Raw genomic sequence first — 121,896 nt, 5'->3', positions numbered from 1 at the left:
AGGACACAGCTCTTGAGTGACTGCAGCTCTTGTTAAGGTGTATTCATACATGCAGACTGAGATAACCTGCTTCAGAGTTCTCTGCCAGTTCTTTGTCTACTCTTCAGGGGTCTCCTAAAATAATTTGGGACCTCAAGGAAAGGCAGGCAAGAATTTCCCAGTTCTGGATTGGGTGGTTTGTTTTTTTCTTATTGAGCTGCATGAGCTGATTTTAAATTTTGGAGATTAATCCTTTGTCAGTTGCTTCGTTTGCAAATATTTTCTCCCATTCTGAGGGTTGTCTTTTGGTCTTGTTTATGGTTTCCTTTACTGTGCAAAAGCTTTGAAGTTTCATTAGGTCCCATTTGTTTGTTTTTGCTTTTATTTCCATTTCTCTAGGAGGTGGGTCAAAAAGGATCTTGCTGTGATTTATGTCATAGAGTGTTCTGCCTATGTTTTCCACTAAGAGTTTGATAGTTTCTGGCCTTACATTTAGGTCTTTAATCCATTTTAAGCTTATTTTTGTGGATGGTGTTAGGGAGTGATCTAATCTCATACTTTTACATGTACCTGTCCAGTTTTCCCAGAGTGGCATGGACATATATACACTACCAAACGTAAAATAGATAGCTAGTGGGAAGCAGCCGCATAGAACAGGGAGATCAGCTCGGTGCTTTGTGACCACCTAGAGGGGTGGGATAGGGAGGGTGGGAGGGAGGGAGACGCAAGAGGGAAGATATATGGGAACATATGTATATGTATAACTGATTCACTTTGTTATAAAGCAGAAACTAACACACCATTGTAAAGCAATTATACTCCAATAAAGATGTAAAAAAAAAAAAAAAGAATTTCCCAGTTCTAGATTGGGACTTCACCAGTAGTAAAGCTGGGATTACTAGTGCACCAGATCTTGTCCGCTGGCTCTTTGCGATTGGCCTTCTCGGGATAGCTGTATTTTCGTGGGGGGGGGGAGTCCCTATGGAATCCAAGGGTCTCAGTCTCTGAGCCCTATAGTGATTAGGACATGAGAAAGTGCCTCATGCTACCTGAACTTATGCAAGATTGGCTTGTAAATTTGAACACTAAATTATTCATTTTCAGTGGGGAAAAGACCTTTCCACTATTTGTGTCTAGTTCATTTTAAGCACAACGTTTTCCCAGGACCAAAATGCCTGGAAACCACTTTGGTCCCCAGAAGGTGGCTGGCAAGCATAGACTTGGGGAGTAAAGAAAAACAGAAGGTCTTAAGAGTTTTCTAAAAGAATATGACGACCTTTCTCACATTTTTTTTGCAGTGGTGTCTATTGAGGCAAAACTTGACCTTTTAATTCTTTTTTTTGTTTGTTTGTTTTGCGATTTGCAGGCCTCTCACTGTTGTGGCCTCTCCCATTGCAGAGAACAGGCTCCAGACAAACAGGCCCAGTGGCCATGGCTCACGGGCCCAGCCGCTCCACAGCATGTGGGATCCTCCCGGACCGGGGCACGAACCCGTGTCCCCTGCATCAGCAGGTGGACTCTCAACCACTGCGCCACCAGGGAAGCCCGACCTTTTAATTCTTGCTCTATAGTATTGATTTGTGGAGGGAGGAAGTTTCTGGAGAAGGAGTGGATCTATTTGTGTAAGGAGCCTGGGAGCCTTCTAAGAGTGAAGCATTGGAGACGAGAATTCTTTCTTTGAGGTACAGAGTTCTTAAAGCCTCTTTGGGTGGATCAAAAAGGCCCTGATGAAGGCTTACTGAAGTTGGTTAGACAGAGGTAGAAAGAGATGGAGCAGCGCCCTCTCAGAGCCCTCTGTTCTTATCCCACCTGAGCTGGTTGTTCTCCAGGCTCCCTGCACATCTCTCTTTCTAGAATTTCTTTTGTTTGTGCTCCTGGATTGGATCAATATCTCCTAGATTCCTTGTCTTCCTCTTTATTGATTTACTTCTTCATTTGGGGGGAATACATTCTCTAGTAACTTCCTAAGAAAGGTTTATGGGTAACAAGCTTTTAAAATATTATTCTTTGCATGTCTGAAAAATATCTTTAGTCTATCTTCGTATTTGTCTGAGATTTTGGCTCAGTAAAGAATTCTAAGTTGAAAAATATTTTCCCTCATAATTAAAAAAATTTTTGGTTTAAATATTTATTTATTTAGGCTGCGTCAGGTCTTAGTTGCTGCATGCGGATTCTTAGTTGCAGCATGCATACAGGATCTAGTTCCCCGACCAGGGATCGAACCTGGGCCCCCTGCATTGCGAGCGTGGATTCTTACCCACTGGACCACCAGGGAAGTCACTTCCCTCATAATTTTGAATGTATTTTTCCAGTAGTTTCTAGAGTCCAGTATTGCTACTGAGAAGTTCTATGCCATTTTGACTTTTATTCCTTTGTAAGGGATTTATGTTTTTCCACTCTGGAAATATTTAGGTTCTTTTTCATATCCCTGGTGTCCTTAAAAATTCGTAAGGGTGTGTGTCAGTGTACTTCTTTTTTAAAAAATCATCTTGGTTTGCATTCAATGGGCCCTTTTAATATAAATACTTGTGTTTTTCGGTTCTAGGAAATTTTTCTTCTATTTCTTTTATGATTTCTTTGAAATAGCCCCTCTGCATTTTCTCTCCTCTTTCCTTCTTGGGCTTCTGTGGGATGTTGGGTCTCCTGAATTCATTCTCTATGTCTCTTTTCTTTCACTCAACACTTCCAGGCAATCCCACACTGTACTTTCCTAGAAACCCAGTTTTCCACTCTAAAAATAGTGAGGAGGAGGAGGAATTCCTACCCCCACTTCTCCTCTTTACTGTCATCTGATGACTTCAGAAAGAAAATAGATACAGGAGGCTCGTTAAGATGTGTTACTGAGATTAACTCCTGTGGAAGAGTAGGGAAGAGAAGGAAGATGGATTGGGCAGAAGTCAACTGGTAAAGTATCCTGAACAGAAGCCTCATCCAGCACTCCAGTAAGTTTTGGAGATGGGATCATTTGTCAGAGTGGTTCCTATTTGGAGCAAGAGAGCTGGATCTTGATACCCCATGCTATTCAGTCATTGGATGGGGGTTGCCATGGTCAGGGGCCGTGACCTTGGCTTAGGTGGCTCTTTTCAGCTGGGGCAATTGCTGCAGTGTGCTGACAGTGGAAGACATTTAGCTGGCACCATTTTCAACAGATGGGAGAATAAATCCTTCCCTCCTGAAGGAGGATCTGAGTGGCACATCACAGCTGCTAACGCATCAGCCCCCCTGCACCCGTCTGGTGCCCAGGAACCGGCTCAGACCAACCTGTGAAAACCGACTCTGCACCTCTCTTCCCAACTTGGCACTCAGTGACATCGAGTTAGTAGTCTGAAATTGGCCCTTTTACGGAATTTTCAAAATTTTGCCAGTCATTTTCCACTCTAAGAGCTTTTATCTACTCTGATTATTCCTTTTTCATAGTATACTGTTATCGTTTATAGATTATAATAATGACTTGAATCTTACAGTGTATAAACAATTAGCTTTTTTTTTTTTTTTTTTTTTTGCAGTACACGGGCCTCTCACTGTTGTGACCTCTCCCATTGTGGAGCACAGGCTCCGGACGCACAGGCTCAGCGGCCATGGCTCACGGGCCCAGCCGCTCAGCGGCATGTGGGATCCTCCCGGACCGGGGCACGAACCCGTGTCCCCTGCATCGGCAGGTGGACTCTCAACCACTGCGCCACCAGGGAAGCCCTTGCAGGCGGATTCTTAACCACTGCACCACCAGGGAAGTCCCAATGAAAATGTTTTTAAATGATAGCAAATGAAAAGATTTCTGTGGAATTTCCTGAGAAGGGATAAACTTTAAGTCAATGCCTGGCAGGGCCTGGGCTCAGATCAATTAGTTTATTAATATCTTTGAGCTCTGGGTGTCAAAGGGACGCTTCTGTATTTATCATGCTTTTCTGCGTTTATACATACATACAGAATGTTCCATGATGCTAACCCAGAATTAAATGAGATTATATGTTACATTAATCATGATGCATTTATTGGGGTTCTTTGGTTGCAAATGATAGAAATCCAACTGCAAACAGGTTCAAGCACAAAAGAAAATGTATTGATCCGTGTGAGTGCAGGCTCTCTCTGCAGCCCCAGGCTTACCTCACCCTTATAACTAACAATCCCAACAAAGAGTTCCTCTCCCTTTCACTGGTTCCAGAAAGCCCTGGGATAGTGTCTCATTGGTTTAATCCTATCACAGTGGCCAAGCAGGGACAGAATACACTGATTTGCTAGGCCTGGGTCACCTTCCCACCCTGGAATGGGGGTGGTGAGGGTGCAGTTACTGGCAGTTTTGCGTGCGCCACATGGATTTAAAGTGGGGGGCAAGGATGATTCTGCAGAGGAATACTGAAGTACACAGGTGCTAAGCAGGCAAAAATGGCAGATACCCGCTACAAACATGGCAAAGAACCTGGCACACTGTGAAACTTGATACAGTCCTTTATATAATATAATCATATCTAATCTATACAAATTGTGTGGTGGCTATTATTCCTAATCTACAAATGAGTTTTCATTTGGTAATCCTCACACGTCAATAGACTTCCTGAATTCCGCAGAACCTCTCAAAATCAAAGGTAATAAGGAGCAAATAAAGATACCTTTTAATTGTATTGTCCTCTTCCACTTCCAACATTTCAGAGATTCTGGTTTCTCAAAACCTATGCCTAGGGACTTCTCTGGTGGCCCAGTGGTAAAGAGTCTGCCTTACAATGCAGGGGACGCTGGTTCCATCCCTGGTCAGGGAACTAAGATCCCACATGCCACAGACAACTAAGCCCGCACGCCACAACTATGGAGCTCGTGTGCTTCAACTAGAGAGCCTGCGTGCCACAAACTACAGAGCCCACGTGCTCTGGAACCCGCATGCCACAACTAGAGAGAAGCCTGCACATCGCAACAAAAGATCTCCAATGCCTCAACGAAGATCCCGCATGCCACAACTAAGAGACCCGACACAGACAAAACAAAAGCAAAAACAAAAAACCTATGCTTAATTTACTATGATCAAATAATATTTCTGTTACTCAAATCCCCTCTGTTCTACCTAGGATAGATGAGATTTATGGATTCAGGAAAATGGGATGAAACCTTATCACTGTTACTAGAGAAAGGAATTTGTTATAAGGCTTGGACTTCATTCAAGGACATTAATGAAACACCAAGGACCTTATTTCCAAAGATGTTACATTGTATGACCTGTGGCAAGGCCCCCAAAGATTGCACATAGAGCATTTCCATGTAGGTGAATCTGAATGTGCTCTTCAAATTGGGGAAGACTGAGTCAGAGCTCTGCATTTCTTCTTTTTTTATTGTTTTTTTATAGTTGATTTATAATACTGTGTTAGTTCCAAGTGTACAGCATAGTGATTCAGTATTTTTGCAGATTATACTCCATTATAGGTTATTACAAGATAATGGGCATAATTCTCAGTGCTATACAGTATATTTTTGTTGCTTATCTATTTTATATATAGTAGTTTGTTGTATTTTCTTCTTCAGCCCTAAGAAACCCTGAGATTACTGTTCTTTCAAATAAGGGTCCACAGTAAAATTAAAAGACTACTGTTCATCCATTATTACTTTATTCCCCCCCTTCAATTAACCCATATTTCAAGTGCCGACTATATTCCAGGCCCTGGAAGACAGTGCTTAATAAGACATTTCCCTGTCCTCGAAGACCTCAGAACCTATCTAGATGACAGAGCTGCAAGCAATTACAACATATGATGAGAATCAGTATGAGGGGGATAGGACAAAGGAACATGAGAGAAGGGGTCTGGCTCAGGGACTGTGGCCAAGCTTCACAGAGGAGGTAATCATTTCTAATGGCTGTGGAATCCACCACCCTATGGATGACATAGAAGGAGCTCATGTAAGCCCAGTCTTCTCTCTCTTATCAGTTTGCCTGGCTGGCTGTCTATCTTCCTATCATTTATCTCTATCTATCTATCTATCTATCTATCATCTATCTATCTATCTATCTATCTATCTATCTATCATCTATCTATCTATCATCTATCTATCTGTCTATCTCTCTACCTATCTATCATCTATCCACTCTGTTTCTTCCAACATTTTTTCAATTCTTATAGATGGCATGTAGTTGAGATTATACTGCATATTCATCTTGCATACAGATAACCCAATCACCATAAGATCATGAACGTTTTCTCATGGTCTTAAAAATTCTTCAAGAATGTCACTTTGAAAAAATTAGCCTTTTTATTTGAAGATGATTATAGATCTATAAGCAGTTGTAAGAAATGATACAGAGGGATCTCATATACTCTTCACCCAGTTTTCCCCAATGACAACATCTTGTAAAAGTATTGCATAATATCAGAACCAGGATATTGACATTGATACAATCAAGATACACAACAGTTCCATCACAAGGGAATGTCATTTTTGATAAATGCTTAATAATCTATTTTGGAATGTATCATAATTTATTAATCCTGCTATTATTTGAAATGTAGGTTGCTTACAATTTGGGACTATAATAAATAATGCTGTAGAAAACATCCTTGTACATAAATCTTTGCCAAAATCTCTATTTCTGTAGGGGAAACTCCTAGGAGATTTGCTGAGTCAAAGGATATGTGCATTTTTAGGTTCTCAGTATTGACTGACAAACTGCTTTCCAGAAAGACTGTACCAACTTACACTCCAGCAGTGCATGAAACTGCTTGGCTGACCAGATTAACTGATATTGAGTATTTTAAAAGTCTTTGCCAGTTTTATAAGTGAAAAATGATATTTTGAGATTCTTTTGATTTATTTTTATAAATATTGAAGGAAAGGGGCTTCCCTGGTGGTGCAGTGGTTGAGAGTCCGCCTGCTGATGCAGGGGACACGGGTTCGTGCCCCGGTCTGGGAAGATCCCGCATGCTGCAGAGCGGCTGGGCCCGTGAGCCATGGCCGCTGAGCCTGCGCATCCAGAGCCTGTGCTCCGCGGCGGGAGAGGCCACAACAGTGAGAGGCCCCCGTACTGCAAAAAAAAAAAAAAAATTGAAGGAAAATATTTATATATACATATACATGCATATGTATATATTAGGTTTAAAATTTTTTTAGAGTTATCTCTTCCTATCTTTTGACCATTTCCATTGCATTTTCTTATTAATTTATAAATACTCTTTACATGTTAAGGATATTACTTTTAAAAGCTTTATTGAGATAAAATTAAAATACCTACCATTTGCCCATTTAAACTATACAATTCAAAGGCTTATACAAGATATGGAAGCAGCCTAAGTGTCCATCAACAGATGAATGGATAAAGATGTGGTATATATATAAAATGGAATACTTCTCAGCCATAAAAAAGAAGGAAATTTTGCACTTGCACCAACATGGATGGACCTGGAGTTATTTTGCTTAGTGAAATAAGTCAGACAGAGAAAGACAAATACTGTATGTGAAATCTAAAAAATAAAACAAACAAATGAATATAATAAAATTCACAGATATAAGGACAAACTATTGTTATGAGTGGGGGAAGGTAAGGAGGGAGGGGCATGTTAGGGAAAGGGGATTAAGAGGTACAAACTACTATGTATAAAATAAATAAGCTACAAGGATATATTGTACAGCACAGGGAATATAGCCAATATTTTATAATAACTTTAAATGGCACAAAATCTATAAAAATTTTATATCACTATGTTGTACACCTAAAACTAATATAATATTGTAAATCAACTATACCTCAATTAAAAATAATTCAGTGGTTTTTAGTATATTCACAGACTTGAGCATCCATCAGCAGAATGAATTTTAAAATATTTCATTACCCTAAAAAGGAACTTTAATCCCCTTAGTTTTTACCCATACTCCCTCCATCCTCCCCATTCTCTGACAATCATTATTCTACTTTCTGTCTCTATATATTTGCCTATTCTTGACATTTCATATAAATGGGATTGTAAAACATGTGGTCTTTGTGACTGGCTTCTTTCACTTAAGAAGGGAACTCAAGATTTCACTTAAGGGGCTTCCCTGGTGGCGCAGTGGTTGAGAATCTGCCTGCCAATGCAGGGGACACGGGTTCGAGCCCTGGTCTGGGAAGATCCCACATGCCGCAGAGCAACTAGGCCCGTGAGCCACAACTACTGAGCCTGCGCGTCTGGAGCTTGTGCTCCACAACAAGAGAGGCTGCAAGAGTGAGAGGCCCGCGCACCGCGATAAAGAGTGGTCCCCGCTTGCCACAACTAGGGGAAGCCCTCGCACAGAAATGAAGACCCAACACAGCAAAAATAAATAAATAAATTAATAAACTCCTACCCCCAACATCTTCTTAAAAAAAAAAAAGATTTCACTTAAGATGAGAACTCTTAGGATTTACTGTCTTAACAACTTTCATATATAACATACAGCAGTGCTAATTTTATTTATCATGTTGTACATTACATCCTTAGTACTTATTTATCTTACAACTGGAAGTACTGGAAGTACCTTTTGACGACCTTCATCCCTTCATCCAATTCTCCCTCCCCCCAACCCCTGCCTCTGGTCACCACAAATCTGATCTCTTTTTCTATGAGTTTGTTTGTTTGTTTTTAAGTATAATTGACCTATAACACTATGTTATTTCCTGGTACATAGCATAGTGATTCAATATTTCTATACATTACAAAATGATCACCATTATAAGTCTAGTTACCATCTGTCATCATACAAAGATATTACATTATTATTGACTATATTCCCCATACTATACATTTCATCCCTGTGATATTTATTTTGTAACTGCAAGTTTGTTACTCTAAATCTCCCACACCTATTTCATTCATCCCCCATCCCTTTTCCCTCTGGCAACCACCTGTTTGTTCTCTGTATCTGTGACTCTGTTTCTCTTTTATTATGTTTATTTATTTATTTTTAGATTACACATATAAGTGAAATCATATGGTATTTGTCTTTCCTTTGTCTGACTTATTTCACTTAGCATAATACCCTCTAGGTCCATCGAGGTTGTCATGAGTGGCAAGACTTCATTTTTGATTTATGGCTGAGTAATATTCCATTGTGTGTATATATACCTCATCTTCTTTATCCATTCATCTGTTGATGTACACTTAGGTTGCTTCCACATCTTGGCTACTGTAAATAATGCTGCAATGAACATAGGAGCACACGTATCTTTTTGAATTGTGTCTTTGTTTTCTTTGGAAAAATACCCAAAAGTGGTTTTGCTGGATCATATAACACTTCTATTTTTAATATTTTGAGGAACCTCCATACTTTGGCCATAGTGGCTGTACCAATTTACATTCCCACCAGCAGTGTACAAGGGTTCCCTTTTCTCTACATCCTTTCCAACATTTGTGATTTCTTGTCTTTTTGATGATAGCCATTCTGACAGGTGTGAGGTGATATCTCATTGTGGTTTTGATTTGCATTTCCCTGATGATTAGAGAAGTTGAGCAGCTTTTCATGTGTCTGTTGGCCAACTGTATGTCTTCTTTGGGAAAATATCTATTCAGTTCCTCTGCTCCCTTTTTAATTGGGTTGTTTGTTTGTTTGCTTGTTTGGGTTGTTTGTTTTTTGGTGTTGAGTTGTATGAGTTCTTTGTATACTTTGGATATTAACCCCTTACCAGATATATCATATGCAAATATCTTCTCCCATTCAGTAGGCAACCTTTTTGTTTTGTTGATAGCTTCCTTCGCTGTGCAAGAGCCTGTTAGTTTGGTTAGGTCCCATTTGTTTATTTTTGCTTTTGTTTCCATTGCCTGAGGAGATATATCAAAAAAAAAAATATTGCTAAGACCAGTATCAAAGGGTATACTGCCTATGTTTTCTTTTAGGATGTCAGGCCTTACATTTAAGTCCTTAATCCATTTTGAGGTTATTTTTGTATACGGTGTGAGAAAGTAATCCAGTTTGATTCTTTTGCATGTATCTGTCCAGTTTTCCCAACACCATTTATTGAAGAGGTTCTCTTTTGCCTGTTATATATTGTTGCCTCCTTTGTCATCGATTAATTGCCCATATAGGTGGGGATTCATTTCTGGGCTCTCTGTTTTTTTCCATTGATCTATGTGTCTGTTTTTGTACCAGTACCATACTGTTTTGATTAATGTAGCTTTGCAGTATACATTGAAATCAGAGCATCTACTGCTTTTATATTTAGAAAATTCTTTTTCATTGTTAATTTTCTAATACCTTTCTGAACGTAAATTTATTTTTCTATTTGTTTTCTTCTTTATTTAGAAAATGTGTTACTAAAAAGCAATTGCCCACTGTGAAAAATTAACATAATTACTTATAAAGCAAAAAGTGAGAGCTCCCCCATAACCAAGTGACTCCCAGTTTCACTCTTGAGAGATCACCACTGTTAGCAATTTGTATCCTTCCCAACCATTGTCTATGCATATACATATGTATAGTGTTTAAAAAGTGGGATCAAACTATAAATATTGTTTTGCATCTTACTTTTTTCACTTGACAGTATAGCAGGGCATCTTTCCATATGTGGATCAATCACATATTTTTTTGTTATGCTAAGTAAAGCCTTCTCCACCCCAGATTATAAAAAATATCCTCCTATATAGTCACCTAGTACTTTTATAGACTGCTATTTTTATTAAATAAAATAATAAATGTTATTTAAATAGACTGCTATTTATTTTTAACTTTAAAGTTGTTGTAAAAGAACAACAACTGTAGCATCAGTGGAATTGTTAATGTCATCTTGTCCACAATAGAGGGGACAACTATAAGTCATTGCTCCTCTTCCCTCTGCACATATTTAAGAGAGGGGCTGGAAAACATTCTGCCTGTGCACTGACTCATTCAGACAGAGTTTAAACTGGTTAGAGGAAGAGGTGTGTGTGTGTGTGTGTGTGTTGTTTTCCTCCCCTACTCACTCTTGCCTTTTGTACTTGCCTGCACCCATTCTCTGGAGGTATAAATCAGTGATTCCCCATAGAGTGTTTAAAAGATGGACTTGGAAAGATTGGCCTATGTAACATCAGATCACTCTCTTGCCAGAAAATTTTGAAAAGGATAAGGATTAAAGAGAGAAATGGCACTTGCAATTCCCATAAAGATTTCTAGCATTGGAGCAAAATCGTGGCGAATTCCGACGGCACTGACTCAGTTTCAGACTTGCGTTTTTCTATGCTGACATCCCCTGGCCTCTCCTCCAGCAGCCGCGGCTTCCTGGGCAGCGCTCCTTTCCTTCCAGGCACTACGGAGTCTCATCTTTCATCGGCCCCATCCCTGGGGGCTTTGGGGTAAGGAAAGAGCTCCGGCTCCTTCCTTTCCCACTTGGCTTCTTTAAGGGGTCACCTCCTCTTGCCTTTCCGTTTTCTTGTGCTCTCTGTGTTCTTGAGCCCTCCCGCTCGAGGACAGGTCAAGGTTCCAAAGCCCCTGAGGGATGACAGCCCAGGTGTCTATACAGGGCGCTTCCTGAGACCCCAGCGTTCGAGAATCAGGGATCTGGAGGGCACAGGACTTAGCATCCCCAAGGGGTAGGAATGTGTGTGTGTCTGTTTGTGCTGGGGGTGGGGAGGGCATATTCTGGCTTCAGCACACACCCTTTCAGACTCTCCAGGGCTAGTGTCCTCTCGGCGTCAGCAAGGACAGCAGTCCCGGCAGGGCCACCTGCAAGCGTCCTCACGGAGCAACTCCGGCGCGTGGCGAATCTTTGCCTCGGCCAGTGCTAGCCGGATGCTAAGGAATCGCCAACAGTTGCAAGAGTTGCCATGGGAGTGCGAGGCCCGGCCGTCTCCTCCCACCACGTGTGCTCGCCTCGGCCGGCCTTCCCTCCCCTGACAATGGGCGTCTCTGCAGGGGTTCTCTCTTTAGGCTACCGGAGTCCCTCCTCCACATCCCCGCCTCCCATCCTCCCGGGAGCTAAGGGGGGGCGTGTGTGCGCTCCCTGGAGGAGTGGCCCTCGCGGCGGCGGCGGCCAGAAGCGCTCCACCGGAGCCCCAAACTTCGAGCAAGTTCCCGGACTCTGGGCGCGCCGCGCTCTCGGCCTCCGGAGCTCCCGTCCCCACGAGCGCGCTCGGGAGGGCGGGCCGCGGTGGCGGCACGGCGGGGCCGAGCGGGCGGGCGGCAGAACTCCCCGGCCGTGCCCGGACGCGCGGGGCCGGAGGCGGAGTGGAGTTCGGCGGCGGCGGGCCGGGCCGGGCTCCCGCGTGAGGATGGCGGAGGCGGCGGCGGGCTCCCGGCCCCACCTGGGCTCGGCCTCCGGGCACGAGCCCCGGACCCCGGCACCGCAGACCCCCGCGCCGGGCGGCAGGACGCCGGGCCTGCCCTGGGACCCGGACGGCTGCGCGTCCGTGCCGGCCACCCAGGCCATCTCTCTGCAGGTGGACATGGACATGGCCCTGCAGCGCATACGGATTTCCGATAAGTACGGCAAGAGCTACCTCTGCCTGCTGCAAGCGGTCTTCTTCTCAGGTAAGTTCCCTCCTCGCGCACGCCGCCCGGCGGCCTCCGTCTCCCGCCGCGCTCGCGCGCCCCTCTTCGCCTGCGCTCCATCCCCGGCCGCCCGGCTGCCGAGCACACTTTGTCTTCCCTTCGCCCGCACACGCTTGCCCTCCCCCGCTGCCAGCGCCCTTGGCCGGGCAGCCGTTGTTCCTCCGGCCCCGGGCCGCGCTGCAGGGGGACCGTGAGAAAGTCCGGGAGGTGGTGTGAGGACGTCTCCGCCGTGGCTAGTTCAGGTCCCCTCTCCGCTCCTCACCCGCTCCCGTGTGTCGCTGGAGAGACGGGGCCAGACGGTATCTTCCAACTCCGCATCCCGCCGACCAGAAGCCCCCCCTCCCGGGGATGCACTTCACTTGTAATATCGCCTGAATGCTGCAAAAGTGGCGGCGGGGGTTGAATAATACGTTTGGGGAAACCAAATCCAAAAAGGCGCTGTGATTCGGAGACCCTCGGCGCCGCACTTGGAGGGGGAGTTGTAGAGAAACCGTGCCGCCGCCGGCAACTCGGGCTTTCTTACACTCGGGCTAGTGCATCTTTCCAGCTGGGTCCATGAGTTTCCTGTCTCCTGGGGTCCTCACTATAGGACAGACATAAAAGAGCCAACAAACCCACGCATCCTTTACTGCCACTGCCGCGATTTGGGTGAGGGATGTGAGCAGTGAGCGAGGGACGGTGGACGTGGTCACTTGCCAGCCGTGATGCACACAGTGATGCACACGCGTCTACCTCGCCGGAGGTGCCAAGCTTTGGGGTTGGTGCAGCGGGGAAGGTGCAGCAGGCTCTGGGCTCTGAGGAGCTAGGTTCCTACGGGTCCATGCGGACTGGGGCTCGGGAGCAACCCGAGAACAGGGTGCAGCTCTGGTACCTTAAGTTCCGCCAGGGCTTTTCAGACAAGTTCTCAAGGTACTGCAATTCATGGACGTGTCTTCCTCTGCTCCCGTGGTGGTTTTGCTTTAGCAGGTGCTCAGCCTTGCAGTGGGAGTTTTGGCACCCCAAAAATAGACTTGGGGACAATTTTCTGAAAATCAGGTAGCCCTCACACACGTTCCAAATACTTTCCTTCCTTATTCGGGGCTAGCCTCGAATCCAAAGGAGGCCACGGCAACCCCTGTCGTTAGACCGCAGTAAGTCAAGGCTTCGGCCTGAGCGTTTTCAGGTCCTCCCTGTTTGGTATTTGGGGTGGGCACTATTGGTTTCCATGTGTAATCAACCATTAAGGGGAGTGCGGTGGTGGGGCACACACTCCTTCAGGTATTCAGCGTCTGGAATGGGTTGGGATGCTACAACAGACCCTCACTGGCAGCTGGGCAGCTCAGGGGAGTGTGGAAAGTGCTTTGTGTCTTGTGTTTGCCTCCTCCATCTTCCTAAGAGTGAAAAAAATCTCCATAGGAGAAATGTATGCTTTCTCACCAAAGTTCAATTAGCTATGCTATGAACTGTCAGTTGACATTTCTACCTCCAGTGATTTCTCTACTTCTATAGTTGTGCGGTGTTTCATCTTTCATACCTTTGAAGGCTCCTGCATGGTGGCAGTTGCCTCGGCATTATGATGTGTCACAGCACCTAAATGACACCGGTTGCTGTGCTGTGTTTTTACAAGAGCGTGTGGTGCTGTTCTGCCTTTCAGCATTTTTAGCAGTAACATCTACCGCCAGATGGACCAACAGAATGTCCCGGAAGTGGTCTGTAGCTATGCTGTTAGGACACGCACCCTAGGATGAGAGTTTTACGTGTGAAAAGGATTTCATCTATTTAAAAAAAAAATTCCTCTATTTAAGAATATGTTTACAAGGTTTTTTACTGTGGTACAGAACTTTCTGAGAGATCTTTTCAGTAATGACCACTTAGAGACTGCTCACTACCAGGACATGCCACGGTGCAATAAGCTAATTACACCTGTTTGTGCAGGATCTGCTGCAGGGCAGCCAGAAATAGGGTGGTTGACTCTACTTAGGGAGTTAAGGGAAGAGTTGGGGAGAGGGTTATGCATGATTTGAATCTTCAAGGATGCATACAAATGTCCAGGTGGACTGGGGATGGGGATGGAGTGTGGTGGGGAAAGGTAGGGAGAGGTTATCTAGGCAAAGGAAATAAGATGTGCTGAAACAAGCAGAAAGGTGACAGCATAGTAGGTTTGGGGAGTCGTTTCTTTCTTTTTTTTTTAATGATTGGAGTGGAAAGTGTGGAAAATACAGGAGAGAGATTAATTTGGAGAAGTAGGCAGAGGCTGGATCAGGCATATTAAAGGGCTTTATTTGGAGGGCAATGGGGAGCCATTGGAGTGTTGCAAATAGGGGAATAGAGCAAGGCTGCTGCATATGGTTGTACAGGTTGTGCACTGCAAAACTGTGAATGATGCCCTTACTGGGGTGGTACAGGGCATGGTGTGCACAGTGGCTGGCAGTGCCAGTGCATAGCAGGGCTTGTTGCTTTTGCAGATACCACTCTGGCAGTTGTGGGGAGGACACAGTGTGTGGAGTGCGCAGCAGAGAGCCGGAAGACCGGAAGTAGGGGGGCCAGTTAGAGAGCAGTTGTAGCATGCTGGGCAAGAGTGGACGAAGGCATGGACTGAGTCAGTTCTGGGAATGGGGAGAAGGGGAGAAGCTGGAGGAGTTGAGATGGTAGAATTGATTTGACTTGGTGACTCCTTGCGATGTTTGAGGGACAGGGAAGGAGACTAGGTTAATTCCAGGTTTGTAGTTAGGGTGAAGGGGTGGGGAGAGATATCATTAAGATAGGGAATGGAGGATGGAGAGGAAATTTGGGGTTCAGAGTTGAGAGCTTACTACAGCTGGGAAGAAGTGAATATTATTTCTTACAGTCATCCGTGGTGCTCATTAAACAACTCCTGGCACAGAAGTACTTTCCTTAATTACTTCTATGCATTGATAACTCAGTCTAGCCTAGATGGAGCCCACATTTATTATAAAATTACCTTCTGAACTTACCTTTAAATAGAGATGTTTTCTTCCCCCCTCAAATTTTCCTCACCTGATGATGGGTGAAAAAAGAAAAAAAAAAAAGAAAGAAATGTTTTGCATTCCTTGCAGGACAAAAGGACTCGAACTATACTGATCTAAGGTAACCTCAGATAACTCAGAGAAGTAGTTGTGAAAACCTGTTCACTGCAAATTTGATTTTATCAGAGTTTAGCTGTGTAAATCACAGCAAAAGTTAATTATTCAATATACATTGGAACATAGTATAAAAATGTTTTCCAATGATGATGGGTCACTTACTGGGCAACGCTAATTTCTGAGTTGTTCCGCATAACTGATTTTCTGGGTAACTGAGGTTCAGCACTTGTTACCGCTTTTCCCTCGCCCCAGGCTCTAACCATTTTGGATGGAAACCTTTTCAAAAAGATTATTTACCTTCCTGACTCCTGAGCCTGGAAATAATTGTATCTTTTCTTGATGATTCAACATTATCCTTATAATAGCATTAGTTATTTTAATTTGCTGTATATAGTGTTGCCTCAAGGGCTCCTTAAGTGTGGCGGTCTGTTTGTCCCTGCATTAAATTGGGCACAGATGTTCTGCCTCTTAATTGGTAATGCCTGGTTTTCTAATCGTTCCATATATCCCCTCTCTGTTAGTTGCCATTTCTTGCTGCTGTTATTTTAACTCTTTCTACCAGCCAGCAGTTCCTGCCTAATCCTCTAAGCTCCCTCCTTCGTTGCCCCTTCTGATGTGTTGTTATGAACTAGGAAATGAGATAACCAAACTTGTTACAGTTCTTTGCAGAATACGAGTAAATAGACTATGAGTATTTGGGGAGCCTGCTTCTACTAATGTATATGACCTTTAACACATGGAGTCTGTGATATCTCTTCCGGTTGCATTAAAGGTTTTTTTTTAATTGAAGTATAGTTGACTTACAATATAATGTTAGTTTCAGGTATACAACATAGTGATTCCATTTTTTATAAATTATCCTCCATACAAAGTTATTACAAAATATTGGCTGTGTTCCCTGTGCTGTACATTACATCCTTGTATCTTATTTCACACCTAGTAGTTTGTACCTCTTAATCCCCTTCCCCTATCTTGCTCCTCCCTCCTTCCCACTCCCCTCTGGTAACTACTAGTTTGTTCTCTGTATCTGTGTGTCTGTTTCTGTTCCTAAAAGCTTAACAAATTTTTTTCCTAGTACTTAGTTGTGTCCTGGAGAGTTGATGCTGTTTTTGTTTTGTTTTGTTTTTTGGCTGCACGGCTTGTGGGATCTTAGTTCCCCAACCAGAGACTGAACCCTGGCCCTCAGCAGTGAAAGCGCAGAGTCCTAACCACTGCACAGCTAGGGAATTCCCTTGATGCTGTGAAAAGTGTTATTAGTGAAACATGTTCTCTCTTAAATTAAGCTATTACAGTATGTGAAATTGTAATAGTTTACTCTCTTGTAAAACAAACAAATAAGCAAGTGTGTTCAAAATCCATCAGAAAATTGAGATGCATTTTATCCATTGCATTTTTCAGGCATGCCTGCAAGTGCTTGGCCCTAGGAGGCACTTCAGTCTTTAGGAGTTGCCCCCAAGGATTGAAAGCAAATGTCCCTCTACAGCATCTTCTCAAGCAAGCACCCTCTGAAGGCTCAATAAAAAACCTGCTCCCCACCTGCCCCAGTGCAGAAGCAGAGGTCAGCTGCCTAAGAGAGATGCCTCTTATCTGATCCTGCCAAGGTCTTATCCAGAACCCCGCAAGAGGCCAATGTCACAGCCCTTCCTTTCATTTATTTTTCACCCAAGCCCTCCCCTCGTTGTATATGCATATGCATGACAAATGTAAGGATCTGACTGGCTTCTTGTTCCTTTCAGGACTGGGAAGGTGACACTGAGCAAAGACCTAAGGGATTGTAGGATGTCACCAAGAGGGGGGTCTGAGGGAGTGTTCTGGGCAGAGGGGACAATCGATGTAAAGGCTTTGAGATGACAAAGTATTGACAAGTTCAAGGAATGGGAGGAAAACCAGTGTGGCTGAAGCAGTGTGTGTGTGTGTGAGGAAGCCAGAGAGGTAACAGGTCTGGGTCGTATAGGGCTTGGTAAGGACTTTGGCTTTTACCCTGAGTCACATGAGGAGCCACAGGAAGGTGTTTTTTTTTAAACATCTTTATTGGAGTATAATTGCTTTACAATGGTGTGTTACTTTCTGCTGTATAACAAAGTGAATCAGCTATACGTATACATATGTCCCCATATCTCCTCCCTCTTGCGTCTCCCTCCCACCCTCCCTATCCCATCCCTCTAGGTGGACACAGAGCACAGCACCGAGTTGATCTGATTTTGAGCAGAGGAGTGATTTACCTTGCTCTGGATGCTATGTGGAGAATGAGGTAAAGGCAGGAGAAAGGTGAAAGCGGGGAGACCAATTAGGAGACTATGACAATCGATGATGGTGGCTTAAACCAGAGAGTTGATACTGGAGGTGGTGAGCAGTGGTGAGAGTCTGGGTATATTTTTGAAGGTAGAGCCAAAACGCTTTGCTAATGGTTTCGATGTGGGCTATGAGAGAAGAGGGGTGTCAAGGATGGCAGGAATTGTCACGGATGGAGATGGAGATGCTGGCAGGGAGAGCTGGGTGTGGGGAAATCATGAGGCTCAGAAGTTTGGTTTGGGGGGAGGAGTTCCCTGGTGGTCCAGTGGTTAGGAGTCGGTGCTTTCACTGCTGTGGCTGGGGTTCAGTTGCTGGTCAGGGAACCGAGATCCCGTGAGCCGAGCTGGGCGGGTCCCCTGCAAAGAAAAAAAAAAGAAGTTTGGTTTGGGACTTGCTAACTTTGAGGTGCCTATTCGATGTCCACGCAGAGATCTTGGGTTGGCAAATGGATATAGGAATCTGGTCTTCAAGGAAGGGATCTGAGATGGGGATATCAATTTGGGAGTCATCGGAGGTGGTATTTAAAGCCTGGATGAGTGAGTATAGAGAAGAGATCAGTCAGAAGAGACAGTTGTTTGTTTCCCCCGTGTGAAGACTTGGGGATGACCCCTTCCCCAGAGCAACATTCAAGAGAGCAAAAGGGACTCCCCTGGTGGCACAGTGGTTAAGAATCTGCCTGCCAATGCAGGGGGGAACACGGGTTCGAGCCCTGGTCCGGGAAGATCCCACATGCCGCAGAGCAACTAAGCCCGTGCACTGCAACTACTGAGCCTGCGCTCTAGAGACCTTGAGCCACAACTACCGAGCCCATGTGCCACAACTACTGAAGCCCGCACGCCTAGAGCCCGTGCTCCACAACAAGAGAAGCCACCGCAATAAGAAGCCTGAGCACCGCATCAAAGAGCAGCTCCCACTCGCTACAACTGCATGAGAAAGCCTGCACGCAGCAATGAACACCCAACACAGCCAAAATTAAAAATAAATAAACAAATTTATTAAAAAAAACTTGAGAGCACTAGTGGAATCAGTGTTCCAAAAAGACAGATCATTTCTGTGGTTTGTTGTTGAAATGTTTGCACTGTCCGATTTGCTCACAGGTCACTTTGACTCATGTTCCTTTGCTCAGAGTATGGAACCAACATAATCTGTGCCCGGGGGTAAAGAAGAGGTAAACGAGGAAAGCTCTTCAAAGAGAGAAACTACAACTTCAGCGCTAAACGAGCCTTCTTTATGCGTCAAGAAATCTGCAGTTTAGTCATTTATGGCTTAAGTTTCATGCTGCAGATGAATTCCTTCCTATCTTATTCTTTTCTTCAGTAGGAATATTAAGCAGCCACTATTGCTTCCCAGTTGAGAAGACCTTTATCAGTTACCTCCTATCATTTTCAATACATGGTACAATTTTCTTTAAAACAATTATATTTTAATGGAAAAATCAAAGGCTGTTGGGAACTTGGAAAGAAGGATCAGTTTATACTCATAATAAAGTTTGGGGCTTTATAAAATAGTTGGATTAGCAAATATAGTGACACTTTTTTTTTTTTACGGTACGCAGGCCTCTCACTGTTGTGGCCTCTCCCGTTGCGGAGCACAGGCTCCGGACGCGCAGGCTCAGCGGCCATGGCTCATGGGCCCAGCCGCTCCACGGCATGTGGGATCTTCCCAGACCGGGGCATGAACCCGTGTCCCCTGCATCGACAGGCGGACTCTCAACCACTGCGCCACCAGGGAAGCCCAGTGACACTTTAATATATTGAAATTTACTCTGAAAAGTAATTATCTCCTTTCTGACTTTCTTTCAAATATTTATCAATGATACTGTTACCTCTGCCAGGAAGAAATTAAGTCGGCTCGTTAACCCTGCAGATGCTGGGAAACCAGACGCTTTAGCAGCACTTATAATTTACATTTGTGTATTTGTCTCTGGAAAATTATGAGCCAGCAACTTGATGGAGATATGTCTGCTCCGTTTTCAGATAATTTTTTGCACTAATCTGAAAAGGGAAGGAGAGCCATTCCCAGAAAGGAGGAACAGAAAAGAGTTTTCTTAACAAGAAGGCAAACAGGGAAAACAGGATCCCATTCAAGTTTTTTTTAACAGCTTTATTGAGATATAATTCACATACCATACAATTAACCCATTTAAAGTGTACATTTCAATAGATTTTAGTATAATCACAGAGTTGTACATTAATTACCACAAGTTTAGAACATTCCTATCACCCCAAAAAGAAACCCTCATACCCATTAGCCATCACTCCCCATTTCCTCCCAACAGCCCTTCCCACCAGCCCCTGGCAGCCACTAACACACTTTCTGTCTTTCAAGATGTGTCTAATCCACAAATTTCAGACAAACAGAATCATAATAGATGATCTTTTGTGACTAGCTTCTTTCACTTAGCATAATGTTTTCAAGTTTCATCCATGTTGTAGCATGTGTCAGTATTTCATTCTTTTTATCTGGCTGAATATTTTAATTATCCATTCTTCAGTTGATGGACACTTGAATTATTTCCACCTTTTGTCTATTATGAATAATGTTGCTATGAATATTCTTGTATAAGTTTTTGTGTGGACATGTTTTCACTTCTCTTGAATATATATCTAGGAGTCGATATGCTAGGTCATAGAGTCACTGTATGTTTAATCTTTTGAGGAACTCCCAGACTTCCAAAGCAACTGTACCATTTCACATTCCCACCATCATTGTATGAGGGTTCCATTTTCTCCACATCCTTCTGAGAACTTGTTACTCTCTGTCTGTCTGATTCCAGCCAGCCTAGTGGGTGTGAAGTGCAAAGTGGTTTCACATTGTGGTTTTGATTTGCATTTCCCGAATGGCTAGTGATGTTGAGCACCTTTTCATGTGCTTATTGGACATTTGTATATCTTCTTTGGAGAAATGTCTATGAAGATTCTTTGCCCATTTTAAAATTGGTCTATTTCTGTTTTTACTATTTAGTTAGTTGTAAGAGTTATTTATATAGTCTGGATTCAAGAATCCTTATTAGATATTAATTTGCAAATATTTTCTCCCATTCTGTGGATTATCTTTCATTTTCTTGATGGTTTCATTTGAAGCACAAGCGTTTTTAATTTTGAAGTCAAATTTACCTATTTTTCTCTCTCTTTTTTGAGTCTCTGTTTTCAATTCTTTTTTAAAATTGAGGTATAATTGACATATAACATTATATTACTTTCAGGTGTACAACATGATTCAATAGTTGTGTGTATTGGAAACGATTACCACAATAAGTCTAATTAACATCCGTCACCACACATGGTTACAAAAATTTTTTTCTTGTAATGAGAACTTTTAAGATTTGCTCTGTTAGCAACTTTCAAATGTGCAGTAAAGTATTTTTTAAAAATTTGTGTATTTATTCATTCATTTATTTATTATTTATTTTTGGCTGCATTGGGTCCTAGTTGTGGCATGCGGGCTTTTCGTTGTGGCGAGTGGTCTCTCTCATTGAGGCATGTGAGCTCAGTAGCTGTGGCGCGCGGGCTTAGTTGCCCCGCAGCATGTGGGATCTTATTTCCCCGACCAGGAATCAAACCCATGTTCCCTGCATTGGAAGGCAGATTCTCAACCACTGGACCACCAGGGAACTCCCAAGTTTTTTTTTTTTTTTTTCTTTTGCAGTACGCAGGCCTCTCACTGTTGTGGCCGCTCCCATTGCGGAGCACAGGCTCTGGATGCACAGGCTCAGCGGCCATGGCTCACGGGCCCAGCTGCTCTGCAGCATGTGGGATCTTCCCGGACCGGGGCACAAACCCGTGTCGCCTGCATCGGCAGGCAGACTCTCAACCACTGCGCCACCAGGGAAGCCCCCAATTATTTTTTAAAATTAATTAATTAATTTATTTATTGGCTGTGTTGTGTCTTTGTTGCTGCACGTGGGCTTCCTCTAGTTGCAGCAAGCAGGGGCTAAACTTCGTTTCAGTGCTCGGACTTCTCATTGCAGTGGCTTCTCTTGTTGCGGAGCACGGGCTCTAGGCATGCCGGCCTCAGTAGTTGTGGCACACGGGCTAAGTACTTGTGGCTTGCGGGCTCTAGAGCGCAGGCTCAGTAGTTGTGGCACACGGGCTTAGTTGCTCCGCGGCATGTGGGATGTTCCCAGACCAGGGCTTGAACCCGTGTCCCCTGCATTGGCAGGTGGATTCTTATCCACTGCACCACCAGGGAAGTTCCCCAAGTAATTTAAACTATAGTCACTCTGCTTTACATTATATCCCCAGGACTTATTTATTTCATAACTGGAAGTTTGTACCTTTTGTCCCCCTTCACCCATGTCTCCCACCCCATCTCATCTCCCACCTCTGGCAACCACCAATCTGTTCTCTTTGTTTGTTTGTTTTTTAAGATTCCACATATAAGTGAGATCATCATATGATATTTGTCTTTCTGTGTCTGACTGACTTCACTTAGCCTAATGCCTTCAGGGTCCGTCCATGTTGTCACAAATGGCAAGATTTCCTTTTTTTCTATGGCTGAATTATATTCCATTGTGTGTGTGTGTGTGTATACACACACACACACACACACACACACACACACACACACACACCCCACAGCTTCTTTACCTATTTATCCACTGATGGACACTTAGGTTGTTTCTATGTCTTGGCTATTGTAAATAATGCTGCAATGAACATGGGGGTGCATATATCTTTTTGAGGTACTGTTTTCGTTTTCTTTGGATGAATACCCAGAAGTGGAATTACTGTATCATATGGTACTTCTATGTTTAATTTTTTGAGGCACCTCCATACTGTTTTCCATACCAATTTACATTAACACCAGCAGTGCACAAGAGTTCCCTTTTATCCACATCCTCTCCAACACTTATTTCTTGTGTTTTCGATAATAGCTATTCTAACAGGTGTGAGGTGACATCTCACTGTGGTTTTGATTTGCATTTCCCTGATGAGTAGTGATGCTGAGCATCTTTTCTTGTACCTGTTGACCTGATTTTTTCTCGTCTTCTTTGCTTTCGGTGTCATATATAAGATAATATTGCCTAACCCGAGGTCACGAAGAATTCCATCTATATTTACATCTGAGTTTTATAGGTTTAGGTCTTACATTTCAGTCTTTGATCCATTTTGAGTTGAGTTTTGTACATGGTGTGAGCTAGGGGTCCAACTTCATTCTTTTAACCATGTGCATATATACAGGTGTTCCCAGCACCATCTGTTGAAAAGAATATTCTCTTCCCACTAAAATGTCTTGGTACCCTGGTTTAAAATCAGTTGATCATAGATGTAAGGGTTTATTTCTGGACAATTCTATTCCACTGATCTATCTGTAAGTCTGTCATTATATCTGCATCATACTGTCTTGATTACTGTAGCTGTATACTAAATTTTGAAATCATCAAGTGTGAATTTTCCAACTTTGTTCTTTTTCAAGATTGTTCTGGCTATTCTGGGACACTTCATTTCCACATTAATTTTAGGATTAGCTTGTCATTTTTTGCATAAAAGACTAGCCAGGATTTTACTAAGGATTACATTGAATCTGTAGATCAATTTAGGGAATGTCTGGGTCTCATTTTTTTAGCTGTACAAATTGAGGTTCCCCCAAATATAGGGCATTCCTATTTAAAGTATTTGGGAATTATTTACTCTAATGCTTTTCTGGCCCATCAGTGCTCACATTGAATGATTACTCGCCTGTAGATTTTCAAGAGTTCAGTTAGGATTATGATATATTACTTCATTCTTATTATGGGAATTATTCTAGAGACTCTGCTAGAAGCTTTTAAGAGGCATAAAACAGTAAATATCCACAAGCGTTCTCCCAAGGGAAGATAAATTCACAATGAAGACTAAAACAACAAAATATAATCACAAACTGAATTGCCTTAGTGCTTGTGATTCAACATTTGGCATGTGAGTCTGTGTGGGACTAGTGTGGGTTAACATACAGAAAATGAGAAGCATGTGTTTTTATACCACATTGACCAGGAATCTGCAAAAGACCTTTCCAGGCTGGACGAGACCATTTGTCAATCAAATGTATAATCCCCCTCCCTGTGGCAGGAGATGTCTTTCAGGAAAATAGATTGCAGTGACTAGACAGTTAAGCTTGGGCCAACTCTGCCGTGGATTTGATGATGCTTTAAGCAGGAAAAACATTTTCTACTCCCGATTTTTACGTACAGTAAATCACCACATATGTAGTTCTCTTTATGGCACGATTCAGTCCCTCTCAAAATTTACCTATATGTATTGGGTTCCCGAGTAATGAATTCACTAGGCTGTAATCGTTAGTCAGGTTCCCAAGACAATGGCAGCTCCCGCCCCTGTACAAGGAAAACATGCTGTCTCTGTTGGGTGGCTTTTAATCTGAAGGAGGGAGGAAGGAAGAGCTTTCCATAGTCACACTCTTAAACACCTGCAAGAGACACAGGCGAGGCCCAGCAACCTGGGACACCCAGCTCCTGGGTGGAGGTTCCACCTTGTCACTGCCTCCCCGCTGCACCTCAGTTTTCGAAATCATGTGCTTTTTGGCCCTCTCCCTCTCATCCCTCTCTCTTCTTGGTTTTCTCCTCTTTTTTATTACTCCTTTTAAACATTTCTCTCTTCCTTGCCTAGTGCCTTAGGTGCTTCTTCTTTCTCTCTCTGTGTGTGTGTGTGTGTGTGTGTGTATGTGTGTGTGTGTTTTGCTTTTGGTAAGGGATTACCTTTTATTTTTCCATTTTCTTGTGATTTTATTTTTTCTCTGTTCCAATAAAACTTTATTTACAAAAGCAAGGAGTAGGGTGGATTTGGTCCCCAAGCCATAGTTGGCCAACTGCTGCTCTAGTGAACTCTGTCATACACCTGCCTCGTTAAAAGAATCACCTGGCCTTTGGGGTGAACTACAGATTCCATTGTCTTTTTTCTGATTCAGATTTAGGATGAAGCACAGGAATATGCATTCTTTTCAAACATATCAGGTGATTTTTTTTTCTCAAGGGACAAGTTGGGGAAACACTGATCTAGGGTATAGTTATTCTTGCTTTGTAATATTAGAAAACCACAAATGTTTATTTCCAGTTTTAACTGATTAATAATGACTTTTCCAATACATATCTGATCAAGGTTGAGTCAAAAGGACTTTAATATTTGGTTTCAATTTGCTTTGGCAGATTATTCTGATTTATATTATTATTATTTTTTAAATGAAGTATAGTTGATATACATTATATGTTATAGTTGTATAAAATTTACAATTTTTAAAGGTTATACTCCACTTATAGTTATTATAAAATATTGGCTATATTCCCTGTGTTGTACAATATATCCTTACAGCTTATTTTATACATAATAGTTTGTTCTTCTTAATCCCCTAACCCTATATTGCCCCTCCCCCTTTCCCTCTCTCCACTGGTAACCACTAGTTTGTTCTCTATATCTGTGAGTCTATTTCTTTTATTATATTTACTAGTTTGTTGTATTTTTTAGGTTCCACATATAAGTGATACCATACAGTATGGTACTGGCACAAAAACAGACACATAGATTAATGGAACAGAATAGAGAGCCCAGAAATGAATCCACACTTACATGGGCAATTAATCTACGAAAAAGCAGGCAAGAACATACAATGGCAAAAACAGAGTCTCTTTGATAAGTGGTTCTGGGAAAACTGGACAGCTACCTGTAAAAGTATGAAATTAGAACATTCTCTAACACTATCTACAAAAGTAAACTCAAAATGGATTAAAGACCTAAATGTAAGAGTAGAAACCATAAAACTCCTAGAGGAAAACATAAGCAGAACACTCTTTGACATAAATCATAGCAATATTTTTTGGATCTGTCTCCTAAAGTAAAGGAAATAAAAGCAAAAATAAACAAATGGGACCTAATTAAACTTGAAAGCTTTTGCACAGCAAAGGAGACCATTGACAAAACAAAAGGACAACCTACAGAATGGGAGAAAATATTTGCAAATGATATGACCGATAAGAGGTTTATATCCAAAATATATAAACAGCTCATACAACTCAACATCAAAAAAATGAACAACCTGATTAAAAAATGGGCAAAAGAACTGAATAGACATTTTTTAAAAAAGGACATGCAGATGGCCAACAGGCACATAAAAATATGCTCAACATTGCTAATCATCAGGGAAATGCAAATCAAAACCATAATGAGGTATCACCTCACAGCTGTCAGAATGACTGTCATCAAAAAGACCACAAATAACAAATGTTGGCGAGGATACGGAGTAAAGGGAACCATCGAACACTATGTAAATTGGTGCAGCCACTGTGGAAAACAGTATGGAGGTTTCTCAAAAAACTAAAAATTAAAAAAAAAGAATTACCATGTGACCCAGCAATTCCACTCCTGGGTGTATATCCAAAAGAAACAAAAACACTAATTCGAAAAGATACATGCACCCCTATGTTCAGACCTTTATTTATTTATTTGTTTGTTTATTTATTTATGGCTGCGTTGGGTCTTTGTTGCTGCTCACGGGCTTTCTCTAGTTGCAGTGAGTGGGGGCTACTCTTCATTGCGGTACGTGGTCTTCTCATTGCGGTGGCTTCTCTTGTTGCAGAGCATGGGCTCTAGGTGCACGGGCTTCAGTAGTTGTGGCATGAGGACTCAGTAGTTGTGGCTTGCAGGCTCTAGAGCGCAGGTTCAGTAGTTGTGACGCATGGGCTTAGCCGCTCCGTGGCATGTGAGATCTTCCTGGACCAGGGCTCGAGCCCATGCCCCCTACATTGGCAGGTGGATTCTTAACCACTGCTCCACCAGGGAAGCCCTTATAGCATTATTTACAATAGCCAAGACATGGAAACAACATAAATGTGCATTAACAGATGAATGGATAAAGAAGATGTGATACTTGCATGCATGCACACACACGCACACGTACACACGCGCACACACACACACACACACTGAAATACTACTCAGTCATAAAAAAGAAGGAAATTTTGCTATTTTCAGCAACATGGATGGACCTGGAGGGTATTATGCTAAGTGAAATAAGAGAAAGACATTTTCTTTTGTTTTTAAATTAAATTATTTATATACAATCAGTTTGGGATTGTGGAACTTTTCTATGGATATAGATACATTAATTCAATTCAACATGTATTGATCACCTCCACTGTTGGGATATTTCAGTGAACAAAACCCACAAAAATCCCTGCCTACAAGGAGCTTATTTCTAACTGGTGAGAAAAACAGTAAAGAATCCATGTGTATCTAAGCATTTTACTAAGCTGGGATCTTCCTCCTTACCTTGAACTGTGACTTGCATTTGAATGTGTTTACTTAAAAATGATTTCATATTGAAATGTGTGATACACACAAGAGTACAGGAAACATAAAATATATAATATAAAATCATTTTGTTATGTTATTAAATGTTTTTCCTTTCATGGAAGACAAAGAGGCTACTACACATTCAGGGACACTGGGTTCACTGTTCATCAGACGCTCACTTGCACTCCTGTGCCACTGATAGTTAAGCTGAAGAATTAGCTGCTCAGTATCAGTCTGATGACAAGAAAAGCCATAGGAGTTATTTTAAATAATATTTCCCCTATTTAAACTGAAATGGTGTGATTATATATTCTTAGACTCTTTGATAACACTGAAAAGTAATATGTGTATTTGCAGGACATCTTTGTGTTTGCACGTGCCAGCCGGATCACATGATTAGTCACAGAGCAAAAAGCAGGGGCCCTGTTTTTCTTTGCCATTTTGCACTTGTCAGTTTCCAACAGAGGGTCAGTTTTGCTTCCTTCGTTAACACATTCCAAGGACCATTGACAGATGTTGTGTGTTCTTTTGCATGCCTTATAAGCTAAAGTAAGTCATTTTAATCGGATTTACCATTGCAGATGCTGTGTATTTCAAAATTAGATTGTCTGAACCCAAGAAGAGATGAATAGCCACGGAATAGATCTGGCATTTGGTCATATGTCTACATGGATATTGTGAGTTCTAATATTAGTGGGTCATCTCGTCTTCTTTTATAGCTTGTGCTTTAAATAGCTGCTCTCGAAAGGCTTGACGTTATAATAAAAATTTTAAAAAGAGCCTAATGTTAATATTTACATGTTACTAAGTTAGTGTGTTTAGAATCATCTAGTGGTGGCGGTAGTGATTTTAAGCTCATGTCCATTTGCCTGCTCATTTGCACCATGGGTACTTGAATGAGTATGATTTGGATGAATAAAGTGATGTCCCTTTGTTTTACATGCTTTTTTTCTCAAATTTCTATTGTTAAGAAATAATTTGGAACATTCAAAATTGTGTGATGAAGAGGTTTTTTTTAAAACTGTGCTCTCAGAAGTACCCACGGAAGCAAATTCTGAAAGACATTTATTTTCATAACAGGTAATGTATGGTTTTGAAGATGATGCATAATTGTATATAACATATATGACATATGTATATAATATATATACTCATATACATATTAAAAAGCCCTTTACCAGAGTTCCAGCATTTAGCAAAGATCCTGTCAATTTTTATGGAGTATAAATTTTAAAAGACACATGATCAAGTCACAAAAGCGCTTTCACAGTGCAGAAGAGTAAATAAAGGCTCCACGCTGCAGGTTTTTTGTTTTTTTTTTTGTGGTACGCGGGCCTCTCATTGTTGTGGCCTCTCCCGTTGTGGAGCACAGGCTCCAGACGCGCAGGCTCAGCGGCCACGGCTCCCGGGCCCAGCCGCTCCGCGGCATGTGGGATCTTCCTGGACCGGGGCACGAACCCGTGTCCCCTGCATCGGCAGGCGGACTCTCAACCACTGCGCCACCAGGGAAGCCCAACATGCTGCAGTTTTTAACCATTTCTTATCAGTGTGAGCTTCTTCATATTGCCTATGGACTTTAAAAGTGATATGAAAGACGACAGAATGAATTTTCAGAACCAGCCATTTTAATTACATACTTATTATTTCCAATTCTCTGGACTATACGCATGCACAGAAACACATAAACATCAGAGTTGGCAAAAGTTACAGAAATGAACAGTTCCCCTTCATTTGTCTCATGCATGACAGGCTGAGGGAGCTCACTACCACTGACTCCCCTCCTTGGAAGCAGGTCAGAGGCCATCGACCTTGGTATAACGTTGAGTCATGCTGCACACTGAAAATGCTACAAATGAATGCTGGGAGGTATTCAGCACAGATTAGGCCACAAAACCATTTTCTTTCCACTTATTATACATCATCTATTTTATCAGTTTAGTGCTCGATGTCCTTTCTCTGTGTGCTCACAGTATCCTAGGCTCAACACTATTGTAACACTTAGCTCCCAGATGAAGAGCCCATGAGGCTGGGCCAGCGTTTTCACTGGTTTCTGTGTCCCCAGCGCTGCTCGGGGCATGGCAACAGATGGGAGTCTAACAAAGGTTTGTTGAAAGAAGAAATACACAAATGATGAGAGTGGCTGATAGGTAAATGAAAAGGACACTTAAAGTTGTTTTGGGGCCTCCCTGGTGGCGCAGTGGTTGAGAGTCCGCCTGCCGATGCAGGGGATACGGGTTCGTGCCCCGGTCTGGGAGGATCCCATATGCCGCGGAGCGGCTGGGCCCGTGAGCCATGGCTGCTGAGCCTGCGCGTCCGGAGCCTGTGCTCCGCAACGGGAGAGGCCACAACAGTGAGAGGCCCGCGTACCACAAAAAAAAAAAAAAAAAAAAAAAAAGTTGTTTTGAAATGTGGATTCCTGATTTGTATTCCTATTCTCTCCTTCCAGCCTCTCATTCCTTCCTTCCCTTTCCCATCATCCTTTAGAATTCCACTTCGTGCTACTGTGGGTAAAATCATCCCACGGTTCTTCCCTTCAAAGCGCAATTAAAAAGGTTGAGCATCCGAGGACAGCCATATCTGTGGATGTTCTTCCCTGAATTGGAACCTGTTCATTCTTAAGTGCCGTGTAAGCGGGTTCTAAAACACCGCTGAATGCATAGTAGGTACTCAGGCCACACTTGCGAATGTTTGAGTTGACATTATACATGCCTTTAATGCCACCGCAGAGTTCCTTTGATCTTTGTTGTCACATCTAACTGATTTTTCTGTTTCCATTTTAGCCTGTGTCTAGTCACCACATTTGCCCTTCAGCTCTATCAGGGTAAAACTCTCCCTGATATGTTTTCTTTAAGTGATCACTAAAACAATTTTTAATATGGTCTTTCAAAATGGATGCTTCATGAGAAAAGAAATCTGTGATAAGAGCCACGGCCAAAACCGAAACATCTATAATGATTACGCACATATAGGTGCATGCTAACGTTGATGTTTTAAAATTATTGTTTAAGTGGTGGGTAGAAAATATTATCTTACTGTCCTTGAAATTTGCATTTCAAACTTTACAAATGCCGTTGAGGGTCTTTACAAATGTTTATTGACCATTCCTATTTCCTTTTCCGTGAAATGCCTGTCTGTGTTATTTTTTTCCCCATTTTTCTGTCATGTGGTTTGTCTTTTTTTTAATTGACTTACAATCTTTTATATATCCTTGATACTATTTGTTTGTCACGTATATGTATTGCAGTATCTGCTTCTAATTTGTGGCTTGTCATCATTTTCTTTATGATGTCTTTTGATGAAAGAAAACTTTAAATTTAGTGTAGCCTAAATTATCAATCTTTTCCTTTAAGCTTTCTGCTTCTTGCATTTTGTTTAAAAAATTCTATCCTACCCACAGGATATACACATATTCTCCTGTATTTTCTCTGATCTGATGCCTAACGCTGTAGGCTTTGAATCTCCACCAAAGCATGACCATTAAAACCAAGTTCTAAGTCACCTGGGATTTAGCAGCTGCCTTGGGGCAACTTCTATTCTGAGTTGGCTTCTCTCAGAATATTTGGTAATGGTTTTGGCCCCTGAGGATTTCCTTGTCTTTCCTGCCAACTCAGCCATTCATTAGAAAGAATTTAATTTTATTTTCCCCACCATGTTTTTATGTTTTGTAGCAGGAAGATTTTTCAGGATTTTTAGTCCCCTGTGAGACCAAAAAGGGAAAGCTCCTTCATGTTTGTCAAACTTGAGAGTTCAATTTTTATATTCAAAGATGATATCATCTCAGAGTTTTCCTTGTATACAAGACTTGAGATATGGATAAGGAACCATGACCTAGTCTCCTATTTGCAGATGAACTGAAAGATGGGAGTGGTATTCTGGCCTAGAAGCAGCCCGTGGCTGTTTGGGGAGGGTGGGAAGCATAATGCTAACCCAGTCATTATCTGCCACTGCCTGAATGCTAACTTGTACACTAAACCTTTTAAATTGTAATGTTATATTTTCTTTCTTCTATAACAATGGCCAATGTTTATTGAGCACTTACCAGACACTGTTCCATGTCTTTGCATGTATTAACGACTTTACTCATTACAATAACCCTATGAAATAGGTACTGTCATTTTCTCCATGTTACCAGTAAAGGAAATTGAGACACAGAGAGTTTAAGCAGCTTGTCCAAGGTCATACAACTTGTAAGTGGTAGAGCTGGAATTGGAATATAGGCAGTCTGTCTTTGAAGCACGCACTCAAAAGTACTGTGCTGGGCTTCCCTGGTGGCGCAGTGGTTCAGGGTCCGCTTGCTGATGCAGGGGACACGGGTTCATGCCCCGGTCCAGGAGGATCCCACATGCCGCGGAGTGGCTGGGCCCGTGAGCTATGGCCGCTGAGCCTGCGCGTCCGGAGCCTGTGCTCCGCAATGGGAGAGGCCACAACAGTGAGAGGCCCGCGTACCGCAAAAAAAAAAAAAAAAAAAAAAAAAAAAAAGTACTGTGCTATATTACCTCTACAAGAAATATTTGTGTGAAAAAAATCAAAATTCTATATTTATACATCACCTAAGATAGCACCGAAATATAACCACTGTGTGAACTTATTGATCATGTGATGTCCTTGTGGTTTACCTTTATGCACAACCTTCATCTTTTTTCCTGAACATACATTTCCAAAAGTCGAGCCCACTTCTGTTTGTTTTTCATGTTTAAATTCCTTCGGAAGGAGAAGTAGAAAAAGTGCAACTTTTGCTCAAATGAAATTTTTTCTTCTAAAACACCGATTCTTTCCTTGATTTGTTATTTTGTAACAGCCTTATTGTGATATACTTCACATACCATATAATTTACCCATTTAAAGTGTACAGTTCAGTGTTTTTAGCACATTCAGTGCCGTGTAACCATTACTGAAACCAATTTTGGGGCATTTCATCATTCCTAAAAGAAACCCCATACCTTTCAGCTATCATCCTCCCAGTTTCCCCTTTCCCCAGCCCTAAGCAACCACTAATCTACTTTCTGTATCTCTCTCTATGCCTGTTCAGGATATTTCATATAAATGGAATCATATAATTTGTGGCTTCTTTCAGTTAGCAAAATGTTGTCAAGATCCATCCATGTTGTAGCATGTATCAGTCCTTCATTACTTTTTATTGCTGAATAATATTCCATCTTGTGGATATAGCACATTTTCTTTATCCATTCTTCAGCTGATAGACATTTGTGTTGTTTCCACCTTTTGGTTATTATGAATAATGCTATTGACATTCCTGTATGTGTTTTTGTATAGATGTATGTTTTCATTTCTTTCGGGTATATACCTAGAAGTAGAATTGCTGGGTTGTATGGTAACTCTCTGTTTAACTTTTTGAGAAATTACACAACTGTTTTGCACAGGGGCTGAACCACTTTACGTTCCCTTGAACAGTAGATGAGTTTTCTAATTTGTCCACATACTTGTTGACACTTGTTATTGTCCATCTTTTTCCTTATAGCCATCCCCATGGGTATGAAGTGGTAACTAACTGTGGTCTTGATATTTCCAAAATGACTAAATGATGTTGAGCATCTTTGCATGTGCTTATTGGTCAGTTTTATACCTTCTTTGGAGATGTGTGTATTCAAATCCTTTGCCCATTTTTAGTTGTGCTATTTGCCTTTTTATTATTGATTACTAAGTGTTCTTTATGTATTCTAGATACATATTCCTTAACAGATAATGATTTGCAAATATATTCTCCCTTTCTGTAGATTTTTTCCTTTTCTTGTTAGTGTCCTTTGAAGTGCAAAAATATATATATTTTTTCTTTTGTTGCTTCTACTTTTGATATCATGTGTATGAAGTCTTTGCTTAATGCAAGGTCACAAAGATTTATTACTGTATTTTATTTTAAGAGTTTTATTGCTTTAGCTCTTATATTTCAATGTTTGGTTCATTTTGAGTTAATTTTTGTATTTGGTGTTAAGGTAAGCGTCCAACTTCATTCTTTTGAATGTGGATATCCTGTTGTCCCATCACCATTTGTTGAAAAGACTATTCTTTCCTCATTGAATTATCTTGTCCTTGTCAAAAATCAATTGACACTAGATGTATGGCCTAATTTTTGAACGCTCAGTTCTATTCCACTGATCTTTATGTCTGTCATTATGCCAGTACCACACTGTCTAGTTTTTTTTTTTAATTAATTAATTAATTTATTTATTTATTTTTGGCTGTGTTGGGTCTTCGTTTCTGTGCGAGGGCTTTCTCTAGTTGTGGCAAGCGGGGCCACTCTTCATCGCAGTGTGCGGGCCTCTCACTATCGCGGCCTCTCTTGTTGCAGAGCACAGGCTCCAGATGCGCAGGCTCAGTAGTTGTGGCTCACGGGCCTAGCTGCTCCGTGGCATGTGGCACCTTCCCAGACCAGGGCTCAAACCCGTGTCGCCTGCATTGGCAGGCAGATTCTCAACCACTGCACCACCAGGGAAGCCCCACACTGTCTTGTTTTTATTGCAATTTTGTGTAGTAAGATTTGAAATTGGGAAGTGTGAGTCCTCCAGTTTTGTTCCTTTTTTTCCCAAGATTGTTTTGGTTTACCTGCCTCCCGTGCATTTCCATACGAATTTTCGTATCAACTTGTCAATTTCTGCCAAAAAAAAAAAAAAGCGAGCTAGGATTTTTTTTAAATTTTATTTATTTTTTGTCTGCATTGGGTCTTCATTGCTGTGCGCAGGCTTTCTCTAGTTGTGGTGAGTGGGGGCTACTCTTTGTTGCGGTGTGCGGACTTCTCATTGTGGTGGCTTCTCTTGTTGCAGAGCATGGGCTCTAGGCATGCGGGCTTCAGTAGTTGTGGCTCGTGGGCTCTAGAGTGCAGCCTCAGTAGTTGTGGCGCACAGGCTTAGTTGCTCCGTGGCACGTGGGATCTTTCCAGACCAGGGATCGAACCCGTGTCCCCTGCATTGGCAAGTGGATTCTTAACCACTGTGCCACCAGGGAAGTCTTGCCAGCTAGGATTTTTATAGGGGTTGTTTTGAATCTGTATATCAATTAGAGCAGTAATGCCACCATAATAATATTGTCTTCCATTTCAGGAATATGGGATGGCTTTCCATTTATTTAGATCATCTTTATTTTCTTTCAATAATGTTTTGTCGTTTTCAGAGTATAAGTTTTGCAGTTATACTTTGCACAATAGAAATACAATAGATTTTTGATCTAATATACTACACCCTTGTTAACTTGTTTATTAGTACTAAAAGGTTTTGTCATTTTTGCGTCTCTGCGTGTGAATTCCTTATTATTTTCTACAAGGAAGATCAAGTCATTTGCAAGTAGAGATAGTTTTACTTCTTCCTTTGGGGAGGTGACTGTGTGTTGGGGGTTCTCAAGACCACCCCAAGTTTGATGCCTTGCTAGACAGACTCACAGGACTCGGCATATTGTTCTACTCATAGCTAGTATTTATTACAACAAACAGATACAAAGCAAAATCAGCAAAGAGGAAAGGCACATGAGATGAAGTCTGGAGAAAACCAGGTACAAGCTTTCAAGGGCTCTCTCCCAGTGGAGTCACAAAGAATGTGCTTAATCAATTACCCCAGCAACAAGTTGTGACACATGTGAAATGTTGCCAATCAGGGACCCTCTTTAGAGGCTCAATGCAGGATTGATATTGGTGGGTAGTTACATAGGCACCCAATGCCTAGCAGGTACCAAAAATTTTCCTTGCTCCCGGAAGGAAAGCAGGTATTTAGCATAATCTGCATTGTTTACTTCCTGAATCCAAGTTCCCAGACGCCAGCCAAAGGCTTACTTTGCAATTCAGCCCTTCTTAGGATAAGCAGTCTAGGCCTGCTATGTTAACTCTTTCTGTACTGACTTCTAATGCTACAGGAATTCTTTTTTTCCCAGAAAGTTTTTAAAAATTATTTTTAAAAAATTTAATACAATTTTAAAGGTTACTTTCCATTTACAGTTATTACAAAATATTAGCTATATTCTCTGTGTTTTACAATACATCCTTGAGCCTACCTTACACCGCATAGTCTGTACCTCCCACTTCCCCACCCCTATTCCCTCTCTCCCCCATAGCCACTAGTTTGTTCTATTTGTGAGTCTGCTTCTTTTTCGTTTTATTCACTAGTTTGTTGTATTTTTTAGATTCCACATATAAGTGATATCATACAGTATTTGTCTTTCTCTGTCTGACTTATTTCACTTAGCATAACGCCCTCTAAGTCCATCCATGTTGCTGCAAATGGCAAAAATCTCATTTTTTATGGCTGAGTAATATTTCATTCTATATATTTACCACATCTTCTTTATCCGTTTATCTGTTGATGGACACTTAGATTACTTCCATACCTTGGCAATTGTAAACAATGCTGCTGTGAACATTGGGGTGCATGTGTCTTTTCAAATTAGTGTTTTGGTTTCTTTGGGATATAAACCCAGGAGTGGAGTTGCTTGGTCACATGGTAGTTCTTTTTTCTTTTTTAAGTTTCAGTTTTTTGAGAAAGCTCCATACTCTTTTCCACAGTGCCTGCACCAATGTACATTCCCACCAACAGTGCACAAGGGTTCCTTCCCCTTTTTCCACATCCTCGCCAACATTTGTTACTTGTGTTCTTTTTGATGATGGCCATTCTGACAGGTGTGAGGTGATATCTCATTGTGGTTTGGATTTACATTTTACAGGATTTCATTTTGAAATGATGAATATGTTCTGGAGTTAGATAGTGGTGACAGTTGCACAACTTTGAATATATGGAAATCTACTGAATTGTATACCTAAAAGGGCAAATTTTTGGTATGTGAATTATATCTCAATATATATAAATAAATACATAATAAAAAGTGTTTCTTCTCAGGCTCACAGGGGACATTGACCAAGATGGACTACCTTAACAAATTTAAAAGAGTATAAATCATAAAATGTCTAGGGGCTTCCCTGGTGGCGCAGTGGTTAAGAATCCCCCTGCTACGGGTTCAAGCCCTGGTCCGGGAATATCCCACATGCCGTGGAGCAACTAAGCCCGTACACCACAACTACTGAGGACGCAAGCCACAACTACTGAAGCCCATGTGCCTAAAGCCTGTGTTCCACAACAAGAGAAGCCACCACAATGAGAAGCCCGCACACTGCAACGAAGAGTAGGTCCTGCTCGCTGCAACTAGAGAAAACCTGTGCAGAGCAACAGAGACCCAATGCAGCCAAAAATAAAATTTAAAAAAATTAATTAAAAAAAATCATACAGTGTCTGTTCTCAGCCCACAATGGAATTAAACTAGAAATCAATATCAGAAAGATAACTGGAAAATCCTAAAATACATGGAGATTAAGCAGCATACTTATAAATAACACTTGGGTCAAAAAGAAATCTGAAAAGAAATTTTAAAAATATTTTGAATTAAATGAAAATGAAAACATAACATCAAAAAGAAAGAAAGAATGGATAAATAAACAGTGGTGCATCCAGAGAATGGAATATTGTTCAGCACTAAAAAGATATGAGCTATCAAGCCATAAAAAGACATGGAGGGGCCTTCCCTGGTGGCACAGTGGTTGAGAGTCCACCTGCCGATGCAGGGGACACAGGTTCGCGCCCTGGTCCGGGACAATCCCACATGCCATGGAGCGGCTAGGCCCGTGAGCCATGGCTGCTGAGCCTGTGCGTCCGGAGCCTGTGCTCCACAACGGGAGAGGCCACGACAGTGAGAGCCCCACGTACCGCAAAAAAAAAAAAAAAAAAAAAAAAAAAAAGACATGGAGGAACCTTAAATGCATGTTGCTAAGTGAAAGAAGCCAGTCTGAAAAGGCTACATACTGTATGATTCCAACTATGGGACATTCTGGAAAAGGCAAAACTATGTAGACAATTAAAAACAACAGTGGTTGCCATGGGTTGTGTCGGGGGGGATGAATGGGTGGAGCACAGAGGAATTTTAGGGCAGTGAAAATATGCTGCATGATACCATAATAATGGATACATGTCATTACAGTTTTGTCCAGACCCATAGAATGTACAACACCAAGAATGAACCCTCATGTAAACCATGGACTTTAGGTGATAATGATGTGTCATTGTAGGTTCATCAGTTGTAACAGTGTACCTCTCTGGTGAGTGATGTTGATAATGGAGGCTGTGCATATGTAAGGGCGGGCAGTATATGGGAGATCTCTGTACTTTCCCCTCAATTTTGCTGGAAACCTAAAACTGCTCTTAAAAAAGTATACTTAAAAAAAGTGAACATGGAACCTGGTCTTCTCAGAACCCGCCGGGGCTTTGGCTTCTGGAACACATGGGGCTGAGTCAATTATGACAGCACGGGGGCTTCGGGGCAACACAGGGTCGAGTCCACGCTAATGGGAGCCAAGTCTTCTCAGGAGTTGCTGAGGCTTCGGCTTTGGGACGTTGTGGAGTCCTGTTCACGCTGACGGGAGCCGCGTCTCCTCAGGACCGGCCGGGAGTGATGCGGCTGACGGAAAAGGTAATCCACAGAACCCAAAACATGGTAGCTACTAATATACTCTTCCCATGGTGCCTCTTAATATCATGTGTGTACTCCTATAAGGGAAATAAGTATCACAACTTTGGTTGAACTTGGTCTGGGTAAGTCTTGGCCTCTATAATAAAGTTTGATGGCTGTCTTATCTGAAAAAAAAAAAAGTGAACATGATCACTACAAAAAAAAAGTGGAAAATATACCCCAAAAAAGAATTTTATGGTCCAGAGGAAAAGCCCTGCTAACACTGAAGTATATATATATATTTTTACAGATTTTTGGTTAAATAGATATTGGGTTGGCCAAAAAGTTCGTTTGGGTTTTTCCATACTAGCTTACAGAAAACCTGAACGAACTTTTTGGCCAGCCCAGTATATTATATAGTTGACATCATACTGAATAGACGGTTTTTTTTAAATTGAAGTATAGTTGATTTACAATATTGTGTTAGTTTCTGGTGTACAGCAAAGTGATTCAGTTATACATGTAGATATATATTCTTTTTCATATTCTTTTCCACTATGGTTTATTACAGGATATTGAATATAGTTCCCTGTGCTATACAGTAAGACCCTGTTTTTTATCCATTCTATATGTAATAGTTTGCATCTGCTAACTCCAAACTCCCAATCCATCCCTCCCCCAACCCCCGGGGACCACAAGTCTGTTCTCTATGTCTATGAGTCTGTTTCTGTTTGGTAAATAAGTTCATTTGTATAATTTTCTTTTAGATTCCACATATAAGTGATATCATATGATATTTGTTTTTCTCTGTCTGACTTACTTCACTTAGTATGATAATCTCTAGGTCCATCCATGTTGCTGCAAATGGCATTATTTCATTCTTTTTAATGGCTGAGTAATATTCCATTGTGTATATGTACCCCATCTTCTTTACCCATTCATCTGTCGATGGACATTTAGGTTGTTTCCATGTCTTGTCTCTGAATAGACAGTTTTGTATTCTACTTTTTTCATGCCATATTATCTTGTACTATATGACATCTAAAATGACAATTGTGAAATCTAAAGATATATATTGATATATATATGCACATATATATGTGTGTATATATATATATATATATATATGTCTCTCAACTACAAAGAGGTTGGGAATTAAGTTTTTAAATTTCCTGTTTTTCCTTTTTATGACTGTAATTGATTTGTTCTAAGTTACTTAATACAGGGTTTTGGATGGAAAAACGAAAACCAGAATCAAATGTGATGGTGAGTCTACTATACCTCTAGACTTCAGAACTGTTAACTTCTGAAAAAAAATGGGCATCTTAGTACTCAGGCCAAGTTTTATTTGGAGTTTATAACACATGAAAGAGGGACTTTCACTTCGCTTTCCCTTTTCCTTCCCACACATTTTGTTGTATATGTGCTTATAAACAACCTGAGTCCTGGGGCATCTTCAGTGAATTGCCTGAGGTTATACCAGAAATTGGTAGTTGACTTGAGACTCCACCAGTTTCTCCATCCCTGCCATTGTGTTGCAGGAGTTGCCTGCTTGGAAAATACCTTTGTGCTAAGGCAGTAATCCTGGATCAGAGGCTTTCTAGAAGCCTGCTCTCCTCTGGAGGCATGCAAAGTTCTCCACTTTTTGCTTCCAGTCTTGCTGTCAGGCTTTAGCTAGACTATCCCATGCTCTGAACTCAAACCATATCAGGCATGTACAGTCCCTGATGCCTTCACCTACTCCTGTGTTCGTGCCTTGTTTCTTTTACCTGGAATGTCCTTCTTTATTCCCCTGTCTATGTATTTGAATCCCAGTCACTTTTCAAGGCTCAGCTCAGATGTCACATCATCTGTGAAAGCTTCTTTTTTCTTAATCTCTCAATTTTGATGCAATAATTTCTTCCTCCCTATACCCTATATTGTATATTTCTATTATAGCACATACTGTACCACATATTCTGGCCAGTTGTTTATATGTCATATTTTCTGTTAATTTTTTAGCTTAAGGTGAGAAACACTTTCATATTCCAATGGGCCACAGCACCTAGCAGAGAGGAGCAGATAGAAACCCACTAGATGTTTGGTGAGTTGGATTACAGTAGATTGGAAGGAGGTTGTTAACAGAAGGGTTTAGCAAGAATCTTTGTTTTCTTTTGTTAGTACAGAATTTTGTGAGTCTTTTATACTGTACCTTTTTAAAATATATATTTATTTATTTATTTGGCCATACCGGGTCTTAGTTGCGGCACGCGGGATCTTGGTTGCCACGAGCGGGATCTTCATTGTGGCACATGGGATCTTTAGTTGCGGCATGCGGGCTCTTAGTTGCGGCATGTGGGATCTAGTTCCCTGACCAGGGATCGATCCCAGGCCCCCTGCATTGGGAGCGTGGAGTCTTAGCCACTGGACCACCAGGGAAGTCCCTATACTGTACCTTTATGGTAGAACAAAGTACTGCATAGTTTGTTCTCCTGTAGTCTAATGGGAATTCATTTTGTGATGGTTTCAGAATTGCCCTTTTATTTGTTCCAACTTTTTTTTTTTTTTTTGGCCACACCGTGTGGCATGCAGGATCTTAGTTCCCCGACCAGGGATCCAATCTGTGCCCCCTGCAGTGGAAGTGCAGAGTCTTAACCACTGGACCACCAAGGAAGTCCTTCTTCCACCTTTTAAAGCATAACACTTGTCAAGACAGCACTTGAATCTGTTGCATGTGCTAACTCATTAATGTTTACAGATGGTACAGTGTATCTGATGTTCCTATTGAAAGGGAAAAATTACACTCATAGAATCCCATCTGCCTCGCAACAGGATTTAGGACTCAAAACGAAACCTAATTTTTTTTGAGTCCTGCACATCAGCAATAGTGAACCTTCAAAGAGATGATTGCTAAAAGTAAGCACCATTGTTAAGAATTCCAGGGTGTAAAAATAATGGAGTTTCTGGCAAAAGATTGTTTATAAACATTCTTGATGTGGTTTGGGATAAAACTCTTCCTGGAAGGGCTTCTCTGGTGGTGCAGTGGTTAAGAATCCGCCTGCCAATGCAGAGGACATGGGTTTGAGCCCTGGCCCGGGAAGACCCCACATGCCGCGGAGCAACTAAGCCTGAGCGCCACAACTACTGAGCCTGCGCCCTAGAGCCTGCAAGCCACAACTACTGAGCCCATGTGCCGCAACTACTGAGCCCGCGTGCCGCAACTACTGAAGCCTGTGCACCTAGAGCCTGTGCTCCACAACAAGAGAAGCCACCACAATGAGAAGCCTGCGCACCACAACGAAGAGTAGCCCCCGCTCGCCGCAACTAGAGAAAGCCTGCGTGCAGCAACAAAGACCCAACACAGACAAAAAAATAAAATAAATTAAAAAAAAAATTCTTCCTGGAAGAAAATTGGAGGTTAATAAACTATATATAGTTAGTAATTTGCATTAGAGCTGATTGAGTGTATTCTTCTGCCTGTCTGAAGGTTAGGGAACCAAATGGATGACACTGTGAAAGCTTCTTCTAAATCTTCTACTAGGTTCTACACAGCAGTGCCTGTGTCTAGCAGTTGTTCAGTGTGAATTTCTTAAATGAATAAGTACATGAATGGGAGCCTCTCTGAGCCTGTTTCCTCATCTGTAAGGTGAGAGTTTTATTTATTTTTTATTAATTTTTATTGGAGTATGGTTGCTTTACAGTGTTGTTAGTTTCTGCTGTATAGCAAAGTGAATCCATTTACATATACATATATGCCCTCTTTTTTAGATTTCCTTCCCATTTAGGTCACCACAGAGCACTGAGTAAGGTGAGGGTTTTAATATCCATCTTGGAGTACTAGGTGCTCAGCAAATATCTACTTTTAATCATTCCCTACACTTTTCCCCTCTGTTTTCATATTGGCTGTGGCAGTGGGTCAGTTGTCTTGAAAGAGATTGTATCTTTCTGGTTGACATTTCCTTTATTTCCCTTTCTATTTTAATTTGTGCTCCATTTTTGCCTCTTATTTTTAGGAAAAGGTAAGAATAGAGGTATTTGCTCTTTTAAGCAGTTAGTATGTGCCCTGGCTCTCTGGCGCTTGAACAGAACGGCACATGTGTGCAGCATGGTTCAGAGCTTGTATTCTTCTATGGGGTATGAACAGAAACCCTGGAGAAGGGATAAATGTATTGTACACAAGAGCGTGTCACTGTGACATAAAGCTCAAGGGTTGGAATTATAGCTGTTATACACCAGAATCTGGAGTAAAGCACTTTCTAGAAACTGGGAATGCTTGTAGATACCAATTTACTTAACTTTATAAACCATCATTTTCCTTGTAGGAATCATTAATAAACTCAGTAGAATTTAAATATCTTGGAATGGTAATACATACTCAGTTCATGGAGGAATAGACTCTTGGAGAAGTAGGACAAGAAGGATAATTTACTCCAATCCACCTACATGCTCCATTGTCCTCTCTAGCCTCCTTGCTACAGAGCTGCTTGGCCTTCGTTCCAACCCTATTAGTGGTAGGGGAAGGCTTCTCTACCCACCACGGCGGTCATTTCATCTCCAGAGAGTTCTGACTTCTAAAACAAGTGCTTCTTTACATGGAGTCTGTGTAGCTGTCTCTGTTGCTTTCTGTTTGTCTTCTCTCTCTCTCTGAAGGGAAAAAACAACGAACCAACCAACTTCCAACCAACCAAACAACCAGCCAGCCAACCACACAAACAAACAAAGAAGTACCTGATCAAGTAGGTTTGGGAAACGCTGCATACATAGCCCATACCCAGGGAGTTGCAATGTGTGTGTGTGTGTATTTGCTGGGGAATGTTGCAGTATGCTTTACCCCCAATATCACAAAACTTTTTTGATTGCAAATCTTTACTTTTACCCAAAACATCTATCCACAGCTTAGTATCTGGCACATAGTAGGTGCTCAATAAATATTTGTTTTAAAAAAAGTGAATGGATGGGGCTTCCCTGGTGGTACAGTGGTTAAGAATCCGCCTGCCAATGCAGGGAACACGGGTTCGAGCCCTGGTCCGGGAAGATCCCACAGGCCGCGGAGTAGCTAAGCCTGTGTGCCACAACTACTGAGCCTGCGCTCTAGAGCCCACGAGCCACAACTACTGAGCTCACGTGCCACAACTACTGAAGCCCAAGCGCCTAGAGCCCATGCTCTGCAACAAGAGAAGCCACCATGATGAGAAGCCTGCACACCGCAGTAAAGAGTAGCCCCTGCTCGAGGCAACTAGAGGAAGCCCGTGAGCAGCAATGAAGACCCAATGCAGCCGAAAAAAAAAAAAAGTGAATGGTTGCAAGATAAATCTTTAAAAGCTATAAAGGGCACCCTGTATCAAGGTGACAAGTGTTTTTTTTAAATATTTATTTATTTATTTGGCTGCGCCGGGTCTTAGTTGTGGCATGCAGGATCTAGTTCCCTGACCAGGGATCAAACCCAGGCCCCCTGCATTGGGAGCATGGTGTCTTAGCCACTGGACCACCAAGGAAGGCCCTGACAAGTGTCATTTATTTCTGCAAGTGACACAACCAAAGTGGATCAACTAATTGGATGGGTTTACCTTCCTCCTCTGCGAACCATCCTAAATATATTATTTATTTCCATGCCTTTTAGGACTTTAAAAATTCTTTGTATTTGCATTCTGAGCTTGTATCCTCATTTGCACAACTACCTGTTATGTTATAAAAGATATATTAGTGATTGAGTTTGCAATTTATGGCCAAGGCAATAAAAGCTTGCCTCTCTTGCTTCCTGATCAAATGTATGGAATGAATGAGTTGACAAGCACTCTCCTCGTCTTTTGTTTTCAGTTTGTGCCTGATTGTGTTTGACTGTACAGTCACATGGTTGGTTCTTCAGCAGAGCTTTTCAATGAAGAGCTGCTCCATCGGGGTGTTTTTGAGGCTGTTTGTCAGATTACTTATCGAGTTAGTTCCCTTTTTTGGCTTCCCAACCAGCCCTTTTTCACAACTAGTCCAAAGTAAGGAGAATGCACGCCTTTCATTTTTGAATGATTGACCTTACCACGTGGGACGGCTCCGCAACCCTCCTATCAAATGTGAATCTGGTCAACAGGAATATACTGTAATATGGACCTGATCCGGCTTCGGTGACCCAGGCTTTTTATTTCTCATGCTCTGGAGTAAAAGAGTTTAAAGGGTCATCAAGAAGAACATTCTAAACCATATTTGTTCTCACTTTTACATTTCTGGAGGAAATCTGTGTGGAAATTCAAGAAGGTTAGATACAAAGCTGGGTTTAACACAGTGTCAGCTTTCTCCAAAGTCTGTACTCTATTCCTCTCTTCTCAGCAAAAGGCCCACCTTGTCTTTTGTGGCTGTTCAGTGATAACCCCGTGGCTTCTGTTTCCCTTTCCTGCCATCTTCTCTCCCTTCAGTCTGTTTCCAACCCAGAACTTGATCATTTTTTAAATTAATCAATTAATTAGGTTGCTCCGGGTCTTAGTTGTGGCTCACCAGCTGTGGCAGTTGGGCTCCTTAGTTGTGGCATGCATGTGGGAACGTAGTTCCCTGAGCAGGGATCGAACCTGAGCCCCCTGCATTGGGAGTGTGGAGGCCTAACCACTGAGCCACCAGGGAAGTCCCTGATCATTTCTTAAAGTAGTAACATCTTCTCTTTTAACCATTTCTTTTAATTGGGGTGTAGTTGATTTACAATACTATGTAAGTTTCAGGTGCAACATAGTGATTCCCAAGTTTTAGAAGTTATACTCCATTTATAGTTATTCTAAAATATTGGCTGTATTCCCTGTGCTGTACAATATATCCTTGCAGCTTATTTATTTTATACATACTAGTTTGTACCTCTTAATCCCCTACCCCTATCTTGCCCCTCCCACCATCCCTCTCCCCACTGGTTACAACTAGTTTGTTCCCTATACCTGTGAGTCTGTTTCTTTTAACCATTATTTTATCCTTTTTTGTTAGTGTGGAAATGTCATTTTGTTGGCATAATTGTGGGAGACATTTTATGATAGTGTGTTTTCCTTATATCTATGGATTTTACCTGTTGTCGGATCTCAGAGAATGTAAGGGGCATTGGAAAGCATTTGTTGTATTACCCGCAGAGGGTAGTGAGCTGAGGGGTAGGGAGTGACTTGCCCCAGATCCCAGAGCTGCTCAGTGGCCGAGCCAGCACTGGGCCCAGGTCCTCCCATTCCCAGCCCTCGGCCTTTTATTTTATGCCCTGATGCCTCTCTGATTATGTGAATGGATTAAAAAAAATTGTAGAGTAAGTAGACATAGTTTCTGTATCTGTGCAAGAGCCTGAATGGTATGGGAGGAATCAGGCTGCAGATATTAGTGCTTCCAGATCTGCCACATGACATAAAATTTATCCATTTATGTTGATAGCTATTTCTACTGATCAAAGCAGGGGAGAAAATTGGGTCTTATTATGTAGGAATATTTTAATGCCTAATGCTCTCATCTAAATGGTAGAACACGTTTGGGGCATTGCCACTTGTGCAGGCCTCTGAGAGCAGAGAAAGTTCTAGTCCTCTTTGCACTATCCCCATCTCATCCTTCCTTCAGGTCTCCAGGCATAAAAAGTGTCAATATATGACACATGTTTGTGACTGTCATAAACACATGCTTTTATCAGAGGAAACATGTACCATTGTAAAAATAACTGCTTTTGGCAGTTTGGGTTGTGAAGACTGGGACGTACCAGGGGGCTAATTTTTTAAATTGCAGGACATTTTTAGGAATTGATTTTTATGTCCTGACAAATGGTGGATTTTTAATGGCATGTTTTTTATAAAAAATAAATTTGTCAATGAATTTATGTTTCAAATCGTGTGTGTGTGTGTGTGTGCGTGTGTGTGTGTGGCTCTGTAACAGAGGCCCTATTCCACTGTCTGGTGTGGGTCATTGAGAACTTGTCTGTGCAGGGCCCTTGAGCAGGATAGGCCCTGATCCACCACCTCCATATGGTATGATCTAAAGAGCACTAAGAAGGGTAATGCGTCATCAGTCTGACACCACCAGAGACCAGGTCTTTGAAGGCCCTATGTATCAGAGGGCAAGGGGAAAATATGGTTTCTCTGAGAGATGTCACAGGCATTAAAACCAGCAATCCAAAATAGCTGAGTTCGATGACCCATTTTCTTTTAAAAAGTTATCCTTGCTCATGGACCAGAGGCACGTAGTGAACTTTGACCTGGGGCCCCTGTAGAGTTCACTAGAGTTGAACATTACAAATTAGCACTTAAGATCTGGGACAACTAAAATATTGAACATCACATGGATGTGTCCCACCTCTAATGGTCAAAGATGAGTTAACAGGCTGCCGTTCATGGAACACTGACTCTTATGCCAGTTATTTTGCATTTGGTCGGCAAGGCACCCTGTGGGGTAGGTATTATGCCCATTTTACAGGTAAGGAAACTTGAGGCTCTGAGAGGCTAAGTAGCTTGTACATGTTTATACAGCCAGTAAATGCAACAAGCCGGGATTGGAATCTAGGTTTCTCACATGCTTAACCAATACTTTGTACTTGCTCTTTGACATTTTCCTGACCTGTAAGATGGGATAATAATACCTTTCTCCAGGTTATTTTGAGGATCCAATGCTAAAACGATCCGAAAAGTGCTTTGTAACCGCTAATAAAGCTTTGCAGAGCGAAAGGCATTGTTAGAAGTAAAAGACACTATGCCAGTGTCTCTATGTGACTATCTACCCTTTAGATAAATACATCTGGATGTCCTGGAGTTTGGACCTTTGCCCCTGGCTTTCTGGTGAGTGAGAGTAGTTTATGTCCCAGACATAGATTCTGAGAACGAGGACACTGATCCTCCTTACCCAGTGATATTGTCCAGAGTGTGATTTCCTTCTTATGTGGCTGAGAGGAATAAAGAGAAGGTCAGCAGTGCGTCTGGGGATGCAGATCTGTGGGACCCCCAGAGTTCTTTTCGGCACGATGAGAAATCATGTGTGCGTTTCTGGCTGTCCTCTAACGTGCCCGTTGTTTCTATCCCTTTCTCGTTTGTCATAGAAACCGAGGTGCTCCACCGTGTGAAGGACATCAGCCATTTCCCAATGCAAGACATTGCCTTCCTGTCTGGTAAGTAGACTTTTTCATATATTTAGACCAGATAAATGTTTGAATCTATTAGCAAAGTTAGTTTGGTCCTTCTTATTTAAGTGGCTGTATAATTTTTATATTTTAATAAACATTCATACATTGTGCATGTAGTTGCTAAAAAACGGACACTTAGAGAATAACTAGAGGTTTGAAATATGTTTAGATATGTGATTAAAACCAGTCTTACCAGTCTTGTATATTGGACGTTTGGGCAAGTCTTCAGCAATCTGTGATGGGCGAAAGTGGAATACATCTCCTAGGTGGGTGCAGGCTGAGTGAGAGGGTAACCACTCAGGTGTCTTCTTTCAGGTTTCCCCCTCCACCATAGCTCTGATGACTTAAATGTTCATTACAAATGCTGCAAGTCACCCTAATTAAGCATCATGTATTAAGTTTTCTTTTAAAGGATTTCATTTACACATGATAAAAAAGTTTACTTTTCTAAAATATGTATAGGTATTTGTATATGCATTTGTATATAATTTCTAAAAATTGTGATGAAATACACATAACATAAAATTTACCATCTTAGCTATTCTTTTTTCTTCTTTTATAATGAAATGTATTTAATTAATTTATTTATTAGTATTTTTATTTTTGGCTGCATGGGTCTTCATTGCTGTGCACGTGCTTTCTCTAGTTGCGGTGAGCCAGGGCTACTCTTTGTTGAGGTGCGTGGCCTTCTCATTACAGTGGCTTCTCTTGTTGCGGAGCACAGGCTCTAGGCATGCGGGCTTCAGTAGCTGTGGCATGCGGGCTCAGTAGTTGTGGCACACGGGCTTAGTTGCTCCACAGGCATGTGGGACCTTCCCGGAGCAGAGCTCGAGCCCGTGTCCCCTGCATTGGCAGGCGGATTCTTAACCACTGCACCGCCACGGAAGCCCGTTTTGGGTTTTTTTTGGTTTTTTTTTTTTGTGGTACGCGGGCCTCTCACTGTTGTGGCCCCTCCCGTTGCGGAGCACAGGCTCCAGACGCGCAGGCTCAGCGGCCATGGCTCACGGGCTCAGCCGCTCCGCGGCATGTGGGATCTTCCCGGACCGGGGCACGAACCCGTGTCCCCTGCATCGGCAGGCAGACTCTCAACCACTGCGCCACCAGGGAAGCCCCTGGAGGCCCATTTTTAAGTGTACATTTCAGTGGCATTAAATACATTCACATTGTTGTGCAACCATCACCACCATCCATCTCCAGAACTCTTTTTGTCTTATAAAACTGAAACTCTGTACCTGTTAAAAAAATTACCCCTCATTCCTTCCTCCATCTAGCCCCTGGCAACTACCATTCTACTTTCTGTCTCTAGGTATTTGACTATTCTAGGTGCCTCATACGAGTGGAATCATTGCTGTATTTGTCTTTTTGTGACTTGCTTATTTCACTTCACCTAATGTCCTCAAGGTCTTTCTATGTTGTAGCGTTTTTCAGAATTTCCTCCCTTTTTAAGGCTGAATAACATTCCGTTGTATGGATGGACCACATTTGTTTATCCATTTATCCATTGATGGACACTTGGGTTGCTTGCACCTTTTGGCTATTGTGAATAATGCTGCTCAAAAGTGTTACATATTTTTAGAGATATAGCAATGGGAAACCACCCTTGTCTTTTTAATTTGGTCAGATATCTAGGGAAAGCTTTTCCTAGAGACAAGCAGATTCCTTTCAGGTGTTAGAGTAACTTGAACTATGCCATTAAATGTTATATTTATTGTATTACACAGATAAGAAGAATTTACGAGTATATGCATTGTTTGCATGAAAATCCTTCTTAGGTGTTCAGAGTACAAGAGACCATCTTATTCCTTTTAAGTAGTTTAATTATTTCTTCTGAAATGATACCTACATGCTCGGTTTACTAAACACACATTTACTTTACAGATGATCCTAATTGGACACTTCAATCTGGCCTCTGCTTTAATGATTATAATTAGCGGTAATTGTGGTGACTTAATTAATGTGGTTTTGTGTTTTATTTTATAAGTGGTATAAATGTGTGATATGCTTTCACTGTTGAGATTCAGGGATTTTAATGAAGCTTCTTAGTGTTTTTCCAACTGTGTTCCAAATAGAACCACCCTCAGGACCTGTTCCTAGACCTAGATCCTGCTCCACAACTTCTTTCCTTCTCTGATTTTTTCTAGTTGTTTTAAAAAATGCTTATGCCTATCGTTTCTTTTGAAGAAAGGGTTCCCAATGGGAAAAATACTGAAAGCCCCCATTTCAGAATATAAATATCTCCCTTGTTCTTTTCTCGCATGTTTACTACCTAGTATAGCACTTGTAGGTACTCAGCGGTAATAACGGTTTATAGATTAGTCAGTGACAATCTGTCCTTAACAAGAAGCAACATTCTTTCCTTTGACAGGTATAGTTTGCTTAAGTGTTGCTTGGCAAGTCTAAGTTATATTATATATAATATATATATATATATATAGAGAGAGAGAGAGCATTATATGTTATATATTATTTATATTCCTAGTTCTACACCATACAGTACCTATAGAGGCCCTTTGTTTCATGATTGGCTAATCTCTTGGTTCAGAGTTGTACAGTTTCTCCTTTGAGTTCCTTTAAAATTCTTGGGTGGGTGCCATCATTTTCCATGATTATCTTTCTTCATCCTGCTCTTTAAGTCTAGAATGTTATAAAGATTTATCGTCATTTGATTTATTACTTTGGTCCAGTTTGATTCAACAGATACTATGGGAATGGGGACCTCCCTTCAGTTTCCGTTGGTAAAGATTAAGGCAAGGAATGAATTTGATCTTTCCCAAGTACCCTTGTGTAGAATATGTGTTCTGCTTTTGTTGGATAGAGTGTTCTAGAAACGTAAATTAAGTCACAGTGCTCAGATTGTTATTCGGGTGTACTGTTTCCTAGTTAACTGCCTGTCTACTTGTTCTATCACTTATTGAGAGGGTTGGTGAAATTTCTGACTAAAATTCTGGATTTGTTTATTTCTCCTTGCAGCTCTATCCATTTTTGTTTCATGTATCTTGAAGCTCTGTTATCAGATACATACGCGCTTAGGATTGTTATGTCCTCTTGATGAATTTACTGCTGTTTGATTATCAAATGATCTTCTTAATCTTGACTCTGAAATCTTCTTTGTCTAAAATTAGACACCTTCCTTTTGACTACTTAGCATGATATACCTTTTTCCATCTTTTTGCTTTTAATGCATTGTGCCTTTATATGTATATATTTTTTGTGTGCCTTTATATTTAAAGTGTGTTTCTTGTAGGCAATATATAGTTGTGTCTTGATTCTTTTATCCAATTTGACCATCTCTAACTTTTAATTGGGTTGTCAAAATCATTTACATTTAATGTGATTATTCATGGCTCAGTTTAAAACTATCATTTACTATTTGTTTTCTATTTGTCCTATTCTTTGTTTTTTTCCCTCCATTTTTGCTTTCTTTTGGAATTAGTTGCTTTATCATTCTACTTTCTCTCCTTTGCCTTTGTCATAGTTTTATTGCATATTGAATATTTTTATATCCTGTACCTTTATTCACTTAAATTTAACCAAATAAGAATTACAACTAAACCTCTCAAAAAATTTCTTTTAGCAAGCTAAATTCAAAGGCCGCCGTACAACTTTTCTCCTAAAATAATCTTTCAACTTCCATTTAGTACTAATATGTACTGAGCACCCACTCTGTGCCCAGGTGTTAGGCTGACTACAGAGTGGGACCTTAGGCACATGTAAGGCTCATCCGTGCACTGGGTGGCTTTCATTCTCAATCCTCCAGGCTGCGTAGAGGGCTGTGGAGTGGGGTGCACACTGAATTTTAACCCATGGAGAATTTGTGGTCTTTCTTTCTTTGCATTAGTAAGATTCCTATTCCATTGCTTATATTGTTTCTTCCACCAATCCGTTAGAACATCACTTATTTCCTATACTCTTTTCATGCTCACCATGACTCTAAGTGGTCAATTTTATCAAGGTTTCCACTTGTTATCAAGCTGTCAGTGACTCACTTTGAATTCAGGCTCATAGCATTGGTATAGATATAGTTAATTCCCAATACCCATGGTTGTCCAATATGAGTGATCAGCTCTATTTTCAACTGCATTTATTATACACATTCTGTGAAATTTTTTCTCATTTTGCCTTCCTACTCCCTCCCTTCCCTCTTTCTTTCTTTTTCGTTCTTCCTCCCTCCCTCCCCCCTTCTCTTTCTTCCTTTCTTTTCTTCTTTCTTTCTTTCTTTCTCTCTCTCTCTGTCTCCCCCCCTTTCTTTCTTTCTCCTTTTTTATTTCAAAACCACCCTGCCACTTTTTAGACTTCAGCAGGAGCATGGTGCCGTTTTGGTTTCTGTGGAGATCATCATCCTTATAAAAGTTGCATTGGCCCCAGACTGTCTTCTAACCACCCCTCTCAAATCTAAAATCCTCTTTCTTGCATTGTTGTCACAAAAATGCTAATTTGTTTTTTTATACTATTTTAGGTGGCCGGGGAAAGGACAATGCTTGGATCATTACATTTCCGGAAAATTGTAATTTCAGATGCATACCAGAAGAGATGATAGCAAAAGTGCTGACTTACTTGACATCTGTTGCAAGGTATAGCATTTCATTACATTTTTTTTCAGTTTGGTTTCTATTGGCTACCCATTTGAATGTAGTAACAAGAAAATGGTGTTTTAGTGTGGCTTTTGTTTTTGTAAATGATCATAAGACTCACCTTCAGAGTAGATAAGAAATAACTTAAAAGGGGAAGCTGACAGCTACCTAAATTTGCTATAAAAATTATACTGAGGATCTATGAAAACCAAATTGGGGGTCTACAAGTATTTGTCCCCATGCAGAAGAACATAGGTTAAAAATGATGATCATATATAAAGCCTTTAATTCACCTAAAAGGAACTCTGACTAGCCAGTAGCTAGACAGCTATTCTTCATTTCTTCCAATGATAAAATATGAAGACTGAAAGTTAAATAGACTCAAAAGTGATATTGGAATGGATTAGGAGTTACATGATATTAGAAATCATTTGAGATGAGAATGCTTTAAGGGGAAAGTTTCAAAAGCTTCCTTAGGGCCTCCCTGGTGGCGCAGTGGTTGAGAGTCCGCCTGCCGATGCAGGGGATACGGGTTCGTGTCCCGGTCTGGGAGGATCCCATATGCCGCGGAGCGGCTGGGCCCGTGAGCCATGGCCGCTGAGCCTGCGCGTCCGGAGCCTGTGCTCCGCAACGGGAGAGGCCACAACAGTGAGAGGCCCGCGTACCGCAAAAAAAAAAAAAAAAAAAAGCTTCCTTAAAGATTTTATTTAGGTTGATAACAAATTTTTTAAAGGAAACATTTTCTGGTTATTAATCCTGAAGACTAAGAAGGCAGGAATCTAAAATCATAATATTGTGTAGAACCTCATGAACAAAAATCAAATCCCAGAAAACTAAATTTACACTGCACCCCTTAAAGCTTGAAAGTGGTCTTTTTAGGGCAAATAAAAGTTTTATTATCCATTACAATACTGCCTTCCCTCAAGGAGCGGGCAAGAGGTAGGAATATGTATTTAACAGTGTTTTTCTGAATGAATGAATGGATCATTGACTCCTGATGGATTGCCGTGAAGTTACATCTGACGTCATGAAGGACAGCTGTCTATAAGGTTTTCCCATGCCCCAAATCGTAGTGTTCCGAATCCATTTTAGTGGCCTACCTGCATGACACTATTACTTGCCTATTTAAAAGATTGACATTAGTGACAAAAAAGAAATTTTAACTAGTGAGTAGTGGAATATGGAATTAAATTGGCTTTCCATTGTAGCACTTTGTGATAACTTTCCAAATCTGTCTTCAGGCAAGACATCACATGTAAATGAAATAATCAGAAGTAAGGACATATCTAGCAAAGTTGGGTTATTACTAAGAAAAACAGAGTATTTCCTCTCATCTTGTAGGCGAAATGGATCTGACTCCCGATTTACCATTATTCTTGATCGAAGACTGGATACCTGGTCTTCTCTCAAAATCTCTCTCCAAAAAATCTCAGTGAGTACCAATTTATTCTACAGTAACTTCTTTTTTTTAAACTAGATCTTTATTGGAGTATAATTGCTTCACAGTGCTGTGTTAGTTTCTGTTGTACAACAAAGTGAATCAGCCATATGCATACCTATGTCCCCATATCCCCTCCCTCTTGAGCCTCCCTCCCACCCTCCCTATCCCACCCCTCTAGGTGGTCACAAAGCACCGAGCTGATCTCCCTGTGCTATGAGGCTGCTTCCCACTAGCTAACTGTTTTACATTTGTATTCTACAGTAACTTCTTGACTTTGTTTTGCATTATACTTTCTGTTTGTGGGGTACAGCTTATTTTGATACTGATGGAGACAATAAAAGTAGATGGAATGGGGAGGTGGGAAACTAGAGAGGCGAATTGGTAGAGGAGATTGAGCTAACCAACTTTACCTAAAATAAAACCTAATAGGAAAGAATGAGTAGTTAATGGTTCAAGTTGAGTGAGAAGTGATTCATGGTCCCCTATGCCTTTCAAAGCAAGGCAATTTTTTATGAGAACTGTTTGAAAAATGGAAATAGCTGTGTTGCTGTATACTCATTATATATGGAAAAGTATAAAGAAGAAGTATTAAAACAATAGTCAATAATCGAACCATCCAGAAATAAGCACTTTTTAACATTTTGGTGTGTATCTTTCTAGACTTTTCTTTCCCCTGGGGTAGAGAGGGAAGGGAGTCACCTTCAAAATGACATATTGTCCCTATTGGAAGCTAGTGCCCAGCTCTCCAAGACCCAGAGAGAAAAAACAGTTTCCCTAAAGGAGATGATAAGAGAGGTGCAATCCTGCCCACAGCCAAGATGATCTTTTACATTATTAGGCTCATCTGGATATTGTCTGACACTTCTCTTTCATAGAAGAAGAGGGAGGTGAGGAACCCATAGACTCCTCCTGAGCTGGTAAGAGGGGCTGTCTGCAAAAGTGCCGTGCAGTCAACTTCCTCTATTAGACCAGAATAGCTGGGAATCAATATATGTTTTTCTTTGAGAGTCCAATGTCATCAGCCATCTGAAATTCTTCCTTCGTCTCCGGACTCATGCAGGAGGCCACACCCAGCAGAGGCAGTTGGTTTAGTTGTGAAGGCAAGACAAAAATCTAGGTTGTTGGACTTCTCAGCCAGTGTTCTTTTTGCTCTACTAACTTGCTGACGAGTGTAAGAAATACACTGGCACTCACATGGTAAAATGAATGAGATCATTATTCTTCTCATACCCAGTATGAATTATTTCTCTTCTTGGGCAAGTCAGCAAGGTGGTTTTTTGTTTATTTTTTATAACAGAAGTGTTTAATCCTAAGCAATGAAGAGAAGAGTTAATACCAGATTCATAAAAGTTACCAAAATAAAATGGTAAAACCTCGATTTTGTATAATGCATTTTTGCTTTTTCAAAGGCATTCACATTTATTAAGTAATGTTGATTCTCTTTGTTTCCTGATTAAGTCCTGTGGGCAGGTATCATTATAATTGTCCCATACATGAGGGAATTACATTGATACACGCATTTTGGAAAGATTACGTGTTGAATCCAAGGTCAAATAGCTAAGTAACAAAGAGCAGGAGCAAGAATTGAATTTTCATGAACTCCAGTTGGTGACCTTTCCACCTGATGCTTCCTATCATTTTCCAGATGACATGTGGATAGAAAAATACATTAATTTTTTTTTAGAGAAAGGTAGAAATTCCTTTGGAGAGAGTACATCTGGCCTCCAGGTACTATTGAGCCCTATCAATGGGCTGAATCATATAAAAGGTATTTATTGTGCCCTGGCCTTTAGGATCGGTCCTTGGGCTTATTGAGCAGACTTTAGTTTATGACAATAATCAATTATTTAATGCTAAATATAGCACTTGTTACAATAAAACATTTTTTATCACCCAGCCCAGCTTTTTTTCTTTTGACCAAAACTACCTGCTTGATGAGATTAATTTTCATTGAGTGACTGGTTGGCACATGGCATCAGTTTTTTGGTAAAGTTTTATTTTTATTAATCAAATAGATTGCTTAGAACAGAGGTCTTGTTTTTCCCAAAAGAGAAATACAAAATTGGGTCTTGATACTATTGATTTGGGGTCAACAAAGGAATAATGACTTTGTTGACCCCAACAGAAAGGGAGGTGATGCTCCCCTTTCTGTTTCCCTAGGGAATGTTCTCTCAGTGGGGAAGTGTGAAGTATGCCCAACAAAGAGCTTTGAGCCCAAGGTCGCTTTACTTGCATAACAGCCGGGCAGGAGTGGGAGGTGGGGAGATGGCAGGTGACGATGACATGTAACTGGCTATAGATTAGTTTAAGCGTTGTTTCTTTTTAGCATTTTAAATGTTTCTGCTTATGGTAGAGCTTCTATACCCATACTCAAAATCACATTAATTGTATCTCAACCATTAATAGCCATTGGACACTGTTTGCGATAGAGGTAAATATTGAATGCAAGCCAATTTCAAGAACAAAAGTTGACATTCAGAAAGAATTTCTGGTGAAAATGGCCATTGTATAGATAGGTCTAACGGTCTTTTGTACATTATTTTAAACTAGTGTCTATGAAGTAATTATATGATTAAATTTGAAGATCTTAATTTCTAGATTCCAAAAGAAACTACGCAGTTAGGCTATACTTCATAATGATAAGAGACAAGATTTTTTTTTTTTTTTAGTTATACATTTTGGGGAAATGTTCATTTGGGAGAGAATCCTATCCGTCTTAGAAAGTTTGCACACTCTGCTCTTTCTAGATTATCACCAGGACAAAATTTCACAAGCTATTAACCTTTCACAAGGCTTAAACCCAGAATAGAATTTAATTAAAAAGAAAAACAAACAGAATTGAATTTCAAGTTACAGACCAGGGTAGGACAAGATTAAAGATATCAGTTAATACTACCTTCACAAAGATTCTTAGCATTCCACCTTAAAAATCAAATTGCGCAGAGGAGAAAGCCAGTCCCATCTAGCCCCTAGGAGGAGAGTGGTTTTTTTTTCCTTCCTCCACTCCCTGGACGAGGCTGATCTTCTTGAGCAGTCCAGCACCAGCTAATCCATGAGGTTCAATCAGGCTAAGTAATTGGGGGAATGTGTCGACTCTGAATTACAATGAGCAGCAGGGAAGGCTCTGTCAGCTGACGAATCAGGGATAGTGGTTTTTCTGCAGCGCTGCCACGGTGGTAATGGAAGCAGCTACGGTAGCTTTGTTTGATAGAGATTTTTGGCTGCCGCTTTTAAATACTACCTAAGAAGCGGCTCATATTTCATCAATGTGGCATTGACAATTGGAAAAGAAGAGTGTTATTGTGTATAGGCGAGATGGCAGAAGCAACTCCCCCGAGAGGCAAGATGAGGTTCAGAAGGAATGCGGTAAGGGCTCTGCCTGCAGTCCTGGAAAGCCTGTTCCCAAGTTCAAGGGCAGGGATGCGGCAGCATGGTGCTATAGCACAAACTGCTGAATGGGGCTTTTAAGGACAGAGGGCGAGAATGGAGTCTTGTGTTTGCATGGACTGCATTGATGTGATTCCTGTGGTACGGACATAGGGGAATGTTAAGGCCGAGGAGGTAGAATGTAATTTCAAAATCTAAATCTTCCTCTTATGAGGAAGCACCATCCGTCATGGTACTTGTTCAAGACTGTATGAGCAATTTTGAATCGTTGGGCAGAGTAGCTTTAAGTGACTAGTTAAAAGAATATCTAACAAAAGGATTCATCGTTCCTTTCACCATGGTCAAGTAGAGTATGATATCATGGACAGACCTGGAGACGACTTCATCAGCATTTAAAAAGGCAGCCCTTCCTGGGTGTTACTGGACAAGTGAAAAAATGTTGAAGTCTGATGATTTGAAATCTTTCTGATTTCATTTCTTCCCCATATTCAAACTTGAAAGATGCAGAGTTCTAGCCTGTTGACAACTGTTTCTTAAAGGAAAAAAAGTGACTCACTGTTCTTTATAAGCTAGAATTTAGAAATCTCTCCTTTCAGATACATTTTCAAACTTTCCCATCGTTGGTTCACTTGTATACTAAATTCCCAGCAAATTTCTGAAGGGATATTTAGATGTATTTTGGAGAGATATGAAGTAACACTAGCTAATTTGATAACTAACTGGTCATCAGCAAGGTTTTCAGGGCTACTCTTTTTCTTTCAAAACTTGAGGTAATGTTGTTGATGTTATGATTTAAAATATAAGACTTGCTTATTTAAATAATCAAGACAACACACAAAAAATAAGAAAGTGAAAATCAGTCATAGAAAAAAAATGACACTTGGAATCAAAAGTAAGATCAGGGAAATAAACCAGTAAGAATTTTATTGTTATTGAATGCCAGTGAACATCAGTGGGTGAGTAAACGGTTTATTTTCTAATAAAGCTCTTGGCACAAAATGGTATATTAAAAATTACAGTTTAGGATATGAATCTTTTATCTCCATCTCTACACATGATTTTGTATTATGGGAATAATAGCTTCAGACTTTTAACAGACAATTCATGGTGCACAAGAGATGCCTGTGCATATGCTTTGCAATACTGGGTGCAACTGACATTAGTACTTATGTTATCAAAAGTAATTTACTTAAGCTTTCAGAAAATTCCTAATTCCTTTATATGCATAGATGTTTCCTCAGTTCTGAACTTTGTTTCATGTAGATGCACATCCCTTAATATACACACAAATTAATACAGCACACAAGTACTCAGTGAATAGATATATCTAGTACTGTGCCACACACAACATGGGTTACAAAGGTAAACATGGAATGGCTACAGACCTGAAGGAGCTTTCAATCTAGTAGAGAAGGTAGGACATGTTCATAAATAACTATTAAATAACTATTATGAAAGGACTTCTAGTTGGTAGGGAAGGGCTCACAAAGGAGATGACGTTTGTTTGGACCTTAAGGAAGAGCATATGTGTCTATTACCTTTCTTGGTTTCTTTCTTCTCTTTTTCTCTCAAATGAATTACTTTAAGTGGTCCCTATGAACAGCTAGCTTGAAATGAAATTGATTGGATTAAGCCTGAAGCCCAGAACTATGGTGGAAGACAAATTTGTTCTGCTTGCATTGCATAGAGGCTGACCAGAGTGAAAAATTTGCAACTCAGTTGGTGACACCATAGTTTGACTTGGAAGGATCTCTGGAGTTGGGCTGATTCTAGAGGCTATGATAGGTAGCACCTGGAAGGATGGTAGCAGTGGATTTAAAGTCCAAAGAGAGGCTTAAACTGGCTACTTGGAGGAAATCGCAATGAGTGTGAACAAGTGAGGGGATTGAGAATGGATATGGGACAAGAAGGGCGAATCACAAGGAAAAGAGTATAGCCTGGGACTGTCCCGCTCCTGAGATCACTTGGCAAGTTATTTGGCTATCTGTGGAGTAACTCTTCCTTTCTCTCTTCTTTAAGGGTGGGGTATGTGGTAAGAGTGCAGGAGTAGCTCAAGGCCTTGAAAACTCTTCTCTGTAGCTTGAGGGCACGAGATGTTCCCCAGCATATTCTAACGTGATAGTGTGGACTTTATCGAGGTCAATCACATTGCCAACAATTCAGTATCTTATATTCTGTAATAGTTATATTCTGTAACTATTGTAATATGAAATTATAATAGTTTTGTTCAGTAGGCTCCATGATGCTAAATTGTTTCAAACATTTGTTTTTACTGTTAGTATTTGTCCTATTTTCTAGATGTCAAGGTCAAGTTATTACTAAATGCCAGGCAGCAAGTCTGAGTTTGCATTCAGCCTGTGCGTTGTTAAGTACGTGTCCTGGAAAGGGTTAAGGGTCCTGGAAAGAGCTTGTCCTTAGCATTCAGATTGGCCTGGTTTCCCTCTTATTGTGACTGCATTTCTCTGCCCTAAAGATGCAAAGAAAAAGCTCTAGGAATATAAATTGTTTTCATAGTAAAATAATCAAATTTTTATGTGGCATCAGCCACTGTAAGCGTTTTTAAAGAAATAACTAGAATAACTGAAAAGCGAACAGGGGGTGTATGAACTGCCTGTCTGAGATGCCGCACAAAAGAATATTAAACAAGGTTAATTTCCAGACTTCAGTAGTGAAAAAGCGATGCCTTTTGTCATTGTTATTGCTGTCCAAACTGCCGTGAGGCCATATAACTGGGTGATCTGAAGACAGGCATGAGGAGAAGGGAGTAAATGTCTTCTCTAGGAGGGGAAGGGGAGAGAAAACGAATCCTGTGAGCCTTAACTTGAAGAACCGGTCGGAGCTGCTGCCGAGGGCTGGGGTGGGGCCGTGCTCAGAAACGGGAGAAATGGCTCTGAGCCCTATGAAGACAGGCTGCATGTTCATTTTTACTGAGGCGCCTTTAAGCAGTCACATGTTGGAACTCCAAAAAAAAAAAAAAAAAGCCTGCAACCAGTGCCTAAAACCAATGCTGTTTCCTCTCTCATGCTGCATGCTTTTTTTGGTAAAGAAGAAAGCAATAAAAGAAAACAAGGCTGACCCTTGCTCACATCTTTTTGGTTTTTTGACAGGCTCTCAAAAATGATTTATAGTTTGCAAATCTAGGGTTTGATTTTGGAGAAAATAGGAACTGGGCCTTTTCATGTTTATATAACCATCCAGATTAGAGATCTTTAAGGCAGCATACCAGAGAATGTAGAAATGTAGTTTCCCCAAACTGAATGGGAAACCTCAGGGGGCTTGCGCTATATTTGCTATAAGATACGTGCATCTGATCCTGTTTATGATATGTGATATGCTGTTTGAATGTTCATTTCAATAGCGGCTTTAAAATAGATTATCTTGAATCTTTTAGTTATGTAAACATCTGTATATAAAGAATAGAATCTGTCTCTATACCTATTTGTATGCTCACATGCAAACACATGCAGACTGACCCTAAATCCAAAATGGCCCTTTAGGTTAAAATTTCTCAAGAGTGCCCTGTCCCCTCCAGATTCTCATAGCCAGTGATCACAGCCAGAGAAGTGGACAAAGCGTTGATACTGGCCCAGGTTCCGATGTATGAAGCTTTAGTTCCAAGGTTGCAAACTGGTAGTCCATACATGTGTTTTGTTGAGACCATCCGGTGCTTTAACAAACTTTCCATTTGTTTCCCATCTTTGAAAATCATGTTTCCCACAGAAGTCTGGATTTCTGGCTTTTGAGAAATCACAGATTTGGCAGAGCTGGGCCCACCTTCCCACATGACAGCGTTTATGGAACTGACTAGTTGTGAAATGAGGATAAAAGAACCTATTGCATGTAAAATACTTAGTATGATGTCATAATATCATGATGAGGATAGTTCTCATAATAGTCATTCAGTAAAAAGCAACACTCCCACCCATGGCCAGCTAGCCAATCTCCTGTCCCTACCTTAAGGCTTTGAGGGTTCCTGAATACATGTAAATATATGTACGTGTGTATATATATATATATATATATATATATATATATATATATATATATATATACTTTTTTTTTTTTTTGCTGGAGAGAAGCTATTAAAAGTCATTCACATGAGGTTGTAGTTTTACTATAACTAGTTTGGCAAGCATCTATTTAAATTTGGGATAAGTGAGTGGGACTGGGATTAAAAAATCAAGTTTATCTGATTCATACGTGGGATCTAATGGATGTGAGGCATAGAAACAATATGCCTGGTCTGAACTGTATGATTTAGTTTTCTAAAAATATAACTCTGACAAATCACATGAGTTGTTTGAGTGTCAACTAATTGTTTAGTAGTCCTGCCTACTAAATAATAACTATTGCCTACAAGTTATTTATTCCTTCAAATGGCTTAGATTTGAGAGTAGCTATTGGGTTAACAGAATCCATGTATTCTAGGAAGATTTGCATGGCAGCTCAATAAAGATCCTAAAATTATCCTATAATGAACAACATTGCAAATGTAATTATACAGGCAATAAATGAAGTGTTCATCCTTGATGGTGCATTTTCTTTAGAAATGCAAATATTTGTGGGCTTTAAAAAAATATATATTTATTTATTTATTTGGCTGCATCGGGTCTTAGTTGCAGCACGCAGGATCTTCGTTGCAGCATGTGGGATCTAGTTCCCTGACCAGGGATTGAACCGAGACCCCCTGCATTGGGAGCTTGGAGTCTTAACCACTGGACCACCAGTGAAGTCCTATAGGCTTTCTGTGAGAAGTGAATCACTAAACATTTTGAAGGAATTAAGGGAGGAGAAGGTATGATAGAATAATCAGGAAGTTTTACTTAAGAATGATCTCCTTAGAATGTAGAAATATCTTTAGAAGCATTTTATTCAGCTTTCAATGTTTGGGATAAACCACTTTATCAAATAGATGGAATAACTGATTTAATAAAACAGCCAACATGAAATCCCTGACTTAGGAGCAGCTGAACACCCCCAAACCCTGCCTGAACTCTCTTCCCCATGGATGCTGTGAACAGTGATTCTGCTTCTCTCTCCTCTCTACTTTGTTCCCTGCTGTGTGATCAGCTGTCCCAGGGCCTGGCTGCTTGTTCTCGTAGGAGTGGCAGGTTAGAGACCAGGGCCTGACCTCAGGGCAGAGAGATGCCACATGTTCTTCTCTGCTCCCATAGTATCCCCCCCACCCCCAACTTTGGAGGTGGGTCAGTATTCCAGGCTTTAAGTTAGTCATCGGTAGGGTGTTGCATCTAGAGATTTCCAATGCAATACCAGAGAATAGGACATTAAGGAAAGTCAGAGACAAAAAGACAATGAGAGCAGATCAACCTAGAATCCATGAAACAATAAAAGTAATAGTGCTTTAAGTGTTGGCAAAAGTAGGATGCTTTTGATTTCATTTAAAAGTGAAAAAATAAGCTGGGGCAAGGCAGGTTAAGTATAATAATTATGCTGGTAATTTTCCCATGTGAAGGAGAAGGAAAGGCTTAACTCCTAAAGTGAATAGGATAGAAATATACTTAGTGCTGTCAGTCTAGCAGTAGGTCCAGAGTTCTCACAAGTCCCTGTCAGAGTTTCCCCTTAAGCAAGCCTTTATCCATATACCGAAAAAGTTTTCTACCTAAGTCTGCTTGTTCTTCTTTAGGTCCAAGAACCCAAGGTAAATTAAAAAAACTATCTTATTAATTGTTTTAGAGTTGACAAAGTAGCTTTTTTTTTTTTTTTTTTTTTTTTTGCGGTACACGGGCCTCTCACTGTTGTGGCCTCTCCCGTTGCGGAGCTCAGGCTCTGGACGCACAGGCTCAGTGGCCATGGCTCACGGGCCTAGCCGCTCCACGGCATGTGGGATCTTCCCGGACCGGGGCATGAACCCGTGTCCCCTGCATCGGCAGGCGGACTCTCAACCACTGCGCCACCAGGGAAGCCCAACAAAGTAGCTTTATAGTCATTATTTCTTTTAATTCTTATAATAACTATGGTAACTATGTACCATTCTTAGCATAAAATATAATAGACATTATGTACATAATAGACAGTAGGATACATATTATCATTGGGACTCTCTGTCTCTACTTCCAGTTCTCTATACATTGTTGGCTTTGTTCTTTGGAATAAGCTTCCTCTAGCAGCAGGGGTCATGGCTACCAGTAGCTCTGGAACTTCACCCTCAAAGTTTCCTTCCCTCAGCACTAGTTTGAAAAACCCTAGTGTGGGACTTTTTACATCGAATTTTCATCACACTACAAATCATTGTGTGTTAGAAGGGCAAGGCCATGAGGAAAGAGAACAGTTCTCATTAGAAACCAATATTAAGAATAATAAGAGGTTGGGCTTCCCTGGTGGCACAGTGCTTAAGAATCTGCCTGCCAATGCAGGGGACACGGGTTTGAGCCCTGGTCCTGGAAGATCCCACATGCCACTGAGTAACTAAGCCCGTGCGCTACAACTACTGAGCCTGCACTCTAGAGCCCATGAGCCACAACTACTGAAGCCTGTGTGCCACAACTACTGAAGGCCACATGCCTAGAGACCGTGCTCCACAAGAGAAGCCACCGCAATGAGAAGCCCGCGCACCACAACGAAGAGTAGCCCCCACTCGCCACAGCTAGAGAAAGCCCACGTGCAGCAACAAAGACCCAACACAGCCAAAAATAATAAATAAATAAAACAAAGAAATTTATTTAAAAAAAAAGAATAATAGGAGGTTGTCTTAGTCCTTATGGGCTGCTATAACAGAATACCATAGACTGTGTGGCTTATAAACAACAGAAATTTATTTCTCACAGTTCTAGAGTCTGGAGTCCAAGATCAAGGTGCCAGCAGATTCGGTGTCTGGTGAGAGCCTACTTCCTGGTTGGTTCATAGATGGCCATCTTTTCTCTGTGTCCTCACATGGCATAAGGTGTGAGGGAGCTCTCTGGGGTCTCTTTTGTAAGGGCACTAATCCCATTCATGAGAGCTCCACCCTCATGCCCTAATCATCTCCTGAAGGCCCTACCACCAAATACCTTCACTTTGTGCGTTAAGTTTCAACATATGAATTTTGAGGGGAGGGGAAGTAGTTTCTCATGAAGGGAGAGGGTAGTACAGATATGGCCACCTAGAAGAGTTTTCAGGTAGACAGCCATCCCGATTTGTGTCTATTTGTAATCATTGTTTAGTTTATTGATTTAATTTTGTGCTCCTTTCTTTTACCTATTTGTATCACACTCAGTTCTCTTTCCCTGACTCTAGTTCTCATCGCCACTTGTTTATGTTTTTATCATCATCTCAAGTTGAATTTTAAAAATCTCCAGTTTTGAATGTCATTTCAAAGTCTAGGTCTTATCCCTCTATGAAAGTTACTCTTTTTTTTTAATAGACTTTATTTTTTAGAGCAGGATTAGGTTCACAGCCAATTGAGCAGAAAGTACAGAGTTCCCATATACCCCCGCCTCCACAGTGTCTTATTAATTTTTGTTTTATAGTTTTCTTCAATTATTAATATTCCAGCATTCCTAAAAGATGACTGTATTTTAAACATTTTGGACATATTTTGCTTTATTATGCTTTAACCCACTGTTCTGAGACTGATGACTCCCAACTCTACATTCCCAGTGTAGGCTTCTTTCCTTCCTTACTTGTATATCCATTTGTCTGATGGACATCATCAGATTGTCCTGATGACCCCTTCCAACAGGTCAAGGAATGAGAATCAGTATCATATCCCTCTCCTGAAAACCTGCTTCTCTTGTGTTCCCATGTCAGTGAGGGTCGTACCATTCACTCAGTTACTCAAGCCAAAAATCTGGAAATTGATTGTCCTAGTCTTTCCTTTCTCATCAGACACAGCCAGTCATCATGCCTTGCAGATAGTACCTCCTAAATTCTACCCTCATCCCTGCTATTGCTCCAGTTCAGAAACTCACCATCCCTGGCTTGGATGACTGTTCCAGCCTTCAGGCTCATCTGTTTGCTTCCACTCTTGTCCAAATCCTGTCCTTTTCCAAAGCCAAAGTGATCCTTCTAAAATGCAGATCTGATCGTGTTGCTCTGCTGCTTAAAAACTCTTGAGTCTCCCTTTGCCACCAGGCAAAAACCCAAGATCTTTCCTGATCTGGCTCCTGCTCATCTTTCTAGCACCATCTCCCATTGCTGCACCCCTCCACCCCCATCAGCATTTTCCTCTAGCTTTCTGGACTGGGACCTCTTGATGTGGGGCAGACTCAGGTACCAATTCAGACTTTACCAGGTGGGTCAAGTTATACTTAAACTCTATGAGCCTCACTATTTTTTGTTTGTAAAAGAGGATAGCCTAACTAATTCACAGGATTATTATGAAGAGGAACTGTGATAATGTTGGCAAAATACTTCGTATACAGTAAGCATTTGATATGTGGTGTTTTATCATTTCTATCAGGCTATACTATTCCACTCCTTGCAAATTCTGTATAGTGCCGTCCTTGTCTTTTGCATTCTTTCATTTAATGATTATTTCTTGACCACCTACTATGCACCAGTATTCTAAGAAGCTGGGAAACATTGGTGCACCAGAACAACATTCTAATCCAATTTATTTCTCTTTATGGGAGACCTTTTTTTTTTTTTTTTTGCGCTACGCGGGCCTCTCACCGCTGTGGCCTCTCCCGCTGCAGAGCACAGGCTCTGGACATGCAGGCCCAGCGGCCATGGCTCATGGGCCCAGCCGCTCCACGGCATGTGGGATCCTCCTGGACCGGGGCATGAACCCGTGTCCCCTGCACCGGCAGGTGGACCCTATGGGAGACCTTTTTGACATTCCTAGGTCTAGGATGCTCTGTGCTACCACTTCCTGTTGTATATTATTCTAATTCCCTTGTTTCATTTATCAACTTATCGTCCTATAGAGTAAATGATACTAATGGACTCTACTGTTAGACTGTCATTTTCTTGCAAGCTGGGTAGGAACTATATTTTATTAATTTGTGTACACCAAGTGTTAACAGTGCCTGATAATCATTCACTTATATACATGGAGTAGACACATAGAAGATATTCTGTGAATGTTGCTTGACTGAAATAAAAATATGAGTCCATAAAATAGTTTTCTTCCATTGTTTACTGCAGGTATTCAGTATTTCAGCTCCCTTTGGCATTTAGGGTTATCCTAGAAACCTGCCTCCTAATTCTGTTTTACAGGGATTAAATGCAATTTGAGTACAAACAACTAAGTTTAAAATGAAGTTTAAGAGTATAATTTTTCATAACTGGGGATTGACTTTAGTGTGAGAAAATTCCAGGCCACGAGAACTGCAAGGGTCTGACCTGATGACCTTACATTAGTTTTATTTCTATTTTTGTGTTTTTAGATTTTATCAATATCCATTTTTTAAAGTTTTATCCTTTTAGTGGCTTTTATGACTTTAGAATTTGTTTTCTTTAACTATATATTTTCTGCCATGTGCTCACTTGAATGCATGTTTTGACAATTTTTTCTTGCTTTCCTGTGGTCTTTCTATAGGCTTCCTTCCCTGGGAACTTGCACTTGGTTTTGGTCCTTCGTCCTACCAGTTTTCTCCAACGAACTTTCACAGACATTGGATTTCGATTTAGTCAAGAAGATTTCCTACTCAAATTACCAGTAAGAGTATTTAAATGTTTTGTCCCTTTCTCATGAAGACTTTGCACCATGCTATTTATGTTTTACATGTGGTCACAGAGCATGTAAAAGAAAAAAATAGAATTTATCTTCCAAAACTGTAAAATCAAAATGTCTAAAAGTCTTCTGCTCCTACTGTTAAAATAGAGGAAAAGATTAATCAACTTGTAACAAAGCAGTTCCTTTTGAAAAAGATGATTGTCACATGTGTTGTATATGTGTATATATGTATGTGTGCATGTGTATAAAATCAGGACATTTTATTTTTAGAGAAAAAAAATGAGTGTGTGTTTTATGTATTTGAACTCCCATGAACTTACATCCTGAGCTAGTTCAGAGTAACATTTTTTTTTTTCAAAAGATATTTTTATACGTTTTTAGAGTTAGGAATAGAGTGCTCATAAATTTTGGTACTTTTGCAAAGATCAGTCTCTCCTGATAAATTATAATTTACTGCAGAAAACCCTTTTACTTTGTTATGGGCTTAACATTCTTTCAGAAGGTTGACCATTGACAGTGAAAAATTTTAGATCAGGGAGAATCAGGTGTTTGGGTTTCTGTGGAGATTACTTTCGCTTTACAGAGAAATGTTTTGTAAATGACAACTGTTATTCCCTGAGGGAAGGTAGTGTATCCAGGTGGGAGGGGATGTACAGGAGAGAATTGTTAGAACCATTTATAAAAGATAACATTCTGCTAAATGAATGCTAAAGTTCATTGTACGGCTGTGCGGAAGGCAGTTAACGGTATCTTTCTTGCTTATTTATGTAGGTTGTTATGCTGAGCTCAGTTAGTGATTTGCTGACATACATTGATGACGGGCAGTTAACCCCTGAGTTAGGCGGCACCTTGCAGTACTGCCACAGTGAATGGATCATCTTCAGAAATGTATGTTTCTTTTGCCCTTACCGTAGAGCCTATAGTTTGTGTTGGCTTTGAAATCTAGTTCTAGAGTTGTTTTTTTTCCTCCTTGGGAAAAACAGGGTTCTGGGCCTCCTATTTTCCAAAAACATGTATAATTCGACATCTTGATTTTCTTCCCTAGGAAATATCTAGAAATGATGCAGAGTCACTGAGGATGCCATTTGAATGAGAGGCCTATAGGGAGTAAGGAGATCCTATTGTACCCACCCCCTCCTCTGGCCGTGTAGTAACTTGAAGAAACCAAGGGTTTGGGTTCAAATCCTAGCACTGCTGATTTTTAGGGATATAACTTTGTGCAAGTTGTAAAAGCTCTCTCAGCCTCAGTTTTTCCAAGCATAAAATGGGAAGAATAAGACTTTACCTCATAGGAATATCAGGAAGATTAAATGAGATTACAGATGTAAAATGTTTGACATTGTGCCTGGCCTATGGTCCGCCCTCAAAAAATGCAAGTAATCTTATTAATCTCATCAGCTTAGTGATTCTCCTGGGGCAGTTAGATTTGTAGCAAAGATGCCTTCTGTTCTAGAAATGTACGAATAGGCAAGGGCCCGGTGCCTCACAGGTGTGAATCTGTCCTATAAAAATCTTTACTCCAAATCCCAGAGATATGGGAACCCTTCTGAAGGAAATAATGATATTTAATTCAATCAGGATTCTGTTTTCCTCATCCTTATTTTCATTCAGCAGTCCTGTTCACTCGTATGAAAGTGTATTGTCAAAATAAGCAGTGTCTTGCCTTTAATAACCTATAAAGCTATAAATAAAAGAGCAGACACATTGAGTTGCATGGTAAACAAAGGGTTTATATGGTCTCTACATGTTGTCCTTCTTTCTCTGAGTCATTGATTTTGGAAACAAAATAAACAACCCAACCTTACTTGACATTTTAGGGCAGCAGAGCCTTTGGGGGTCACAATTTCAAATCTTCCCCAGTACCTGAAATGAACTGTTGTGACTAATATTCCTCTGTCACCTTAGTCCATTGCCTTGTTTGAAATGCTAATGCTTGCTCATAAATGATAATAAATATAAAGTGGCTTTGATGTTCTCATTTCTCTTCAGAAGTAAAGTTATTATAAAATAATTTTGCAGTTTCAGAATTTAATAGAATAAGGAACCACTGTGCTTTGCAAGAGAATAAAACAAATTACTCTTTACATGGCATCTTTAAGAAAGAGTTTTCATTGGTGTTCGAGAAATAAGTACAGAAGTTTAGGTAAAAGACATTTGAGAAGACTTTCTACCTCACTTCAGTTTCTTAGGAGCTTAAGATGCAAAGTTAGAGTTGATTGTCAAGGGCACTGCCAGCTTTCCTCAGCAGAGTTCATAGTATATGTGTTTGCTGTCATACCTAAATGAAAGTTAATATGATTGCTGGTCTAGGTTTTGATGTGCTGGCAGAACTTCCATACAATTGAAAGGATCTTGGGCTCTTTGCAGGCTATAGAAAATTTTGCCCTCACAGTGAAAGACATGGCTCAGATGTTACAGTCCTTTGGAACTGAACTGGCTGAGACAGAACTACCAGATGATATTCCCGCAATAGAAGAAATCCTTGCAATTCATGCTGAAAGGTACCACCTGTTAAAGGTATGTCTGATAGAGGGGACAAACCAAAATTTCCCATGGTCTTTCTTTTGATAGAGACATGTTCAGTGTCCATTTCACACAGATTGCTGGGTAGGGAGACAAAGGAGATATTTATATATTATAAAGCACACTATTAAAAAAAAAAGAATACTTTACAAGAGGAAGATGTCCTGGATATGTTGAATCGAAAGTGTCCCTTGCTTAAATGGTGCATTCTCTTGAGCAGCTGTTTATTTGTAAATAGAAGAGTTTATCAATGATCCAAAATAAGAGATCCACAGTCCTTTTTGTTGCCATGCATTCTGTATCTTATAGAAAGGCCCTCTCATTTGGAAAGCTAGAGTGAGGATCAAGAGGCAGACAGGTGTTCTGTTTCAACATCGAGCAGAGGTACACTGTGAAATGGAGAAGGAGAACTTGATGAGGAGTCAGGAGGCCTGGTTTCTTGTCCCAACTCTGCCATATACTAGCCTTGTGACCAAGCCAAACATTGCTAAATTGATTACAAGCTTTCTTTTCCACAGAGTACTAGTTCTTGATGTCTTCTACAATAGACCATAGCTAGCAAGTTGATCTTACTCTCCTCCCCAGTTATCTGGAGTGTTGTGTTGTGAAGGATTCCGAGTCACGTTTCAGACAATCACCAAATACTTTTAGATTCACTTTCCCCCAAAAGTTTGAGCATGATCTGAACAAGCACCAGGCATCCCTGTAAAACTCACGTCCTTCGTATGATAACAGGCATGCTGGGGGCACTGACAGATACAAGCTCTATGTGGAGGTGACATTTTTATGTTAAGAAGAGGAGAGAAATGGAAATTTTGAATCATAATCTAAAAGCAAAACTCTATTCAAGGAAAAAAGCTCTGTCCCTCACAAGTTGAGTGACTTGGTCATTTGCTTACCCTCTCTGAGTCTCAGTTTCCTTATATGTACGATGGGGTTGATGATGATGATGATGATACATGCATACCTTGTAGGGCTGTCGTGAGAATGAAATGGAGTAAGTATCTGATGTATGTCAAACAGTGTTTGACACATAGTTGGCACTTCATAAACAGTAGCTCTTAATGTTTATGTTCTTATTTCGTGTTGGTGGTTGTATCTTGGAACCTGTTCCCAGAAAATACATGGGCACCCAAATTTTTCCTTTAAGTTTCAGAGGGCCTTTGCATCTCCTGAAGGGAGTGATAGATCACTCTTAGATCCCTAAAGGATCAAGATCTTTCTAAGGTTAAGACCTTCTGAATAGAAGTACATGCTTCATGGTGAATTCATTAATCCAAACGTGAAGTAACAGAGTACTCATGGCCGGCAGTGATTGGTAATAATTAAGGAAAGATATGTAACTATATCTGAATATACATTAAATATTATTTGTAACTGTATGCTTTCTAGTGTGGTAGTCTTTATTACACTACTACTGCTTTATTGGAACACATTAAAAATATTAGCAAAATAGAATAGAATAAATTAGAACTTTCTTTTTTTATTGAGGTATAGTTGATTTACAATACTGTATTCGTTTCAGGTGTACAGCATAGTGATTCACAATTCTTAAAGGTTATGCTCCATTTATAGTTATTATAAAATATTGGCTATATTCCCCGTGCTGTATCCTTGTAGCTCATTTTATTCATAGTAGTTTGTACCTCTTAATTCCCTACCCCTATTTTGCCCCTTCCCCTTCCCTCTCCCCACTGGTAACCACTAGTTTGTTGTCTATATCTGTGAGGCTGTTTCTTTTTTGCTATATTCACTAGTTTGTTGTATTTTTTAGATTCCACATATAAGTGATATCATACAGTATTTGTCTTTCTTTGTCAGACTTACCTCACTTAGCATAATACCCTCCAAGTCCATCCATGTTGTCGCAAATGGCAAATATCATTCTTTTTAATGGCTGAGTAATATTCCATTGTATATATATACCACATCTTCTTTATCCATTCACCTGTTGATGGACACTTAGGTTGTTTCCACATTAAATTAGAACTTTCTTTTTTTATTAATTAATTTATTTATTTATGGCTGTGTTGGGTCTTTGTTGCTGCACGTGGGCTTTCCCTAGCTGCAGGGAGCGGGGGCTACTCCTCGTTTTGGTGCACGGGCTTCTCATTGCAGTGGCTTGTCTTTGTTGTAGTGCATGGGCTCTAGGCATTCAGGCTTCAGTAGTTGTGGCACACGGGTTCAGGAGTTGTGGCTTGAGAGTGCAGGTTCAGTAATTGTGGCACACGGGCTTAGTTGCTCCGCGGCATGTGGGATCTTCTGGGACCAGGGCTTGAACCCATGTGCCCTGCATTGGCAGGCAGATTCTTAACCACTGTGCCACCAGAGAAGTCCCTAAATTAGAACTTTCTACCTGTGACAGAAGGAGGCTACAAACCGAGCATGGGGTACTTCTGTCTGTAAAGATCTTATAAAATTAGTGATTGCAAATCCATCTCAATAAGCAGGGCTTCTTGGAGATCCTCACAGCTTTTGGATTCTGTGGTAATGAGGTATTCCTTGATTTTTCACTTATGAAAGCAAAGACCTTTCTAGAACTGCTGTTTCTATTCTGCATGCTGTTGCGGTATGCTTCCTTTTCCCCAGGTCATTCAGAATAGGTTCTCAGCAGGCTGATTCATCCTATTTTGCCTTTGTACAGAAGGATATTACAGCTGTAACCAAAGAAGGGAAAATCCTGCTAACAAATCTGGAAGTGCCTGATGCCGAGGATGCTGTGAGTTCAAGACTTGAAAATCATCAGCAAATTTGTGGTGACTGGCAAACTATTAATAAGTGAGTAGTACTCTTTTGGGTTTAGAGTTATTTATTTTATACCTTTGAAAGGGAATTATACATTTTTGCTGCTACCTGTTAAGTGTGAAATTATTCCTGGACCTCTGGGAATCTGAGAACTCCTTCCTGAGTTGTCTCACAGAGATTAGTTTGCTCAGAGAGGAGGTTCTGTGGACACTGATAGTCTCTACCTGGACCAAATGTCATGAGCTGTGACTTTGCCTATAATTCTTAACATCCAGACCAGGTTTATCTGCATACCTACAACACAAATCATTGTTTTAATTATGACTTTGCTTTGTTAAGATTGCTGACTCAAGTACATGATATGGAAACAGCTTTTGATGGATTTTGGGAAAAACACCAGCTAAAAATGGAGCAATATCTGCAACTCTGGAAGTTTGAGCAGGATTTTCAAGAGGTCAGTTAAAACTTCCCTTGATACAGTGTTTTTCATTATGCTGGAGGTTCTTACTCCTTGATCATCAGAAACAGCCTCACAAGGTGCCCATTTATACCCCCAGAGAGGTGAAAAGAGGCAAGTGTGAGTGAACCTTGACTTAGAATGAAGAAAACAGCTTCGAAAATGCCAAGACTTCTACTTCTCTGGCTTAAACTCATTTCTTATGAGAAAGCACTTAAGTCCTAACACAGATGACAGGGATAAAGTTGCTATCTACACTGATGTTTGATATTCAAATTTATTTTAGATACAAAATGCTTTCAGACTATGGGATAACTTTCCAAGGAAATAATACCAACTTCCTTCATGATTTTTTAAATACCATATATCTATGCTGACCATAGTTAATATAATCTAACAAAACATTTTTTTCTGATCCAGCAATTTATTTTCTATGAAAAGCCTGATGGATGAAATTAAATCATGTTTAATTATACATTATTTAAAAGGTTATAAGTATATTCTAGTTCCATCCTTCTGAAAAATCCATCCCATATGGATTTATTTTCTTCTTTTCTTTAATGGTCAGCATCCAAGCTTCTCCCAGTCTCTGTCATAGTATTTTCCCAGGGATCCAAGGAAAACTCACTTCTCTCTCTTGCACGTGGTCAGCTTGTTTCTACCCATGAGTGGCTGACTCGTCTGGCAGAATCAGTTGGAGGAGGGGCACTGCGTTCTGGACCCAGGGCTCAGTTACTACCAGCCTTTTCCCTCCAGTGATTCAGATTTTGAAGTGCCGTGCTCTCCATGAAACCTTTCTTAAAGAGAGAATAGGTCAAATTGCTCTTGGGCCTTCCAGATTATTTGTGTCGGTCCCTCCTCCCCAACCAAACACATGCAAAAACAACACTTTTCCTTAACAGACCCATTGCGCCTCTACTTGTATGTTAATTTGCCTCCAGGTTAAATTCTTGTCCTGTGGTTATAGTCTGTTTCATGAAGTCATTGTTGCCTCCGATCAGTATTGCTGTTGTTTGTCTTGGATTGTAATCTCACTGACATATCCATGCAGATGGGTTCTGGATATTTAGGAATTAACTAAATAAAGGCTTATTTGGCAATTCAAACTTACAAGAAAAAATTGAATATTCTCAAACTTGAGATACTCTTGAACATACAGAATAGGAATATTTTCTTGCATAATCACAGTACACCGATCAAATTTTATACATTTACGAATAATGCAATAGTTTTCTAATTATCTGCCATCAGTATTCCGATTTTGTCAATTGACTCAACCATGCCATTTATATCATTTTCCCCCCTCAGCACAGGATCCAGTCTAGAGAGTCAGGTATTGCATTAAGTTGTCATGTGTCTTTAGTCTCCTTTAATCTATAACATTTCCATAGCCTTTCTTTGTCTTTTATGACACTGACATTTTGGAAAAATACAGTCATTTTTTAAATAAAATATTCACCATTTTGAGTTTGTCTGACATTGTCTCATGATTAGATTAATCTCCGCATGACCAGCAAGAATACTGCATAAGTGATGTTTCCTTTGGAGGGTATCACATCTGCAGGTAGATGAGGTCCATCTGCCCCTCATTGTTGGTAGGGGTTTTGATCACCCTGTCAGAGTGTTGTGGAATTTCTCCAGAGTATAGTTACTTTTTTCCCTCTTGCAACTAGTAGACAATATGTGGGGAGAACATTTAAAGCCATGCAAATATCTTGTTCCTCATCAAAAATTCCCCATCCAGTTTAGCATCAATTGATGATTCTTGCTTTGAAGTATGATGGTTGTGAAATGCTGATTTTCATATCTCACTGTAGATATGTCATAGAGTTGTAACTGTTTCAGGCCCACCAATAGGAACAAGAGTATAAATCATTTTGAAGAAGCTAGGAAAATGTCTATCAAGAATGCTGTTTGGGGGAGTTCCCTGGCGGTCCAGTGGTTAGGACTCTGTGCTCTCACAGCTGAGGGCCCAGGTTCAATTCCTGGTTGGGGAACAAAGGTCCCACAAGCTGTGCGGTGTGGCCAAATAAATAAATAAATAAAGGGGGGTTTTCAAAAAAAAAAAAGAATGCTGTTTGGTGTTTATCTATTTATTCGGCTCATGGCTTCCTAGTTTTTAATTCATTACTGTTCTTAACTGTTTTGGTGTTTCCACCTGGCTGCTGTGTCCTTGTGACATGTCCAAACATTTTGATCACTTCTTTACTTCCTTGCATAAAGAGATGTTCCAAACTCATCTTATTCCTACTCTGCTTCAGCCCTGGAACCAGCCAATTTCCTGCAAAGCCCCACTTTCTTTTTCTGGGAAATGATATTAAAGACCAAGATCTGGGTGCTAGGTGTGCTCATTGCTACTGAAGGGTCTTTGTTTCTAGAACCATTCACCATAGAGCTAGGGAATATATATGCATGTATATACACGTCTATATACTTCCATACCTGTCCATATACACATGCCCTTACATGTACATAGTGATCTTTTATAAATCATCAGTACACACTGATGTCTAGCAGGTTAAATTTTAACAGATTAAATTGATTTCTGTGAATAAAATAACTGAAGACATTTTCCATATGTGCGATTTTTCCATATTGATGTTCTTAATTGCTAGCATTTACTACAAAACTTGATTATTAAGGGAAAATGCTTAATAATTTATATGCTTTTAAGACTTTTTCTCCCCCTTATTTTTAGCTCGTGAGTGAAGCTGAACTTTTTTTAAACCAACAAGCAGAGTTGGCAGATGTAACAGGGAATATAGCTCAAGTAAAACAAAAAATTAAAAAGTTGGAAAACTTAGAAGAAAATTCTCAGGTAAGATTACATTTTAGATGTTCTCTATATTTATGGGGTATAATAGTCACATTTTGATGTTTTTTAGTAATATAAACCCTTATTATGATTAATCTCTCATAGCAACAATCTGTATAATTGGTTCAGTAATATTGGTCTATATTCTGTTTTGTTCAATGTGGGCCTGAGTTGACTCTGCAGTTATGTTATGTAGTTGTAACTGTTTCAGGCCCACCAATAGGAACAAGAGCATAAATCATTTTGAAGAAGCTAGAAAAATGTCTATCAAGAATGCTATTTGGCATTTGAAAATGATGGAAACATAATAACATAATTCCTTAAATAACCATCATTTGATATATGCAATTGAACCAAACACAGATTCATACAGATAGATCTGCTTAGCCTTACCAGTTGTGTGACCTTGGGTAAATCGATTTAAGTTTCCTAAGCCTCAGTGTCCTCATCTATACATTGGGGATGTAATGACCTACTTTTCAGAGTGATTGTGAGGATTTATCTAGATGCTGTAGATAAAACACTTAGCACAGTACCTGGGATATATGGATATATAGTAAGTACCCACAAGAGCCAGCTGTCATTGTTCTGCTGGTCTTAAAGCTTGGACTCATGGCTTTAATACTCAGCACATTCTAGCTTTGCTCTCCTGTCTCGTATGTGAGAGTAAGGCCGTTGTTTTTAAGGTGTGTTCTCAGCAAACAAATAGATTTATGGGTGTACCACAAGCATCTAAAAACCAAAATTGAGAAGCAGCAGTTGTGGTGCCTAGTTCTGAAATTGTGCTTGTAGATCTTTGTGATCATGGGGCAACTTACAAATCTTTATGGTATAGGAGAAAGAGAAGGCAAACTGGCTTGCAAACTAGGGAGCTTTGAATTTTTTGTTTGGTTTTTTTGTTTGTTTGTTTTCATCTGGTTTTGTTTTGTTTTGAATAATTTTTAGTTTTAATTGTGGTAAAAGACACACAACATAAAATTTACCATCTTCACCATTTTGAAGTGTACAGTTCATTGAGTGTATTCACATTGTTGTATAACAGATCTCCAGAACTTTTTCATCTTGCACTATACTGCGTGGGGTTGGGGGGCGGTCAGTAGTTGATAGAGTAGAGACTAGGCTGCTGACTTCCCTTTTGACAGGGAAACTCTGTGACGGTCACTTCATGTGTGTAAAGTACTCAGGTAGATGCCAACTAGACCTAATGGGATTTCCAAGACTGAAGTGATATGAAATCCCTTAGCTTTCACTTGGCTTTTGTGTACCTCATTTGATATACGTGGTTCTGTTCTAAATCTGTACATACCAAGAGGAACAAATCTAATCCACATTCTGGGCAGGCTGGTTAATTTTCTGTTTCTGTGACCAGAAGTGCATGAGCTTCTGATGACATCACTGCCATAGCTAGTGACTGTAACTGGAGGCTTTTTTTACAGCCAGCAGAAGTATGACAACAAACTGTATATTTGGCAATATCTGTCTCTGGTTCAACCATTTATGCTTGTTTAATTACGTTCTTTTCTCCCCCTCTATTCAGAAAGAGATCATGCAGTTTTTGTTTCCCTTCTTTCTTAAAATCAGGACCTGTTAGCAAAGGCCCAGTTCGTGATATTACATGGACACAGGCTTGCAGCAAGTCACCATTACGCCCTGGATTTGATCTGCCAGAGGTGCAATGAGCTACGTTACCTTTCTGATATTTTGGTGAATGAGATCAAAACCAAACGGATACAGCTCAGCAGGACCTTTAAAATGCATAAAATACTACAGCAGGTAGTGTCATGGGACATGGTGCATTTCTGAAAGAGAAGATACTTTTTTTTTTCCTGGGTCCTTCTCAGAGGCTATGGGGCTAAGGTCTGGTATAGCTTTGGAATTAAATTTGTAAGAAGTCTGAAGGACTGAGTTTGATTATGCTTGTTTACTCCATCTACTTTGCAGTATTCAGAGCAGGTCCAGTATTGTACGAATTTTGGCTTCTGTTCTGAATATTGATATGGTGGTGGCAGAGGCTTCCTCTCTATTTTGGGTCCATCTCTGTAGCCTCTGCCCTGGCGATAGTTTGCAATCAGAACACTTAAAAAAGCCCTGGGGGCATTTTGCTAAAGCATGACACTCATTCCACATTTCATAGTTACAGCAATAACAAATTAAACAGTGATTGGAAACTATTCCTCCATGGCTTGTGGGTCTGACCCCTTTGATGATTAGGCAGTGAAGAGAAGTTGTGATCGTGGCAGTGGAATGTAAAATAGGGGTATCACTTATAGGCATCGGGTCTGAATGTGAGCATTCTAATCTGTACATCTCCTTCTCTGGCAAGGAAACTTTTATCCTTGTCCTTGGCAATCATTATGCATTTATATTACACTTGATATTTTGCTAGGAGTCTCATATTTCAATTATTGATTTTGGGAAAATAGCGTGCAGCTGAAGTGCTGGTGTTGAGAGAATGGTCAGACACCTGCTGCAGAATGAATTCATTATGAAACGAGTGCAGCACTTCCCAAACTTGGCTGTGTGTTAGAAATACCTGTGGAGACATAGAGACTTGTGGTTGCCAAGGCGGAAGGGGCTGAGGGAGGGATGGAGTGGAAGTTTCAGATTAGCAGATGCAAACTATTACATATAGGATAGATAAACAACAAGACCCTACTGTATAGCACAGGGAACTATATTCAATATCCTGTAATAAACCATAATGGAAAAGAATATGAAAAAGAATGTATGTATATGTATAACTGGATCACTTTGCTGTACAGCAGAAATTAACACAACATTGTAAATCAACTATACTTCAATTAAAAAAAAAGAAGGGGGGCTTCCCTGGTGGCGCAGTGGTTGAGAGTCCGCCTGCCGATGCAGGGGACACGGGTTTATGCCCCGGTCCAGGAAGATCCCACATGCCGCGGAGCGACTGGGCCCATGAGCCATGGCCACTGACCCTGCGCGTCCGGAGCCTGTGCTCCGCAACGGGAGAGGCCACAACAGTGAGAGGCCCGCGAACCGCAAAAAAAAAAAAAAAAGAAGGGACTTCCCTGGTGGTGCAGTGGTTAAGAATCCGCCTGCCAATGCAGGGGACACGGGTTTGAGCCCACAGGGGATACAGGTTCGAGCCCTGGTCCGGGAAGATCCCACATGCCGCGGAGCAACTAAGCCTGTGCACCACAACTTCTGAGCCCGCGTGCCACAACTACTGAAGCCCATGTGCCTAGAGGCCGTGCTGTGCAACAATAGAAGCCACTGCACTGAGAAACCCACGCACCGTAACGAAAAAGAGCAGCCCCCACTCGCTGCAACCACAGAAAGCCCGCGCACAGCAACAAAGACAACACAAATAAACGAATAAGCCAAAAATAAGCGAATAAATAAATTAATTTAAAAAAAAGAAGTACCTGTGGAATGCTGTAAAAATATAAATGCCTGGCTTACAGCCCAGAGCTACTGAATCAGAATTTCTGGGGGTAGAAACCGGATATCTTTTTTTTTTAACAGCTCTGAAAACAACTCTGATTCACAGAAGCCAGAGCTGATAAACACTCTCCTAAGGGACAAACATATTTCTTCTTTATTCATTCATGGTTTGTGCATGTGTGTGATTTGCTCACCAGGCTCGCCAGTGCTGTGATGAAGGAGAGTGCCTTCTGGCTAATCAAGAAATAAGTAAGTTTCAGTCTAAAAAGGATGCTCAGAAAGCCCTCCAAGACATCGACAATTTTCTTGAAATGGCTCTACCCTTTATAAATTATGATCCTGAAACCCTGCAGTATGAATTTGATGTGATTTTATCCCCTGAACTCAAGGTAAGAGGCTTTTGGGGGCAAGTAAACAAACTTTAAAAAACTATAATTGCATTAGTGTTGTTAAGAGTTTTACTGCTTCACAGGTAACTTTATATCACATTTCAGTTACACAGTTCTCTTAAGGATTAGGGGTTGTATCAGAGCCACTGTTAGGCGTCAAAGAATCCAAAGGCTTATGTTTGCCTTATAATGAAGAGTAATTTCCTTTCTGAGCTCTGACTGCAGTATTTTTAATTTTTAAATTTATTGTTTATTTTTATTTTTATTTTTTTGGCCACACCGCACGGCACACAGGATCTCAGTTCCCGGACCAGGGATCAAACCCGTGCCCCCTGCAGTGCAAGCGCAGAGTCTTAACCACTGGACCGCCAGGGAAGTCCCATGACTGCCTTATTTTTAAACTCTTTTCACATACTAGGAGCTCTCACACACATTTTCTTGTGCATCCTTGGACTAAGGCCCAAAACTGTCCTAGAATATTGGACCCATATCAAGAACACTCTACCCAAAACATCTTTCCTTTGTGCTGCAGTGACCACCAGCAGATGCTCTGGGGACACAGATCTGGCTTTCCTCCTCAGTCTGAGGATGAAGAGATGAGGGAAGGATCTGGGTCTTCTTGGGGAAGGGGGAGCAGCAGAGGCTGGTGTTGGCAGGGTAGAGAGCTATAGGTTAGTTCAGCACCACCCTGTTGCAGCTGCCATGAAGCCCTGTCTCCACATTATGGATATAAGAGCATTTGTGATGCTATTTGCTGCTAAAATGTCTCATTGACCCTTAAGTTTGGAGCAGTATCTAAATCCATTCTTAGCTGCAGATCTGAGGGGAATGCTCCAGAAGATCAGAAACATGGCGATAACCAAGTGATTCTCTAGCTGCCTCAAATCATCAGTGGCTCTGAGGAACCTTTTACGACATGGTGAACTATAGAACGTCCTGCAGGCTAAAATATAACAAACTACCGTGATAACGCTTAACCTGGTGGCTTTCTCGTACCAAACACGCCTTCTTTTCAGGCCTTGATCCCCTTTCACCCAATGAGGGGTAAATCACTTTATGCAGTGACCTATTTCATGACTGCTTGATAAATTTCTTCTTCAAGTTGCTTTGGCTGAGACCTTCTGGTTTTATAACCATGTGAAATAATGCATTAATCTGTTTCCCATTACTTTCCTAAATTTCTTCTAGTTATATATTAAACTCTATATTAATTTTTTATCTGTCTGAATCTGAGAAATGTAATAGGATTTGTAATGACCCCCATTTCAGAAACTATTTCATAGAATCCTTATGCAACCTGCAGGTTCAAATGCAGACCATACAACTCAAGCTTGAAAACATCCGACGTATATTTGAGAACCAACAAGCCGGTTTCAGAAACCTGACTGATAAGCATGTGAGGCCAATTCCATTTGTAGTACCTGCTTCTGACAGTTTGATCAGATCTAGGGAACCATTTTTTTCACTTAAACAAGGTAGAGTATCTTACATTCCCCTTTTCTATCTCTTCTTTCCCTGCTATTGTTTACTTTGTTACTCTTGATGTAAATACTGAACTCATTCTTCAGTCCCAAGAAACTGAAATTTTATTTTTAGCGTCCTTGGTCATGTACAAATTATGTTGCACAAGGCAGGAGTTGTGATAGAGATTATCGTACAATAATTAAACATAGTAGTAGTATAGTATAGTACAGGATGATGAACATCTGGACTGAATTGTCCAGTCTTGCAATGAATATGAACATTATACTAGCATCAAACTCACCCTTTTCTTCAGCAGGTAGAGGAAAGCATATGAAACTGGTATATACACGCATGCATTTACCACTTCTTGGGATAAACTATTACTTGGTTCTTATAAGCTTCTAGTAAGTGAATGATAAGATAGATAAATAATCAAATGAATTGCCTTTTCTAAATAGGCACAGGTAAATTGAGTAGTTTCACTGGTAATTAACTGTTACAAAGTTCATTTACTCGTTTTAATCTTTGTAGACTAGTGTTAAACATGTAATATCCATTTCTGTTTTCTACGTTCTATGGGATAAAAAGAATTATCGTCACTGTGATGTTGAGCTACTTTGGAAGTAAGATGTCTATTGCCCCAAGGTTTTTCTTGAGCTGCCTCTGGGGCCTTTTAGGGGAAAGAAATTTGGCCTTTGGGGCCCTAAGTTAGTTGAGTGGGTGAACATGGGACTAAATTCGGTCTCTTTGATCTGAGAGAATCAGAGACTTCATTAATGATGGGAACTGCTTTGAAAATCAGAGAAAGCCTGAGTCAGGCATAATGAATATAAAAATCCAGCTCAGCCCCAGCATGGATCAGATTAAAACGAGGTGATGAAAGCAGGTAACTAGGCTAAGATGATAAAAGTTATATAGTTAATAGTTATTAAATATAAAAATATACTCACAAGTAAAACCATGAACAATGCCATAAATAAATTATACTAAGAAGATACTGGGAAAAAGAATAAAAGGAACAAACAACCAATAGGGGATAAAAACCAATAGCTATGAGAATAAAAATAGAATGGGTTGATATTCCTAAGCAGAAGACAGAACTCAGATTTCTGGCTCCATTCATGGGTTGTGTGACCTTGGGCAGTTCACTTAACCTCCTTTGTTGGTTTTGCCTTGGTTTCCTTGTCTGTAAAATAGGAACAATAATACTTAGTGATTTCAAAGTGTTGTTGTGAAGACAAAGTGGAAAAAAATTGTAGAATATAAAAAATACTCAATAAACTAGACTATTCTTTCCCTCATGACCAAGGCCTCTTGGTTTATGGTCTTCTAAAAGCTCAACTCCTCTGAGGGCGTTCTGAAAGCGGCATGCCTCGGGTTGAGGAACAGGGCTCTGAAAAGACTGCCCAAGACCCACTCAAGGCCTTAGTCACTAAAAGTACATTTTGTTTTGTGTTGTTTCATTTTTTTTCTTTCTGATATTCTTATTTAATGGCGTTACATTTTCTTTCTGCAGTGGGAGTTGGATACTCTTTCTTTCAAGCATGTAAACTTTTTTCAAAAGGTACCCATCTTTATTACTTTTCATCAGTACATTTTCTGAGTTTGTGTACGTGTGAAAAACCAGTTTGGCATCTAAAACCAGCAGCAATTCATTCTTGCATTCTGCCTAGGATTAACTCTCTCCTTTTTTTCATAATAAGCATCCATTATTCTCTCAGTACTAAACTTACCTTGGAAAATAACTATATAAAAAGTAGATTATTCCCTTTCATCAAATGACCACTCATAAGACAAAAACAGGAAAAAAACAATTGGCCATGTTAAAATAAATGAAGTTTGCTTTCATTGTAGAGACTCTCTGTCACCCAGAATAAAACTAATTGTTGGGAGTAGCTTGAATTTGCCTCGGTTTAGAACTGCCTAATGTATTTATAAGGAAGAAGGCAGCTTACTGAATAAATGACATGGATGGATAAATGATTTTATCTGTTATCCATCATGATTTCTAAATTAAATCAGAGCATTATTTACGCTACAAACACTGTTCATTTTACCTAATTGGTCTGTGAGTAGTGGGGATTCTGACAATCAGTTCCAAATAATTCTTCAAGACTTTTAATTGCTAAGCCAAATATATAAGATTTGGTAAAAAAAAAAAAAAAAAGATTTGGTCAAATCAAGGCATAAGTGTTATTTTTTTATAAAATAAGTCAAACTGTGTTTTTGTTTGTTTATTTTCATTAATTTGCATCAAATAGAATCTTGTATCTAACACAGTGCCTGGCACCTAGCAAGATGTAGTAACTATTTGCTGAATTAACATTTCATACAGAGGGAAGTTATGGAAGAACATTGTGTGCGAGGGGTAAGATGTGTTTCGAGCTCCCAAATCTGTAGCTCTAGTCTAGATCTTTCTCCTAAACTTCAGAGTCTGCGCTTCCAATTTGCCTCCTTGAATTTCCTACCGGCAGCTCAGTCTCAGCGAACCCCCAAACTGATACCATTTCTCCTGCTCCCCTTTCTCACTCATTCCCGACCTCTAATCAGTCCAAAAAACCCACTTGTTTCCATCCGCCCTGCTAGCCCTCACTTCCACTTCCGGAATCCAGCCTAACAACCATCTGTTGCCAACTACAACAGTCTCCCTGTTTCCCACTTTCTTTTCTTAAATGCCCCTAGTTGTCTTGCCTTTTGGACTTTACACCTACTGTTCTCTCCTACTCCGCCATCATATTTCCTATCTCTAGGCCTCTTCCTTCAGGTAAGCTTTTCCTTCCTGCCTCTCCTCCTCCCCTGCACCCCAGTTTGGTCAGGTGTTCATGCTATGGCATAACTAGCCCCTCTTCATTTCTTCTCAGCTTTAGCGTCATTGCCTGTTTCCTGTCTCTCTTGCTAGACTGTAAGCTCTGTCAGAGCGGGGACTGTGTGCAGTTCACGTTTGTATGCCCAGCACCAGACACAAAGCTTAGCAGAGAGTATAGGTGCTTAAGAATTATATGTGTGTGTGTATATATATATATATATATATATATATATAGTCATATTGTTAAAAGAATGAATACATCTACCTTGCTTTTCAGAAAAAGATGCATTCTTCATAAGTTGTGTATATATTCCTTTTTCATCTCTTAATGTATTTGCAAAGAATTAATTAGTAAAGCTAATAAGTAAAGCTCCCTAAGTTTCCTTTATAAGTATCTTTGGATGTCTGTATATCAAGTTTCTTTAAAGTGATGGGTATCAGTATTTACTAAGAAATTGATTTTATATGGTAATTGCCACTAAGTCTAATTTATATTTATCTATTTACATATATATCGTGTAAAGGTAAATATTCCCATATAGAATATATTTTTAAGTAAATGAAAGTGAAGGATAAGATTTAGAGAACTTAACAACAGAGTCTTTCCCTGAGTGGGCCTTGTAATGGCTCCCACCGAGGAAGAAAGGACAAAAAGTCTATTCCTTCCAGCAGCCCTGAGAATTAGGAGCCTAAACGGCCTAGTCTTTTTTTTTTTTTTTTGCGGTATGCGGGCCTCTCACTGTTGTGGCCTCTCCCGTTGCGGAGCACAGGCTCTGGACGCACAGGCTCAGCGGCCATGGCTCACGGGCCCAGCCGCTCCGCGGCATGTGGGATCTTCCTGGACCGGGGCACGAACCCGCGTCCCCTGCATCGGCAGGCAGACTCCCAACCACTGTGCCACCAAGGAAGCCCCTGGCCTAGTCTTTGACTGGACCATGTCCTAGGCTGTGGAGGAACGTCTGGACTCCTTTCTTAATAATACAGGAGCTCACCCTTTGTAAGCAAAATGGAAAGATTAAACAGAAGGAAAAAGAAAGATTACGTAGGAAGAACAGAAAGATGAAAGCTTGGAATTTTGATAAAGTATTTCTTTTGTTTTATTTGGTTTTCTTTTAGCATTTTAATGTGCTTCAGAAACGTTTTATATAGTAGTTGGAAACACGGATTCTGATAGTAGACTATATGGATTTGGTACCACTTTTGCTTCTTGGACAAGATATTAAGCTTAGTTACCTATAAAATGGGGATAGAAGTAGTACTTATCGCTTAGTGTCGATTTGAGGGTTAAAAAAGAAAATGCACGTGTAGGGCTTAGAATAGTGCCTGGCATGTAGTAAGTGCCAAATAAATGTCAGAGGCTATAATTGTTATTTAAATTGAGATTTTTTTCCAAAATTCTTTTTGATTCAGTTAATCAGTGAGCTACCCTCTGATTAAATGCTTATGTTAGCAAAATGAACACTAAACCTGCAAATAATCATGGGTACTAACATCTAGCTTCGTGCTTGCTTGGCAATCCAGCACATGTTTGATGAATGAGAGAATGGGTGAATACATAGCAAGATCATGCTCTGTAAGAAGTTGAAATCATATAGATAAGTCTAACTAATCATCTGTTATGTATAGTGTGATTTAAAAATACTAATATAAACATGATGGAACATTAATGTCTCTCTAACACACATGCACGTATTTTTATGAAAAGTGTTGATTTTAATTCTCATTTGAAATTCTTCTTTCATATTTCTCTACCAGGGAGGAAGACTTGGAGACAAAGTCAGAGCAACATAAAAGTAAATATCATTAATTAATTCAAAATTGGCCTTATTGCTGTAGTTTCAGAATTGGGATAGGGGCTAAAACCATATTTTTTCATTCACTAAACCAATATTGTGCATTTGAAAGCCTATTTCATCTAAAAGAAAAAGCTGCTGTTGCATTGTGTCTAATTGCAGTACTGGCATAGCCCCAGATATATGAGCAGTTTCTCAGGTCTTGGCTCAAGTTCAGAATAATTGCTGTAGAACATCTCACATAAGTTCCAGCTTCTCATTCCTGCCCCCACCTCAATTCACCTAAACAATTGTTGCATCTTCTTACAAAAGGAGATTTCTTTTCATAAGTGATTCCAGTCCTGCAAGTGTGAAACATGGACAAAGGACAGATTCTAATGGACCATCCCCTTGGCTCAAAACAGACATCTATTCATTTCTTGATAGAGTTAAGATTCCTTCTCAGTTAGCCATGATATTCTGGTATCTGCAGAGAGTAGCCTCCTCAAAACTGCAGCACCCTACATTTTCTTTGTGTGTTCTTTCTTTTAAAATAATTAATTAATTAATTTTAGGCTGCATTGGGTCTTCGTTGCTGTGCGTGGGCTTTCTCCAGTTGCGGCAAGCGGGGGCTACTCTTCGTTGCGGTGCGCGGCCTTCTCATTGCTGTGGCTTCTCTTGTTGCGGAGCACGGGCTCTAGGCACGCAGGCTTCAGTAGTTGTGGCACGTGGGCTCAGTAGTTGTGAGTCGCGGGCTCTAGAGTGCAGGCTCAGTAGTTGTGGTGCACGGGCTTAGTTGCTCCATGGAATGTGGGCTGTTCCCGGACCAGGGCTCAAACCCGTGTCCCCTGCGTTGGCAGGTGGATTCTTAACCACTGCGCCACCAGGGAAGTCCCAAAGCACACCTTTTAAAGAGGGAGCATGTTAATGGTGGCTGACCATGGGCTTGACTCTGTTTCGTCACTTACTAGGTGACCTTGGCCCTGTTGCTAAACCTCTCTGAGCCTCAGTTTTCCCATCTGTAAGATGGGGATGGGGATCAGTGTGCCATCGCTTGCTAAATTGCTGTGTGGATTAGATATAATGAGGTGTGTTGAGCACCTAAGACAGTGCCTGCTCAATATATAGAAAGCAGTCAATGAATGTTTGTTCCCTTCCACATGTATCGGTAATAAGTAGGTCAGATTGTGTGGAGATGCTTTTCAGCTGATAGATCCTGTACTTCATTTTCGGTTGTAGCTGTTAAGAAGTAACACTACATTTACTTTGGGGTTAGGCTTTTTGCAAGCTCAGCTGTCCAGTACAGCCAAGATCCCTGCGATATGCTTCCAAAGAGCAAATAACCATCACAAATCTCATGCAGTCGACTCAGTAGGGCAGTCCAAGTCCTGTGGAGTCTGCAAAATAAGGCAGTGGTTTAGGATCAGGGAGATCACTGACATGTGGCAGAGAGCAGAGAAAGATGAACAGGTCACAGCCATTTCAAGACACAATAGACAGTTTTGCACATCTTGTTGGCCCTGGAGTGTGTCATTAGATTTTATCATATCATTCATGTTCATGATGATGCCACTGAGTCACTGGGAAAAGGGTCAGTGATACTGTGTGTCCTTGGTTAAAGAATTCAAGGATTCATGTAATGTTTGCTATCCAGATTTCCATAAAAAATCAGTAAGGTTAGGGACTTCCCTGGTGGCGCAGTGGCTAAGACTCCGAGCTCCCAATGCGGGGGGCCTGGGTTTGATCCCTGCTCAGGGAACTAGATCCCACATGCATGCTGCAACTACGAGTTTGCATTGCCACACCTAAGGAACTGGCGAGCCACAACTGAGGAGTCCACCTGCTGCAACTAAGACCCAGCGCAACCAAATAAATAAATAAATATTTTTAAAAATTCAGTAAGATTGAAAAGCCATGTTGGTTCTTCAATGAATAAACTTTAGTTATCTGGACAATCAGCTTTTTTGGCAGCGGAGGGGGGGCCGTGCCACGTGGCATGTGGGATCTTTTTTTTTTTTAATTTTGGCTGCCTTGGGTCTTCATTGCTGCGCGAGGGCTTTCTCTAGTTGCGGCGAGCGGGGGCTACTCTTTGTTGCGGTGTGAAGGCTTCTCATTGCAGTGGCTTCTCTTGCTGCCTAGCACGGGCTCTAGGCGCACCGGCTTCAGTAGTTGCAGCACGTGGGCTCAGTAGTTGTGGCTCACGGGCTCTAGAGTGCAGGCTCAGTAGCTGTGGCATGCGGCCTTAGTTGCTTCACGGCATGTGGGACCTTCCCGGACCAGAGATTGAACCTGTGTCCACTGCATTGGCAGGCGGATTCTTAACCACTGCACCACCAGGGAAATCCCGGCATGCGGGATCTTAGTTCCTCAACCAGGGATCGAACCCGTGCCCCCTGCAGTGGAGACACGGAGTCTTAGCCACTAGACCGCCAGGGAAGTCCCAGTACAATCAACTTTTTATGAATTAACCTCATTTTCCCGAAGTCCCAAAGAAATGAAACATTACTTAACATATAAAGTAAATGGTAATGAATAATTTAAATCTGTCCTCTTAGGCAACTGAAATATTTTTTTTGACTAGTACATATCAAAGTTATTTCTGAAAAAATCATACTCATAGTGTTACTTTTCAGTTTATCTATATAGTTAGAACGTAGAAAGAAGAAAACTTAATTTGAGCTAGAGTTCCATGAAAAAGAACTATACCTACGTAGATGCTAATTTCACTTTTATTTTCATTTCAGATTGAAGTGGTGCATGATTGTCAGGAGAAGAGTAGTTCTGCTCAGTCCTCCAGTTTGGACAATGACAATAGCCCGGATATTTTAAAGTATCTTTTATTTATTAACATACACCCATATATACATCTACCAGTAGGAGGCTCTGATTCAGTGTTCAAGGCAAATGTGCTTAGAATTTTGAGTTCACAGAATGGGGTTCTACTGGATGTGATGAAAAGTACACTAGAGAAGGTGTCAGAAGTCCTGGATTTAGGCCTGGCCAACCTATATTCTGTTTATGTGACTTGAAAATTAGCTAGATATTTTCAGAATCTTAGTCTCCTCTTTTATGAAAGAGGTGAGAATGAATGGGTCAGTGTTTCAAAAACTACAAAGCATTATGTAGATATACAATGTGATTTTATAGGTGCTAATAAAAATCATTGTTTCCTTCACTTTTATATTATTATGTTAATATTCCACATATGAATATTCACCTTTTAAATTTTATATCACAGACTTTTGAGTAAGTAACCAGTATTTTGGAGCAAGTTATGTATATAGTCAAAGACTGTTAAATGTTAATTCTTAAAAGTGTAAAAATTTAAAAGAAACCAAGGATAGAAGTCAAATTAAATGGGTAACTTATATTGGGGAGTGAGGAAATAAATTTTAAATATGATGTAAATTAGAAATCACATTGGAAGGAAAATGTATTTTATTTTAAAAAGACAGTAAAAAAATACTACAGAAACTTAAGTATCATCTATATTTGGGAAAACCAGTATAATCATGTCTTGGAAAATTTCAGAACATTACTGGGAAAAAAAGGAAAAATTGTGCCTAAAATGCTAATATCATTTCTTTCTGAGCAAGAGAGAGGGAACTATAGCACAGAAACTGTGCTGTTCAGAAAAGTATTTCCAGCTTTTGCACAGTGGCACTATCATAGCCAATGAGGTTTATTCGAGGCGCGATTATTGTTAATTGCAAAAAGTATTCCTCAGATTTTTAGGAATAGATTTTGTGAATTTTTAGTAAATGATTTTTAAGCTTAGTGAGTTAGAAATAAGATGGGGTTTTCTTTCTCATTTAAAAATAACTCCTGAGCCCCACTTCTCTTTTTTTTAAAAAACATTTAAGTCTTGTGCGTAGTACTTACTCTAGAAACCATAGAATTAATTTTATATTTTGATGATAAAACCAAACCATTGGTAGTTCCCCTGCATTGTTAATTTTCATCTTAGACAATTTATAATGATAATAAGTAAAATGTTGCAATACAATTCTAAAGCCATAAAATAACTGACAAATGTGGTCCTTTCATTTTAGCCACATCCTAAATGAGCTGGTACAGACAGAGAAGGTGTATGTTCAGGAACTACTTGCTGTTTTGTTGGTAAGTGACTCAGATCGTATTTTCCTGTCTTTTAGGAAGTGCTTCGGGCAGACTTCTCTTTTTGTCTCCTTCCTTGATTATTAAATGTGCATATTCAGGTTCTCCCTCAGCAGTGAGAATTGTGGGTTCAGAATTTATTAGAGAACAGATAAGCTGTTCCCTTAGGAATACAGCAGATTGTTATAATTATTCCCAGGGTGCTCTTTAGAGATTGTGATGTAAAGCGTTAAGTATGGGAAAAAAACATTCTCTGGATACAAATGTCATAATGTTAATTTGGTCTGAAAAAACCCAAACAATTATTGCCTGTTTAAGGAGAAGTTAATGACCTGTAATATCATTTTTCATACCTGGTTTCTATTTTGTTTCCTATTTTGTTTCTATTTTGTTTTCCTATAAGCTACCCTGAAGGCCAAAGAGCTGTTACTTTATTCTACCCATTGAGTAGAAAACCTTGACTTCCTTGTTCTGCTATCTAAAATAATAATAATAATAATAGTGGATAACTTTGGGAACTAGAAAATTTGAATGTTAAAATTACAAACAACTTTACCCATTAATCCCATATATGTTCTGCTATACCTATACCTTTGGTGGCCCAATCAAATGTTGATGTAAATATTTTTTAAATGAATAAATGTATTTATTTTGGGTAGGGCTATAGAGAGGAGATGGATAATCCAGAGATGTTTGACGTTATACCACCTCTCCTGAGAAATAAAAAGGATGTTCTCTTTGGAAATATGGCAGAAATATATGAATTCCATAACAAGTATGTAATTGCTGAATTGAATTTTCTTTTTCGTGATTATTATTTAAAAGGTTATTGACCAATTTAGCATATTTCACACAAAATCATATCATTTTTTCTTTGAAATTTTTACAGCATTTTCACGAGCAGTCTGGAAAATTGCGTTGTTGCTCCAGAAAGAGTGGGACCTTGTTTCCTGGAAAGGGTTAGTTCAATGATTATTTCAAAATAGATAAATATAGGCCACCAAAAGAGCAGGTCATTTTACAGATTTAGAGACAAGGTAGGCATTATTTTTTATGTCTTTATGTTCTTGGAGGAAACACATCACTCCAGCAAGTATTTGAGGCTAAACCAAGTTTTGTTACAGGAATGGGGTATTCGAACGTGCAAATGGCCATTGTATTCTGTGGTATCAAATGCTACAATGGCTCAGCTTGTGTCCACTGACCCCTGGGTGATCCCAGGAGTCCAAGGACCATCCTGGCTGTGAAGATGGGAGATTTGGGATCATCTCAGCACAACCATTCTTGGCTTGGTTAATTTTTAGCCTAAGAGATGCCTTGATATTCCCCTCTAATACATGTGAAGTCTTTGAATCAAATGGAGTCTGGCTTTCAGACACCAAGGCATCTATCACAGGAACTTTGCAAAATGGGGAGCTGTGTGTTCCTTTTATTCTACAAGATCATTCAGGGAGGCTCATTTCTCTGCGTCCTAGGAGTGTACTTAGTACAATTGACTTCCCAGACTTTGTAATCACACTCTCTTCCATTAGAGTTTTCTCTCACAATGTTCTCTGCTTATCTAGTTCCTCCTCTTCTTGAAAGATCAGTTTTGTCTTGGTTTGAGAGTCTATTTGATAGAGGTGATCACTGAAAGCTTCCAAGGAGATATCTTATCTCAGAAAGCGTTTATGGCGTGAGAAAATAATAAAGATAAGGCAGAACCTTTCTCAATATATCCAAACTTCAAGCGCATTTAAACCATGGCCAAATTCCTCCCCGACTTCCCTAAGCAACAGCAACCTCTCTTTCCTTTGTCTGTGCTACTCATTGGGAATTTTACATTACTACGCATCTTTACACATATTCATGAAATCTGCTCCAACTAGATGGAAAGCTCATTGAGGCAGGGTCCATATCTTATGTATTTTTGTATCTCTAATAAGGTCAGCATGGTTCTTGGCAATCAGTAGGGATTTAATAAGTGCCTGTTGATCTGTTCATTCATTCAACAGCCATCTACTGAATACCTACTCTGTGCCAAGCACTTTACTAGGCAATGTGGAATACCAAGAGCATCCACATAGAAAGACAGGAAATCCATTGTGTACAGTGTGAGATGTGGTATATTAGAGATATACAAAGGGTCCTATAGGAGCCAAGAAGAGGTGCATCTGATATTGACTGGAGGTATAAATGATGGCTGTATAGAAGAGACGACTCATGAGATGGATGTTAATGAGTGAGTAGGAGGTAGCCCATTACATGAGGCTCAAATAAAGATGATTCCAGGGAGAGAGAATAGCATGGGCACATGCCTCGCAGTGTTATGGTACAATGATGATGCTCCGAGGAACCAAAGACCTCGGGAGTTACTCTAAGTTCATTCACTAGGGAGTGAGAGACTGAAAGCATAGAAGGAGCGTATTTCGTGGTACCCTATTACCTCATAGTAATGAAAAAAGTAGTCTGTTTTCATAGTTCATTCAAAGAAGGCTTTTCTCCCTCTGACTTTTCTTTTCTCCCTCTAACTCTTAAACTTGGTAAATGGAAGTTATGAAATTCCTTGGATAATTATGTGTCCCTGTATCTGGTCTGATGGGCATGCTGTTCTTGGAATATAAAGAGGGCTTCTGACCAGCTGCCAGTGTGACAGGCCCTATAGGCCACATTCCCTGTGATGTTTGGCCATACTCACTCTTGCTCAGGCTTCCTTGATAAGAAAAGAACATGCTCACAAATTGCTAATACCCTTGAATTTTCTTTTTATCACAGAAAGATGATTTTCAAATGTATGCAAAATATTGTCAGAATAAGCCCAGGTCAGAGGCAATTTGGAAGAAGTATTCAGAATGCGCCTTTTTCCAGGTATAGTAATTGTTCAGGTATTGGATGTACTCTCTGTGGAAGATACTGGGATATTTCTTATTTATAAATTCATTTTCTGCTTTAAGTAAGTTATATATATATATATATATATATATATATATATAAGAGCGGCTTGACCCACCCCAAAATATACATACATGCACACAAACATATATGCTGCTCCCCAGAGGCAACTATTTTCTGCTCTTTTAGCTACTTCTTTCGATATTTACCTCCATACCTCCAAATATCATACTCATATTGCTACTTCCCATGATGGAAGAGGAGGATTTAGCTTTCTTTCATTGTTCTTGCTCCCCAACATGCACACACACACACACACACACACACATACATTCTTTTCCTCCAAATAGCCCAATCTAGTTATACTGTGTAACTCTGGTTAGATTGATATACAGTGTTAAATTATTAAGACTATGTAATTTCTGTGCTCAAGTGAATAATGTGGAATAAGACGGTTGCTTTTCCTTCCTTATTGTTTTTCTTACAAGTGTCTTTTTTACTCACTTAATTTTCTAGGTACTTATCCCTATTCTACCCCAAACTCTCCCAGTTGTGAGAGTTACATCAATCTCTTCTTAGTACATTTAAATATTATATTTTCTCTGAATTTCATCTTGAAAAAATCTGCCCTGGAGTCTTCTGACCTGCTCATCTAGACTCACTAAGCCCATTGTGCAGCTGCCATCTTGGAATGTTGGTGAATATCAATTTCAGGGAGTCTGTTCACGTGTCTCTTGCCTAGGCTCTCCTGTTTCCTAGGTGCCATATCTGTCTCTTCCTTGTTTTATTAACTTGTTCAGCGGAATACATCCTCCAGTAGCTTTACTGAGAAAGTGTGCATGATAGGTAAATGTTTTTGAGAGCTTGCATGTCTGCGAATGTCTTTATTCTACCCTAACACTTGATTGCTAGCTTGACTGGGTATAGAGTTTTATGTAAGAAATAATTTTCCTCAGAATTTTGAAGGTATTTGCTCCATTGTTTTCTAGTTTCCAGTGTTGCTGTTAAGAAATCTTATGCCATTTTGATTTTGTTCCTTTGCATGTGGCCTAGTTTTGTCCTCTCTATGAAAGCTTATGGGAGCTTCCTTTATCCTCAGGGTTCTGAAATATCACAGTGCTGTGCCATTATCCAATCTTATGGTGATCCCTTTGAATTTGGAACCCCTTGTCCAAATTTACTTGGATATTTTTTTCCTTTGATTTTCTCCACACAATTTTCTCCATTTTCTCTTTCTGGAATTTCTATTGTACAGATGTTGGAGATTCTGGACCAGTCCTCTAATTATCTTTTCTTTCTATGTTCTGGGTCTTTGTCTTGTTCCTGTATCTTCTGGGATTTATCTTCCAGTCCTTCTGTTGAGGGTTTTGTTTCTGCCATCATGTTATTAATTTTGAAGAGCCTCTACCCCTTTTTGTTCTCTGAATGTTCCTTTCAGTACAACCCTGTTTATGTTTCATGAATTCAATATCTTCACTTATCTATATGAGGAGAATTATAATAGATTTTCCTTTTAAAAATAGCTTTCTCCTCCTTGCAGAGTTTCTGTTGTCTTTATATTGCTTTTCTTCTTTCTTTACTTTTCTTTTTTTTTTTTGTTTCTGTCACTTTCCTCAAATGTCTGGTGATATTTGGTTGTCCACTTGCGTTAGGAATAAGCACTAAAAAGCTCACTGGAAGTTTCCTGTGCTTATGTGGGTTTATTGACCATGGTCCTCACTGCTGGGTCCTTGGAGGATCCCCAAGACCTGTATGTTTAGGTCGTTTTGCTCAGGCTGGTCAGATCCTCCAGTCTGCTACCTGGAGAATAAGGATCTGGCTGCCAGTGTTCTGGTAGCCAAGTGGGGGGAAAGGTTGAGAGTCTCTTAGTTGGTACATAAATATTCAAGTAACCTCTTTGCTTTCAATATGGTATGATGCCGTCAGCTGGACCTGGTATTCCCTAGTCCAAAGGCCCTCCGTTTTACTCTTTTCAGATAAACATCCCTTCTTCTGCTATGAGGACAAGGGCAGCAGCCACCCAGTTTTGCACAGTGGCATGCTGTCTAAGATGCTTACTGTTGCTGCTGCTGCCGGTGCTGCTTTGTTTAGATTTAATGCTCATTTAATTCTTTTTTTTTAATTTTGGTAACAGCTTTGTTGAGATATAATTAAAATAACACAAAATTCACCCTTTTAAAATGTACAATTCAGTAGTTTCACTATATTCACAACGTTGTGCAGCCATCACCACTGTCAACTTAAGAACATTTTCATCACTCCAAAAAAAAAAAAATACCTTTTAACAGTCACCTCCCATTTTCCCCCAAGCCCCACAGCTCTCTGCAATTACGAAGCTACTTTCTGTCACTATAGATTTGCCTGTTCTGAACATTTCATATAAATGGAATCTTAAAATATGTGACCTTCTGTGTCTGGCTCCTTTCACTCAGCATCATGTTTTCACAGTTCATCCATGTTGTAGCAAGTGTCAGAACTTCATTCCATTTTATGACCTAATAATATTCCATTGTATGGATGGATATTCCACATTTTATTTACCCATTCATCAGTTGATGGACATTTGGGTTGTCTCCACCTTTTGTGTACAAGTTTTTATGTGGACATTATTTTCATTTCTCTTTGCCATAGACCTGGGTGTGAAATTGCTAGGTCGTATGGTAATTCTGTTAACTTTTTGAAGAACTGTTGGGTTGTTTTCTAAAGCTGCTGCACCTTTTTACATTCCTACCAACGGTGTATGAGGGGCCTGATTGCTCCACACCTCTGTAGAGGTGGTTAGTATCTAATTACTTCTTAAACAAACTTTTAAAATTACTTCTTAAACAGCCATCTTTTATCAAACCCCACCTTCATCTCCAACTTCCAGAGGTACTTGATTCTGGAGTCTTCGTGGAGGAGGGGGAAGTGTGTTCTTTAACATAAATTGAGTTGTTCCTTGGCTTTTCCCTCTGCCAGTTTCCAAATTTTGTCAATGTTTTTCCCTCTTTCATCTTTGTAACTTTGGGTTTTTCATTGTAAAAATAACTTTTCCATCACTTTAATTGGGTTTCATGAGTGGAGAGCTTAAATACATGTATCAGTCGACCATTTTTAACCATAAAAGTTGATAATCGAATTAGATTATGTATTGGATTTTATCACATACAGAGGAGGGTCCTGGATCTTCCATAGATATCTCCTCTCCCATTCCCTTTGTGTTCTGCACTTCCTATATGCAGATTTCATCCTAAACAGCTCCATATTGCCCTAATTATGGACCCTACAATGTTCCCAGGACCCAAAGTCATGGCTCTTATATTTATAGTGGCAGCAAGCCAATAATCAGATGAAATGTAGCACCAGTTGATAAGGGCTGTATTTTTCTTGTGACATTTAAAAAACTCTTCTCATACCCAGTCTGATTTATATTCAGTACAACCTATTTCTTTTCTGGGTCTTGGCCTGCAGAGCTGAGCCTTTTGTTAATTTTCTTGGATACTTTGAAGAACTTTTTGGTCATGTTAACCTATGGTCATTCATTGCTTTCTTACTTTTTAAGCATTCCACATCATTGTGAATTTATATATAAAAACTTTTTAGTCTTTGAAATTTGGGGATTTTCTACCTCTCCAATCCTTGAAATAAAGTTTACTGTAGTTTTTTAGACATACTGCCTCTTACAATTTCCATACCATATATAACAGCAATTTTTCTGGTAAATTTTCCTTGAGATGTAAGAAACGTGTGTATTGGGTCTAATCAATGAACATTTGACATTTTCATAGGTAAATGTCAATTTAAATTTATTGATCATTGTATTTTAATGACAGGAATGTCAAAGGAAATTAAAACACAGACTTGGTCTAGATTCCTATTTACTGAAACCAGTGCAACGGATTACTAAATATCAGTTACTGTTGAAGGTAATTGCATGAAACATTACTTTCTTTCTTTACTTACTTCTTTGGGTCAAATGTGTCAAAGCCATTAAAACGGAAGCAGCTGACTAGTAAGCACTAGAAATAGGTAGGCTTCCTGACTGGGACAGCTGGACTTAGCAGTTGAATCAATGCTTCTAGCTTTTTAATCGTCCATACAAGTTACACTGATATATGGATAACCCTGACTGCAGAACTTTTACTGTTGTTAAGCAGAACTAAACAAATATAGTTTTGAGACTGTATTTCCTATAGTTTTGAGACTGTATTTCCTATGGTTCTTCTCAATGAAAAATGAAGATGGCACACCTCTGAGTAATGTGAAAGGATTCCAAAAATGTCACGTTAAGTATAAATACAACATAGCTTGTTTTAAAATGTCTTTTTACAACGTTCTATGGTATATGCATAATGAATAAAATGAATTGCTGTAAGTGGAGGACCAAAAAATGTGTAATTGCTTTAAAAACAGATCTCTAGTGTGTCCTAATACCTATAGTTCTCCAGCTCCAGAAGCATTGAATGCCCTTTGCTTTCTACTGTTTAGTCACTATTCCATTTCTTCCCCAGTTTTGACATTATTATTAAATATAGTATTAATGTGACAAATAGCATATGAAAGAAATTACTCGAAAAACTGCCATTATCTTTGGATTCTTCCTCGAAAGTGTGTTAGCCAAAAATGTATTCATTTTCTCCAGTTATTAATATCTGCCTAATATTAAGTTTAATTCTTGACTTCTAATTACAGGAGCTATTAAAATATAGCAAAGACTGCGAAGGATCTGTACAATTAAAGGAGGCACTTGACATGATACTGGATTTACTGAAGTCAGTTAATGACTCAATGCATCAGAGTGCAATAAATGGCTATATCGTAAGTAGATCATAATGATTGTTGCAGTTTTACAGGGAAAGCATGTTAATATCTCTTTCTTCCTCTCCTGGAATCAACTGAGAAATAAGATGTAAGAGGCAGACAAATGAAGGATCCGAATGTCAGCATTATTACTTATGATGCTAAGTGGAAAATTGGCTTCAGATCAGCCCCCAAATGGATTTACGACATTCCTCTTGTCCCTAACAAGGCCCACCCCCAAGTGCAGACCTTGGGAGATCCCGCTTGCTGGAATGTTTGGGTCTATTCTAAGGAGGCTTATGGTCTCAGAATTGCTCTTTGCCTCAGTCCAGGATAGAGATGGAAGAAAGAGATCAAATCTTTAGAGTTAACTGCCCCCCGTGGGAAAACTTGGACCGGGAGAGGTCATTTACCAATTAGGATTGAGGAAGTAATGGAAACATGAAGCCAGGGAAAAGGAGGCTTCTTCTATCTCCTGGTCCCACAGTCATTTTGTAACTGGGTGACACATGGCATGTTTTCCTGTGAAAAGTTATGATGAATGAAACTTTAAAAACTATAAATTACACTTCAGGGTTTTAGTAACTCAACCTAAACACTGTAATATTGATGTCAGAGATCTGAATGTTGCTCTGCCTTGTACTAATGAGTTTGGGTTTTCCATTCCAGGGAAACTTAAATGAGCTGGGCAAGATGATAATGCAGGGTGCATTCAGTGTTTGGATTGGACACAAGAAAGGTGCTACAAAGATGAAGGATTTTGCTAGATTCAAGCCAATGCAGCGGCACCTTTTCTTGTACGAAAAAGCCATTGTTTTTTGTAAAAGGCGTGTTGAAAGCAGAGAAGGCTCTGATCGATACCCGTCATACAGTTTTAAGCACTGTTTGAAAGTAAGACTGTTTGAATTGTGTAATGTAATAGTCTTTCATATATATATATACTGTATTCCAGTTTGTATACTTTATCAGCTCAGATGACTGGGCTGAAAAAGTATGTATACTCTCATACTTTAGTTGCACATCTTTTTTTAAAAGAAAATCTTTTTTTTTTTTAAATTGAGGTATAACTGACATATTACATTAGTTTCAGGTGTACAGTGTAATGATTCAATATTTGTATATGTTGTGAAATGATCACCACAAGTAACATCCGTCACCACACATAGTTACAAATCTTTTTTTCTTGTGATGGGAACTTTTAAGATCTAATCTGTTAGCAAGTTTCAAATATGAAGTACAGTATTATTAACTGTGGTACCCATAGTCACCATGCTGTGCATTACATCCCTAGGACTTATTTATTTTATAACTGGGAGTTTGTACCCTTTGACTCCCCCTTCACCACCCATTTCGCATGCTCCCACCCATGGAACCTTAAGTAGAAATCTTAGAGAGAAGTCAGGTGAAGCAGAACTTTCCGGCCTGAAATGAGAGCCGCGGAGGGCAGACCGTGGCCTCCTTCCTTTCCTCTCTCACTTCAGTCCCAGGCAGTCCCCAAGGGGGCGTCCTAGGCTCCTGCACGGCACAGTTTGAAATTGTGGGCAGTGACCCAGGCTCCCCCATTAGCACTCTCTTACCAATGGCACCAGGTGGAGTTCTTGGTCTTGGTAGCAAGGAGCTTTTCTCATACGGGAGAGTCAAGGAAGAAAGAGTTTCTTCCTTTTTTTCCGTGTGATTTAAAAATGGATCACTTTTATGGTTAGCACATTCCCATTGTATCCCTCCTCCATCCCCTCCCATCCTGGGTGTCCAAAGCCACCTACCGCTGAATCCTGCACACACCTGTCCTGTCCGATCCTTAGAAATTACCTTTTTCTCTCCCATAGCCGAAACTGCCATTGTGTCCTAATGTTAGTTTGGTATTAAAATGAGAGCAGTATTGTTTGAGGAAGTTACTGGCAATCCAGTGACACTCCCAGCTGTTTTTGATATTTGACAAGAGGAACCTCCAATCCACATGAGTCTGTAATTGGCAAATTTGATTTTTTTCACGCCTAATTAATTTTATCTTTCAAGTTCTACATTGTAAAAGTGGTATGACATTTGTTGAAGAAAATTTGGAAAATGGAGAAAATTATGACCCTCGACTCCCCAACCACTGTTTCTTGGTTGTTAGCATGTTCAGAATTGATGCGATGTCCAGCAGTGGTAATGGAGAGGATGTGCCATGTGTCCTGAGCCAGGCCTGAGGGCTTTGTGTCAGGAGGCCACCCGAGAAGCAGGCCCTGCTTTTGATTCTTCCCAGAGGCCAATGACCCCATGCTGTTCCTAATGGGTTCCTGCCCAGGGTTAGGTCTCTGACTTCTTCCTACTGTCTACTTTCCCTGCTTCACTTCTGAACCCACAGCGGTGGTGGTTCAAAACCCTCACTGTTTTCATAACAAACGGCCAGTTGCTCCTTTTAAAAAATTAATTAATTAATTAATTTTTGGCTGCGTTGTGTCTTCATTGCTGTGCGTGGGCTTTCTCTAGTTGCGGCGAGCGGGGGCTACTTTTCGTTGTGGCGTGCGGGCTTCTCATTGTGGTGGCTTCTCTTGTTGTGGAGCACGGGCTTTAGGCGTGTGGGCTTCAGTAGTTGTGGCATGTGGGCTCAGTAGTTGTGGCTCGTGGGCTCTAGAGCGCAGGATCAGTAGTTGTGGTGCACGGGCTTAGTTGCTCCGCGGCATGTGGGATCTTCTGGGACCAGGGCGCGAACCCGTGTCCCCTGCATTGGCAGGCAGATTCTTGACCACTGCGCCACCAGGGAAGTCTCCCAGTTGCTCCTTTGATATTCGCCCACCTCTAAGCCCCCAAAATCTCCAAGGGTCTTTTATGTCTCTAATAAACATCTGTCGAGAAGCAAGAATTTGTAATTGACCTCAGACAGGGTTCAGGTCTCTTGCTGTCTGTATATTTATTCCAGAGGAAGGTACTTTATCTTCATAGCCATGTTGGACCCAAATCCATTTGGTTCACTTTTTTTTTAATTTTTAAATTAAATTAAATTAATTTTTTTATACAACAGGTTCTTATTAGTTATCCATTTTATACATATTAGTGTATACATGTCAATCCCAATCTCCCAGTTCATCACACCACCCCCCTGCCCCCGCCACTTTCCCCCCTTGGTCCCCATACGTTTGTTCTCTACATCTGTGTCTCAATTGCTGCCCTGCAAACCGGTTCATCTGTACCATTTTTCTAGGTTCCACATATATGCATTAATATACGATATTTATTTTTTTCCTTCTGACTTACTTCACTCTGTATGACAGACTCTAGGTCCATCCGCCTCACTACAAATAACTCAATTTCATTTCTTTTTATGGCTGAGTAATATTCCATTGTATATATGTACCACATCTTCTTTATCCATTCGTCTGTCAATGGGCATTTAGGTGTGACCTAGTTACTACCTAATATACTATTTCTGGCTTGTGTCTATTTTTCTTTTTTTACCTTTAATTTGTCACAATGATGGGCACACCAACAGAGTGTTTCTAAAGTACATCACAGTAAGGACAGACTGGTATGAGGTAACCAATTTGTGAGATTTTGAACTACAGTGGCTACCGTGGAAACAGAGGGTGGGATAGATGCAAGAAACACTTCCATGGCAGGTAAACAGGCAGGCTTATTGACTTACTAGATACTGAAAATAAATAAAACCTGACATTTGAAGGAAAAAAATCAGCCTGATTTTTCTTTGATTCCCCAGTAATGCCTAGTGTCCTTAATAAAAGAGATTAGTCAGTGATGCCTGAAGGATTTAGACCAGGATTACTAGGAAAATGGTGATGTCGCTGACAGAGAAAGATGGAAATTAGGCTATCTCTTATAAGCTCACTATGCTTTCTTCCTCTTGCTTATATGAGATTCCAGGATTAAATAATTACTAGTAGGACTAGTCAGTGTGTTACGTAACAGTTTGGGTTCCTGGTTTCAGAATCTTCCCTTTGGTAGAGAGGATCAATGCAGATGCACTTTCAGGGGACTGGTGCCGTGACTTCATCGTATCAAGCTGGAATCTCGTAGCCCCACAGCTATACGATGATTGTGTGCTATATTTTAAGTCGGCTGCTCCTGTGCAAAGGAAAGGCCCTAAAGTCACGTTTAGTCAAATGGAGACATTTGAGTTCTACAGATTCCTCAGTTCATGTGTTTATTATTATCATCTATGTTTTTAAGTTTAACAAACATACATGTAGTACTCAGTGTTTGCTAAGAGCTGTTCTAAGTGTTTACGAATATCAGTGTTAAGTCATTTAATCCACATAGCAACTTTATATGAAGTAGGAACTATTACTAACCCCATTTTAAGGATGAGAAAGCCAAGTTCCAGAGTGGTGAATAATTCATCCAAGAGCATGGCTAGTAAGTGGTGCAGCACAGATTCAAACCCGGGCGGATGGCTTCGGTCTCCATGATTGTAATCACTGCGCCGTGCTGGCAGGCCTTGTTCTTGCTTGTTTATTCTTTCATTCCTTTTTATCATTCCCCACACTTACTCTCCTCTCTACCCCTGTATTATTTGATGTACATCCTTCTGTTTGTGTGTTCTTTTTAAGTATATACTAATGTTCTGTGCCCATTTAGATTTTAAAAAACTTATTTATTTATTTTTGGCTGCATTGGGTCTTCGTTGCTGCATACGGGCTTTCTCTAGTTGCGGTGAGTGGGGGCTGCTCTTCGTTGTGGTGCACGGGCTTCTCATTGCAGTGGCTTCTCTTGTTATGGAGCATAGGCTCTAAGCACATGGGCTTCAGTAGTTGTGGCACGTGGGCTTCAGTAGTTGTGGCTCGCGGGCTCTAGAGTGCAGGCTCAGTAGTTGTGGCGCACGGGCTTAGTTGCTCTGCGGCATGTGGGATCTTCCTGGACCAGGGCTCATACCCATGTCCCCTGCATTGGCAGGCGGATTCTTAACCTCTGTGCTACCAGGGGAGCCCCCCATTTAGTTTTAATTTATATAAATAGTATTCTGTTATAATTCTCATTTTCTTTCTTTTTTTGATCCCATAAACTATTTTCAATATACAGTTATGTTACTGTTTTATATCCAATATCTTGTTTCTAACTGCTTCACGGCAGTTCAGCCTAGCTACATTTTTTTGTTGTTATTGTTATTGTGAATCAAGATAATTTTTTTTTTGGCTGTACCACGTGGCATGTGGGATCCTAGTTCCCTGAACAGGGATCAAACTCGTGCCCCCTGCATTTGAAGCACAGAGTCTTACCCACTGGATTGCCAGGGAAGTCCAAGATCAATTTTTTCATAATACTGACCCAAGAAGTAACTATTATATATCCCAGATACAGAAATAAAAGTCTTTTATCTTTTCAGTTTTATAACATGGACTTTTCATTTAATATATCAAGTGCTTTCCCTCCCAATATTCAAGTAGTTTTTTAAAATAGATCTTTATTGGAGTATCATTGCTTCACAATACTGTGTTAGTTTCTGTTGTACAACAAAGTGATTCAACCATATACATACATATGTCCCCATATCCCCTCCCTCTTGAGCCTCCCTCCCACCCTCCCTATCCCACTCCTCTAGGTCATCGCAAAGCACCGAGCTGATCTGCCTAATAAAAATCTTAAGATAGGTAGTTATTGGTTATAATCCCAGAGTTCTGACCCACTGGGTGACTTTTAACAAGGTAGTTGACATCTTCACACTACCCTGAAGACAGAAAATTAGGTTAAAAGTTGGGGCCCTGAGCACTTGATACAGCAAGATGTCTTCAGATAAAATGCTTTAAAATATAGAAAATATATTCATAGCTACCAGAAATCATCAGTGAAAATGTGAAGGGTGAGGCAGAGACCACAGTTAGGGTATAACTGTAGAATCAGCCTCGTTCTTTTATATATATTAGTTATTATATAATATATCATATAACTATATTCATATAGTTAGAGCTTTAACTCTGCCTCTAGGTTCTAAAGGTAAGTTTTCATGGTAGAGTAAATATTTAATAAGTAGAATAAAAACCTTTTGATAAAACCTTTATATTGTGTTATTTGATAAAATATCTACAATCCATGAATTACAAATGGATTGTATTGCAGTGGATCATTTGTAGTGAATTGTTTAGAACTAAGAACAGTGTTGTTTGATAGAGATCATGGTTAGGTTTCCAGAGTAACTCAAAAAAGCTCATTTAATCTATAATGCTGTGCTCTATGTATGCAATGAAAAATAGCAAAACCATTGCTATTCAAATAAGGGAAAGTTGAGAAAGCAAAGTCATACTTTTAAAAACTCATCATGTTATCTAAGCCTTTAGTGCATGCTATTTAATCCTTATATCAACTCTATGAAATAGGTACTCTTCCCACTTTATAGTTGAGGAAACTGAAATTCAGAAAGGTTAAGCAACTTGTACCAGCACACATAGCTAGCACATGGGCTTTCCAACTTATTATGCTGTTAAAACAAAACCATGTATTGAAACAAAATCAATTTAAATAGAGATTGAATATGAGATTATTGTTTATCTTAAAACCTGATGTTTGAGCAAAAGTAGGTTAGTTAGAGTGGTTGAGTAGGAATGTAAAGATATTTTTGGACATTCTGAAAGTAACTTCTGAGTACATTCAGGGTAGATGTCACAGGCTCTTTCATTTCTAAGTATAATCCTTTTTCTTTTCCTTGATATGGGGATCTCACTAGCACTACTTTGAATGCTTATCAGCTCTAATGAGGGTCATTTGGGAGGCATGTAAATGGAACAGAGAGTGAGATATTCCTTTAGTTAATTAGGAAAGGATTGAAAGGAAAGAGAAGGCAGAAGGAAACTAAAAGAGAATGTGTGTACAAGGGAGTGAAATTGCTCAAAATGAAATTAACCAAGCTATTAGCAGCACAGGATGAAAGAAAATGGAAGAGTCTGTGCTTTGCACAATCATATGAAAGAGAAGAAAATCTATGGTAAGGAAGGGATATTGCATACCTAATTTTCACTGTCTACAAGAAGACATCACTGTCCCATGACAGGTTGCTTTCTAGAGAGGTCAAGAGATTGGTGGAAATAGAGGGGATTTCTGTGTACCTGGTTGGTTCTCCCCGACCCATAAATTGGATGTCTATAACTTGTAGGGTTTCTATAGACATAAGTAGTAATTTGTGAGATTAACTTATCTGGCATAAAGTTATTAAAAAGAACCATTTAAATTAATTTTGGATGACCTTTTCCACAATGTTTAATTAGTTTTACTTCTGTGTTTGACACAATAATTTGTTTTTATAGTGTACAGTTAAGTTATAATGGAATTCAGTCTTATGTGGACTACTTGGATGCTCAGATTTGAAACATTTGTTTCACTCACTGGAATGGAGCATGTAGTCCGTACTATATAAGTGCATAGTTTAATGAAAGCATATAAACACTCAGGTCTCTGATTGTATTTATCATTTCATATTCTTTGATTATAAAACATTTTGCAGAAGTGAGAAATTCTGTTTCATTTAGAATATGATGGGGGTAGATTGAATGTAATTTCATTTTCAGAATAAAATGCTCATGAAAATGGTGACTCATATATTGTAGATGGATGAAGTTGGAATCACTGAATATGTAAAAGGAGACAACCGCAAGTTTGAAATCTGGTATGCTGGGAAGGAAGAAGTTTATATTGTCCAGGTTGGTCATTTAAGAATTATTCTAGAAACCATAACCTGCCTTAAGATACAAAAGTCTGAATTTTCAAACAAAAATAATTTTGGTTACATTACAAAAGTTCTCAGTCCTTTCCTGTAGGTTACCTCAATATTATTTGATTATTATTCTTTGTGATGCAATTAAACATTTTCTCAGTTACCAAGTTTTCATTTTTTTCTTTTATTGAAGTATAGTTGCTGTATAATATTATATTTTACAGGTGTACAATATAGTGATTCACAATTTTTAAAGGTTATACTCCATTTATAGTTATTATAAAATATTGGCTAGGGCTTCCCTGGTGGCGCAGTGGTTGAGAGTCCGCCTGCCGATGCAGGGGACACAGGTTCGTGCCCCGGTCCGGGAAGATCCCACATGCCACGGAGCGGCTGGGCCCATGAGCCATGGTCGCTGAGCCTGCGCGTCCGGAGCCTGTGCTCCGCAATGGGAGAGGCCTCAACAGTGAGAGGCCCGTGTACCGCAAAAAAAAAATAAAAAAAATAAAAAGATATATATATATATATATATATATATATATATATATATATATATATATATATATATATATATATATAGGCTATATTCCCTGTGCTGTACAATATATCCTTGTAGCTCATTTTATACCTAATAGTTTGTACCTATTAATCCCCTACTGCCATATTGCCCCTTCCCCCTTCCCTCTCCCCACTAGCAACCACTAGTTTGTTCTCTGTATCTGTGAGTCTGCTTCTTTTTTGTTATATTCACTAGTTTATTTTTTAGGTTCCACATATAATCTCTAGGTCCATCCATGTTGCTGCAAATGGCATTATTTCATACTTTTTTTTGGCTGAGTAGTATTCCATTGTATATATGTACCACATCTTCCAAATCCGTTCATCTGTCTATGGACACTTAGGTTGCTTCCATATCTTGGCAGAAGTTTTCTTTAACTTGAGATATGTCTGCGATGCTTTCTATGGCTTTAAGTTTTCACCACAACACCAGGAGACTTATCAACAAGAGCTGATAGCCAAGAGCTTGGCCGGTGCTTCTCTGTCCCCATCAAGTTTCTTAAGTTACAGATTTATAACAGTTCTGAGTTCCTCTTGTGCTCAGCATTCAGAGAGGACCTGATTACGAGACAGGGCGATGTGATGATTCAGATCGGATTGTTTTTTCTAAAGAATGTGGTTAAAGTTCTGGCCAGACGCACTGTAAGCTTCAACCTGTCTCATGGAAGAAGAGAGGAATTAGAACATTTCAAGAGAATATTGTCATTTCAAAGAGTCCTTTTTTTTTTTTGGCCACACCACATGGCTTTCAGGATCTTAGTTCCCCGACCAGGGATCAAACCCCGGCCCTCGGCTGTGAAAGCACCGAGTCCTAACCACTGGACCGCCAGGGAAGTCCCTACAATAGATTGTCTTTTCAGAAACAGTAGAACTTGTTTTGTTTTACCAAAATTAAACATAAAAACATTTATATATTTAAAAGAACCCTCCTACACAGAAAAAATAAGTGAGATTTATATTTCATATTTCTCTGAGCATTATTATCGAAGGCCAATTTCGAAATGGTTTTGGCTGTTATTTCATCTAATCCGATGGCTACTTATTTGCTTCTTAGAAGTTTTAAGAATCAAAATGTTAGAGTTGGTATATGGTGGTTCAGGATGTAAATCGTGTTTGATATACTTAGTGACATTTGTTTTATTATAAAGCATCTTTTAAAAAAGGAAACATGTCCTCTCCTCCCCTGCTTTTTAAATCTTTAGGCTTCAAATGTAGATGTGAAGATGATGTGGTTAAAAGAAATCAGAAGTATTTTGTTCAAGCAACAGGAACTTATGACAGGTAAGTTCAAGCATGCATTCTCCAGAAAATGAAGTACAAGAACAGCTCAGTGACTCAGATTTTGTGATAATTTTTACAGGGAATGGGGCTGATATTTACTTTCTACTATTTATAATGAAAAGGTTTGCTCAACTCATTAGCAGATCAAGATGCAGGAGGCTGTTTAAACTATTTCAGAGAATGAATTTTACAATGGAAGATGAGCTCTAGTGCCTGAGAAGCAGTGGTGCAGTGATAGAGGAATCTGAATGTGTTAATTCTAAATGCTTCCTATGAGGCAACTCTGCTTAGGACCTCAGTAATCAGTGCTTGGTAATGTTGGCCTGGGGGTGGTGCTAGTTATAAACTTGAATTTCTTGAATAAAATATTACATGGTTCGATCCTTTTCTATATTCCAAATTCAGACTGGCCTTCTCTCTGGCTGTTTCAAGTCTGTGAAGGTGAACTCAAATGGGATTGGGGGGGGTGCTATGTGAAGGTCATTGGTCTTCAAGGAAGTAAGAAGTGTGGCTTCCGAACAATGCTTATATAATCTTTGTTTTATTTCACAGTTAAAAAACAAGAACAACATAATCAGTTAACAGAACAGACTCTTTCTTCTCAGCGGAATGAGTAAGTGATTATACTTTAAGAAATACCACTCTCCAATCTTCTGTTTTCCGTATATAACATGAAACAATGTAATTAAACTATCAGACAAAAATTACCTGCCCTTTTAGCAATAACTCATCAAATTCTATAAACACATTTTCTCAGTTCTGTCCTTGGACTTGGAGCCTGATAGTCCTTAATATTTATCCCACTGTTCCCCTGATGTTAAAAAGAATATAAGGAAGTGCCTTTGTTCAGGGAAACATCTTGACCCTGTCCACCTGTGGATGGCTGCAAGAAAGAAGAGATTAACACATCCTCTCCCCCAGGAGATGTTTTGCAAGACTGATGGCCCTTTTTACTTTACTTCCTCCCCGCCTCTCACTCTCTATTATGCCTTTTTACTTTATCTCCCTCTCTGATTCTATAAAAGAAACTGGCATCCAGACCCCGATAAGATGGTTATTTTGAGACATTAGTCTGCCATCTTCTCGGTCTGCCAGCTTTCCAAATAAAGTTGTATTCCTTGCCTCAAAGAAAAATAGTCTGGACTAATTTTTAAACACGATTATAAGTGCTTTGTTCTCAGTATACCCTGGGGGGAGTTGCATGTAGGCTGCTAGCAAAAGTGGCTACACTCATGGCTTTCTCTTCAAAATATTTCTGGGCACCTCCAATCTGATTGGAGAAGGAGAGGTATAAGAATGATGAAGTACTGGCAGCTAATACTGGCCTGCAGCTTTGTGGTCCCTTGATGGAGACCACTTGCTGGTGACTTGGCCTCTCTGTGTAGCTAGAGAGGAGGTATGGATCCCAGGGGCGGGGGCTGTGCCTGGACAGAGCCACGATGTCTTTGAGGAAGGCAGCCATCCTCAATGATAGCTTTGCTGCTGGTTTAGAGATGTGGCCATTGTATTCCACCTCTAGGAATCTTAAAAGGTGGAGTTTCCGTACAACATTTACATATATGCAGAAAGAATCCCCACGCTGATTCCAAAGCCTTGGCACAGAAATTCACCACGCAGCATCTGCATGATGTAGGGATCATTGAAGGACTTATTAAAAGTACTCTTTTTCAGTGGTACAGATGAACTTATTTACAAAACAGAAATAGAGTCACAGATGTAGAAAATGAACTTACTGTTATGGGGGGTGAAGGAGGGATAAATTGGGGGATTGGGACTGACATATACATACGACTATAGATAAAATAGATAACTAATAAGGACCTACTGCACAGGGAGCTCTACTCAATACTATCTAATGACCTGTATGGGAAAAGAGTCTAAAAAAGAGTGGATATATGTATATGTATGACTGATTCACTGTGCTGTGCAGCAGAAACTAATACAACATTGTAAATCAACTATGCTCTAATAAAAAAATAGTTGCACATCATCTTTCACAGGTAGCTAAGATCAGGTGCAAAGTATGTTGATTCATCTGAGGCTTTAGGAGAACCATTTTAGTTTATTTTTTATTTATTTACTTTTGGCTGCGTTGGGTCTTTGTTGCTGCGGACAGGCTTTCTGTAGTTGTGGTGAGTGGGGGCTACTCTTTGTTGCGGTGCGCGGGCTTCTCATTGCGGTGGCTTCTCTTGTTGCGGAGCATGGGCTCTAGAGCGCAGGCTACAGTAGTTGTGGCACACGGGCTTAGTTGCTCCACAGCATGTGAGATCTTCCCGGACCAGGTCTCGAACCTGTGTCCCCTGCATTGGCAGGCGGATTCTTAACCACTGCGCCACCAGGGAAGCCCCAGGAGAACCATTTAAAAATGACGGTGGAAGTCTTTATTTTCCACGGTTCACAAAACTCAGTGTTTTATCATGTATTCTGGAAGTAAAGTCTTTAGATTTCATGGAGCAATTGACTCTATAGTAGCTGATACAACTCAACAGTATTAATCAGATTGAGGTTTCATTGTCATTCATATACACTTTGCCTAATTCATTGAAGTTAAAAGTTCATAGAACAATAAGGTTTTTTTTTGTTTATATTTTTCCAACTTATTGAGTTATAGTTGACAATTAAAATTATATACATTTAAAGAGTACAATTTGATACCATATGCTAACACATATATATGGAATCTAAAAAAAAAAGTTCTGAAGAACCTAGGGGCAGGACAGGAATAAAGATGCAGACATAGAGAATGGACTTGAGGACATGGGGAGGGGGAAGGGTAAGCTGGGACGGACGAAGTGAGAGAGTGGCATGGACATATATACACTACCAAATGTAAAGCAGATAGCTAGTGGGAAGCAGCCGCATAGCACAGGGACATTAGCTCGGTGCTTTGTGACCACCTAGAGGGGTGGGATAGGGAGGGTTGGAGGGAGATGCAAGAGGGAGGAGATATGGGGTTATATGTATATGTATAGCTGATTCACTTTGTTATACAGCAGAAACTAACACACCATTGTAAAGCAATTATACTCCAATAAAGATATTTTAAAAAAAGAATAAAATTTGATGATTTGACATACATATACACTGTGAAATAATCAACACAATCAAGCTAATTAACATATCCATCACCTCACATAGTTATCATTTTTTGTGTCTGTGGTGAGAACATTTAGCATTTACCTCTTAGCAAATTTCGGGTATACAATATAATATGCAACAGGGATTTTAAACAATATACCTGCCTTGGGTCCAGAAGGGAGCCTTTTTTTTCCGTGCTGGCTTGGATCCCAGGATTTAAGCTTTTGTATATTATGAGCTATTATCACACAGACTTAAATAAGGGGGAAAATCAGCTCTGTTTGAATGGATTCTTAGACTATGTTCTTAACACATGGTATTAGTAGAAGAAATACCATTTAAAATTTATTATTACTCTTAAACTAAAAAAAAACTTACCAGTTTCTACATATTTACTATTTCAGAAGGCAACAGGGAGCTTTTATAGGCGCTGAGGAAACTGACTTGGAGCACACCAGCGCTATGGTGGAAGTCAGTGAGGCCATCGCGTCAGTTCGGGCAGAAGCAAATACAGGTATGTGTAATGCTTATCCGAAGGGAGAATTCATGGCTGTGCAAATTGTTTCCTCCCGTTGTTAATTTGAGAAATCTACCCATCTATTCACTTTATATGGATAAAATAAAGTTAACCCATTTTTAGAAGGCTCTTCTGTCTTGTGCATATGCAAGATACTCAGCTGAGCAGAGGTTTTCAAAGTGTGGTCCGTGGACCAGTAGCATCACCATCACCTGGGAACTTGTTAAGAAGGCAAATGCTCTGGCTCCATCCCAGACCTTCTGAATCAAAAACTCTGGGAGTGAGACCCAGCCAGCTGTAATGTAACAAGTTCTTCATGTGATTCTTTCTGGCACCTTCTCAAGTTTGGGAGCCCCTCCTACACAGGATACAGAGGTGAATAAAACACATCCTGCATCAAGGGATGCACACTTGCTTGACTCACCGTAAGTTTAATGAATAGAGAAGAGTCATTTATAGCTCAGGAATATTTCTTTTTATTTTGCAAATTGGGTCATTTAAAGGGATTTAAAATAATTTGTTTAATTTAACAAACATAACAGCCTGTGTGCCAGGAACTGTGCAGTACTCTGGGCATACAGTCTAACTGAGATACACTCAGCTGCCATCCCCACGGAGCTAGGAGAGTAGAAAGATAATGCAACAAGCAATGAAAATTCAATTTGATAGTGTGATAACAGGGAAGGCACTTCAGAAGCACCTGCAAGGGTCACCTCAACAACTCTGGGATCAACAGCATAGACTTCCCTGGAGAAATGCCTAACGGGGTGCCTGATACTCAATGCTTAAATATGATGTTCCTTAATCTGAAAGACTTCTCTACTAGCTGAGGAGAAACAAGGAACAACAACCTTGCTCAACTTCAGTTCTCCATTTACGGGTCACTTCCCTCAGGTCATCTACACTGTGGCTCCCTGAGCCATCAGGAGAGAGCCTAGTACCACTGCCTTCATTTGACAGGTGAGGAAACCAAGTCAGAGAAAGTTAACATGACTCTTCCAAGGTTACATGAATAGTTTAGTGTGGCCAAGATAAAATGCTGTCATTTCTCTGCCTACGTCAGATTGCTTCATCCATACCAGTTCAATGCATTTTATTAATTAAGCATCTCTTGCAGGCAGGTTCTTATGAGACACACAATGTGTAACACATGGTTCCTGCCTAATACAAGAGATACAAGTCCGAAATAACAATATTACCAGGTAGAATGTTATAAGTGCTATTTAAGTGGGACCAAGAAGAATGCTGTAGAAAGAATTTTTGGAAGAGATGATTTTCTATAAGAAGGGGTAAATGTTCTCTGGAATGTTATTTAACTTATTATTATCTGTAATAACTCCCACCAACCCCAACATGAAACCATCCTAAAAAGTAAAAGAAGTGTAGATATTCTAGGCCCTTTCTGAAATATCAGAAATTCTAAACTAGTACAACCTAATTGGAGGTTTTATTACAAAAGATATTATTCTTGGACCATTAAAGGGTATGGCCTTGATTATTACACTTCATTTTACTTCTCTCCTTGTGGTGGACCAGTAACTGCCACCCTCCATGTTTTTCTTACAGTTTGGACTGAGATGTCATCACCTGCAGAAATCTCTGTTGAGCATGAGGAATGGCCCAGTAACTGTTTCTACTCTTCTTATGATGACAATGAAGGAGAAAGGCCTCTAATGGTTAGTAATGACATATTAAGAGAAATAAAAACCCTTCAAACAATTTTATTGATGAAATAGGTGAGGCACATGGGGCAATCCTTTGTCAGTATCCTTGAGGTCATGAGGTCATTTCCACAGCCAAAAGATTTGAAGCAAGTCTTACTGTGAACATTCAGTAAGCACTTTTATCTCTGTGAGAACTTGTTTGAGCTATACATGGAGCTCCTACTGAAGTTAATGAGATAGTCAATCATTCCAAGTCCCATATCGTGACCAATTTTATCTATAATTGAGCTTCACCACTCTGTTTTCAATCTGGGCATGTGAGATAAAATCAGAGCACAAAGGAGGTTCAGATATACTTAGAAATCAGTTTAGATTCCAGATTAGAAAGTATAGGAAATAAATATTACACATTAAAAACTATTTAATACCATCTGGGGAATATATTTTAGTTGGCTGTCAAAAAACATGCTAATGCTACAGATCTCAGCATATCAGAGCAAGAGGGCACCCCATGAAAGTAAAGGTTGCTTTAGGGCAAAAGTAAGTGTTTTATAGAAGAACTAGTTTGCAGTGTTGTTAGGATCCTGATGGATTATTACAGGGGAGTTAGGACTGTTTAGGATTAATCTCCAATTTTCTGAAGTCACCAGGGTGGAGGGTGGGAATGATGCTTTGTAGTGGACTGTTCCTTGGTGCTTTTCAGAGGAATAAATTCAGTTTGGCAGTTCTGGTGTTGGGGTAAGGGAGTAATGGCATGGAGAATCCCAAAGCTGCATCGACGCTGGAATGCTTTCTTTAAAAAAGCAACAGAATATTCTTTCCACTAATAATACAGTGACCATAATTCATATTTGTATGGCCGTTTATAGTTTTCAAAGTGATTTCACACTGAATATTCATAGTCTTAGTGAGGCTTTATTCCCTCCAACTGGTGGAGGAGGAGACCGAGGCTCAGAGCTGGTAAGAGATTTGTCCAGCGTTCATTGTCTACACTGGCAGTGCTCAAACGTTTTAATGAATTTACATTTTTGAAACCAAAAAAATCTAGTGAGGAGAGTGGCATTTGAAATATTTTTGCAGCCTAAAAATTAAAAAATAAATAAGGGACTTCCCTGGCGGTCCGGTGGTGAGGACTCTGTGCTTCCACTGCAGGGGGCATGGGTTCGACCCCTGGTCAGGGAACTGGTATCCCGCAAGCTGCGTAGTGCAGCCAATAAAAATAATAATAATAAATGAAATATTTTTGCAAATTTCTTTAACATCTGGCTTCAGAAAAGACAGCTGGATTCTCATATCTGCGTTTGCATTTGACCTGTTGTGCTATCACACATTCGGTGGCCTCTTGAAAACTCCTCTGTAGACTTGTGAGAGGATGAGAGTGAAAAAGGCAAATAATATATTTAGCTTTGACCCTTGCAGACCCTTGGAACTCCCAATGGTCAGCCTCCCAAACTTTGAGAATTGCTGATTTAGATGAATAAATAAAAAGAACTTCATTTCCTGAAGTAACATTATCTGAGGACAGGAGGGGTCGTTGTTCAGGTGTGAGCAGTAAGTCAAGGGAAGCCAGTTGGGATTTCAATGTTTGCTGTAAATGACGCTCTATGAAGGGATTGTCAAGAACCGAGAAAGCCTTCAGTAAGCATTTTTCCAGCTATGGTGTCAGAAAATAAAGCAAATATGCAAAATTGATTAATGCTTTCATCATAGGGGATGGGAATGTAGAAAAACCTACTAGCTCTCCTCTCTTCTCCCAAGAATTCCCTGAGTTGTGCTACTAAGGAAAACATACAAGGGACAATATAGTGAATTCCATACCCCCTCAATTAAATAACCCCCAACCTAAAAAGCAAAACAGGTTGGAAAGAGCTGATCTTTTAGCCTCGCTTTATCAAGTCAAAAACAAGAAATAATGGGTGCTGCTTCCCTTGTAGAGGCCCGTGTCGGAGATGGCTGCCCTATTTTAATGAAGCTACTCTGTTAAATGGCAAGTAGCTCTTTCCTGTCTGCTCCTCGGCCCATTTGATAAAAATACTGCTCAAAAGACGTTCAGCCCGAGTGATGCGAATAATGTTTTCAGGTTAATTCCTTTGGACGTGCAAAGAATCACCACCACATAATTATTTCTTTCCTTTTATTTTAAAAAAGTTTTAATTATGGTACTCTTACTCTTTAAAATCATATATTCAATGTGTAAGATACTGTGCTGGAAAAATTCTCATCTCAGAATACATTTGGACTTGAAGATCACTATTTCTTCTCTGTCTACCTTGTAACCAAATGCAATCAGTGTGCCTTGGATTATTTAGCTTATTAATGAATCAAGTTAAAATTATAGCTGCAAAAAGATTAAGGCCAAGTAAAGCACAACATTATGGTTTAATATGCTTTTATTGGACTAAGCTTTTGTGCCCATTATTTTTACCTGTGCAAAACGATAAAGCACATGAATCCTTTTAGGGGCGTTAGTAAATCTTTGTTCAGGGCCATTGCCTTTTTTATGTGCCAAGATAATTATTTTTAATGAGAGTAGTTTACAAACAACAGTATTTAAAAATTATTTTCATGCTTTTTTTTTTCTGGATTTATGTTTATTATTCATGTAACTTAAATCAGTTGTGCTCTGTTATTTTCTGTGTAGTTCATGCTGTAATTCTCTTTTTGCAAATAAAAATGAATTCTTCAGGTTAAATAAACACGTCCTGCTTTTTTTTTTGCCATCACAAACTGCTCTATGTTTATTTGTTACTGCAAAGCTGCTGCAGCTAACCACATTTACCATTGAAGTAAAGAATGAAGTCTTTACGTCACAGAACAGGCAGTTATGCAAGTAGTTTTGCATTCAAATTTGTAATGTAATTTTTCACAACAACCTTACAGTCTCCAGGCAAATATAAAGCCCTAGCTGATTGCAGGAAGAGAGGCTCAGAAGACCTCCTGATTAGAAATGGAGATGTCATTCAGTTTCTCCATGAGGATGCTGAGGGTCAATGGTAGGTGAATTCTCCATGACTATGTTGACCTCCGCCTGGGGCACACGGATATCTAATCAAATGTTCTGCTTTACTTGTATCTTTGTTATACAGTCTCAAGAAGCAGAAATAACACATTTCTTATCAGTGTTTCATTTTCATTGCTTCAGCCATGCCTATATAGCTCACCGAAAGGAATGTTAACCTTTGGTGAGTGAAAAATGCTTTGAAAGAATGAAATGCTATGAGTCTGCATGCTCTTTTGTGGTTTACCTTTGGCTCAGATGTTTCAGCTGATACATCAGGCTTTGTAATGGCTACAGATCACATTACATTGGGTCGTTTAAGTCATTCATTAATTCGTCACATGTTTAATGAATGCCCACTATGTGACAGGGACCATGTTCGCTACTTTACAACATAGCCACACTTTGCTTTATCAGTTCGAAAACTGACTTTTTAGTCTTATCATTCTATCCTCATGCATTTGACTTTATACAGCACTGATTGCAAAGATGCTTCTGGCTGATATGCTGTTTAATTATAGAGAACCCAAAGAGGAAGGAAATATTATTTGGAAGAGGACTGAATGAAACTTCCATAAAGCTTTTGGGAATTTTATATGAAATAATTCTGCCTTCATTGTGTCAATAACTTTAACTGAAGTGCCACATTGACTGTGTACTCTGACCCTAAAGGGGGAAGAGTGTACATCTGACGGTGAAATTAATGATGGATCATTAACATAAGAACCATTTTTGCTAGTGAGCTAAGTCTTTTGTAGATTACTCAAAGGACTCAAGCACAGTGTCATGTAGGTCTTTGAATACGTGCAATAGTTTGTGAAAATCTGAGCTTTAATGCAATGTATATGTTAATTTTATTACCTTATATTACCAGTATTGGCTACTAATTAGTTTATTATTTAGGTTGGTGAAAAATCTAAACAGAAGAAAAGAAGATTTGATTCCAGGGAACAGTTTGCAGGGTTTTTTTTGTTTGTTTGCTTTTTTTATTAATTTATTTATTTTTGGCTGCGTTGGGTCTTTGTTGGTGCACGCAGGCTTTCTCTGGTTGTGGCGAGCGGGGGCTACTCTGTTGCAGTGTGCGGGCCTCTCATTGCAGTGGCTCCTCTTGTTGTGGAGCATGGGCTCTAGGTGCCTGGGCTTCAGGAGTTGTGGCATGCATGCTCAGTAGTTGCGGCTCGCAGGCTCTACAGTGCAGGCTCAGTAGTTGTGGTGCACAGGCTTAGTTGCTCCGCGGCATGTGGGATCTTCCCAGACCAGGGATCAAACCCATGTCCCTTTCATTGGCAGGTGGATTCTTAACCACTGCGCCACCAGGGAAGCCCCAGTTTGCAGGTTTTAATTGGTGACTATAGGTTTCGGAATGCCAAAGTTACAGGTATAATATGAACTTGACTGTATGCTATTTGTTTAAAGGCTAAAAATTTTAAAGCTCCACCAAATGTGTAATTGGCATAGGGTAAGAACCTCTCTGCACTTAGAAATAGAGCTGCAAGCATATTATGTTAGCTAGGATTTAATTTTTTCCCTTAATAGTTTTAAATTAATGAATAGAGATGTTTTAAACATGTTAAACTTTTCTCTACAAGGTTGATAGGTTTGAAAGAAAGTTTCATGTGCACGCACATGCACACACAAACAAACATACCCTGTGTCTGTTCCCAAGACTTAATGTGTGAAGATATTACGAAGCAATGAGAATGTTCCTTTCTATTAAGCCAAGCATTAGTACATGAAATTTCTGTATACAAACCACTATTCTTATAAATCTTTCACCTGATACTGAGCTATCTATAAAAAGGCAGCACAACAACAACAACAACAACAACAGATTTGTTTGTGAACAAGATTATTATTATTATATGTACATATTTCCTTTGAATTCCTAGTTTTGGACTTGTATTTGAATTCTAGGTGATGTTACCTTGTGTTTAAATGAATCTAATAGGCCAGGAGTAACTTACTTGGTTCTAAATTTCATTTATGACATGAAACAAAATCTAAGGGTGATAGGGCTCAATAAAAATATTGGGTCACATGGGAATCTCCAAAATAGAGTCACTTCTTGTTTGTGTTTTTGTTTGTTTGTTTCTCTAAATCTGGGCCACCTTTCAAAGGTTTTTTTGTGATAATTATTGAATTACTGAATTATTTAGACAATTAGTAATCAGAAGAGTCTGATAGGCCAACAACCTGAACCAGTTGGCATTTATTCAAAATCAACATCCAACAACTGCAGAATACACCATTATTTTTAAGTATACATGGAACATTCACCAAGATAGATCATATGTTGGATCATAAACGAAATAATAAATTTCAGAAGATAGGAATCATATAAAGTCTCAAAAGATATTATATTAGAAATAGATTATCCCTAAATATTTGGATATTAAATAATACACATCTAAACAACACATGGGACAAAGAGGAAATCACAAGAGTAATTATAATGATTTAAAATTGGATGAAAATGAAATGTGACATATCAAAATTTGGGGATGCAGCTCAAGAGGGAAGGAAATGTAGGGAATTGTATAGCTTTAAATTAAGTACTTGTATTACATGCTTCAAAAGTCAGTATAATTTGCCATATTAACATAATGAAGGGGAAAATTATATAATCATTTCAGTAGATACAGAAAAGCACTTGACAAAACTCCATACTCATTCATGATAGCAACTCTCACCACACTAGGAATAAAGGGAATAATGTGTGCTTGTGAAAAATCACAGTTAACCTCATTCTTAATGATGAAATATTGGAAGCTTTTGCCCCTAAGATTGGGAATAAGCCAAGGATATTCATTCTCACCATTTCTATTTAACATTGTATTGGAAGTCCTAGCCAGTGCCATAACTCAAGATAAAGAGATAAGGAACCGAGGTAGTGCCGGAGACTCTGACTCTGATGCATTTCCATGTGATGATTTAGAAACTCCAACTCTGCAACTCAGCGTCCCATAAAAAAAAAATTAAAAAAAAAAAAAAGATAAGGAACCAAAATATTAGAAAAGAGACAATGCTCTCATGCTTAGCAGATCATGTGTATGTATGAAACCATTGGGAATCTATACACAAAAAGACCCTATTAGAAGTAATAAGTGAATTTTATAAGGCCATGGTATATAAAATAATTATACAAAAATAAACTGTAATTCTATATACTAGCAACAAAGAATTAGAAAAAAAAGAAATAAAAAATACCATTTACGTTAGTAATATAAAATATAAAATAAATAGGAATAAATCTAACAACAGATGTCTCAGGTTTCTTCTATACTGACAACCACAAATAATTGCTGGGGTATATTTAAGATGACCTACTAAAAGGAGAGATATACCATATTCGAGGATTGGAAATCTCATTGTTAAGAAATCCATTGTCCCCAGATTGACAGTTAATGAAGTCAAAATCTCAGCAAGCCCTTTTGGAAGAAAAAATAAAGACAAGTATATTCTAAAATGTATATGGAAGGCAAAAAAACCTAGAACAGAGGAATCTCAGAAATCTTGAGGATTTACATACCTGATTTCAAAACCTACTAAAAGGCTACAGTAATGAATACAGTGTGGTATTGGTTTAAGTATAGAAAAATAGAGTTCAAAAATAGACCCACAGGGACTTCCCTGGTGGCGCAGTGGTTAATAATCCGCCTGCCAATGCAGGGGACACGGGTTCGAGCCCTGGTCCAGGAAGATACTATGTGCCGTGGAGCAACTAAGCCCGTGCACCACAGCTACTGAGCCTGTGCTCTAGAGCCCGTGAGCCACAACTACTGAGCCCACACACCACAGCTACTGAAGCCCACGCACCTAGAGCCCATGCTCCACAACAAGAGAAGCCCCCCGCAATGAGAAGCCCACGCACCGTAACAAAGAGTAGCCCCACTGGAGACAACTAGAGAAAGCCAGCGCGCAGCAATGAAGACCCAACACAGCCAAAGATAAATAAATAAAATAAATTTTTAAAAGAATTAAAAAAACATAGACCCACATATATATAACTGATTAATGTTTAATCAAGGTGTCAAGTCAACTGAATGGGGAAAGGAAGGTTGTTTTAGCAAATTGTGCAGGAGCAACTGGGTATCCACATTAAAAAAAGTGAACCTCCATCCCTACACCTCACTCCATACACAAAAATTAATTTCAGTTGCATCATAGACCTAAACATAAAAGCTAGAATCATAAAGCTTCTAAAAGCACAGGACAATATCTTCATGCCTTTGAGCAGTTAACCATTTCTTTCTTGTTAATTATACAGGGCAGAAAAAGTACTAACCATAAAAGAAGAGTATCAGACAAACACAAAGAAACATTGCACATGCTGAATTGAGCACTTTACACTTTAAAAATGTGTATGTGTTCGAATAAGGTAAAACCTAAGGTAGTGACATTTTGAACACTTTCAAAAGCCAGATAGCTGTAATGAATCATATATTCCCCTCAAATTAACTGATTCCATCTTACACATTAAAGAGTTAAGTTTGAAAATAAACATGACCAGCTTTCTGCCAACTGCTTTATGCTTATTTAAGTGGTTAATGAGAGAGAGACAAAGAAACACTTGAGTCACTTAAAATACGTGCTCGAAGAGCTGTGTAAATTAAATATATAAATCATTTTTTAATGAAGCATATTTTATAAACCAATAAAGCCATGAAATAAGAGTGCAGTGTATATACTAGAAAATAATGGCGTTTCTTGTACTCAGGTCTCCAAAATTCAAAATTGAAAACACCAAGTGCATTCATCTAACTTCCATATAATATTAGCATTTGTATTCAACATTAGGAACACTCAGTAGATTTTCCATAACTTTTATAATCATCATTTTAAATATAGAGACAGATGTCCTCATAGTTAATTCAGGACAAAGTTAATTACATTCAATTTTAGCTAACAGTAATGGAGGACATGTAAAATTACATATATGATTAGTTTTAATTTGAAATGATTCCATTACTGTAACTAATCACAGTAGATTTAGAGCATATTACCACCTTTTAAAAAGTGCATGGCAAAAAAACTTAAATCTGCTTTGGGCTTGTGCTTATTTTTCAGTCAGTGAAGGGCTTACTATACATTTGTTAACATACATACAGTTTATTTGGAAAAAATAACATTATTCTTTTCATTTTTATTTTCTACCATCAGTACACTTTTTCAATAGCCTTTTCTTTTTTGCAGTGTCATCAGGAGAGTTAAGTGTAATGGATTGATATACCATCAGCATTTAAAGCATGTATTACTCTCTTGGTATGACATGCTACTAGATATGGTGACAAGGTCCCATAGTTCCCTGTTCTCTAGAAAGTTCTGACTTCGGAAGTTTTAAAAATATACATTACTTTCAAATAACATGGATTTATGACAGATCGAATTGACAAATTAGTACTTGGTAGATTTTGGTTGAATGCTATATCAAGTGGTCTTGATTGAGACCTGTTCCTCATTACATTGCATAGAGCAAAATAGTATAACGTGGCCTACAAAAATATGTTGTATTGTGTGTCAATTAATGGATTAGGAAATGAAAGTTGATCGCATATGCAACTGTCAACAGCACTTAGGTTTCAAAATATGTATTAGAGTCTCTTATTTGAAATCTGGCAAATGGAATGTAAAGGTCTCTCGGTTAATTATGTGCTTAACATGTTTCATCTATATGCACATAGCATAATTCATACAATATTCGGGAAATCTGGTTTTAGGAGATGTGAATTCTGTTTATTTTGCTTCTAGTGAAGTTATGCTGTTCATGAAATAGATGCCTTTAATAAATCACTATGTAACAGAATAACAACTTTCAAATTAAAATAAACAACCAAAAGACATCACCTTTGAATTTATGATGGACCTTTTGAATCCTCACATTTAGTGTTAGAAGTCATAGCACAGACAACATTTTTGGCCTTAAAAGTCACGAGTATTAACATCATTCTTCATTATTTTGTAGATGCTGCTCTGAGTAACACAAGGAAACTAAGTTCCCCTTGAATTAAAGGAGAAAGAATAGACTTTAAAAAATAAGATTTCCTTTGGAGGTATGAACTAGATTACAGTTCTTAAAAGTGTTACAGATAAACAGCACAGGAGTCAGGATGATCCTATGCTTCCCATGACATTCACAGAACTTCCTCAGGACTGAGGTGGACTTCGTCATTCAGAGTTTGTCTCATTCTTGCAAGAAGCCATCTTCACACCTTCCATCCCCCCAGGTGAAAAGTGCAGTGTTATTTTGTTTACAAGTAGGGTTTTTCATGGCATGCATTCAGATTCCATCTAAACAAAACAAAACAAAAATCCAAAGAGAGAAGAGAGATAATCAGAGATTTTAAACCCCTTTGGTAATTGTTAGGTTATGTTATTATATAATTTTGTTAACTATGTGACTATAATGTACCAAAGGGATACCTTCTGAAGGACCTCTTTTGCACTTGGACTGGTATTTGGGGTTGTCAGAGCTGTCTTAATGGTTCTAAAAAGACCCAAAGCTAAAAATCCTGCAGTTAGGATGTGTTGAAGTTTACACTTTATGCATTGAAATTTAGATACATCACAGCTTTAAGTTAAATATTCGTATTTGCACAAGAGGTGTTCCTGTCACAAAGCTCTGCTTTCCAGTGTCTTTACTTGCTTTTGAATTTTCTAGAAAAATCTATTCTAGTGCAGGTTTTCTTAAGTTATATTGTGTTTCTTCCTGTGGTTCTTCTTTGATAATATATGTATAGATGCCCTTCTTTTAAATATGTAAACAGCGAGATCACTTGTTTTAAAGCACAGGCCCAGTTGTTGCATGCAGTGTTGAACTTAGGCTTGGCGTATTTTATATTATGGGCCACTGAAGACAATGGTTTGAAATTGCTGCCTTTTGAATCATGGATCGTGAGTTTTACTATCAAGTTGGCATATTAGGTGCATGGTTTTTGATGATTGGTTTTACAGAAAACAATACAATAACTATATAATACATAAATTATCTTTTAAGTAGGCTTGTGTATCATGTCAAATCATAGTTTATTTCAGTGGTATCATTAGATGTAACCATTTATATGACAAACCAATTGTATTTTATTCAAAGTTCCCTGTAAATTATAAATCTTCTAATGTCAAATTACTGGAATTTGTGATGGTTGATTTATAACTGACTCATGAAAATGTCCATATGTTTGATATTTCAATTAATGCTTCTGCAACAATAACAACAACAACAAAATGATATTAAAATACATTTCTTTGTGTGCTGACCCTGTGGTTAGAAGACAGAATTAGGAGATAAAATCTTTGAATAATGATGCCCCTCTGCACAAGGCATTTTATTTTCATGGTATTAAACTAGGGATTTTAATCATTTAAGACAGTACTGAGTTCTATATATTCAAACATACAGTGTAGTCTTTTAATGTTTTAATCACTGTACAATGAATGCTATATTTGTACATGTATTTGTATATGTAACTGCACTGTATTAATTTTTTCGGGTTTATAAATGTGTGTTACTATGAAACAGCAGCAATCCCTTTAAGTCTTCAAATTTTAATTACGTTATAAATGTACTTAAAAAGTAAATGTACTTGCATTAATTCCACATTAAAAATATCCAACCTTAAACTCACTCATATATTTTTTTCGGTTTAGTATAGTATCATTGAAAACTCCTTTCCTTTTTTTTTATTGAAGTATAGTTGATTTACAATGCTGTGTTAATTACTGCTGTACAGCAAAGTGACTCGGTTATACATATATATAATCTTTTTCATATTCTTTTCCATTATGGTTTATCACAGGATACTGAATACAGTTCTCTGTGCTATACAGTAGAGTAGGACCTCGTTGTTTATCCATCCTATGTATAATTGTTTGCATCTGCTAACCCCAAACTCCCAATCCATCCCTCTCCCACCCCCTCACCCTTGGCAATCACAAGTCTGTTCTCTATGTCCTTGATTCTGTTTCTGTTTCATAGATAGGTTCATTTGTGTCCTATTTTAGATTCCACATATAAGTGATATATGATATTTGTCTTGCTCTTTCAGACTTACTTCACTTAGTATGATAATCTCTGGGTCCATTCATGTTGCTGCAAGTGGCATTATTTCATTCTCTTTTATGGTTGAATAGTATTCCATTATATATATGTACCACATCTTCTTTATCCATTCATCTGTCCATGGACATTTAGGTTGTTTCCATGTCTTGGCTGTTGTGAATAGTGCTGCTATGAGCATAGGGGTGCATGTATCTTTTTGGATATATGCCCAGGAGTGGGATTGCTGGATCATATGGTAATTCTATTTTTAGTTATCTGAGGAACCTCCACACTGTTTTCCATAGTGGCTGCACCAATTTAGGTTGCACCAACAGTGTAGGAGGGTTCCTTTTTCTCCA

At 39.7% G+C, this 121,896-nt stretch overlaps 1 protein-coding gene across 2 annotated transcripts; it reads left to right on the top strand.

The window, feature by feature from the left end:
- Window positions 1-12,290: 12,290 nt before the first annotated feature.
- MCF2 (MCF.2 cell line derived transforming sequence) lies at window positions 12,291-119,505 on the top strand (the record flags this gene model as incomplete). 2 transcript variants are annotated; one of them, XM_079726936.1, is made up of 32 exons in its annotated part: window positions 12,291-12,405; window positions 46,518-46,586; window positions 51,058-51,172; window positions 52,514-52,604; window positions 65,479-65,598; window positions 66,388-66,504; window positions 67,984-68,133; window positions 70,784-70,917; window positions 71,224-71,338; window positions 74,040-74,159; window positions 75,738-75,929; window positions 77,768-77,959; window positions 79,263-79,434; window positions 80,940-80,987; window positions 83,985-84,022; window positions 86,746-86,831; window positions 88,054-88,120; window positions 88,777-88,892; window positions 89,007-89,076; window positions 90,872-90,964; window positions 94,801-94,893; window positions 95,660-95,785; window positions 96,437-96,658; window positions 103,300-103,392; window positions 105,167-105,245; window positions 105,798-105,858; window positions 108,728-108,837; window positions 110,407-110,516; window positions 113,385-113,497; window positions 114,406-114,477; window positions 114,831-114,880; window positions 118,220-118,263. In XM_079726936.1, 32 exons carry the CDS (start codon window positions 12,321-12,323, stop codon window positions 118,261-118,263), a joined length of 3,363 nt encoding a protein of 1,120 aa, XP_079583062.1. The 2 variants fall into 2 exon arrangements, with proteins under 2 accessions (XP_079583062.1, XP_079583061.1); XM_079726935.1 differs by lacking the exons at window positions 12,291-12,405; window positions 46,518-46,586; window positions 51,058-51,172; ... (1 more) ...; window positions 80,940-80,987; window positions 118,220-118,263 and adding exons at window positions 55,929-55,979; window positions 119,465-119,505.
- Window positions 119,506-121,896: the final 2,391 nt, after the last annotated feature.

Source organism: Hyperoodon ampullatus, assembly GCF_949752795.1.
Source record: "Hyperoodon ampullatus genome assembly, chromosome: X".
Lineage (NCBI taxonomy): Eukaryota > Metazoa > Chordata > Mammalia > Artiodactyla > Ziphiidae > Hyperoodon > Hyperoodon ampullatus.
This window is presented reverse-complemented; position numbering and strand designations above follow the sequence as displayed.